This window comes from Ahaetulla prasina, chromosome 7 (assembly GCF_028640845.1).
Source record: "Ahaetulla prasina isolate Xishuangbanna chromosome 7, ASM2864084v1, whole genome shotgun sequence".
In the NCBI taxonomy this organism is placed as follows: domain Eukaryota; kingdom Metazoa; phylum Chordata; class Lepidosauria; order Squamata; family Colubridae; genus Ahaetulla; species Ahaetulla prasina.
This window is the reverse complement of record NC_080545.1, coordinates 71,243,330-71,387,508: the sequence shown is the minus strand read 5'-3', so window position 1 is coordinate 71,387,508 and position 144,179 is coordinate 71,243,330. Positions and strand designations below refer to the sequence as shown.

Here is a 144,179-nt window from a genome sequence, read left to right as displayed (position 1 = left end):
TTGGATGTTTGGCAAAAAGCAAGTCCCCTGGGTGAATTTCTAGCTTTGAGACAAATGATTGTGTTAGTCAAGCATGAAATATAAAGTCTCTGAGGAACTGATTCCTAGTGACTCAGGTAAATTATCTGCTTTTAATCTTTCTCTAACCTAATAAGAGGTTTGTTCTTTTTGCAGGTTTGTTACCTGATTAGGGAGTTTTATTTGGGTGGTGATGGTGGGGAAGTCTGCATGAAATAGGCCAATGCAGCTTCACCTCATTTTGATGGGCCTCTTAAACTGAGTTTTGTTGACAAACATGAACACAACACAGCTACCTAACTTTCAATTAACAGTTCAGAAGTAAAGGTTTTTTTTTGTTCTCTCCTTGAAAGAGAAATATATATATGTCTTTTTTCTGATTCTTTTTTTTTTTTGGCAGCTATCAATCTTGTCCTTAAAATCCATCATTTTCCTAGGTAACAAAATTTCTTTTACTTACCTTAGCCATCTTTTCTTCCCATGTATAGTAATAACATTTCTCCCTTTACTTTACTTTTTTAATAATATTTAAACTAGGATTCGGAAAATTAACAGGCTAGGCCAGAGCTTAACAAAGCCATTTTTATTCTATTTATGAATGATTGCTTCCATATGGCTTTATTTGTTTGTCCATTTAAAATCAATTTTGTAAATATTTGTTTATTTATACTATTAAACTGACCAACAGCTCAAATTCTCTGTTGAAATACTTACCTAAGCCAGTAATTTTCCATGACTTATAAATGCAAGTGCGCATGTTCATTGTTGACATAGGTGGACAGAAAAATCTGGAGACCACATTTAAAAAAAAAATCTATTGTTGTTCATCTAATTCAGTACACCAGTTGGGAACTCACTGAAAACGAAGGTTCCTGAAAAATCACAATCGTGGGTTTGGTTTATAATTTTATCTCTGTATTTCCTGCCAATCACCTGCTATTTACTTGCCCAGCTTGATGCAATTCTCTCTTTCACATTACATTTTAAAATAATCTAGCAATTGCCTTCTAAAATCTCTCACTTAAAAAAGTGTTAATAATCCTTGTTGTTAAAAAGCTTATCAGAATGTTTATGAACATTCCATGAAACAATGGATTGGATGGTTAAAGAAAAGACTTTCCCACTTTTGTGTTATGTTATAGCACATGGGTGTCAACTTGTGGCGCCACATTGCCATCACATGACATTTTGTGATGTTTTTCCCCTTTGCAGAGCTAGGGAGGGCATGGCCTGTGTATGATGCATCCAGTCTGTGGGCCACCATTTTGACCCCCTGGTATAGCACTTCATCCAATGGTCATCCAATGACCAAAAAGGTTTGATTCTCATTCCTATTTTGCCTTCCTCTAATATTAAAATTTCTTATCTATTATTTTGTCCATGATGGGTATTTAATTGACTGTTATCTTTGTTGTGATTACAGCACACACACACACACACATTCAGAGATAACTGTCAATTACACTAACCATAACCCATTTGGGAAGGAAAGCAGGCAAAGACGGTCTAAATAAGCAGATGCAATCAAATGATGTGCAAAACTCACTGGTAGGCAAACCAAGAACCAAGGTTTCAAAATGGACTCAATTCATATAATTATTCCTTTTTTGCAGATTTTGGCGGTGAGTTGTGAAACTTTAACAAATGGTCTTCAGTTTTCTATATTATTTTTTTAATCAATGAGATTATTAAAATCTATATTTTGAAATTGAAAAATAAATGAGAAGTGGCAGTTGTGGTGGAAAATGATACTGATAGATATCCATGTATTTATATTTTATCCCATTTCTGAGGCAGGAGGGGATACAATATAGTAAAACACTGATATTGTTTGATCAAGTAGATGAAATACATCTACTTGTGTGATCATTTCTGTATATCCCAGCTACAGGGTAAAAGTTATTCTTTGATTACCTTCTACATCACACTGTGACCCAGTAGTGTACGTTCATTAATTGTAGTCTTAGCCTTTTGCTACAACCTTTCAAAATCCTGTTCATAGGTGCAGTTGGTGCCTAGAGACAAATCCACACTAAATCCCTGCTTGAAATCACAGCACAGGTGCTGTAAAGTTCTACTGTTCTACTTCATATTCTGCTTTTCAATCCTCCTATTATCTTTCTTACCACCAAAGCAATACTGCTTCTCTCACACACTTCATCAATGCACAGATGGTGTGAAGGTAGTTTGGGACGCCCTAGTAAAGTCCCACTGGTAGGAATATTAATCACTATACATTGCTTAATTGGGTAACCTTTACTGTGGTTTAAATAGCAATACCAAGCTGCAGCGGCACAGATGGTAATCTGTTATTAATTGAGTGCTAATAGTAATGAATGGCTCTGCAATATGGGCTGATAATGTTATAAATAAAGCAGTTGACAACTATATTAATGGCCGGTGATGTGTGGAAATCTGGGGGGAGTTTTGTCTCTGCCCACATGCAAAGCAAGCTGGCCCTCCATACCATAAGGGACATGACTAAGCTTACAGTGTATTTTGAACATGCACACACAGGGTGAGAAGGGCAGATATTTCTCTCTTATGCCTGCCTACTTTTAATGTCTTTGCATCCCCAATAAAAGGAAAAAGGGGATGAAGGGAAAGAGAATCCCAAATGGCTAAAGATGTGCATGGGATTATTTTGTCTCTACCACAGCATAAAATCCATATACCTGGGTTAAATACTTTTCTGTGTAGGGAAGGATGGAGAACTGTGAAGGCTATACTTCTGAATGAACCATCCAGAGCAGTGTTTCTAAACTGCAACAACTTTAAGATGTGTGGACTTCGACTCCCATAATTCCCCAGCTAGCATACTGGCCCAGAGATACACCAGGGATATGGCACCTGAGATGTACAGTATAGGTCTCATCCAAAGGTTTAGGATTGGATTCCAGAGAATTTTAAACACTTCCATTAAATTATGCATTTTAGTATGTGGAAGGAAAAAGTTATTCAGAAAGAGAGTAATCATATAAATTACATTGAATGGAATTGAAATGTAGAGTATTTTGTCCTTGCCACTTTTTTCTCCTAGACCTATACTCTTTATCATGTCTCTGAAAAACCAAATATAGTATTAGACTTGAAAAGCCATTTAATGAAAGGGTTTTATGCTCACATCAATAGTTATTTGATCAAAATGCCCACAAGGTGGCTCAGTGGCTAAGACACTGAGCTTGTCGATCAGAAAGGTTGGCAGTTCGGTTGTTCGAATCCCTAGTACAGGTCTCCTGCGTGCAGGGGGTTGGACCAGATGACCTCCAAGGTCCCTTCCAACTATGTTACTGTGAAAAGGAAGCCAGACTACATTGAGAATTCCCACTACCACTGTGGATGTATCTGTTGACCATAAGCAGTCAACCGATCCATTTTTCTGGATATGACATGTATGCATCCATCTTGTATGCACATAGATTCAGTTGACAAGCCCCAATCAACACATGGGGATTGCGAATGAGCCAGCAAATTCTATGCCATTTGGTTTTCTGTAAGTTGAATGCACACCTATTTGCTAAAACCATCAAAGTGTACAGACAAAATGAGGTGAATATTATAGGTGGAAAAATCTGACCAAAGACACTTATTTCTGATACATAAGCCCTATGCTCGGAATGAGCTGAAACCAACTTGCTGCAGTGATGAATTAAATTTGTCATTTGTTACTGTGTCTCACTGATGCACAGAATAACAGCCTTGGACTGTAATCGCCACACGTCTGAGTCTGCACAGTAATTGCTGGCAGCTATGGAAACTAACTTTCCAGCCATTTATAAACTTGACCCTCCTTGCCTCCTTTTTGCTGCATTAAAATAAGCCACCATTGGAAATGAAGCAAAGAAAACAAAAAGGAAAAAAGTCCCATTCCATGTTTGCAAACATGTTGGTTGTTTTGCCTGTCAGCCTAAATGAAAGGAGTCATGGTCTTTTCCACTAAGACAGATGGACTGTATTATTTCGTTAATAAAGGATATGATGGTCTAATGACAGAATTGTAACTAAGGTCAGTTATCCACAAAAACCGGAGTTTTGCTTTTCTCACTGCCATACTGTTATTCCAACAAGCTATGAGGATCAGAACAGTATTAAGAGCAATTGAGATGTGGGGGCTGCTGCCTCAGGAAGAAATTAGATAGGTGGCAGTTTCTCTTTGAAATATGTCATCTTCTACCCCACTTCCTCCTAAAGCCGCCTTGAAATTAAATAAGATTTCATTACAAAGAAATAACTGTATTGCTGATCTTGGTATTTCGATGACAAACAAAGCTAGAGAATATGGATGGTATTCCCCAAATCACTATCCAGATACATAGTTGTATTGTTAAAGAGCGGCTTGTTCTGAGTAGTCCCGTTCTCCTTCTCCAAGCAAATCAAGATCATTCTTAATGCCCCACTAATGAGGAAGTAGGATGCCTAGACAGAAAACCAGAAACCATCTCACAGTGTATCATATGTCCTTGAGGCTTATCTGTGAGGAAGAAAGAAGCCCATTGACAAGACAAGTAGGCATGGGGATGATATTGTGTAAAGTCAACTGTATTGCTGAACTTCTATAGCTGTTGCCACATCAACCTTCAATGCAAATTAACAAAATACAAAATCGCTAAACTGTGCTGAAGCACAAACTACTGAAAATAATTTTAGGATAATCTTTCTGTTGCTGTATTCCCTATGTTTTCCTGAACTCTGTTATTACAGTTAGAAGAAGAGAGTAAGCATTTACTGGCTTTAGTATGAATCCAAGCAATCTACATAGACTTCTGCAAAGCTTTTGACTCAGTAGTACATGATAAACTTCTCCTAAAACTAATATCCTATGGCATCTCAGGACCCCTTCACAAATGGATATCTGCTTTTCTGTCTAACAGACAACAAGTGGTCAAAATTGGCAATGCTTTATCAAATCCTGTTCCTGTCAAGAGTGGCGTTCCTCAAGGCAGCGTCCTTGGACCAACACTCTTTATACTATACATTAATGATCTTTGTGACCATATCTCAAGTAATTGTGTTCTCTTTGCTGATGATGTCAAACTATTTAACACCACAGACAATACTTCTATCATTCAAAACGACCTTGACCATCTAACCGCTTGGTCTAAAAATTGGTAGCTCCAAATTTCAACCAGCAAATGCTCAGTCTTACATATAGGAAAAAAGAACCCAAACACTAAGTACATACTAGATGGACATTACCTTACAGACGACCCCCATCCCGTTAAAGACCTTGGAGTTTTCATGTCAAATGATCTAAGTGCCAAAGCCCACTGCAACTACATAGCAAAAAAAGCTCTAAGAGTTGTAAACCTCAGGGTGCCTCAGGGGTCGATTCTCTCGCCTCTCCTGTTCAACATCTATATGAAGCCGCTGGGGGAGGTCATCAGTGGCTTTGGGGTGAGTTACCATCTGTACGCTGATGACACGCAGCTGTAATTTTCCACCCCGGGCCACCCCAACGAAGCTGTCGAGGTGCTGTCCCGGTGCCTGGAAGCCGTACGGGTCAGGATGGGGAGAAACAGATTCAAGCTCAATCCCTCCAAGACGGAGTGGCTGTGGATGCCGGCACCCCGGTACAGTCGACTGCAACCGCAGCTGACTGTTGGGGGCGAGTTATTGGCCCCAATGGAAAGGGTGCACAACTTGGGTGTCTTCCTGGATGGACGGCTGTTGTTTGAAGATCATCTGGCGGCCGTCTCCAGGAGGGCCTTTTACCAAGTTCGCTTGGTTCGCCAGTTGCGCCCCTTCCTTGACTGGGATGCCTTATGCACGGTCACTCATGCTCTTGTCACTTCTCATTTGGATTATTGTAATGTCCTTCCTGTCAAAGACTACTTCAGCTTTAATTGCAATAATACTAGAGCAACTAATAGATTTAAACTTAATGTCAACCGCTTTAATCTAGATTGCAGAAAATATGACTTCTGTAACAGAATCATCTATTGTAATGTCCTTCCTGTCAAAGACTACTTCAGCTTTAATTGCAATAATACTAGAGCAACTAATAGATTTAAACTTAATGTCAACCGCTTTAATCTAGATTGCAGAAAATATGACTTCTGTAACAGAATCATCTATTGTAATGTCCTTCCTGTCAAAGACTACTTCAGCTTTAATTGCAATAATACTAGAGCAACTAATAGATTTAAACTTAATGTCAACCGCTTTAATCTAGATTGCCGAAAATATGGCTTCTGTAACAGAATCATCTATTGTAATGTCCTTCCTGTCAAAGACTACTTCAGCTTTAATTGCAATAATACTAGAGCAACTAATAGATTTAAACTTAATGTCAACCGCTTTAATCTAGATTGCAGAAAATATGACTTCTGTAACAGAATCATCTATTGTAATGTCCTTCCTGTCAAAGACTACTTCAGCTTTAATTGCAATAATACTAGAGCAACTAATAGATTTAAACTTAATGTCAACCGCTTTAATCTAGATTGCAGAAAATATGACTTCTGTAACAGAATCATCTATTGTAATGTCCTTCCTGTCAAAGACTACTTCAGCTTTAATTGCAATAATACTAGAGCAACTAATAGATTTAAACTTAATGTCAACCGCTTTAATCTAGATTGCAGAAAATATGACTTCTGTAACAGAATCATCTATTGTAATGTCCTTCCTGTCAAAGACTACTTCAGCTTTAATTGCAATAATACTAGAGCAACTAATAGATTTAAACTTAATGTCAACCGCTTTAATCTAGATTGCAGAAAATATGACTTCTGTAACAGAATCATCTATTGTAATGTCCTTCCTGTCAAAGACTACTTCAGCTTTAATTGCAATAATACTAGAGCAACTAATAGATTTATTTCATTTTAATTGGGGTTATTTATGAATTTTAGGGTTTTAAATTGATTGTTTTAAATTTTGGCCATTTATGTATATGCTTATACCTCCTTATATTTACTCATATATGTGTTTATATACTATATAATCTTTTTGTATGAAACCTACATATATTGTTGTGACAAAATAAAATAAATAAATAAATAAATAAATAAATAAATAAATCTAGCTGCTAGATCTCCTTGGGGCAACAAAATATTGCTGGTGTTCTTGTTTTGTTCTTTGATTTTGGTCTTTGTCCCTATATTCAATATTGATTAATCCTACATTTTTATTACCATTCTATCCCACTAGGGTGTGTCATGTTTTTTCAACTTTCAATTTCCAAACATTAGGGTTGCTCAAAAGTTGTGACATGCCTTGGGATTGTAAAGATATTTTGGTGACTTTAATATAATTTAGATGTGCTTGATAAATAATTACATAAATATCATAACTTTTCAGATCAGCAATTCCCCAGCAAACAATTCAGACCAACAATCCCCCAGCACCATCGAAGAAAAACATTATTCTCTGTTCAATGAGCTGGGTGGAAGATACAAATAAATAAATCTAGCTGCTAGATCTCCTTGGGGCAACAAAATATTGCTGGTGTTCTTGTTTTGTTCTTTGATTTTGGTCTTTGTCCCTATATTCAATATTGATTAATCCTACATTTTTATTACCATTCTATCCCACTAGGGTGTGTCATGTTTTTTCAACTTTCAATTTCCAAACATTAGGGTTGCTCAAAAGTTGTGACATGCCTTGGGATTGTAAAGATATTTTGGTGACTTTAATATAATTTAGATGTGCTTGATAAATAATTACATAAATATCATAACTTTTCAGATCAGCAATTCCCCAGCAAACAATTCAGACCAACAATCCCCCAGCACCATCGAAGAAAAACATTATTCTCTGTTCAATGAGCTGGGTGGAAGATACAAATAAATAAATAAATAAATCTAGCTGCTAGATCTCCTTGGGGCAACAAAATATTGCTGGTGTTCTTGTTTTGTTCTTTGATTTTGGTCTTTGTCCCTATATTCAATATTGATTAATCCTACATTTTTATTACCATTCTATCCCACTAGGGTGTGTCATGTTTTTTCAACTTTCAATTTCCAAACATTAGGGTTGCTCAAAAGTTGTGACATGCCTTGGGATTGTAAAGATATTTTGGTGACTTTAATATAATTTAGATGTGCTTGATAAATAATTACATAAATATCATAACTTTTCAGATCAGCAATTCCCCAGCAAACAATTCAGACCAACAATCCCCCAGCACCATCGAAGAAAAACATTATTCTCTGTTCAATGAGCTGGGTGGAAGATACAAATAAATAAATAAATAAATAAATAAATCTAGCTGCTAGATCTCCTTGGGGCAACAAAATATTGCTGGTGTTCTTGTTTTGTTCTTTGATTTTGGTCTTTGTCCCTATATTCAATATTGATTAATCCTACATTTTTATTACCATTCTATCCCACTAGGGTGTGTCATGTTTTTTCAACTTTCAATTTCCAAACATTAGGGGTACTCAAAAGTTGTAACATGCCGACTTCCGGTTTGGCTCCGCTTCGTGCAGAAGCAGCTATGATTTAGCTGCTAACTCCCTAGTCTGTAGAGCTGTCAGGACATCATAAATCTTGGTCTGACAGCTTGGAATTCTTTCCCTCAGGCAAAGAGGGAAAGATGAGCATTCAGGCTGAAGTTGAGACACCCTAATAAGCTTCTGAGGCTTACGGGGAGTTCTCCTTCCATAGCCTGATAAGCTCCTGGCTGGGGGAGGCATTTGCCTTTATGGCAACAAAACGTACCCAATTTCCACGGCAGGAATTGATTTATGATGGATTGTAACGTGGACGGAGCAGAAACTGGAGTTCTAGCACTTGTTTGTAAGAAGACTGCAAGCCCCTGAGGATATATTTGCTGCGAAGATAGGAGAGAAGAAAGCAAATGGTGGTTTTGTGGAATGTGTGTACTGAAAACGAAAGTAGAAATGCTTACTAACGGCTAGTGTTGAAATAGAAGATAGAAGATATATAGGAAGATACTGACTAAATGGAAGAAACGAGAATTTTATGATTTATATTTTTTCTTTTTCTTTGGGATTATAGTGATTTAGAAGAAAAGTTTTTTGAATTTTTCTTTTCTAAAAATTTTTTTTCTCTTGGTCTGTTATTAAGTTATATATTTTTTTTAAATGGCTTTTAAGCAAATAGTGCCAAAAGTCATTAAAAACTTTGAAATTTCTTCAGTTCAGATTCAAAAATTAAAAGAAGAAATCAAACAGGAATTAAGAAATTCTTTACAGGAGTTTTTGGAGAGTCATTTTTTAGAAATAGATCAAAAATTTGATGAAATAGAGAAAGAGATGTTGGATTTTAAGGAAGTGGTGGAAGAGCAGAAGAGGGAAATGAAAATGGTAAAGGATGCAATTGCGCAAATATTAAGCTCTTGTATTCAGATGGAGGATGATCTTGCAGAAATTAATAAAGCTAATTTAGAGTTGCAAAGGAAAATAGAAGAAATTCAAAAAAATCAAAACAATTGGAATTTAGATAATAAGATGGAAGATATACAGGCAAAGGTAGATAGGGCAGATGAAGAAAGAGTAATATTACAATATAGATTAATGGAATATGCTATAAGGGTGAGAGGTTTGAAGCAAAATAGGAAGGAAAATTTAAAAGAGATTTTTACGCAAGCCTTTGCTCAGATAAAGGGTGTGGAGCCAGAAGATTTTGAGATTAATATTGAAAGAATTTATCGTGTTAATTCTTGGTGGGCAAGACAAAATAGAGTACCGAGGGATGTGGTTATTTATTTTACATCTAAAAAGGTTAGGTATGAAATTTTGCAAGCCTTTTATAAAAATAAATTTCAAATATTGGGACAAGATATAAAAATGATGAAGGAAATTCCTCCTAAAATGTTAAGAAAGAGAAGAGAATTTGCTTTTTTAGTGGATGAGTTTAAGAAACATCAGATATATTTTAGATGGGAAGTTCCAATGGGTTTGTCAGTGAATTTTAGAGGCAGAAAGTATTTTCTTAATTCAGTTATGAAAGCGAGACATTTTTATATTAATGTTTTAAAGAGTGGGAATCCTTTGTTGTTAGATGCTAAGTTAATTGGTTTGGAAATGATGGAAAATAGAATGGGAGAGGGGAGGAATGTTTAAGATGTGAATATGATGATTATGGTTAATTTTTGGAATTGATTTGTTTAGGATATAAATTATAGGATTTTGTTATTTGCTATTTGTATGGTATAAATCTATGGGATGATATTATTTAATTGTGAAGGATGGAAAGTGAAATTTATGAATTTAGATAATGTGGATGTAATGATTTTAATTGTTTACTGTTATATTGTGGATGTAGTTTAAATGATTATTTGTTTTAATTGACATGTTTATAGATAGTAAAAGTTATGAAGTTAAGCTGGAAATATTATATTTGAGAGATTTTATTCGAAATGATATTTGATTGGGAGTAGTATTGGAAGATTGGATACTAAATGTTATGACAATTGAAGAAATATATAAGTGATAAAAATTTGAATTTGAGAAGCTGGATTGTAATTTAAGAAATGGACTTATGAAATTTGAAGGAATATACAAGTGGGGAAAAAAATTGAATTTGAGAAGATGGACTAATTTTTAAAATGGACTGTAAGAAGAACGGACATTAAATGTTATGGCAATTGAAGAAATATATAAGTGATGAAATTTGAGTTCGAGAAGATGGACTGTAATTTGAGAAATGGACTTATGAAATTTGAAGGAATATACAAGTGGAAAAAAAAAAAATTGAATTTGAGAAGATGGATTAATTTTAAAAATGGACTGTAAGAAGAAGTAATATGTGAAGTTGGTATTGCTTCTTTTCTTTTCTTTTATTATTCTTTCCTATCTCTTTATTTTTATTGTGAGGGGATCTAAAGTTTTAAATTTTTAAAGGTGGGAGGTTATGTATATTTTGTATACTTTAGCTTGTGATTGTTGGTCATAATACCCGGTATTTGCTCTGGAAAGTCTGGGGGGGGAAGGGGGAGGGGGGAAAGGGGGGGGAAATGATACATGGATTGATTATTAATGTACAGTAATTTTTGAAGATATGAAAATAAAATTTAAAATGATATTGGGGATGCTCGATTGCTATTTCAGAAAGAAAAGGAGAGAGAAGTAGAAGGAGGGAAGAAAGTAGGTAGGAAAGAGTAGAGAAGGAGGAAGGGAATAAGAAGGTTAGATAGGGTAAGAAGGGAGGAGCGGAGAAGGAGGAGAGGAAGTAGTAAAGCGAAGGAGATGAAGGATGTGAAAGTAGTAGAGGGTAGAGAGGGAGGTTGTGAAGAAAGGAAGTGGCAATCGGGCAGGCCTGAATCAGTATGATTAATGATTAATGATAGATAATAGTTTGCACATAAATATGATGTTGGAAAATGGAAATAAAAATTATTTATAATAAAAGTTGTAACATGCCTTGGGGATTGTAAAGATTTTTGGTTACTTTAATATTAACTACATAAATATCATGACTTTTTAACCTTGGTTTCATTTCTAGGGTGTGTCAAATTTTTCAATTTTCAATTTCCAAACAGGGTTGCTCAAAAGTTGTGACATGCCTTGGGATTGTAAAGATATTTTGGTGACTTTAATATAATTTAGATGTGCTTGATAAATAATTACATAAATATCATAACTTTTCAGATCAGCAATTCCCCAGCAAACAATTCAGACCAACAATTCCCCAGCACCATCAAAGAAAAACATTATTCTCTGTTCAATGAGCTGGGTGGAAGATACAAATAAATACAGATACAGATTAACAGAGTTGGAAGGGACCTTGTAGATCATCTAGTCCAAACCCCCTACCCACCTACCCAAGCAGATTCTACATCATTTCTGGCAGATGGCAGTCTAGTCTCTTCTTGAAAGCTTCCAGTGATGAAGCTCCCACAACTTCTGAAGGCAAGCTGTCCAATTGGTTGATTACCCTCACTCTCAGAAAATTTCTCCTTATTTCCAGGTTGAATCTCTCCCTGTTCAGATATCTTTATCATTTCCTTCCAGACAAAGGTTCAAAAACAGGAAAACCTGATTGCAGATAAATTGGTGTATTTCATGAAGAAGAAAGGCATTAGCCAAAGCTTGAAGGTCATTGGAGAAGAATCTACAGATGCTAATACTGGCTGTGAAGATGGTGCCATGCACTGGGTAGAGGTCAAGACAGAGCAACCACTCTGCTGGAGGTGATTGACTAGTCTGATGGTGTATATGAGCCACCTTTGACATGCAAATTGACTACAGCAGAAATAAAGAAGTTCATTGATGAACCAATGCTAGTACTTCAGTAGCCCTGTAATTCCCAATCAATAGAGAGATGAGAGAAACAGGTAACAGAGGCAGCAAGCAGAGTGTTTACACATGAGAAATATGAGGGTTATATCAGAAGCCAAGAAGGAAATCAGTGGCTAATGTCGAAGAACAAATCAAAACAAGACTTAATGAAACTCGCTTAAACATTTTTGTAACTCAGATAATTGCTTTCTGGTGTTAGTTTATGATTGCATAGGTTATTGTATAGCTAGATATGATTCATGCAGAAAATAACTTTTGCAGAACAAGGTGTAATTTTGAGAAGATAAAGTTAACAGTAGATGTGGGGTATATGATCAGATGTGGATTTACCATACCAAGTAAATGTCATGCAGTTGCAAAACTAACAGCAGATTTGAATTCTTGGTGTAAAAACATATTTTTAGAACCCTTCACTGAAAAAAAATGGCAAAAATTAATTTTCACCCCATTAAATGACACACTCTATCACAGCTATTGGTTCAACCTAGCCCTGGAAATAATCAGCCATGAAGTTTGTCCAAATCAGGAAACAGACTCCATAAGAAGACTACAACTATACTTCATCGAATTAGACTATAGTAACAGAATCTTGCAAATCTGATTGTCTTTTTCCTTCTTTCTCTCTTATACTCCAGCGAATCGGGAAGAAAACCAGTTGAGCCTCTTCCTAATACTTTCTCCTTTTCAAGGCATATTACATGTTTCTGCACTTTTCTTTTTACAATGGCTTTTGAATATTTTCTCCAAAGTCATCTCTATGACTCCCTAGAGAAATCCAATTATCATTCATTCCTATTATTATATAAAGCTGTTTCCACTGATCCCTCTTGGTGCGTTCCAGAAGTGGGTTTCCAATATTCTTACCACTGGTTCGCCCCCCCATGAGCACACGCTTCGCTCACATGTGCACCTTCTAAACATGCACCCAACCTTCCCTGCATGCTCTTTGCTCACACGCCTTTGTCACATGCGCCCGGCCTCAAAAACGTGGCTAAATAGGACAGCATTGTGCTGGGGCGGGTCCACTGGAGTCTCCACTACCGGTTCACTTGAACCGGTCTGAACCGGCTGAATACCACCTCTGGTGTGTTCTCAGAAACAATTAAGGGTAACCTTAAGAGTCTTGTGTCACTTAAAGATTGGCTTTTCCAACTGGTTGTTTCTAGATCTCATGGAACTGCAGCTCCAACATAATTCAGATGTAGCTGATTAAGGAAAGCAGGCTTAGTAAAAGAATAACCAGACCTAAAATCCCACAAGTTATTATAAATGATAGGGTTACTGAAATCTTTAAAGAAATGTTTTTCTTGGACAGAGACTTGAAGAAACAGCTTCACTAAATAATAGAATCTCTGATTTTCAAAAGCAAAGAATAACTACTTCTTTACTTTCTTTTCTAAGCTTTCTTCAGCCATTCTAATAACCAGAAAAAGGTTAAGGTAAAGGTAAAGGTTCCCCTAGCACATATGTGCTAGTTGTTGCCGACTCTAGGGGGCGGTGCTCATCTCCGTTTCAAAGCCGAAGAGCCAGCGCTGTCCGAAGACGCCTCCTTGGTCATGTGGCCAGCATGACTCAACTCCAAAGGCGCACGGAACACTGTTACCTTCCCACCAAAGGTGGTCCCTATTTTTTCTGCTTGCATTTTTACATGCTTTCGAAACTGCTAGGTTGGCAGAAGCTGGGACAAGTAACGGCAGCTCACCCCGTTACACAGCAGCACTAGGGATTCAAACCGCTGAGCTGCCGACCTTTCGATCGACAAGCTCAACTTCCTAGCCCCTGAGCCACCGCGTCCCTAAGAAAAAGGTTATGGGAAAGCATTTCCTGTGCACAGAAACCTCCTCCAACTACTGAAACTGAAAATCAGGGTGATTTGAAATACCTTGTAGAAACAAATTGTCTCCCTCTTTTCCCGATGAGGAAAATAGCATTGCCTCCACCATGCAACATTTTTCACCAAGGTGAATCCAAATTGCTTTGCTCAGAACTACCAAGCAGAAGTATGCACCTACTTGGGAAATAGAGTCTGCGAAAGACCTGGCAGATAATCCACAGAGCTGATGTCGTTTCCTGAGGCTGGCATTCTGCCTTGTGAATTTTGCAACTTGGCTAGTTCAAAGGAGCTTCTGGGAACTCAAGGAGAGATGTTGACAACATAGGAGAAAGTGTTAGTGATGAAAGATTGACAGGGCAGTTCAGTCTAATTCAATCATTGTTATATTGCCCCGTCAAATAAGAAGCTAACAAAAAGACAGCCTCTCAGGTCTTTTTCAAAGGGTGTGCAAAACTTATATAGGGCAAGAATCCCATGCTGTTAGTTTGGAGTTTGATCCCCAGTGCCTGTTTGTCATCTATATCAATTCTGGGATTTAATGGCAAGTTGTCTGATAGCATGATGCCCTCTCTACTGTCTCTCTGCAAAGGCCAAATGTAATTTCATTCTTTGCCTTTTGTCAAGGTGTCTTATTAGGCTGGCTGATAAATGGAGGAACTGATCTGCTTGGTCAATTCTTGTTCCAGGGTCTCTGAAATAAAAATCCTTTTCTCACAGCAAGCAGTTCCAAAAGGCTCTTCAGGGGAAAACCTCATTTACAAAAGGGTCAAAGCTCAGTGGTGTAGCATCTGTTTAATATGCAGGTCTCGGGTTCAATCCTTGCCTTTTCGTAATACAGTTGGAAAAGGCTTCAACCCAAAAATACATGACCAGCCAGGATATATGATTCTGAACTAAAAAGACCAGTGTGTCTGACTTGCCATAGGTTTTCATCAGCGTTTGCTAAAAAAAGTGTTTATTCACCCCTTCATATAATATCTGCAAGTCGAAAAAAAACTAATAGCCCACCCTATTGGCCATCAAGAGGGAAACACAGATTTGCTATTACAATAGCTTGGTTAAGCAAAATGGCAGCGCCAATGAATGTTTCTTGCTAAACATCTAGTAACTGTGTCCAAGATCAGTCTTTTCTGTCCTATATTGTGGCTTTTCCATTGTTTGTTATTTGCAAAACTGTGACACATCATTCACACAAATTGTTCCAATTTTTCTTTTTTTGTACGCAGAGACCCTTTCATATATTGTACCATCCACATATAAATACATGGATTTCCTTTCCTTCCTTTCTTCTTTCATTCATCCATTAATTCATTCTTCCTCCCTCCCTTGAACATACAGATATTTCTGAGTTTGCACACTTTAAAAGCAATTAGGGATCAGATCTTTCTTACTAAATAGGATGCTGAAGAAGTAGAGAAAAGATAGTATTTCTCCTTCTTTCTCAGCCATCTAATAGGAGTCACTTCTTTTTCTTTTCTGTCTTATAAAAAAAAATCTTTAGCAAATACAGAGAAGGCAAATAAAATGATAAGTTGCCCTTGTCTTATTTGCATCATAGTTGAAAATGAAATATTACATTGGAAAAAACCTAATGGTTGGCTGGCCAGTTAGAACACTGAGTGGGAATACTCTGCCCAGTAAATTTGGTCATTAACTGGTCCCATGTGATTATTATTATATTTTAAGTGATTGATATACAGAAAATTTCACCAGATAATTTCAAAATCAGCAATAAGAAGAAATTCAGAATAAAATATATCACATACTTAAGGACTCCGGGAGGGCAGACTTGGGATTTTTTGGACATTATCTTCAAAGAATGAAGAGAGTAGTCTTTTTTTGGAGGAGAATTAGATGAACTGACCTCAGATTGTCTCATCTAACTGAGGAAATTTAAGTGATTTTACATTTTTTTAATGTCAGTAGCAGAATGGGGATGGACCAGGTAATGCATCAGGAAAAAATGTGAATAAGTAACATGCACACACCCACACACCCATTGCCTTCCTTACCTACACAGACATCCCCAAAATTGCTGTTTTCTTATATAATCCTATTGCCGACATGTATCAGTTTTCGTTACGTGTTTTCAATTAGGTAAAGGTAAAAGTTCCCCTCACACATATGTGCCAATCATTCCCGGCTCTAGGGGGCGGTGCTCATCTCCGTTTCAAAGCCAAGGAGCCAGCACTGTCTGAAGACATCTCCATGGTCAAGTGGCCGGCATGACTGAACAGCAAAGGCACATAAAACGCTGTTATTTCCCACCAAAGATGGTCCCTATTTTTCTACTTGCATTTTTTACGTGCTTTCGAACTGCTAGGTTGGCAGAAGCTGGGACAAGTAATGGGAGCTCACCCCGTTATGCGGCACTAAGGATTTGAACTGCTGAACTGCCAACCTTTCGATCAACAAGCTCAGCATCTTAGCCACTGAGCCACTGCGCATCCCTCCTGTTTTCAATTACCGATAAAATAAAACAGGAAAACATTGCTCTTTAACCTAGTAAAGTTTAGGTTAGGGTTAGGGTTCATCAGAGGTCTCGAGGTCAAAGTTGTCCATAATAAGAAATAAGAGACAAAAATGCTTCGTAAAACTAGTAAAGTTTTATACAGCATTATTGTTTATGAACTGTGGAATACTGCAGGCTATTTCTGCTGCCTGCTGGCTGCCTGAAATTTGGCAATTCAAATCTCACCAGGCTGAAGGTTGACTCAGCCTTCCATCCTTCCTAGATAGGTAAAATGAGAACTTAAACTATTGGGGGGCAATATGCTGACTCTGTAAACTGCTTAGAGAGGTCTGTAAAGCACTGTAAAGCGGTATATAAGACTAAGCGCTATTGCTATTATATAGCAATAAATATGTCGAAGAGGCACAAGGAATGGACTTGATAAATTTCAAATTGAAGAACATTTCAGACTTTGAAAGTAAGAACAGATGTATCTGTTCGAATGAAAGGCTTTTTGTTTAACTTATTCAGTAGGGCTGTAGAGAACTTCAGATCACAGATTTTAAAATTATTGAATTAATTTTCTAAATTTGATTGACAATTCAGATTGAATTGTGGAAATTAAATTAATGGTTGGAATCAATTCGGCAATGCAAAACAGAGCTATGTGTCCAGCATCTTGCACCCACAGTAGGTGAACAAGGTGTTCACTCGAGTTACATACTGGAGCATCCACCCACATAAGGGAGAAATTGTATTTCCATCATGACTAAAATCCACTAATAGCCTAATTCTATATAAACGTCTAATCCACATTTCATACTGTCTAAATTATTTTATGGCAGGATTTTTTAAAATTGTAACTATGGAAATGCTAAATGGGTTTTCGTGGCTTCTTTTTAAACATTAAAACAAAACTATGCTGCCCTTTTTTCATAATCATTTTACAATTGTTTTGAGATCTTTGAGTTCGAGGTGACCTCATACATTTTTCTAAGTAAATAAAAGTTCTTACTCTCTCTTGCTCTCACTTCTTCTCCCTGAAAGAAAAAAAGAACAAAAACAAAAAAAGGTTTAGCTTGATTAACATTCCACATGCAAAAGGATGTAATTAAAATGCCTTAGCATGTCCTAATATATATGGGAATGATTTTTTTTTCTCAAAACCTTGAAGAGCTCTGAATAATCAGCATATCCCAATACTGAAATAGAACAACATTCTGACTTGTTTGAAAGCTCCTTCCAATATTCTCAGTCTAATTTATTTCACAGAGTTGTTTCAAAGATAAAACTGAGACTGTATATGCAATGTGCTGAGAGGATTGATGGCTTGAAACTGTAATACATAATAAAGATATAGATAAAAACACAGACACAAACTAGAGGTATATTGTGTTCTGGTCTCAGATAACTCTGTAATAAAAACATTGCTACCTGAAACACTCCCAACTATTATTTATTTATTTATTTTATTTGTCAAACACAACAGTATATATAAGTATAAGCATGAAATAACCATACGAATTGGATACAATCAAAGGGAACATTAGGACAGGAACGGTAGGCACGCTGGTGCTCTTATGCACGCCCCTTACAGACCTCTTAGGAATGGGGTGAGGTCAATAGTAGATAGTCTTTGGTTAAAGCTTTGGGGATTTTGGGAAGAGACCACAGAGTCAGGTAGTGCATTCCAGGCATTAACAACTCTGTTACTGAAGTCATATTTTCTACAATCAAGATTGGTTTAATTGTATTGGACTGGATAGAGATAGACCATGGTCTGACCAGACAAAGGCAATTTCCTAATATCTTATGTCATGGGAACTATTAAGGTTAATTTTTCCAATTTGGCCTCATTCATTTTTGTCATTCATTTCTTTGTTATATTAATATAACAGCATGGATGGATATGGGAAGCACATAGCACTTGCTGGAATCAGATTATCCACTCAAGAGTTAAGAATCTTGATCAAGTAGTTTTTTACATGTGTGTGTATGGATGCATACATATATTTTTCAAAAATGTTAAACCTGCCAATAATAGCAATAGCACTCAGACTTATATACTGCTTCATTCAGTGCTTTACAGTGCTCTCTAAGCGGTTCACAGAGTCAGCATATTGCCCCCAACAATCAGGCTCCTTATTTTACCGACCTTGAAAAGATGGAAGGCTGAGTCAACCTTGAGCCGGTAAGAATCGAACTGCCAAACTGCCCTGCAGCCAGTTTATTTTATTTTATTTATTTATTTTTGTCACAACATCATACAAAAAGATTATATAGTATATGCACATATAAACATATATAGGAAGAAGAAAAGAAAAACAATAGGACAGGAACGGTAGGCACGCTGGTGCTCTTATGCACGCCCCTACAGACCTCTTAGGAATGGGGTGAGGTTAATAGTAGACAGTTTTTGGTTAAAGCTTTGGGGATTTTGGGAAGAGACCACAGAGTCAGGTAAAGTATTCCAAGCACTGATGATTCTGTTGCAGAAGTCATATTTTCTGCAATCTAGATTAAAGCGGTTTACATTAAGTTTAAATCTATTGGTTGCCCTTGTATTATTGCAATTAAAGCTGAAGTAGTCTTTGACAGGAAGGACATTACAATAGATGATTCTGTGAGTTAAACTTAGGTCTTGTCGAAGGCGACGGAGTTCCAAGTTTTCTAAGCCTAGGATTTCAAGTCTGGTGGGATAAGGTATTTTGTTGTTTTCAGAGGAATGGAGAACTCTTCTTGTAAAATATTTCTGGACACGTTCAATTGTATTGATGTCAGAGATGTGGTGAGGGTTCCAAACAGGTGAGCTGTATTCTAGAATTGGTCTAGCAAATGTTTTATATGCTCTGGTTAGTAGTGTGGTGTTTTGGAAAGAAGCTACAAAATTAGGTTTACAACTCTTAGAGCTTTTTGCTATGTAGTTGCAGTGGGCTTTGGCACTTAGATCATTTGACATGAAAACTCCAAGGTCTTTAACGGGATGGGGTCGTCTGTAAGGTAATGTCCATCTAGTATGTACTTAGTTTTGGGTTCTTTTTCCTATATGTAAGACTGAGCATTTGCTGGTTGAAATTTGGAGCTGCCAATTTTTAGACCAAGCGGTTAGATGGTCAAGGTCGTTTTGAATGATAGAAGTGTTGTCTGTGGTGTTAAATAGTTTGATATCGTCAGCAAAGAGAACACAATTACTTGAGATATGGTCACAAAGATCATTAATGTATAGTATAAAGAATGTTGGTCCAAGGACGCTGCCTTGAGGAACGCCACTCTTGACAGGAACAGGATTTGATAAAGCATTGCCAATTTTGACCACTTGTTGTCTGTTAGACATAAAAGCAGATATCCATTTGTGGAGGGGTCCTGAGATGCCATAGGATGTTAGTTTAAGGAGAAGTTTATCATGTACTACAGTTGTCAGCAGAAGTAGCCTGCAACACTGCATTCTAATCACTGCACCACCATGGCTCTATAATGATATCATTTCATCACCCAATCTACCATCATAGCATCATAACATGGGTGGAGTAATGATATGATGGGATGAAAAATGTGCAGCATTCTGAAATATTTTCTGCCTAAATTTAAATGCATAATAGAAGTCCTGAAAACAGGTTTATTTATTTATGAACATTTATTTATAAATACATTTATAAAACATTGTTTGGGAGAAATATCCTTCTTCTAAGTAGGAATGTTAAAATGTTGTACTTACGAACCACTCTTTTTTTTCGCCTGGGACAAAACTATTTAGGTGAAGAGCCCAGTTTTAGATGTTAGTGTCGCCTGTACATCACATTCTCTCATGCCCTTTTGTTTAGGGAGACTTCTAAGTGTATTTAACATGCAAAGCTATTAGTCTTCGTTGGGCTACTAAATTTAGGGATAAGTGCACATAGAGTACGTTCTTGGTTCCTGTTGAGGTTGAGATTCAGATTGCATATCTGGGGAATGTATCATCTTGAAAAGGCAAGCTGAAATCAAGGACAGAAAAGACATTCAGCATGCACCTGCAACTTCATAAGCCCTTATTAATATTATCTTTTGTTCCCCGCAAAGCGTATCTGCTGATGGCTTCTTTTGCACTCATTCACGTGCATGGAATATACCTATTAAAAAGAAATAGGTATATTCCAGGCACCAATGAAAGGAAAGAGAATGAGGTAAAGAGAGAATGTTCTTTTCTAATGGCTAAGTTAATCAAAGGTGTTTGGAGATCATCGGACGTGCTCTTTATATATCTTAGGAAAAAGGGAAGAGTAGATGTGTGGCTAAATATATAAAAATTGAGACAGAGGAAAAGAGTATGTTCCTAAATGTCTGCCATATAGATTTTAAAGAGAAAATAAATAAATAAAGATAAAATCTATTGGTTGCCCTTGTATTATTGCAATTAAAGCTGAAGTAGTCTTTGACAGGAAGGACATTACAATAGATGATTCTGTGAGTTAAACTTAGGTCTTGTCGAAGGCGACGGAGTTCCAAGTTTTCTAAGCCTAGGATTTCAAGTCTGGTGGGATAAGGTATTTTGTTGTTTTCAGAGGAATGGAGAACTCTTCTTGTAAAATATTTCTGGACACGTTCAATTGTATTGATGTCAGAGATGTGGTGAGGGTTCCAAACAGGTGAGCTGTATTCTAGAATTGGTCTAGCAAATGTTTTATATGCTCTGGTTAGTAGTGTGATGTTTTTGGAAAAGAAGCTACGCAAAATTAGGTTTACAACTCTTAGAGCTTTTTTTGCTATGTAGTTGCAGTGGGCTTTGGCACTTAGATCATTTGACATGAAAACTCCAAGGTCTTTAACGGGATGGGGGTCGTCTGTAAGGTAATGTCCATCTAGTATGTACTTAGTTTTGGGTTCTTTTTCTTATATGTAAGACTGAGCATTTGCTGGTTGAAATTTGGAGCTGCCAATTTTTAGACCAAGCGGTTAGATGGTCAAGGTCGTTTTGAATGATAGAAGTGTTGTCTGTGGTGTTAAATAGTTTGACATCGTCAGCAAAGAGAACACAATTACTTGAGATATGGTCACAAAGATCATTAATGTATAGAATAAAGAGTGTTGGTCCAAGGACGCTGCCTTGAGGAACGCCACTCTTGACAGGAACAGGATTTGATAAAGCATTGCCAATTTTGACCACTTGTTGTCTGTTAGACAGAAAAGCAGATATCCATTTGTGGAGGGGTCCTGAGATGCCATAGGATGTTAGTTTAAGGAGAAGTTTATCATGTACTACAGTTGTCAGCAGAAGTAGCCTGCAACACTGCATTCTAATCACTGCACTACCATGGCTCTATAATGATATCATTTCATCACCCAATCTACCATCATAGCATCATAACATGGGTGGAGTAATGATATGATGGGATGAAAAATGTGCAGCATTCTGAAATGTTTTCTGCCTAAATTTAAATGCATAATAGAAGTCCTGAAAACAGGTTTATTTATTTATGAACATTTATTTATAAATACATTTATAAAACATTGTTTGGGAGAAATATCCTTCTTCTAAGTAGGAATGTTAAAATGTTGTACTTACGAACCACTCTTTTTTTTCGCCTGGGACAAAACTATTTAGGTGAAGAGCCCAGTTTTAGATGTTAGTGTCGCCTGTACATCACATTCTCTCATGCCCTTTTGTTTAGGGAGACTTCTAAGTGTATTTAACATGCAAAGCTATTAGTCTTCGTTGGGCTACTAAATTTAGGGATAAGTGCACATAGAGTACATTCTTGGTTCCTGTTGAGGTTGAGATTCAGATTGCTTATCCGGGGAATGTATCATCTTGAAAAGGCAAGCTGAAATCAAGGACACAAAAGACATTCAGCATGCACCTGCAACTTCATAAGCCCTTATTAATATTATCTTTTGTTCCCCGCAAAGCGTATCTGCTGATGGCTTCTTTTGCACTCATTCACGTGCATGGAATATACCTATTAAAAAGAAATAGGTATATTCCAGGCACCAATGAAAGGAAAGAGAATGAGGTAAAGAGAGAATGTTCTTTTCTAATGGCTAAGTTAATCAAAGGTGTTTGGAGATCATCGGACGTGCTCTTTATATATCTTAGGAAAAAGGGAAGAGTAGATGTGTGGCTAAAGATATAAAAATTGAGACAGAGGAAAAGAGTATGTTCCTAAATGTCTGCCATATAGATTTTAAAGAGAAAATAAATAAATAAAGATAAAATAAGTTGGTTTTGAGTAACCCTGTTCATGTACTGACTGGTATTAAATGTCTCCCATGACTGAAATACCTGACTTTTTAAAGATTTTGTTTTAGTTGAAACAAGGAGCAATCTTAATGTTCTGGTTTTGTTTTTGCTAAACCATAACGAGCTCCACACTGGATCAACAGAACTTAGAAATTCTAAGTTTTCTTTCAAGCTTGAAACAAAATGTATTTTGTTCCCCCATCTCAGGTTTATTGTATGAGGAGGTTTTTTAAATAATCTTTTTTTAAAAATAGATATTTTCCACCCCTGAGATGGGAAATCTTGTTGCTCTGAAAAACATGCTATTTCTGGGATTTGCTAAGCAAGGCAAGACTGCCTTTGCTTCCTTCTGACACTGGAATTCACAGAGATATCTTGTCCCAGAAGGCCAGCAATGTCAATAAAATATTGCTTAAGAGTTTTTCAGATCATGACTTCTGGGGAAGAAATGGCAAACTGAAGATAGTTCTGCTAAAAGTGAAGCCGATGACCACGGTGAAATAAAGTACCAGAAACAAGACTAGCTCTTCCGAATTCCTCTTCAAACAAAAAGAATACTTGAGACTGTCCACAATTGGTCCAGAAATCTGGGTAATGAAGGTCATCTTCTCAAACTGCAGTCAATGCCTTTATGAATTTAGGGTTCTTATATTTCCTTTTTTAATCATTTTTGGTTATTACTTATTATCTGCTTCTTAGCTACTGGGAACTTCTGCATGAAGAGGTTTTACAGTACCAGGCAAGTTTCCTCCAATCCTTAATTTAAAAAATTTAAATACAAGTTTAAGGACTTTAAAACAATAATAAATATCAAAAGAGTGATTAGAACATTGATTTGGAAAGTTATAACTGTATTAAGGATCCAAATGTATTTGACATAGGAATTTGGAATTTATTATAAGAACATTTCCCATGCATTTGTTTCTAATTCTTTTTTTTAAAAAATCATCATAGGATGAAATTTTAAAGGTTGGATGCTAGAGGAAACCAGAACTAAACATTAAAGGAGAAGAAAACTTAAATTGAACTTATTGCAGAACTGAACAAAATATTTTAATACCCTCATTCAAATATCATTGAAGGATATTTGTGAACAATGGATCCATTGTTAATTCTGGGAGTGACTGCTATTACAGAGAGATTATATTTAAAGTATATTATGGAAGACAAACAAGCTATCCTGGACAAGCCTGAAACTGATCTGAAAGTGGATTTAAAACTGACAGACTTCAGGAATGATATAGAAAATGCTATATTGGAAGTATAATAGAAACCGACTGATATTTTAATGATCAAAAGGGATTTACAAATAACAAACCCATGAGCCATATCATTTTTCATCTACTTTCTTGGGCTATTATAACTCAAGAAAATGGGAAAAATAACAAACCAAAAGAGTTACTTGGATAACTTTTCTATATTAGATTTACAAAAGAAACTTGTTAAAGTTTGAAGAACTTTGCGAGAAATGACAAAGAAAAAATGAAAGGAAATCAGATTTTACTTACATTATTTGAAGGAATTAAAAATCAAAATTGTTAAAAAGAAAGCATATATCACCGGCTATGGCAAACCTCCTTCCCAGGCTGAAGGTAATCAACAACTGGCAGATGACCTGAATGAGTTTTACTGCAGGTTTGAAAGGAAACTACAGCCACCTATCTCCACAACCCCCATCTCAGACACAGCAACAACAGCCAAGCCTCCTACAACTGACCCCATTTCATTGGGTTCACAACCCCTAGTGATCACAGAAAAGGAAGTGCAGGACCTATTTCACAGACAAAAGCCAGGAAAAGCGCCAGGCCCAGACAAGATAACTCCTTCTTGCTTAAAAGTCTGTGCTGACCAATTGGCCCCCATCTTCACCCATATTTTCAATAAATCACTAGAGATGTGCTATGTTCCTTCTTGCTTCAAACGCTCTACCATCATCCCAGTGCCGAAGAAGCCCACCATCAAGGAACTGAATGACTACAGACCAGTTGCTCTAACATCTGTAGTCATGAAAACCTTTGAAAGGCTAGTGCTTTCCTACCTGAAAACCATCACGAATCCGCTTTTAGACCCCTTGCAATTTGCATACCGAGCAAATAGATCAACAGATGATGCTGTTAATATGGCTCTGCACTACATCCTACAACATCTTGAGTCTCCAAAGACCTATGCAAGGGTCCTTTTTGTAGACTTTAGTTCAGCATTCAATACCATCATTCCAGACATTCTTCTAACTAAGCTAAACCAGCTACAGGTACCGGAACAGACTTGTAAGTGGATCACAAGCTTCCTAACAAACAGGAAGCAGCAGGTGAAGCTAAGCAAGATCACATCAAATACCTGTACAATTAGCACAGGGCCCCCAAGGCTGTGTGCTCTCCCACTTCTCTTCTCTCTGTATACCAATGACTGCATCTCCAATGATCCATCTGTTAAGCTACTGAAGTTCGCAGATGACACAACAGTGATTGGTCTCATTCGAGACAATGACGAATCCATATAGACGAGAGGTCGAACGACTAGCCTTGTGGTGCAACCAAAACAATCTGGAACTGAACACACTCAAAACCGTAGAAATGGTGGTAGACTTTAGGAAAAACCCTTCCATACTTCCACCTCTCACAATACTTGACAACACAGTATCAACAGTAGAAACCTTCAAATTTCTGGGTTCTATCATATCGCAAGATCTCAAATGGACAGCTAACATCAAAAACATCATTAAAAAAGGCCAACAAAGAATGTTCTTTCTGCGCCAACTCAGTAAGCTCAAACTGCCCAAGGAGCTGCTGATCCAATTCTACAGAGGAATTATTGAGTCTGTCATTTGCACCTCTATAACTGTCTGGTTCGGTTCTGCAACCCAACAAGAAAAACACAGACTTCAGAGGATAATTAAAACTGCAGAAAAATAATTGCTACCAACTTGCCTTCCATTGAGGACCTGTATACTGCACGAATCAAGAAGAGGGCCGTGAAAATATTTGCAGATCCCTCGCATCCTGGACATAAACTGTTTCAACTCCTACCCTCAAAACGACGCTATAGAGCACTGCACACCAGAACAACTAGACACAAGAACAGTTTTTTCCCGAAGGCCATCACTCTGCTAAACAAATAATTCCCTCAACACTGTCAGACTATTTACTGAATCTGCACTACTATTAATCGTTTCATAGTTCCCATCACCAATCTCTTTCCACTTATGACTGTATGACTATAACTTGTTGCTGGCAATCCTTATGATTTATATTGATATATTGATCATCAATTGTGTTGTAAATGTTGTACCTTGATGAACGTATCTTTTCTTTTATGTACACTGAGAGCATATGCACCAAGACAAATTCCTTGTGTGTCCAATCACACTTGGCCAATAAAATTCAATTCTATTCTATTCTATTCTATTCTATTCTATTCTATTCTATATAAAGTTTGTTTATTTGATCAAAAATAAAACAGCTGTGTTGTTATGTCTAGTAATCCTTAATGGATTTAAGGCTTAAAATAATCAGAATTTAAGAATTTGTTTAGACATAAGAAATGAAATACCAGAAAATATCATTGAAGGATATTTGTGAACAATGGATCCATTGTTAATTCTGGGAGTGACTGCTATTACAGAGAGATTATATTTAAAGTATATTATGGAAGACAAACAAGCTATCCTGGACAAGCCTGAAACTGATCTGAAAGTGGATTTAAAACTGATAGACTTCAGGAATGATATAGAAAATGCTATACTGGAAGTATAATAGAAACCGACTGATATTTTAATGATCAAAAGGGATTTACAAATAACAAACCCATGAGCCATATCATTTTTCATCTACTTTCTTGGGCTATTATAACCCAAGAAAATGGGAAAAATAACAAACCAAAAGAGTTACTTGGATAACTTTTCTATATTAGATTTACAAAAGAAACTTGTTAAAGTTTGAAGAACTTTGCGAGAAATGACAAAGAAAAAATGAAAGGAAATCAGATTTTACTTACATTATTTGAAGGAATTAAAAATCAAAATTGTTAAAAAGAAAGCATATAAAGTTTGTTTATTTGATCAAAAATAAAACAGCTGTGTTGTTATGTCTAGTAATCCTTAATGGATTTAAGGCTTAAAATAATCAGAATTTAAGAATTTGTTTAGACATAAGAAATGAAATACCAGAAAATATCACTTGTTGTATTTTATGAAAAAGTGATAACTTACTAAAATTGTTTATACATCTTGTGATAGAGGAGAAAGGCCTTTATTTATATATTTCTTTTCTTTTTATTATATTCTTCTTTCTTGTCTATTTTCTTTTCTTATTTCTATTTCTTTTTTCTCTGTTTTAGTTTGTATTGTTTTTTATCTTTTAAAAAGAGTTTTTCAGATTATATTTAGCTAAATATAAATATATTTGGCTCTTTTTGTATCTAGAAGGTGACCCAATGAAATATATTTAACACTGTCAAGCCAGTACATCTGCAACTTTTTATGGTTAAATAATTCAAGGATAAATGAAATCACTCCCCTTGCCCTGCAATTTGTAATTTTTTCCTTTTTGATCCATGAATGCCAATTAAGATATGCAAGAACTAGTTTATTTCTCAATACAGATTTCTCCTCCTGCACCCTTCAGACATGGTTACTACAAAAGCAGAAATGACTTGCTAACTTCTGCAATTAATCACACAAGTAAGATCTAATTAACCCTAATTTTTAGTGTGTGTACTCCAATATTAGCCTGTGCAACAGAGTGACTGAGAGGAATACTCTCCTTTAAACATTCTTATTCCTTTTGTCTCTACCTTTTTGTTGTATGAAACCCTTACCCTTTTTTACTCAATCCCTCCTTAGCAGAAACCATAGAATTTGTTTATTTGTTTATTAAACTTTTTGTTCTGCCTACCTTGCTTATAAGATGATTAAACCTTTGATAGACAACTAGAAGCTTACATTGGATCTAATACATATAGGAAAAACATGTTTCAATCAGTTTGCTAAAATAAGAAAGGAGGAAACCCTCCTTGTTCAACATCTATAATATTACATATTTCTACTATGCCTCCCCAAACACTCACAAAAACACATCGCAGGATGCTTAAAGACTAAACAAAACGAGCAAAACAATGGCCGCACAAAATACTAAACCATAACTTAACACAATTCTTGCAGTTTAACATAATTTGTCATGCCCAAACAAATAACATGATGCTAAGACAAAAACTAAATTTTCATCATATTTTTGTGGAGTGGAGTTGATAAATGAATGCAGGAAATGAAGATGTAGGTTTAATTATGAGCAAAAGGGTTAGAACCGTGATGCCGAACCCATGGTATGTGTGCCAAAGGTGGCACACAGCTCCCTCTCTGTGGGTACACGAGCCATTGCCCCAGTTCAGGTCCACCATGCATACACATGTGCCTCCCACTAGCCACTGGTTGTCGGGTCTCTACCACACATGAGCGGGGAAAAGGGGATGTGCGGGAGATGTGCATGCATGCATGGGGGCGGGGCACATGCGTGGGTCCACATGCACATGCACAGGGATATGGTGCATGCATGGGGGCCATGTGTATTGCATTTTGGGGGGTTGGGCACACGCTCACATGCACATGCACTTTGGGCACTCAGTCCGGAAAAGGTTAGCCATCACTGGATTAGAACATGAGTCAGAATGCACATACTGGTGTCATCCAGATTGCAGTGGTTATCAATGGAAATAGAAATGTGTAACAATCTTTATTTATACTTTGAATATTACTTTTACCTATATGCTCACCAGTTGCTCAAGGCTCAGAGCAGTTTAGAAAACATTTGTATATTATATTTCAGTAGAAGAACCAGATATGAGTTCTGATAAAAATTGTGTCATTTTCAATAAGTGAAATTGACTGGGGCATTTTGAAACCCAATAACTGTTATGATGAAAGCTGCAATAAAGAATGAAAGGGTGATGAGAGATTTAAAATTAAAGGACATTCTCAATCATAAGCACTCCAGTTTTTCATCTACGTTTGAATGATGGCTTAACCCAGAAACCTACCATTTCTGGTACTGTAGTGCTCTAGTGGAAAAAGCAATTTTGTTGTAGCCAGGGTCTATGCTTATCATTTGGAAGAGTGACAACTAGAAAGAGAAAACCACTAGTCAGGTGATGAAAGAATATAAGGAGGAAAACAAGAATTGTCTTTTTTTTTCTGATTTGGAGCAGGTGAGGAGTCTTGAGAAACATTCACAATTTTTAAAAAAAAACTTCTCTGACTTTAAATTACAGCTTTAATGGATTTTCTCTTTCAAAATAATTATTATATCAAAGAACTTCAATAGTTTTTTTTAGGAGTGGATACTGGAGGTCACAAAAAAGGGCTTAGCCAGAGATCACACAATGGCCTGCTGGAATATTTTAGTTGTTTGGAAATGCATGAGTGCAAAGGAATGGACACTCAAAACCTGACCTGAACTTCTTTAGAAAACACATTTCAGGAAGAAACATAATAATAATCTACTGGTAAAAAAGGACAACCTTTTTAAAAACCAGAAGCCTCATGCTCTCCATATTGGGATTGGTTTTCAATTATTTCCTATGTAAAGGTAAAGGTAAAGGTTCCCCTCACACATACATGCTAGTCGTTCCCGACTCTAGGGGGCGGTGCTCATCTCCGTTTCAAAGCCGAAGAGCCAGCGCTGTCAGAAGACGTCTCTGTGGTCATGTGGCCGGCATGACTCAACGGCAAAGGCGCACAGAACGCTGTTACCTTCCCACCAAAGGTGGTCCCTATTTTTCTACTTGCATCTTTTACATGCTTTTGAACTGCCAGGTTGGCAGAAGCTGGGACAAGTAACAGGAGCTCATCCCGTTACGTGGCACTAGGGATTTGAACCACTGAACTGCCGACCTTTCAATCAACAAGCTCAGCGTCTTACCCACTAAGCCACTGCATCCCTATTTCCTATGTAGTTCAACGTGAATTAAACTAATTTTAAATTTAAAATTAATCTAAAATTAAAAGTTTTAATAACTACAGAGAAAAACATTGCAGTCCAACATTTCTGGTGAGGATTAGGCTAAAAATGGCTGATGTGCATAGAATACAGAGAGGGAACAAGAAAAATTTTCTTCTGAAAAGGATCTCCATTTCAAAATTTGCACATCTTCCAGATCTTTGTTGAAATGAGTGCTTTGCTACATGGAAAAAAGACCCCTGTTCATATGATAGTATCATATGGAGTGATTTACACTAATTTCTGTATATTTAGATGTGGGATATGGGATGTAAAGTAAGGTCTGATAATTTCTCCTGAAATTATCAGATTATAACATTGTAAGGTGATTTATAGAAGGACAATTTAACTACTTAAAAGTGGCTTAGTAGGTAGTTCCTAGATAGGTGAGACATTTTTATAAAGAATCCTGATTCAGCCAAGAAGTAAATAGTTGACGCAGATTAAAAGCTGAGCTATGACATAAACTCCTGTCACTATGATGAATAAAAGACACAAATAGATCAAAAATGTATGTTTTAAAAAGGTGAGCTCTCTAAGCCCATTAACTTCCTAACATTCATGTATATAGACCAGAAAGAAAGGTGGTAGTTTGATGGATGTACTTGTCATATTTACAATTTCTAGCAGGTTGATTAATGTGCTTTGTGGTTTGTAATGCAATGCCCATTTAACTCTCCTTTTAAAAGATTACAGTGATTTATTGAATCCAGCAGAGTTTTTTCATTCCAAGGGTAGGGCGACAATATTCTTATATCAGGCTGAAGTATCAGTAAGATTTGTTCAACTGAGTGGGTAAATAGATGAAGTCTTTCTTCAAATAGAGGGTGGGTGGTCCTAATTACACTGGGACTTGTACAGACAAATGCAAACACTAATCATTCTACTCTTACCATCTACATGCTATGCTTTTATCCTCTGGACCCCAGGTAACTCTGAGATACCTTCAATAAGAAATTTTTCACAGCAGAAAAGTCCTTTACTATTGGCAATATAGGGCTAATAGTACTGAAAGTGGATCACCTAAAAAGGAGGAATATATTTCAAAATATATTACAAGTGGACTATATATTCTGCTAACTTCTGTATATCTGTTCCTGCAAAAACTACTGAGCACCTTTATACAATCATATAAATTATATAAGGTGTGAAGATCTGAGAGTTCAATTCCAGTAGAGATAAACCCTACAGCAAAACATATGGCTGCCCATATCTGAATTAAACCAATCACATGGTATACTCTCTGATGATTAAAGTGGTATATAATGTGTAAAAACAGAGCAATTTAGGGAAGGGAAGTCATGTAAAATTATTTATATTGGCTCATGACATTATATAACATCTGTATCTCTGGTCTGAGAAATTCATGGAAGGTAAACTCTATATATCATTCAGATAATTGCCAAATACTAAAGAAGATGCTTGTTTGTATTTACATATACATACACATCATGCTTTCACTTCAATTTTTTGGCAGTATCAACTAATGGCCTGTCTCACATTTTAGAATCTCTCATCATTCTGACATTCTTCATTATAACTTTCATAATAAGGGGTCCTGGGTCCTCAAATGATCCAGTCATTTTTTTCTATACTTTCTTGTCTCGTTTCTGTCCATTAGTTTTTATAACCATCATGGGTTTTGTTAACTGAGGCTTTCATATAATACTTTTTAGTAATACAGAAAAGTCATAAATTAAGTTAGTACCCTGGATTCTACATGCAATATTCCCTGCTACTGGCTTGGCACGTTTTGACCACTACAGCTATACAGAAACATGCAAGGAGGAGCTCTATTCTAGATCCAGCATTAGACACAAACTACAGCTCATATCCTACTATCTGGAATATACGCGCTTTGCATATTTTTTACATATGCTAATTATACTCCTGGATGAAGATTGAGTAATTTATTAAATCTAAATTTAGATTTATACATGAAATTAGCACACACATAATTTATGCTACTCCTGCATTCTTTTTAAATTAGGGAAGAATGTGTTTTAAAAGTCTGTGTACTTTATTATCCTGTTATCAAAATGTTCATTGTTAATGGGTATCTTCAAGATTCATTTTGCTCCTGGTTTTTATTATTATTATTATTCTTGATCACTAAAGTTGAACTTCAGATTGACAGCTCTACATTTATTGGTACACTGGATGCAAGGAGAACTGTATGCTATTTCCAGACAAAAAGTGCCATTGAGAAAGACCCCAATGTCTAGGCAGATTCTGAGTTCGCCACCAAAATAGACTAGGCTAATACATGTTGCTACCCCTTTGCAGAAGAAAATGATTTAATCAGTATCTTGTTGCTGGAGAAGATTAAACTGATGGGTCTTATTATTTCTTTCTACATTTTTTTTATTTAAGGAATATGCATGTTTTAATTGTAAATGTTTCATTTTGTCGTTTTATTATTTAGCATTATTTAAGGAGGCAAGATGACACAAAAATTATGAAAGAGAAAGGATCTGTGATTCTCCTGATCATATTCATCTGCTGGCCACAAGGGACGTTAAGGCTGGACTAGTCATCATTACTTTCTCTGAAACTATGTCTGACAACAAAACTACAATTTGTATTAGATGAGGCCAATTGCAAGAGAGGAGGGGATTTTTTTGGCCTAGGCCTCAAGAATAAAGTTGCACACTTTATGTCTTATCGGGAGAGAGAGGGCAGACACATATTTTTTGTTTTGTTTTAACAATCTCACAGTTATTTTATTTTTATAATGGGTTCATACGGGAGTTAGTCTGGGGCATTTGCTATCTTCCACAGTTGAAGGTGAATGCCATCTAGAGTTCTACCAATCCGAGATCATACCTGGACAATTGTAGCATACAGGTTTTCTATTCTTACAGAGTTTTTAAACCATTTTGAAGAGTAATTCCCCCCATGCACAATGCATTGCAGAAGTTCAAAAGAAAAGATATTGCAACTGTATTATTACTGTGTTGTATTATTGTATTTTTTCTTCTTTCAATGTTTTTATTTGTGAGCACCCAAAATTGTTGAGAGTCAGGCAGCTCCCACATTTTATGAGGTGGGGAAAATGATCTTCATTTTAGAGATCAAGTAGGACTATTGAAAATGTCAGGTGCTTTGTTTCAATGAGATTTCACATGAAGAAATTCTTTGAGCAATTTTGTAAAGCAAACCAATTACCTCTGTTTCTAAAAATGAAGCATGATACACTGAGTGTCATTCTTAAGCCTTTTTCCAACAGTTTGATTAGCCAAAACTAGTCTTCCAGTCAGTTACTGGACGCCCCAAAAAAGATTCAAAATTATGCAAGATGTCATGACATGACAAAACAAATCATAGTCTTTTACATCAGATTTGAGCAGCAATCTCACATATCTAGTTCATAATATTAATAGATTTCACGTACACAAAATGATGTGGACAAGTATGGCTTAATACTACATGCTGTCGCCTTATTTAAGAGGCTAATATCTTTATAACAGATGATAATTTTTCATTCCCTTTTTTCAAATCCCCAGACATGAAAATGAATTCCAAGCATTTCCAACAAGCTTGTGGAAATAAAAGACTTGTATGAAGGTTAATTGGCTGATAGGATTGGACTAGGACCAATCTAGGCCTTCTGTTGGCCTGACAGCACAGACAGAAATGTCAGTGCTAGTTCATTATCCTAATATAAAAAGAACCATAGGAGCATATATCATATGACAAGCAGGGGACTAACTAGACCAGAAATACAATGTGTCTCTGCCTGTTGATTTATTCTTACATACTGTACCTACATATCTGTCACACCATTCCCATTTAGGGTTATAAGTTTTATGCAAAGCACATAAAAAATTAACCCCAAAATGTAAGGTTTGTGATTTTTTTTTAAAAAAAAAGAAACATACCGGTAGCTTCCCTCTTTATTTTGTTCATACATTTGTAGACTGTTCTTGCTTCTACTGATTTTAGACAGTGCTCTATGCCTTATTTTCTATTTAAACAATATAATCAATAGGTATATTGAAATATATTGAAATATATAGAGATGCAGTATCAAGATCATGAAGAGTTATAACCCTGCTTGATGCTACACTGAGCAAATTACACCTGGAATACTGTGGAATACACCGCAATACAAAAGAGATGCTGAGGAACTGGAAAGAGTTCAAAGAAAAGCAACGCAGATGCTAAGGGGCTTGTGGTCTAAAACTATCATAAGGGCTTAAAGCAGGGGTCCTCAAACTATGGCCCAAGGGTGTCAGATCAGATCTCAAATCGTTATTTGCCATGGACAACTAGGTTTCAACTGGCAGCCCTCAATGGCACAAGTGCCACTTTACACAAAGTTCTCCACTCCCAGTTACTGGATTCCTTGGACCCTCTGAGTGGCAGTGGAATCCTCCACTCCCTTGAGACAATGCAGCTTCTTCCTGCCTTGCCTGTCCATTCAAGCCTGCCAAAGTGCAACTCTTCTCTTTCTTCCCCAATGCTCCTTTCATTAACTCTTTTTAATTCCCTCTTATTGTGCCTTGTCACATCATAATATTCAAAAATTTAAAGATTATTTGGGACAATATAATATACATACACATACACACACACACACACACACACACACTAATCAAGGAGAGAAGCAACTTAGAACTAAGGAGAAATTTCCTGACAGTAGAACAATTAATCAGTGGAACAACTTGCCTGCAGAAGTTGTGAAGTTTTTAAGATGTTGGATAACCATTTGTCTGAAATGGTGTAGGGTTTCCTGCCTAAGCAGGGGGTAGGACTAGAAGACCTCCAAGGTCCCTTCCAATTCTGTTACTTTATTATATTCTATACATACATACTGGCAGACATCTACTGGAGTTAGCAATCATACAACAATCTCAGCACCATCTGAATGGACCAAAATTGTATCTCTTTCATTCAGTTAAACCTTCATTTTTCACTCCTCTACATGTATTAATCAACTACATGCATTAATCAGTTAATCAAGATGAAACTACTTTCAGCATATCTAATACATTTTCCCCTTTCTCTCAGTTTTACAGACACACACCAGATCTATTCTTCTTTCATTTCACTTGTTGATTCATACCATATTCCATTATTCTTCTTATGTTCCAAATCATAATCTTCCATATGCCATGGCTGCCACCAGATGGCTCCCATAAATATTGTCTCATCATGGCTTTTGTCATTTGAAGTTTTCCCATACCCATAGAAAGACAGAGGCATAGACCATGTTATCAGTTTGAATTATTACTATGCCACATGTTGTTTTCTTTGCTTATGATAAGGAGAGAACTAGTCAGTATTTTTTCCTGAATCGAGGAGGTAAGAGAAGGTGTCCAGCAAACAAACTGAAATGGGCTTCAATTGTAGTGAACACCACTTTGATTCTTTCTACAATCCATAATGTTTCTCACTCTGCAGCAATCTGCACTGTCAATACATATTTTAAAGGAGAGCTCTTACACAAGGAACATAAATAAAGAACCATGAAGGCTTCTCATATCTTTTGCAGCAGCTCATCATTTCCCATACATGTGCTAGGCAATAAATTTCAGACTGCTGGTATTATTATCTAAACTGTTTGCACAATCCATTCAGAAGACACAATGTCTGAACAACGTTAGTCGTTGACAGCCTCAGTGGACAATTCTCCCTTTCTGCTAATAAAGGTTATAACTAGTCCAATTATTCCAGTAAGGTAATATCAATATGATTGCTAATTATGGCAATTGCATAATGGATCATTAACTAGCAATAATGACTTTGTCAAGTGCTTGGCAATTTTATGGAAGAATCACTCAGCATGTCATAGAAAAATTATTCTCTTGGCATCACTGACTTCTTGTCTGTAAATGGAACCTCAAAAGTTAAGAATGGGAACAAATGGAAAGCTAACTTCCAGACATAGAAATAAGGGTGGGTAGATTGCGAAGTAAGTTGCTTATGAATTATAAAACATCAACCCAAGTTAGATGTGAAATATAAATAGTATATATGCATGTTAATAATACTATTTTATGCATGTCTCTTTGGACAAAAGCCCCATGAGTAAGATTTTATCTTACATGGGGAAGGAAGGAAGGACTTACAGATCTTCTTGTTTAATAGGATAACCATATTCAAGGAGAATCCAATTTTTTTACTTTTCAAATTTAGAAGGTGCAGCTAAGCCTTCCCTAATCATGCACTTTCCAGGTGTTTTAAAATGATATTCCTCAAAAACATGCTTTTTGTTTATCCTTAGCACATATCTTGGAATCATTTTCAACAGCCAAATTGCTTCAAAAGGAATGTTTGGGCAAATCCAATTTTAAAGTACAGGTGGTCCTCAACTTACGACCACGATTGAGCCCACATTTTCTGAGACCATGGGGATGCTACAATGGTCATAATTGTAAAAAACAGTCATAATTCACTTTTTTCAGGGCCATTGTAACTTTGAACAGTTACTAAACGAACTGCTGTAAGTGAAGGACTACCTGTATGTAAAGAGTACAATTGTTTAATAAGCAATAAGTACAATATTTGGCAAAATAACCACAATTTGCAAAAGTATAACGTAAACTCTTTTTCAAGTCCAGCATGGACATTTTTACTAGTTTCTTTGACAATAACACAGAAGTAGTTTTTCTATTGCCTTTTGGAATTATTTTTTTCATGTACTCAAATCTAACCTACATCCCTCATATTTCCCAATCTTACCCTAATCTAACTTTGCTTAGCTTGTCAACATCACCCATAAATCGCACAAATATGAAATCATTTAAGTAGTAGAAATTTTACTAATCTTCCAAGAACCACAAAAATGACAAACCTGCATGCATCAAATGGAGGAAGGCATTGAGAAAGACAATAATAATTCCATTTTTATTTGACATGAATAGTTTAATTATCGTAATGTGAAGCCTTGAGTCTCTGTACTTCATGGTCAGCATTGATTTACCTTCAGTTGAACTAAGTGAATATTTAAATGGCAATTTCACTTTCCTGCAACTTGGAAGCAATAAATGGATTCTCATTTGCATTGAACACATTTTATTCAGCAAATTTATAGAGAAGGTAACTGGATTATGCTCGAGAACATTTGAAATACTGTTTGCAATAACAAAATAGCACTGACAAGTGTGAAAAGTCATAAAAAGGCTAATATTTTTCCTTCTGCAAGTTCTTCTTGGCATTGGTTTTTTTTAAAAATCATCTCCAACACATTCTATGAAATGAAAATGTCTGTTTCTGAAGCTGGTCAGATGGTCAGAACTTCCAAGTCTTGTGACTATCAGGTATGATCATTCCTCCTTTGAAATACAAACACAGTGTGTCAAAAAAAAACCAAATAGGATATTCAGGCTTCATACAGAGCTCAAGAATCATCATTTTGTTCTGCATTCAACATTCCTTCATCTCCAACAGATAAGACTTCTTAGAAAGGAGTGCAAGAAAGGACATCTCTGGAAATCCTCCATCCATTGCAACTCATATTCTGGAAAATATTGTAAGGAAGGAAGAGATTTGAAAATTGAAAGGATCTGGGTATGTATGAGACCATTTTATGGAAGCAGGAATCTGATCTGAGAAATGATTAGTGAAGCAAATTTTACAGCTGTAACAGACAGGAGATTTATTTACAGGAAGTGCATTATTTGTATAAGCAAAGACTAGCACTCAACTAGCTATATTCTACCAGAAGATTCAAAGAGTATGTGCTCTGAGCATGTAAGCTTGAGAAGAAAGCAGATGGAAATGAGCTCAGATTATCAATCTCCTGGGCAAAGAATAGACAGAATGAGAGGCAAAGAAGGAATACCAAATAAATCCTTAACTATCCATACCCTATTGTCTCCTTGTCAGTAGATCATGGGGTGTTGAACAAGTTTGTGCCACTGAATTTACAACTCCAAAACCCATTGTCAATGGCATCTGTACCTATTAGAGGTAGGTTTCAGCCGGTTCTGACTGGTTCTTGCGAACCGGTAGTGGAAATTTTGAGTAGTTCGGAGAACCGGTAAATACCACCTCTTCCTGGCCCCGCCCCCAATCTATTCGCTGCCTCCCAGTCTCCCAGCTGATAGGCAAGAAGGAAAAAATCAGGGTGATCATAAGAATGATGCAACAATTTTAAGTGTGAAAAACAATCATAAGACACTTTTTTCAGTGGTGTTGTAACTTCAGTCACCAAACAAGTGGTTATACTTTGAGGACACCCTTTAGGGGATTGCCCATCCTCTTGACTCTAATCCAGTCCCTTTGGGTTGGTGTGCTCATTTTTTATTCTGATTATTGCACCAGTACCAATAGAAGTGAATTGCATGAGTGTCTGACTTTTTCATGGTTAATATGTACAGGAGCTTCCCATATGCCATCCTGTGTTCATCAGTCTCAGGCAGGGCTCATAATTGGCAGCTTATTTTAGGAAGTTATTTTCCATATGCGTGCTAGCTTCATCTTTTATCCTCTTTGATTCAGTAACTTTGGGGTGTTTGTGTGTGTCTGTGTTCCAATCTGGATGCTAAGGTTGTGGTATATGCTTTCCTTGTTGAGATTTTTTTTTTTTTTGTAATCTCTTGCCTACCCTTAGCTTGATAGCAAATAACTAAATTATCCACACTGGTAAAAATGTTTATCCATCTGTCGTATCTGAATCTGGAGTAAAGACATGAATGAGCTTTACCCTGCATGAAGCCTTGCTTGACATCTGGTCCATCTTCTCAATCCTGGCTCCAAGCTGTAGATATCTTCTGAACTTTGGTGGTGCTGTTCTTTGTTTCTTTAAATTGGAATGTCCGATACCCTGGTTTTGAGCAATACATTCATTGAAAAAAGGTGGAGCTGAAAATTCAAGTGATCTTATTATTTCACTATCATGCCACTTGCTATCCTCAGAAAAAAGATGATTTCTCCCAAAATTAGCTATTTGTTATATATTGTTTTTAAGATGCTGCAAGATCATTTAGGCTAAACCAGATTTTAAAGGTTAACATGGTTGTCATAATTTGTCATTGCTTTCAACAGAGCCTCAGTCAACATCATTTGAACAGAACCCTTTATTGTGGTAACCTTCAGAGATACATTGGTATCATGATCTAAAGAGAACCAATCTAACCTTTCATGCTCCCTTACACCCTTTTAATGCTCCTACCTCTTCTTTTATATTTGTACACTTTTATATATGTTTTATGTTTTAATAACTTACAGATTTTCATTTTGTTTCTTTTGTTAAATCTTTAATGTATCCTGTATGCTTTTTAATTGACTGTACCCAGTGGAGAAATCCAAATTTTTTTACTACCAGATCTATGGGCGTGGCTTGATGGGTGTGGCAGGGGAAGGATACTGCAAAATCTCCATTCCCACCCCACTCTGGGGCCAGATAGAGATGGTATATGCCAGTTCTCCAAACTGCTCAAAATTTCCGATACCAGTTCTCCAGAACCTGTCAGAACCTGCTGGACTTCACCCCTGACTGTACCCCACCCTCCTTATACTGGCCTATGATTGAAATAAAGATTTAATCTGACTGATGACAAATTATCTTGCAGGACTATCAGTAGGACTGTCATTGCTATCACTGTTTTCTTTGGAGATGGAAGTTTAGGCACGTATATTAGGAAGAAGATGATTGGTGGGGTAGTTGTCAGACTTCCATTTGGGGAAGAATATGGTAGATTTTTTGTGACATAGAACATAGATATAGACTGCACATTAAGTAATAATGTGCCTGTGAATTAGCACTGTATATTGTCACTAGCATATAATGTATATCACTGTAAAAAGGTAAAATACAATATGTAGCTTTATGCCATGTGCTTGAGCAGCCAAATATAAAAAAATAGAATATGTAAGTAGATTGAAAGGTAGAAAGATTTACTGAGGCATATTTCAGAGAATTGGTCAGGGAAATACCAGAATGGAGATATGGATTAAACGTGGCAAAAATTGGTTCCCAAAAGAGCAGGTGGTCCCTGAATGAACTACTATGAACTACTTGAGGCAATGGCATTCTGAATTTGTGAGAAAAGTATCAAGATGAGATTGCCAAGTTTTGAAGGAATGGTCAGTCATTGTTGGAAAGTATAAAAATTAATAGGAACAGTGAGTTGTTCATGGTACCTATCATCACACAGAATAAATACACAGCCTCGGTTCTTCAAGGATTCTAATCTAGCCTGTCCATACTTGTGAATGCTAAGTATGAATTTATGAATGCTAAATGAGCTTTTATTCAGAAAGTGACCCAAATAAGTTGTAGCTTACTTTTTTTGCTATAGAGAGCCCTGATCAGCGGTGGGTTTCCAATATTCTTACTACTGCTTCACCCCCTGCACGCCTTCTGCACATGCATCTGGCCTTCCATGAACGCGCTTTGCTCATGCACGCGCCTTCTGCACATGCCACCCAGCCTCAAAAACGTGGCTAAATAGGACAGCATTACACTGGGACAGGCCCATCCTACTCACAGTCGCCACTACCGGTTCACCTGGCTGAATACCACCTCTGGTTCTGATTTAATGACCTCAGTTGGGATTAGCAACTTGGTTGTTAAGCAAAGTGGTCACTAAATGACACTTCTAATGTGCTTACAATCTTACTTCAGTTTTCCTTTGCTTTACAGACCTGCGAAAGTCATAAATGTAAGGATAGGTTGCAAAGTTTAATTTTTCATCATTGTTGTACCAGTGAACCGTCACTAAACAAGAACTACCTTGTTATATCTGAATAAATGTAACAGAAATGGATCTTAAATTGATAATAGTAATGACTATTGTAGGCTTTCATCGCACTCACTTAAAGTATAAAATCACTTAATTCCTTTCTCCTCCACAACCTTGTTACTCAACTCAGGGCCGCGGTGTGGCTCAGGCTGTAAGAAGCCTGTTATTAAAACACAGCTGCCTGCAATTACTGCAGGTTCTAGTCCCACCAGGTCCAAGGTTGACTCAGCCTTCCATCCTTTATAAGGTAGGTAAAATGAGGACCCAGATTGTTGGGGGGGCAATAAGTTGACTTTGTAAATATACAAATAGAATGAGACTATTGCCTTACACACTGTAAGCCGTCCTGAGTCTTCGGAGAAGGGCGGGATATAAATGTAAACAAAAAAAAAAACCTCTTTGGTAGCCTCACAAGACTAAGATAAACATGCATTGGAAATCTTTAGAAAGAATTCTCCAGTTCCTATGCAACTGGATACATCTAAACTTCTAAGGCTAGGGTGGCATCCTATAGATCACAACAGCATCTCTTTTTTCCCCCAAAACCTCAGAGCTACCACATGTATCTTATGTTGCTGAGATCTATCACCAAAACAGTGAAATTCAGTGCTAAGTTTAAAAAAGAAAACAGAAAGACAAAACAAACCAGTGACATTTGGCCATTTTTAGGCAAAAATATTTACTAAACCCAACAACTTTGCTGACAAGTTTTGACAATGCAGACTAAGAATGTTCTAGGATTGATTGGCACATTTTTGCAGTCCACAGCAATTTCCTTCTGCTGTACGGCAAAATACATATATATACAGCAGTGTAACGTAATGGCCCCACCGGTCTTAAAAATGTAAATCTGAAAATCCAACTTCAGTGCAAGGGCTTCAGCTCACATAACCTTGAGCTGCATCCTAACTCATTAATCCTTTAACAGAACTCCAATCAAATTTATTTGCCATAGATAGTTTTACCTAAAGAAACACTGCTGTGATCCCTATTGTGAACTGATAATGGTGAAGGAGTGGGAAATGGTAATGATGTCATTTACATATCCAGTAAACACATGGCTATTATGCTGTGGGTATTAAAAAGTAACTCTCTGTCTGGAAAATCATTACTGGATGGCTGTTTGCCAGTTTTAAATGTAATTTAGAAAAATTGCAAAGAGAGAATGGAAATCTGTCCATTTATAGCATTAATCAGCAAATATGACCTTACTTTACTGGTACAAAATGGATGTAACGGAAATATAAGTGCAGAAACCATCAGCCTGATAGAATACTAACTCAATAAAGACCTTCATCTAAGAGCCATCTTTAAAATAATAGTAGTCATTATAATGCTCTTCTCGCCTATCATTTTCCAAAGTCTACAAATGGCAAGTGCATTTTTGTACTAAAAGAACATAAGAAGATTTGCTGGATCAGACCAAAGATCTATATCCTGAGGCCTTCAATTTCCCACAATGCCAACTGGAACCCCATGGGAAGTTGTCATGGAAGATATATAGTGCTCTCCCATAATCGTTTCAGAATTCTGCTTCTATTCCAGGAAGTAATAATATACAATAGGAGCCCTAGTGGTGCAGTGGTTAGAATGCAGTATTGCAGGCCAACTACCCACAGCCTGGAGTTTGATCCTAATGGGACTCAAGGTTGACTCAACTTTCTGTCCTCTTGAGGAAGCAAAATGAGAACCCACATTGTTGGGGCAATATTCTGACACTATAAACCACTTAGAGAGGGCTGTAAAGCAATGTGAAGCAGTATATAAGTCTAAGTGCTATTGCTATACAATCACAATCAAGTTAGAGGTTTCTGTAACTCTTTGTTGCCATTTCATGGTTGTCCAGAATTTTGCAACCCATCATAACTAAAGTTTGATTGATATGCTCCATGAATTTGTCTAACGCCATGAAAACTAATGGTCATTCTTACAGATTAAAGAGGCCAATTTCATAATTTTATATGCATCTTGTATAAAAGTACTTTCTTTTGTCTGTTTTTCATTCTCATCAATTCACCTTGCTTCCTGCCCAACATTTTTCCCTAAATTAAACAGCCCTAATACTTTAGATATTAGATAATTCCCAATAAAAGGAGGAAATGTAACATCAAAAGAATTTTGATTCTTTCCATCAAAAATAGAAATAGATTTGCATACTATTTCCATATAATATTTGGAACTAGAGATAGAAGTATCAATAAAATTTTCTTTGTTGCAAATTGAACAAAAATACTGTGCATCTCACCAAAAATAAGACAGTACCTTAGTAGCTGGTACACTCATTTTGTCTGCTATCCATATCATATTATTGATATTTAACTTTAAGATACATAGTGCCCCTTGTTATATTTTTTTAATCTTAAAATTATATTCAGATGGAACAACTTTCCTTGCTATTCCTTCCCACTGAGGAAGACACCATAAACTAGGTTATGTGGCAGAGATGAAATGCTCCCAGTTCGGACCGGATCGCCCGATCCAGTAGCGATGGCCGTGGGTGGTTCAGAGAACCAGTAGCAAAAATCCTTGCCCGCCCCCATGCCCAGCTGAGCCACATGATCATCAGAGGTTTGGTTTTTTTTTACTTCTAAAAGCATTTTTTCTTTAGCTGAAAAAATGCTTTTAAAAGTAAAAAAAAAAGCCTCTGATGATTGCACGGTTCAGCTGGAATCATTAGAGGATTTTAAAAGCCTCTGATGATCAGGCAACTCAGCTGGGATTGCCAGAGGAGCCTTTTAAAAGCATTTTTTCTACAACCTCTTTGGCCTCTGATGATCCCAGCTGAGCCACGTGATCATCAGAGGCTTTTTTTTTTACTTTTAAAAGCATTTTTTCGGCCACCCACCACCAAGCCACACCCACAGAATCGGTAGTAGCAAATTTTACATTTCACCCCTGTTATGTGGGCTTACTAATCCCCAAATAATATAAAATTTGATAAACAAACAAACAAAATCCAAGAGTTTTACTTTTTTTTGGTCAACATGTCAAATATATTAATATCTGAGAGAATTGCTCCATTTATGCTGAATCTATTTCTTTCTCTAAGCATTATAGTCCATGTAGTTCTGTTAATGTTAAATTGCTAGAAATTACTGTAACATTTCCACATCCTGTCTCTAAGCAATGAGACGTTTTAGATGTGCTACTGCTTCTTCGGGCTTCAGTTTTCTTAAATGAACACTGCAGGAATCTAATGCCTTTTCCATAGAGTATTCTCCATTATTCTGAAATCACACTGCCAAAATGGTCAGATTTTTGGAATTTTGGATTAGAGTATGTATCCCCTTCAAGGTGATTCAGACCAGGAAATTAAAACCAATAATATTAATATTAGCTTTATTGTAAGTTTACAGTAACAGAACCTTGCAAATCTGAAAGCTCTTTCCTCCTCTCCTGCCCTTACATTCCAAAGAACTAGGAAGGTCAATTCAGAAATGCTTTCTCCACCCCTAATCCATCTTTGGACCCAAATTTCTCTATTCAGACTTTTGACTAGGCTGTGGCTTTGTTCCTGTCTCTCAAAGTTATTCTATGAGCCCTGTACAGAATGGGAGCAATTTTGCCTCCCAGGTATCTCTGGTATCTCCCAGGTATCTCCCTCAAATGAGTTGAAAAATGGAGGATTTAAAAATTGTGGATGTTTGAGGTTGGGAATAGTTCCAGCCCTGCCCCTCCACCCACCTTGCATAGATCTGTTTCCATTCCTATTATAATGTTCATCAAAATTACTAAAAAAAGAGGGGTCAGAAATAATGGTCAACCCTTTGACCTACACTACAATATAGGATGACATGTTGCTGTCCTCCAGAAGTGGAGAGGACAGTTGAGGCTATCAATTGCTTAAAGAGTACTGCAAAATGGAAGGTTAGCTCTCTCTTCTTCTTGTTAAGCAGATTAGAAAACAGCATATTGCAATTTTTTATCAGTTTATCCATTTTGCCTTCAGACCCACCAAAGCACAATAAAAATTGAAATGGGTTGAATCTTCTGTCCCTGCTGACTCACCAAAACCCTGAGGGACCACAGTCTTCCAGCCACATTTTTGGATCCTTGCAAAACTAGCCCACTTCTCTTATTCTGATAATGCAAACCATTTATATAAATTGTGGGTATATCCAAGAGTACACCAAATTATGTCACAGAGCTGGCCTTGAGATCTTAAGACATATTAATTATTTAAAAGTATAGAGGAAAAAGGAGAACATCTGTATTAAGACTGTAGTTATGTATCAGCTCCATCTATAATATCTCTGCTAGTTAAATCTCTGAGGAGAAGACAGGGTTTGTTATAAAATACCTTCACTATTTACACAAACGGAAATGTATACAAATTCAAAAATAAATAAATATGGCATTTTCTTTCTCATGTGAAGAAACCCATCCTATTTTAAAGTCATCATTTGCCATAAGGCAGAGCAATTTTCTGCCCCAGTTCTGCTGACTGAGGACAGAGGGGATTTTCTGTTGTATGTAGTAAGGAAAATTTGTTTTGAACTGGAATGAAACATTTTAAAGACATGAAAGAAATTATATACATACATAAATAAGCAAGCACTGTGCAATGTGTAAGTTGTATATATTCAAACTACAAAATTTCGGGTAATGTATTGTAATACAGTGCTGTTAGTAATGCAGTAAAGTAAATTTTATCCATGTATATTTTTAATCCGGTATTGCAGCATACTTATGTTTAATCTGGTATTGCAGCATACAGAAGATAGGATGAAAGCTTCTGCAATGAGAGGAGGACTTTGTTCTTTGATGTGAAAGCAAGAATATTAAACCCATCTCTATCCCCAGTTTCATGTATGAGATGCTGAAGGTTACTGTTCTCTCTATTAGGAGATTCCAGTGGTGAGTGACAACAGAATTGGAACCAAAAATAGAAACATAAAGATAGAAGATAAGGCTTCAGAAAGCAGAGGCTGATATTTATAGAATACAAGAGGGTGGGGGAAAGAGAAAGAAAGAGAGAGGAAACGGGAGAAGGAGAGGGGGAGGGAAAGAAGAGAGAGAGAGAGAAGAAAGAGTGAGAAGAAAGAGAGAGATCAGGGTAGAATGAGGATGATCAAGACTATAAAATATTTGGGGCACGTTCTGACAGGTTCTGGTAGCGGAAATTTTGAATAGTTGAGAACAGCAACTCTGGCTGGCCCCATAGTCAGGTGGGAATGGAGATTTTGCAATATCCTTCCCCTGCCACACCCACCAAGTCACACCCCCAGAGGTGGTATTCAAAAGGTTCTGACCAGTTCTGGAGAACCAGTAGCGGAAATTTTGAGTAGTTCAGAGAACCAGTAAATACCACCTCTGACTGCCCCCGCTCCCATCTATTCTCTGCCTCCTGAGTTCCAGCTGATCGGGAGGAAATGGGAATTGTGCAGTAACCTTCCCCTGGAGTGGGGTGGGAATGGAGATTTTACAGCACCCTTCCCCTGCTACGCCCACCAAGCCACACCACATCACACCCACCAAGCCATGCCCACAGAACTGGTAGTAAAAAAATTTGAATTCCACCACTGATTTTGGGATAAAATAGTAAAAAAATTTGGAAACAGTAAGGATGGAGAAGAATGTTATTCTTGGAGAGTTGATGGGCTGGAATTCTAGATGAAAATATTATCTGATGAAAAATAGGATACACTACAACTGTTTCAATCCTGGCGTCAGATCTGCAGCAGTTTACATAAATAGATGGAATAATGAGCCTTGCAAATATTCAAGGACTAATCAAGCAGAGAACAGTATCAGGTTGCTATGAAATAGGACTGGACTGCAAAATTTTGGATTTTCAATGAACAGCTGCAAAGTCTAAAATTTTGGGTATCTCTTTGCTGCCATCAAGTAATCAACCACATATTTTCAAACTGGAGAGGATGCAAGTACATAAAAGATCTTTCAAAGCTTGTTGGGAAGAATGAAGAAAACGGTCAAAAAATTTCAGCTCTGAAAAAAATTTAATTGTCTATGTTTTATCTGAAATGTAGAAACTCCTCAACTAATGGAAAACAAGAGTAATCATCTGTAAAATCTTGTTATTAATAAAGTAGACAATAATTTCAGCTGGTATGCTCAACATCAATTTAAAATCAGGTTGGTTCAAATTACTCAACTAAGGATTAAAAGTAGAAATCCAAGCAATAGAGATTCCTTCAAGCTCTTCTCCCAGACCTTGGTGGGGTATGTGAGATTATTTTATTTTCATGGGTAGGGAGAAATCTGGTTTCATTCCCACCAGATGACTGTTTAGGGACAGGTTGTTCTTTTTATTGGTTTTATATATTAAGCTGCCCAGAGTCACTGTAGTTGGGCAGCCTAAAAATTGGAAGTATAAATGAATTTGATTGATTACATACCAGTACCACCAAATCCATGATTATTTTTAGCAACCATATTCTCCTTGACAATCCCCAATTTGGTTTTTCAACAGTTTACTCATTCCCACTGTAATTGCTGCTTTTTGTTCTCCTCTTCTTTCCTTTTGTTCTCCTCTTCTATCCTTTTGCCTTTCCCAGCATTAGAGTTCCCCAGAAAGCTAGGTTTTCACATAATGTGTTACAAGTAAGATAATTTGAGTCTGGTCAATTATGTCTCAAGTGAGAACTCCAGGTTGATTTGTTTGATATTCCATTAGTGGTTGATTTTTTGTTTTTTTGTTTTGTTGACTATCCATGGTATTCTTAGGAGTCTTTCCAAAGCTGGAAAGCACCAGTGCACTTCTTCAATAAGCTTCTTCCTGCTTATTCAAAGTCCAACTTTTGCTTCCATAGAGTGGCACAGAGACTATTATGGCTTGCACATTCTGATCTCTGTAGAATGCTCTTCATCATCGCATAGCAGTATTCCAGTATTTGAGGTTGCCACAAAAAGAAGGGTGTCAACTGATTTGCCAAAGCACCTGTAGGCAGGACAAAAAACAATGAATGGCAACTAATCAAGGAGAGAAGCAACCTGGAACTAAGAAGAAACTGAGGACAATTAACGAGTGGAAAAGCTTGCAGTAGGTGCTTCATCACTGGAGGGTTTTTAGAGAAAGTCATTTGTCTGAAATGGTATAGGATCTCCTGCTTCAGCATGGGGTTGGACTAGAAGACCTCCAAAGTCCCTTCCAGGTCTATTCTGATTGATTGATTGATTGATTGATTGATTGATGTACTCCATAATGGCTTGGTACAGACGGCAGTACCAGTTCTAAAATTCCTTTTCCTCTCTCCTAACTTTCTGATCCCCCAACCAACACCTAAATAAAAGTCTTTGAAAGCCAGAAACTTTGTGTCTGTTCAATTGGCTTAATAAAGGTCAATGGTCTTTTGGAATTTTGGAGTTTGTTGATGATCACATGATCCCAGGACTCATATGCAAACGTCATGTGAATCACTTGCCAAACGTCTGGATTTTGATCATGTGACCATGGCTATATTGCAATATGTATAAAAAATGGCCATAAGTCAGTTTTTTGGTAGTGTTGTAACATCGAACAGTCACTAAATGAATGGTTGTAAGTCGAAAATTACCTGTTTGCAGGTAATTACCCTCAAGGACTCTGGGCAGCTCACAATATTTTCTGAGATGCTGCAGGATTTTCAGACAAGAGTGTTTTCTAGCCTTAGATTTGAACCTGAGACTCTCTTAATGCAAAGCAAGGACTCTGGTGCTGAGTTACTGTACCTTTTCAGAACCAGTTCTTTCCATTAAATTTTCCAATTATATTTCTCCTCTTTGTGGCAATGGACCAGATGTGGAGAAAGGCAAACTCACAGAATCAGTTAATCCCTTGCAGATAAGCTGCATATTAAGTCAAATTTCACTTTAAAGTGCCAGATATTTTTCTATGTTTAAATAACATGGAGGGAGCTGTGTAAGTCTAAATTATATGAATAATACTCAATTATATGAATAAAGCAGTATTAAGCAAATGCAATGTTTTTTACACAGACTTGATCTTGATATATTAATCAGGCACTCAACATTTTTATAACTACAGAATTGCTAGTTTATGCATTTCTATAAGCACTTTCCCTTAATATTTCTCAGGGAGATTTTAATATGAGATGCTTCAACGTTTTTCATATTAAATTTTTAATGCTATAATATGTATAATGTATGCACTATTGACAAATTTTGATGTTCTGTAGAATAACTGTTTTCTTCATTAGACTATTTTAGTTAGTTAGAATAGCATGGGAAAATGTGTCTGTGAGAAAAGAGGGGAAAAAATTGCTCTATACCATTATGGAAATCCCAGATTTTAATACTATAATTTTATTCTTAAAATCTGGTTTTTTCCAATGTTCAGTGATTCCTCTTTGGCTCTGTATCTATATCTTACATATATATATATATCAACTCTTTCAGTCTAAAACTGAATAGATAAATACTAAAGAAAGAGTGTCATTGAATTAAGTCAAATTCAGCCTTGCTTTTTATGAAAATTGGTCAAACAATGACATAATCTGCTTCAGTTCTTGACCCCCTTGAATCAGTGGCAGTGATAAAAATCTATAATGTAGAAGAAAAATTGGGGAAATCCAGCCACCATCATTCATGTTAATGGGCTATCCTTTAGTGCTTGAGAAAAGTATGCCAATATAAATTCCACCATCCCAAATGCCAGAATTTTGTTCTGCTTCAATAACAGGTTTGGCAATGGGTGCTGTCCTTACTATTTTGATGCAGAAGAACTTAAAAAAAGTAATTGATGGATTCCCTGGGCTTAATTTTCCCTTCCACTGAATATCACCTGCCAACAGTTAAAATAAGTAGTTGCTTCCCTGCCTTGGGATGGGGCCAAAGACTGCAGGCAAGACCTTGGACAGAGTTTTAGCAAACTTTCAAGTTGCCCAAGTAATAGGTCACAGGGTCCGAGGTTCTATAGCCCTGGGACTTGCCATTCAAGCTATCTCTGAACACTCTCCAGTACTCTTTTGAAAAAACATTAACCCTTGTCTAAAATTAGCTCAGTTGACACATCACTGATATGGAGGATGGACACAGGGTGAAGTGAAAGACAGCACTCTCAGTATGTCATGTACTATAATAGTCTTCTCCAATTTAATGTCCTTCGGATGGATTGATTCTCTAGTTCCCAGAATTTCTTAAAAACATGGTATTGTTTTCTTGTATTGGAATGCTGGGAACGGAGATCTCAAGGTATCTGAAGAGTGCCACATTGTGAAAATGTGAAATAAAATAATGTGACTCATGCATCTATTTCTAATCTGGTGTCCTGTTTTGTAACTACTTTAAAAATACAAAGCTAAATATACATATGGAGCACAAATACATCACTGAAATTAATCTATTTTAAAACTTTGGGGAAAGGTGTAGCAATCATGATGACTGGGGAATACAGCAGAGATCATGTAGACAGAATACAGAAGTGCACTCCTAACGATACCAAATTTTCTAAAGGAGGAGGAGAGGGAGCAGGAGGGGGAGGAGGAGGAGGAAAACAAAGGATCAACAATCTCAGGTATCCTTTGTCAGCAGAGCTGAAGAACTCTGGGACTTGCAGACCTAACACATTTGGTGGGTGCAGTTTAGGCGAAAGCCGGTGTAAGAATACATTAATCAGGACGTTGAAAATTTTTCACATTGAAAGTCCTGCATTTATCCAACGTGGCCACAGCATCTGCCTTTGCCTGCTAGAGCCTCTAACACTCCACATGTGTTTAGTGCAGTTGCAAAGATTTTCAGCACTTTGGCTTTAAAAAGGGTACAGAAAGTATACAAAAATAGCTGTAAAGAAAATGAAATGCAATCAACTTACAGGGAATTGGAAAAGATAATAGACAACTGTATGATAAATAATATATGAATAGTAATTTAAGTCTCCTACATATGGAAGCAACAGAAGTTTGTTCCTTACTTCTCCATTTATTACTTGCCAGACCCAATTTTATATTGTTACTGGTAACTATCCATTTTAAACTTTAAATCAGTTATTTAAAACAGAAATTGTTCTCTGCTGCATATTCTTATTTCTATTGCATTAATCTTTACATCTGTGCTTAATAGAGATTTGCACCACTGAACAGCTTACCAACTGCTTATTTTTACATTCATGAGTGAACACAGAAAATGCCCCTGTCCATGAATTAAAGTGTTATGTCAATCCCTTCTTTCAGACGCCTTGATACAGTCCACTTTAAATGATAAGCAATTGTGGGTTTTAATCTAAGCATGCTTTTCTTTTTGTTTTAAATAACAATGCAAAAATAACCCAGAAGAGATAGGGGAGCATTAAGCAATATTTGACTCAAATTAAAAAGTTTGAATTTTATTTTCATATTCTATTAATCTACAATTCAAGGTGAATTTTTAGGGGTTTGTCATAAGATAAGAATCTAGACAAAAAGGCAGAGGCAGAATTAATGTTTCTCCAGAATTTTGACAAATATAACTGATAAACAAAAGCAGCAGTCAAAGTCCATCATAAATGCTCACAAATGCCCCATAACAGTGTTTCCCATTGATTTTCCTTGCAGTGTTAAAAGTTCACAGCTATGTCATGGGTATCCCCAAAGTATACGTCAGGATGCAATAGTGCATCATAAAAAATAGCTATGTAAAAGCTGCAATGAGTCCAAAGCAGCTCTTTAGTTTATGTTGCTTATTCTTTCTCTACATGATTCGGTTCGGTTAGCTTAGTTTCCTTCCTTTACACAATGCAAACTATGGAATTTGCTTCCATCGGAGGTGGGAATGGTGTGAGATATAGATAGCTTTAAAAATGGACTGGACTTATAGTAGCCTGAGTTAACAGATTATTAATCTTGTTGGCCTTATACTCAAGGATCATCAGCCACATTTAAATATCAACTATTCAGGAGTAAAAATGGAAAGCGGCTATCACCCTTCTGTTCATGTTTATTAGTTTCTGGATATATTTGTTTAACATACAGAGTACTCAATTTCTGTAATATGTGACGCTGCTTAAGGAATACACAATTGGGATAGCATGAGAGTAACAGACACACAGAGACACCAATTTGCTAAAATACATGAATGAAATGTAGAGCTTCAAAAGACAACATGGAAGGAAATTCTTAGAATTTCAGAATGTTATGCTTCACAGATTCCTCGCCTCAACCACCTTCACCACCAGAGAAGCTGAAATATTTTTATTTATTTATTTATTTATTTATTTATTTATTTATTTATTTATTTGTCACAACAGTATATATAAGCACAAGCATAAAATAACTAAACAATATATAAGCATATATATAAGTATGAGTATATAATAACTATATTAATGGGATATAACGAAAGGAAACAATAGGACAGGAACGGTAGGCACGCTTGTGCTCTTATGCACGCCCCTTACAGACCTCTTAGGAATGGGGTGAGGTCAATAGTAGAGAGTTTCTGGTTAAAGCTTTGGGGATTTGAGGAAGAATGAAATGATATAGTGAAGGATAGGACTGCCCATCTCTGTTGCTTGAATTCTTGGAGAAAAACTAGGCTTGAAATGAGATTCATATTCATGAATAAATAAATCAAGCTTTGGGACTGAGATTGTGCAATAACAGAAATAATGAGAGGTAACTGCCCCCATCCTGCCATCTGAGCAAATTCATTCGCCTCTCAGTTTTATGCAGAGGTTTTGTAGACTGTTTCCTTTTTTTATGTGGCAGTAAAACTGAATAAAGGGCAGTGTTTCACAAGCCAATAATCTCTGTGACCACTTGGAGAAGGGTGAAAGAGGGACAAAGAAAGGTGAAGTGATCAAACTAAGCATCCTACATGATGAGGCAAAATAAATCAGAGTCATGTCCCTCTTGACACTGTTCACTTGACATTCTATTCCATGCTATCATTTGCTAGGTAGCTAAAAAGCTACCATTATGGGTTAAATTAAACATATAGAATTTTTCTTTCTTCTTTTCCCCTAAAAATACAGGTGGTCCATTTATGACCAGTAATTTATCAACCATTCAAAGTTACAATGGCCTCAAGAAAAGGTGCTTTTTTAGTCCATAAAACATTTCTGGCTGTTGTAGCACATCATGCCTACATACACACCATAGTGGATTACATTTTGGGTGCTTGGCAACCAACTTGCATTTACAACCAGTTGCCAAGTGTCCCATGAACACGTGATTACCATTTGCAATCTACCAGCTTCCTCAGAAAGTCAATAGGGAAGATGGCAGGGAAGATTACAAATGGAGGGAACAGAGGGGAGCTGAAATTCTTCAGCAGGCTGCAAGAACAGAGCTGAAATCATCAGAAGGTGAGCAGAAATCCTTCTACAGGCTGCAAATTTCAGTTCAGATCCTTTCAGAAGGATCTGCCCTTGTTGGCATCTTGCTTAATGTCCGCTTTACTCAACAACCAACATTCCAGTCCCAATTGTGGTAGTAATTGAAGGCTATCTGTTCTTCCCAGACAATGTTCCCCATATGAATCGACAAGCTAATAAAATTTCCACAATATTTTTGTCTTTACTGTGAGCATGGGGAGAGGCTGGTGGGAAGAGTGGGAGAGGATTTTTTAAAATCCAAAAGTGGGCCATAAATATCTTAATAAATAAATATTTTGAAGCAGGTCTCTGCTGAATATAAAGAAGCTGAATGTCTCCTAAAAGATTAAAAAGCAATAGATATGAATGCATTAAAGGAAAAAAAATCCTTCTTCCTCATCCCAAAATAGAACCAGATAAGAAAACTGACCCATTGCATAATATAGATTGCTTTTCAGTTTTTCAGCAAAAGGAGGGTAGGTAAAAGTCATGAAGAAGTCTTCAGGAAGGTCACCAGAACAGGCTGATTGAATTTGTGTAAGATAAAGAACTTTTTAACTACAAGGGTGAACAGTTCTAAGGAGTCATGGCTAAGGCACTTTAAAAAGATCAAACATTTCCTACAAAACAGATTGCTGCACCATATGTTCTTTGCCCCACAAAATTATTTTCAAAAATCAGCCACACTGTCAATGCAAAGGCCCCTAGGTTGCAAATCAATAAAACAACCAAAATATATTTGTGGAATAGTATTAAGTTATGGAATTCCTTGCCTTTAAGAGGTCATTCCAGCAAAACTTTTCTTTAAGAAGGTGGTTAAATTCATAGTTTTTTAAGTAATACTTTTACTGCAAAGGCAATAAGAATAATTAAAAGGAATTTTTGAGGTCATCAAATGCTTTTGAGGTTAAGTAACCCATCAATTTGGCAGGCCTACTATGGATTGGTGGTCCGATTGCTTCCTATACTTTTCTCTTCTCCTTTAATAGCCTCATTCAAAGATCATTTTCCAGAGCCTAATCTCTTTCTGAAACCATAAAAATTTGGCTGTTGATTTCAGTGGAAAAAACTCAGAGAATTAAAGTACTACTAGCCCTTCAGCTAAGAAACAAGAACCAACATTAGTCACTATTTTCTAAAAGGTTTTCAATTGTGCAAGGCAAGTGCAAGCCAGTTATAGGAACAATGAAGCTGCAGCCCTTAGAAACTCATCCTACAAATTTAGAAGATGCATCCACAGTAGAAAACCATTTGTGAAAGAACCTTGCCAAGAAAATTGCAGAAACCTTCCAAGCAGTCACCAGGAATCAAAAACTGACTTGAAGGCACACACAAAAAAACCCCCACAGTGCACAATAAAGCAGGACATTTTCTCTTGCTTATACTAGTCTAGCACTCTAAGGGGACAAAAATCCAGATATAATCATTCTGTTGTACCCCTTAATAAATGAGTAAGGTACTAATGTTTTAAAGCTGAGGTGGATGGCATGACACATTTATGACCTGTAAAGAAATATGATTCAAGTGCCAATGTTTTACAGGCTTCCCAAATTTAATCAAGGTTAAGTTTCTCCTCACGATACTATACATACACTATTCTTTTAAAAAGATATGCCATTGAAGAGTGGTTTTGTTGCTTGTTAAACTTGTATCTGGGCTGACCGGAGATTTTTTGATAGCTAAGATGAAGGACAAAATTAAATTTCTTGTACAGATCCTGGTTGAATCTTACTTCAGCATGGACAAAATAAAATCTTCCAGCAAAAGAGCTTAGAGATCAGAACTGGCCATGAGGTAAAGAAAGATCTCCCCTTCAGCACAAAGAGACAGCTAGAGTCTTAAGACTCTGCTATGACCTCCAGCTTCATTAGCACTCTCTATTGATGGGATTGTCCCTCCCTCTCATTTGTTGATACAAGTTTCTGTAACTGCACAATTATGGCTCATATTTTTGACATGCCCATAAGAATATGCAGTATTGTTTATGAAATTCTAAGTGACCCTGTTCCAATTACCCTGAACTTTATAAAGCCCGGATAGCTTTAGCTAAATACATAACTGATTATCAGCAGTCATTCTATCCCAACACTGTTATGCAAGAACTTTTAGAGCAAATGGGAAATCTTGCATTTGCAGAGACTCTACTTTGAAAAACAGACATCCTGAAAGGAAGCAGTGCAATCAACCTCTGTACTGCTGCCAAGAAAATTACACGGATAGGTTCATAAATGAAGCTGCCAGAACTTGTGCTTGATTTGAATGAGACTTTTTATTACAGCAAGTCACACTGAACTCCAACACAGAAAAAATAAGTACAGATTTAGAACATTTTTTTTAACCAAAAGCTTACTTATTTCAAATATGCATGCATACCTTCCAAAATCAAATTCTGGTTGATTAGGTGGGATTTTAGTTCTGGAAGAATCAAGGCAGGAATTGTATGAAATGTTCATTCTATGTGAGATCAATAAAGGATTACTATTACCATACATTTTTATACCATTCAAGAAAGCTGGAGCAATGCCATCTGGCACTTTTTTCAGACTTCTTGGTACTATTCCACTGGAATATTATTGCTTCATCCACTTTACATCGGAATCATCTGCTCTTATGGAAGAAGGAATGGCAGAACCTGGAGGTGGAATGAAAAGGGGATGAGCCTAGCATTTCTAAGTAGACACAAGCAATGTCCATTCTCCCTTGAGTGCCATTGACTTTTATCTAACTCTAACCAAGTGCAGATTGTTGAGAAAATTCTTGTGCATAGGCTTTTAGCAATAAATCGGGTTAATTGAACCTTCACATGTGGGCCTCGTCTTTCACACCTGACAGTTCTTCTGAAACCAACTTATATTTTGAGAATCAGAACTTCTAAGATCATCTCATTCTGATATTTTTCCATGGGTTGCAGAAACTGCAATCTTCTTAAGCCTTCTGTCTCCATGATCTGCTTTGAGTCTCATGTACTTATTTTTTACATATAACTATTCACTTATATTCATCTGAAACTGTATGTTGCTACATAATATTATTCTGTATAATAATTAGCATTATACAGAGATGGATGGATGGCATATTTAATAAATATAACTGTTATAGACCTGCAGATATTTTCAGGAAGGCAATCAAAAAGCCATCTCTAGTCCTCAAAAGGAAGCTCTCATTCCCTCCCTCCCTCCCCATCCCTCCATTTTTCCAGTAGTAATTTGATTGTGCAGGTGGAGAGAAATTGCCTCTTCAAATGTTCACAAGGGAATGAATATAATTATATATAAATTATCCCTACATATAAGACATCAAGGGACACGGTGGCTCAGGGGCTAGGACATTGAGCTTGTCGATCGAAAGGTCGGCAGCTCGGCGGTTCGAATCCCTAGTGCTGCCGTGTAACGGGGTAAGCTCCCGTTACTTGTCCAGCTTGTGCCAACCTAGCAGTTTCGAAAGCACGTAAAAAATGCAAGTAGAAAAAATAGGAACCACCTTGGTGGGAAGGTAACAGCGTTCCGTGCGCCTTTGGTGTTGAGTCATGCCGGCTACATGACCACGGAGGTCTTCGGACAGCGCTGGCTCTTCCGCTTTGAAACGGAGATGAACACCACCCCCTAGAGTCGGCAACGACTAGCACGTTATGTGCGAGGGAACCTTTACCTTTACCTTTACCTTTATAAGACATCAGGCATTTTTTTCTCTGTCATTTTGATTTCAATACATAGTGCAATACATTTATGAATGACTACTGATACCAGTGATGTACCTTGCCAGTATAACACACCATTATACTCCTGAGATAATGGTATTGCAGAATGCTTCTGAAAATATAAATTAACAAGGAGGGCTGGCTAAATAATACAAGAGGCCCTGAGTTGGATTTCTTGCTCCATTCTTCGCAGTAATGTCAAGGTAACACAATACATGGCATGTAATCATCACACTGAATTCCAGTGCTTCTTTCTTTCTATCAGCTTTAATGATGGAAGACAGTAGTGAAGAAATACAAGTACATGATAACATTATATCATGAATTGTGTTCTGCAGGTCTGTACTTGATGTTTCAAGATAGACAAAAGAGAAAATGCTCTACGGATATTGTTACTATCTGATTCTACTGTACAGTAGCCTTATATTGGTTGCTCCTAACTTGTTGACTTTGAGCAAGGGGGAAAAGAAAGTATCTTGAAAAATTTTTCAAGTATGAAAGAAAATCTTTAGCTTGAGATAGCATTAGCATATTTTCTACAAAACACTGCACAGTATAGCACAGTGATATGTAATTTTGTTGAAATGCATGTTTTAAAACAAGTCAAATTAAGTGCAAGGGGCATTTCATTTTTTCAGAATAGAAAAATCAGGTTAGTCCTGACTGTTCACTCAATCACTGTAAATGTACCTCTACCATGAGAAATTCATTCTGAACATTGGTTATGCTTTATGCATGCCTTTTTAAAAAAATCTTCACTGCTTCTTCAAAATGCAAAATGTGAAAATCCTGAATGAGGTGAAATAAATTCCTTGCAGAAAACATGTTTGGTGATCTACTTTCAGACTTGGGATCTTGTAGCTCCAGCTTTGCATAATACCTAGATCTTTTTTCCTAATTTTTATATACATCTTAGAAAGGTATAAAAGTTATACTGTTAGTGCAACAGTAGTTTATATGGGAGATGAAATTAAAATCAGGCTGCGGGCTAGTGCTTCTGTTTTCTTAGATATTCTCCATGATATGCTATTATACGCAAAATCATATCCTCTCCCCCACAACAGACGTTTTATGGATCACGTGACTCAATTATCTTTCTATCTATAAATGCATCTAGATGAGTTGTTGGGATGTGATGAGGTTCACTAAAATGCGTTTAGCCTGAATATTAGTTGGCTGTTTAAATTACTTTATCAGAAATCTATTATACACATTACCATTTTTATTTTCGGAGCAGCTAAGGTGATTTCTTTCTTCCTATTCCAAGCCAACATAGTTACAATCTACTTTTATAGAATAAATTGGTATAAATTAAGTTAGCAGCAGCTTAACAGAGAGGTAATAGATCTCTGTCTCTATAATAGCAACTGACAAGTTTATGCAAACTCAACTTGTCATATCTATTTTTGAGTTTATTCTGATGCTGATGAAGCTCCATTAATTTTTTTCTATCTCATTCACTATTTCCTCTTTTTATTCTAAAGCCTCGGGGACAGGAAATTTTTATGATGAGATTCCTTTTGATGAATTTAGATGATAGCCCTGAGGGCTAAGTTATACAGCATATTAGGCAGGCTTATTTATTTGAACAATAAAACTTTATTTAATTATAAAATTACAAAAATTTAATGGTACTTGGTGCATTTACATCCATAAGGGCTTGCTAATTTAATTTTCAAGTAATATAAAATGGAAATAAAATGTTGGTTAAAGACATAAGACTTGCCATTGTCAAGCCAAGCAGTGAACCTTTTCAAAAACAGAAGTGAATGTTGAACAGAAGTTATGGGATGGAATCCAGATGTTAGAGAAAGCATAAATTCAATACATCAGAAAGGTATAATTGTTGGAGACAGACCTACAATTTAGAGTTTGAGCTGAAAATATTTTTAAAATGTTTTATATTTAAAAAAAAATTGTTTAATGTTACAGGAAAAATGGACCTCCACTTTATAGGTTTTACCACAGTGTCCAAAATGTCTAGTCACTGGTGGCCATACTAGCTGGAAATTGTAGAAGATGTAACCCTAATACACTTGAACAGCAACAAATTGTGAACCAACAACCTAAGAGAAGTTACCGCACATGATTCCATATGACCTTGTGATTCCCATTCCCTTGCAGTCAGGCATGTGTGAAACAGGGTAATAAACTGCAGCACAATATGAGCTACCATATACTATTAAGATTGTTCATTGTTTTGGATTTGGTTGGGAAGAAGGGTTCCAGAAAGCCCAGGAGAATGAATACAGTTCTTGTCTGCAATCCATTAAAGCATTTATATCTGTTTTCAGTGTTAGGATTCCAAGTAATAACTCCAAAGAAATCAAAACTCTGAGGCCTAGAGTTTCCTCAAAGCATAATTTTATTTGGGATATCATATTGGCACACATGTACAATCCTGGATACAGACATGGCTGCTTTAATGAGTGGCAGATAGTTCTCTGTTCATACTCCTGGATATCTGAAAACATCTATTTCCAATCTAAAGCCTTGTATAGCCCTGATAATAACCACAACCCCACTAATAAAACTTTTAATTTTAGTGCTGGCATTATTAAGTACAGTCGTGATCAGCCAAAGGACTAACTGGAAGGCAGCTGCACGTTAACTCTAAGGGGCTATATCTGATTATGTTCTATACTGGGGAGAGTGAAGAGCAATAATCAAATAGTCCCAGATTTAGGCATGATAATCAACACAAGGAATAAGCAAGAAAGGAAGCCAAGTTTGAGCAACAGCTGTAGCCATCGCCATGGTCAGGAGACAGGCATAAAGCATGTTCAGCAAATAGTTAAGTCAACAAATGTGTGGTTCTCACTAGATCTGGATTTCTGTGCACAAGATAATAAGGTTATAAACTTTTAGTTGTTTGTTCAGTGAGATGTATGGCTGTTAATGCTCCACCAAGTCCAATCTAAGATTACCTGGCACATGACTAAGCATAGCTGGTCCAAAGAAAAAGAGATTTGTATAGTCAGACTTGTGCCATTCAACTTCCTGGGCTTCTGCACAATAGCACAATCGTTCTGTCTTGGGTTTAGGTCTCACAACCCTGGCTTAGACTCTATGAAAATGGATGAAAAAAATTATGATTTCAGCTATATATCAAAGTATGAATCTCCAGATTTTCAACCCATGATTTTTAGGTATTCAGCCTCAAAATTTCCCCCTTCTCCTCTGAATCCAAGCCATTCTTTGTTGAAAATAACCCTCTGTAACAATGTTTTTCCTACCCAAGTAGTTATGAAACACGGAGTTTTAAACCTTAAAGAAAATTTGAAAATACAGAAAACTTTTTGCTGCCATCTGGTGCTCATGTGGGTTTTTGTAGCCCAAGTATGATACTGTGTTTCCCCAAAAATAAGACAGGGTCTTATTTTCTTTTGACCCCTGAAATAAGGCCTTGGCCTTATTGTCGGGGGGGGGGGGTTTCCAGCAGAGAGAGGCTCCCTCCGTGCACCATCAAGCCCCGTCCCTCCTATGGGGTGGGGGGGTGCGAGCGGCCCGAAAACACCAAGCTGCGCAAATGCCTGTTCCCTCCTCCGCTTGCACATCTCCCAGGCCTCACTATGTCGATGTGGGCAAAGCCGGTGAGCACCTGGCTGGAAGCTGCTGGAAATGGAGAAGATGGTAATCGAGCCAGCCGCCTGCTGCCAAGTCTTCTGGGAGCCAGGGCAGAGAGTCTTCTGGCAGCCCCATGTGGGGAGACCGCATATATGGAATGTAGGCTTTAGCTAATAATATCCTATAACTTAATAAAATGATTAATCTTGAAGGTACTAAGAAGCTTTTATTTTAACAATAAAACATTATTGTTCAGATTAGATGACCCTCTGGTAGTCAGCACCATCATTAATTTTCTTTAAATCCTATCGTAAAGATTTACATCCGGGATAATAAAAATGCTGAATATTTTCAATAAATTGTCCAGAAGGGAACCAAGTAATATTGAATGATATAATTATATTAAATTATAGCCCAGCTAAAGATTGCATATACCATTATCAGCATTCTGTATCTCTTGGATATAATTGCTTCAGTTTTCTACTACAGAATCTGAAAAGTTGCTTGAAGAAAACATTTGAAGGAGAAAAACCAATCTCACAGAGACAGAGATATATGGAACATGCACCATTCTGAAGCAGAGCTGGTTTATTTTACTGCAATCTTTCAAATTTAATGCAGTATTTTAGCATTTAGAAGCCTGATCATGCTTTGCTGTGATTATATGTTAGAACAACTATGGCATACTGCCATTTAGTAATTTTAATCAGAATTTTAAGCTAAAAGACAAATAATTGAAAGCTTGGTTAATAGCACCACCAAGGGGACATCTATAGAAGTAGAAATTAGTAGTTATGCTTACACTTCAACAGTGAAAAGTTGCCCAAACACAGCAGTTAACTGTTTTTTGGGGGAAGGGGGCAGAAACAGAAGATTTGTGGGATTTGTAATATTTTCACTTATTTACAAATCTATATATGGGAAGATATACTTTTTTTTTGTTCCATTCTTTGTCTAACTGAAGTCTCTGTCTTTACACATATACACTTAGCAAATTTCAGGCTTGCCAAATTTGTTTGCTGTTTGCTGAGACTCACCAATTAGCAATAATTTAGAATGAGCAAAATGATGCCAGAATTAAAGCCCAGAGTTCCCTAGCCAAGAATTTAGGGGAATAATCAATCATCTTTGGCTAAAAAGAAGTTTGCCCTTATTTCTAGTACTGACAAGCTGATTATCATTTTTCAGAAACCTTATTTAAGGATGAGCTTTCTCTGGTGTTTGTTAGACAAGTAAGAATCAGAAACTATTATCAATTGATTGCACATCCAGATCAAGTATTTCTGCTGACATCAATCACATCATTTTTAACTGGGACAGTAGGACAAGTAACAAGTATTTCCTAGCTATTTTGAGGACTACTGAGTAAGAACAACTAGTTCATCTCCCTAAGTAAAGGTACTTGCTGAACTCTTCCAATTGCTTTTAAAACTGCTTGCGGACAACCTAAATCCAGTCATACATTATTAATTCTAAAGACAAACTTACAAGAATGCTAAAATGGCAGCAATACATCAGTAACTATGAATAAGTAATTAGCAACATCATATTCACTTAGCAGGCCCTGGGGAAATGACCATTAGTTACCAACATTATCCTCATGTTATTAATGTGCTTTATAACCTTTTCAGTAGTGTGCTCTTGCACTTTGAAATGTGAATCTTTCTAGATTGGAGTGGTAAATAAATCCCAATGCATGCACATGTGCACACGCACGCATACACACACGCACACACACAGAGTAAAAAATTCTGACCATCAGGAAACTCAGACCTAGTTTTCTTAAAAGGACAAAACTGAGTATCATTCAAGTATCATACTTAAGTACATCTTTTAAAAGGATGCTAAGACAAGAGTTCATTATTGTAAACACTTTAAAAAGGATTTTCCCAGTCATGAGTTTAAAAATTTAGTAAATGCAATGCCATGGAAGCAAATACAAAGTGAAGCACATTCAAGCAAGAGTCAATTTTTATATACAGTATACACTAATAGAGTCTAAACTACAAATGATGATCAAGAAAAGATCAAGTTATGATGTCTCAATGAAAATGTCAAACCTATTTGTAGCTGCTATATACAAAATTGATATTTGACTGCTACACATCAACAGTAGAAGGAATGAAAATAAAACTGTAAATTTAATCATGGCTTCAGAGGAACTCAGTGATCACACTAAAGAGTATTGCCCATAATTCAGTTTGCCATATCTCACAAAGGATATTGTGGAATTGGACAAAGTACTAAAAGGGTAATCAAAATTACTCTGTCTGAAAGCTACAAATTTGGGACTTTCTAATTTAGGAGACTGCCAAGAAGAGATATAATACATACTATGTAATCATGCCCTCTCTCACACACACAATATTAGATCTTGCTGAAGCCCTTCTTTTCAAGACACAATGAAACTGGCCGCCATCAAATGCAGCAGGAGTATCCGATTAGATCAGTGTCAAACTCATGGCTTGTGGGCCAGATGCATCACGTGCTGGCCACGCCCACCCTCTTTTTAGCGAAGTCGCACTACGTCATGTGATGACAATGTGACGCCACAGGTTTGACACCTCTGGTTTAGATAATTGGAAGAGTTTAAGCAACATAGCTATTTGTCTCAATGGCTACATCTCATCTTCAGAATTTAATTCTAAGGCAATGGAATATTGGCTTACCTGAAGGTTCCTTCTATGTACGCTGCGTGAGAGTCCAAAGCAATGGGTTGTTAACTTCATCTGATTGGCCTGAGACTGAGTTGAATTTGTTTAAACACACCTCCTCTTCCTGTTTAGCTCCAGCTTATTAACGAAGAAGCGGTATTGGAGAAGATGAACTCAATTTGAAAACTGGAAAAGAATGGAACAATAACTCCAGATTCCTGCATATAGAAAAAAACAATAAGTAAAATAGGGAGGGGTTGGACTCTCACGCAGCGTACATAGAAGGAACCTTCAGGTAAGCCAATGTTCCTTCTCCCGTACGCTGCTAAGAGAGTCCAAAGCAATGGGATATACCCAAGCTAAATATCCCTAGGGCGGGAAAAGAAAGATTAGGAAGACTCAGCAACAGGAAGAACTCGCTGCAGGACCCTCCGTTCGAATGAGGCCTCGGCTGAGGCAAATTGGTCCATCTTGTAAATGGCGAAGGAGAGGCCCATGTGGCTGCTCTGCAAATGTCCAAGATAGAGACCTGGGTGACCCAGGCAGCTGTGGTGGCCGCGCGGTGGGTGGAGTGTGCAGTGATGCAGCCTGGAAGATGGTGTTTCTGCTGGTCGTAGGCCATGGAAATACAGGCCTTTATCCACCTGCCTATGGTGGATGGGGAGACTTTGGTACCCAGAGCTCTTGGTTGAAAGGAAACAAATAGGGATTCTGTCTTCCTGAAGGGAGCTGTTCTGTTGAGGTAAATATGCAGGGCCCTTCTTACGTCCAGCGTGTGCCATCGACGCTCCGATGGATGCTTGGGATGAGGACAAAAATCTGTTAAGATGACTTCTTGAGACCTATGAAAGCTTGTGTTTATTTTAGGAAGAAAGGTAGGGTCTAAACGGAGAATGACTCTGTTAGAGTGAAAAATGCATAAGTCCTTCCTGACCGAAAGGGCAGCGATCTCGGAGATCCTGCGGGCTGAGGTTATGGCTATGAGAAAAGTGACTTTAAAGGTTAAGAGCTTAAGAGTGGAGGATCTCAAGGGTTCAAAAGGGGAAGACGTAAGCTTCTGAAGGACAAGGGTTAGGTCCCAGGTAGGGTATCTGTGTACCGGAGGCGGTCGCAGATTGTAAGCTCCCCTCAGAAAACGTCGGATACGGGGGTGTTGAGAAAGTGTGGCGGTCCCGTCACAGAATAAAACAGTGGCAAGAGCTGCAACCTGCCTGCGGATAGTGTTGGTGGCTAAACCCTTGTCCAATCCGTCCTGGAGGAATTGCAGGATATGTCTAATGGAGGCAGAAGTAGGTTCTATTCGATGTCTAAGACACCAGCGATGGAATGATGACCATGTGGCCTCGTAAATACGCGTTGTGGATGGGCATCTAGAAGCCAGAAGGGTGGAGATGACCCCCATGGAATGCTTTTCTTTTTTTAGTATTTCCCGGTCAAGTGCCAGACGGCTAGTTGGTAACATTGAGGTTCTGGGTGGAGAATGGCTCCTTGGCGTAGAGAAATAAAAATAAATAAAAATCAAATAAATAAATAAAAATCTGATCCGGTGGAATTCGCCAAGGTGGATTGACGGACAGGCTCACCAGATCCGCAAACCAACTCCGTCGAGGCCAGTAAGGGGCTATGAGGAGAACTTCTGCCTTCTGTTCCAAGATCCTTCGTATGACCCGTGGCAGAAGGGGAGTCGGGGGGAAGGCATAAAGAAGGCCCCGGGGCCACTGACATCGTAGGGCATCTGTTCCTTCTGCTCCTGGGGTTTGGAACCTGGAGAAGAACCTTGGAAGTTGTTTGTTGGTCGGGCTGGCAAAGAGGTCTACTATGGGTTGCCCGAATTTGATCGTGATTGTGAGAAACAGATCCGGATGCAGTTGCCACTCTGATTGATCGACGGTCGTCCTGCTCAGCCAATCCGCTTGTGTGTTGGCGGATACGTGGGCTGCCTGTAGTGAGAGATGTTTTTCTGCCCACAGGCCTATGGCTACAGCCTCTTTCATCAATATACGGGATCGGGTGCCTCCTTGACGGTTCACATGGGCCTTTGTGGTAGTGTTGTCCGTCAGCAGTAGCACATGATGGTTTGATAGCTGCGCTTGGAAGTACCTGAGAGCTAGATGAGCAGCTCTCATTTCCAACCAGTTGATGTCGTTCTTGAGGTCGTTGGGGGACCAACGACCCTGAGTCACCTGGTCTAATAGGTGGGCACCCCAGCCGTAGAGGCTTGCATCCGTGGTGAGGACAAGACGGCAATGTTACTGGAATGAGCAGCCCTTTGTCAGGGCTGGAGACAGCCACCACTGTAGAGACTTCCTGACCTTTGGGGGCAGAGGAATTCTGATTACGGTGTGGCTGTTGCCTGTTCTTTGGTGTGGGAGAAGTAACCATTGTAGGGGTCGTGAGTGAAGACGTGCCCAGGGCACGATCGACAGACAAGAGACCATCTTTCCCAATAACTGTGAGAGCAGTGAAAGTGGAACCCTCTTGAGTGCCTTTACCTTTTTTGTTGTGTCTCTTATGTTGAGGAGACGGTCTCGGGAAAGAAACACCTGGCAGGATCTGGTGTTGATTCTCGCTCCCAGATCGACAATTTCAGTCGTAGGCACTAGATGGCTCTTTGTTCTGTTGACCGAAAAGCCGTGATCCTGTAGGGATTGAATTGTTACCTGTAAGTCCCATAACGCCTGCTGGGCGGAAGACGACAGAATCAATATATCGTCCAGGTAACACTGCATTCTTACTGGAATTGTGTGAAGGTGGGCCGCCACAGCATCCAGAATCTTGGTGAAGGTACGAGGAGCGGAAGATAGACTGAAGGGCAGGGCCCTGTATTGAAAATGGGCTCCGGCATAACTGAACCTGAGAAAGCGCCTGTGGGCTGGTCTGATGGGTACATGTAGATAGGCCTCCTTGAGGTCGATGGATGTTAGATAGTCCCCTCTTCTGATGCTTCCTAAGATTGAATTGAGGGAGTGCATCTTGAATCTGCGATATTTGATATGAAGGTTCAGTTGCTTCAGGTCTAAGATGGCTCTGGTGCCGCCTGATTTTTTGTCCACTAGGAAAAGAATTGAATAGAAGCCGGTCCCCTGCTGAGGCGTGGGAACCGGTTCTATGGCACTGATGGACAGCAGGTGTTGAATCTCGTCTTCCATTTGAGCCCTCTTGGTGGGTTCTTTGGGAATCTGGCATTGGATGAATCTCCTCGGAGGATTTGAATTGAATTCGAGGGAGAGACCAAGGGTGATGGTTTGCAGTACCCAGGCATCGGTTGTCGTGTGGGACCAGGTAGGGACGAACTTGGTGAGACGACCGCCGATGGGATCCTGGTCGGAATAGTCATTTGTTCCTGCGATAAGGCCGAAAGCCTGATCCACGGGAGGGACGTCTGGTCTGGGATTGCCTGGTCCTGTCACGAAAGGACTGTCTGTCCTGAAACCTGTCAGGGGGAGGTTGGAAGGAACGTTGATAGGCCGGGGATTGGAACCCGGGATCCTGGGTGCGAAAAGGCTGTCTGCGGTAAGGAAGAGAAGGACGCTGAACGTCTAGAGACGTAGGGAAGGATCTTATGTTTGTCCTTTCCCTCAACTAAAATAGGGTCTAGTGCTTCACCAAAGAGAGATCCACCCTTAAATGGGGCAGCCGCTAACCGCCATTTGGTCTTCATGTCGGCTTGCCATTGTCTGAGCCATAACAGCCTCCTGGAGGTGATGCTGGAGGCAAGGGCTCGGGATGCAAATTTTGCAGAATTAAGGGTGGCATCCGCAGTGTATTCAGCAGCCACTACCAATTTATTTATGTCCTGATGTAATCTGGAGTCATCCTGAGGAATCCTCTCCTGCATTTGTCTGAGCCATATCAAAGAGGTTCTAGCAAAGAATGAGGCTGCTGTGGCAGATCTGATAGCCCAGGCAGCCGCTTGTTGGGTTTTGCAGGTGGAGAGTTCCGCTCTGCGGTCCTCCGTTCGGAGACCCTCTGCTGCATCTGAAGGTATAATGTTGGAAGAAGAAGCCAAAGTGGCAATTGGGGTGTCTACGGTAGGAACCTTGAGGAGGTCCTCAAGATCTTGATCCGTCGTGTACATCTTTTTGTCTGAACCACTAGGAGTAGGAATGGCACCAGGGTGACCCCATTGACGTTGGATGGTGTCTAAGAAGAGCTTGGGTGAAGGAATTACCCGTTGCTCTGAGACTGGTTCAGTAAAGAGGAATTTGTTGGGGTCTGACAGATCTGAAGCTCCCTCAGATTGGCATAAGGCAACCCCCATGTTGGCCGTAACTTTTGCCTTGTGTAGTAAACTGTAGAAAAGCTCATGGCGAAAAAGGCCGATGGGAGCAGGTTTGTCTGGGGCAGACTCTTCGTCTTCAGACAGGTTATACTCTGCTATGTCTTCCTCCCCCAAAAAGGAGTCCTCACTATGGTGGGAAGGAGTTGGAGAGCGTGTGCGCAGTGCGCATAGTCTGGGTGGGTGGCTATCAGAATGGGGTCTTTGGTCAGAGCTGCCCGAAGGAGATGGAGCTGGGAAACCTCTCTGAGTGAAGGCATTGTCAATGCCTTGAGAAATGGTTTGCATGATAAGATGACGTATATCCTGAGGAATGGCAGGAATACTGTCCTCTCTGTGGGAGACTCCCGCTGCTGTGGGAGTGAAGGTGGCAGAAGGTGCCTGATGTGGAGGCTCAGGCATGGATCTAGAAGAATCTCCAAAAACTGTACAAATTGTTTCCTGGTCTTCTCCTGAACCACTAGGGATAGCGGGAGACCATCCAGGCTGATTTAATAGAGGAGAATCTTCAGTTAGTGGAACAGAAGTTTCCCTGCCTTCTTCTGTTAATTTTTGTTTTGCTTTATCAAATTGCCTATCCAAGGCTCGTTGTCTTCTTGAGGAATCTCTCTCTGCAGCAGCAGAGGTTGGAGAGAAGTAGAAGACTTAGATTTGGTGGCAGAAGCCTTTGATTTGGATCTGTTCTTGTGAGGGGGAGGAGCCACGCTAGTAAGGTGTCCTTGGGAGGGCGAGGCAGAAGCCCAGGAAGGAGATCTGCTGCGATCCGCCATCTTGGAAATGAGGCCTAGTGATTATCAAAGGCCTTGGAATATATGCCCAAATAATATAGTGGCCCTGATCTGAGAATCCTGGAATAAGATCAAACAATAAGTTTGAAGAGGTCCAGCGATGTCCGTTCCTCAATCCGGCGATTCCACGAGGCTTGAGAGGCTTGGAGTGTAAAAAAATGGCCGCTGGCCTTTGGGCGGCTCAGCTGAGCGGCGCTGGGCTGCGCGCGAAGCGCGAGCCTTTTTCCTTGCCGCTCCGGCTCCCAGCAGTCAAAGAAAAACAATTGGGCACTTTAAAAACTTTTTTAAAGAATTTTTCTATATTTATTGAAGTCCTCTGAGCTGTAAAAGAGTCAAAAGCAATGGAGCTAAAGGAGGTAGTCTCTCTATGGCCGACTGAGTTAATAAACTGGGGCTAAACAGGAAGAGGAGGTGTGTTTAAACAAATTCAACTCAGTCTCAGGCCAATCAGATGAAGTTAACAACCCATTGCTTTGGACTCTCTTAGCAGCGTACAGGAGAACTGGTTAAGCACCAACTACTAGGGAACAACAGCTGAAAAGAACTATCACCTACTTATGAGCTTTGAAAACAAGTAAAATTTCATGTAACAGCAACATCATATGAACAAGAATAAATATTATACAGTTTGGACAATTGTCCTCCTAGCTACTGAATTATATGTATACACATATAATTCGATGGGGGAGGGAAATAAAGGAACTGTGTAGAGCACCTTGAGTTTCTGAAGAAAAAGTTGATGTGGATCTAATATTCTATGCTAGCATTCCATCAATTAGATTAGATAGCAATGGCCCTGCCATTTGTATTTACAATTCAACTTAACTATACAGAATTATGAAATAACTAATACTATATATGGATATATTTCTTTTCTACTATATATGGATATATTTCTTTTCTTCTTTCTTATATCATGGATCTTTGATTCTAAGGTGAGGGTGATATGCAGCTCTCCAAAACCTGGTTTGTTTTATTTGTGTGTGATTAATGAAGTTACTATGTGATCAAGATTTTAATAAAGTTTGGCCAATCCTATTTTAAACTGTTATTTTAATCCCATATTCCTCAGGAATACTGTTGGACTATCATGATCATTAAGCCAGTCTGTAACATAAAGCCAAATTTTAACCCCATGGTTGCTGGAGCCATGATTTCTGCCATATGGTCCCCATGCAAATATTCATTCCAAACAGAGCAGAGGATATCACCTCCCATGTCTATACATGCCTACCTTTATGTCCTTCTATTAAAAACTAGCAGCATGGATATCAATTTTTCTCACATGTGAGCAGAGAGGGTCCTGGGTGGGGACAACGATCTGTGGTCACCAAAGAGAATGTTTAGGTTGACATGATGGAATTAAAGCCATTTGTTGGCATTTGACAATTTGGCAGGAAAAGGAATAGCAGGGGCCAAGGGATTTCAGTTGCAGAATATTTTTGACAAAGGAAAAATATCCTTCACAGCGATGAAGTATATCTTTTCTTATTGAGCAAAGTAGCTATTTCCATGATTCAGCTAGGTGTACGGTTTCCTGCCTAAACAGGGGCTTAGACTAGAAGATCTCCAAGGTCCCTTCCAACTCTGTTATTCTATTCTATTCACTGTAGGACTATAACTGCCAGAATGTCTACCCACTTAAGAGCTAGAAAATATGAGGAGAGTTCTAACAGAACTGACGAATTCAAGGCAAGGAAAAGCCATTTTAAACTGCAAACCTTGAATAGTTTGACAAGGAAATGGTGTATGTAAAAACAGGATAACAAAGTATGAAATGAGAAAGGCAGGGAACTGGCTATGAAGCCAATGCAGTCTAAAAGGTCAGTTTGTGTTCTTCTATGGACAAATAAAAGCTTCTGGTAACAGACTGTTTCAATTGGTGGTTGGAACTGTAATAGAAGATGTGTCTCTAAATTAAATAGATCCCTAAGTACTGGTAAATTATTTCTTCTTTTAATGTATTTTTTCATGTAGGAACAAATAATAAATCAAAATATGGCAACATCATGGTAATTTTATATTGCTAAGATAAATTAGCAGGTACTGTTCTATCTTACCATGAAAAGTAATGAAGGTAACATAATGGAATAAAATACCAGTTTTTCTTTCTTCATCTTCCTCCTTAGCTTTTCTGTTCTTATGTTCAATCTCTTTCTTGAACCTAATTTATCTCTAATTTTCACTACAAATATAGCTGAATTTCATGTGAACGTTTTCAAATTTATTTACATTTATTACTGTAATAAATGCATGCCAACAGCTGTTCATTCTTGCTAATTTTACCAAAGCAATTTATGAGGGTGGTTAAGCATTGATCATTTGCAAATCTATTAGTCATCATAATTTTTCCTTTGAGTTTCTTGAAGTAGAAACAATTAAAGAACAAAAAATAACTCAGAAGCAAGTTAGAAAGAACTAAAATAGGCTCAGTAGGAGATCTCCAAAGAAAATAAAAGTACAATTATTGTGGATTGAATAAGAAATTAATGCATCTTTTGCCATTAGAATAGCTGTATTTCTCATGGTAGAGAATGGAAAATGTTTTATAGTACAGGTATTATGCACGTCTCAGTTAAATTAAATGGCACATAAAATCGGATAACAATACCAGTATATGACCAGAGAGCTAACTTGTATTAAATCCAAATACTGTTTTCATCCACTATGTCAATGGAGCTAGATATCAGGTATGGAAATCTGCATCTCTCACTGTTGAAACAACTGCTCTCAAGTTCTCCAGGAGGAATTGGGCCATTTATGAAGCAATTTGTTCTGAAAACAATTAAGGCCTCTGTCTTTACAGAAGACAAATAAATATCTGACAGAAAGCCTAACATGTGCTTTAGGTAAGCAGTCACCAACTGGTGGTCCATGGACCAATGGTGGTCTGCAAGAAAATTTTGATGGTCCCCAGAAAAATTATTTGCATTTTTTATATTGCACTAAATCAGGGGTCCTCAAACTACGGCCCCTGGGATGGATACATGCAATAAACATTTGTATTGCTGCAGTGTCTCCCCCTTCGGGGTCTTCTTGTGTGGGTTGAAGGGGGGGCAGAAATTCCGACTCAGGGTCTGCTTCAGCCTCCTGGTGCGGGGCTTTGGGCGAAGTCTGGAGGGAAACTGGTCGCGGAGAGCCAGAGGGCCTTGTTCCAGTGGGACTGTATCATGGCCTGGAACTGGCTGACCATCTCAGCCCACTGAGCCTCCAGGCGCCGGTACCTGGCCTTGCATACTCTCAGGTCTTCCCTCTGCTTGGAAAGCCTATGCTCCTAGTCCTCAGTGAGGTGCTTCTGCTGAGCCTCCTTCTCAGTCAGATCCAATTTGAACTGAACCAGCTGTTTTGCCAACTATTTCTCATGGTGGCTGCTTAGCTCCAACAACGGCTTCCTGTTGGGGCCGTAATGAGCCCGGGTGGTTAGGCAAGGAGTAGCTGGGAGAGGAGGGGTGAGTAGAGGCGGCGAGGGCCCCCTCGATGTGAGTGACATCGAGTTGGCCACGCCCACCCAGTCACATGACCACCCAGGCAGTCATTAGGCAGATCATATTAGTGATCCCTGGGATTTAAATTATGAATTTAGTGGTCCCTGAGGTCCGAAAGGTTGATGACCCCTGCTTTAGGTAAAATCTGTATATATCCTCTTTATGCCAATTCCATTTCCTTGGCAGTCCAAGTACACATAATTGATTTGACTCTAGCATCAGCTACTGGGGGCTGAGGCTAGATAGAAGAATTTAAAGAAAACTTTCTATTTTCTGGAAAATTTTAGGGGCCAGTCTTCTAATTAGAAATGAAGCTAATCCTATCCTCAATCTATGAAAGAAAGAAAATTAAATTCAACTCAGAATTTATTTGAATTCAATAAAGAACCCTATTTTTAATCAGTCCGTTGCTAACATTTATTGACAATATTAAACATCAAAGATAATAATAAATGCAAAAGAAGAAGAGGAGGAGGAGGAGGAAGAGGAAGAGAAAGAAGGACAACAGTGATACCCATTGTCATCAAGGCACTGGGCACCATGTCCAAGAATTTTAAAAAGTACATCAAGAAATTGCAGATTCCTGCAATAATACCAGCGGAGCAAACTGCACTACTTGGAACAACATACCATATTTTTCAGAGTAGAAGACGCACTGGAGTATAAGATGCAGCTTAGTTTTGGGGGAGGAAAATAGGAAGAAAAAATCTGTCTACCAGGTATTCATCTGGCTAGTGCCCTTAGTCTGGTCAGCTTCAGCACATTAGTTTGCTGGTTTTGAGCGTGCACGTGCACTTTTTATCTCCTGCTTGGGGATGAAAAACAGCTTCTAAAGCACAACTGATCTTTGGAGAGAGAAGCAATGAGAAAAGCAGCAAAGCACTTGCTAGTGCCTCATTAGGGCTGAAAAAAAGCTTCATTCAGAGTATAAGACACACCCAAATTTTCAGCCTGTTTTAGGGGGGGAAGTGTGTCTTATACTCTGAAAAATACGGTACATTTTAAGAAGATATCTGGTCAATGCCTAGGATGCTGACAGCAGCCCATATCAACCACTAGCACCAGTCAGTGATATTTGTGACACATTTTTAAATGTCCAGTTGACTGAGTTTCATGTTTAATGAATAAAATAATAATAATAATTATGATGATGATGATGATGATGATGATGATGATGATGATGATTATTATTATTATTATTATTATTATTATTATTATTTTTCCTCGGTAGCAGCCATGTAAATAGCACTTCACAAAGAATGGATGCAATGGTGAAATCCAATTTTTTTTACTACCGGTTCTGTGGGCATGGCTTGGTGGGCATGATGTGGCTTGGTGGGCATGGCAGGGGAAGGATACTGCAAAATCTCCATTCCCACCCCTCTCTGGGGCCAGCCAAAGGTGGTATTTGCCGGTTCTCTGAACTACTCAAAATTTCCACTACCAGTTCTCCGAACTGCTCAAAATTTCCGCTACTGGTTCTTGAAAACCTGTCAGAACCTGCTGGATTTCACCCGTGAATGGATGTGACTGGCTTTTATCATCACGTGCTTTCAATTTTTTAGCAAACAAAAAAACTGGAGCAGAACAGGAAACAGAACTAAACAGAAGAATGTACAATGTCATGTTTGGCTTAATAACAACTGAACAGCTTTTTGCAGTTTGGCATTTTCCAGATGTTTTGGGATTGGGAATTGCAATTCCACAACTGGATGATGCCAGACTGAAATAGGATGCAATTGTTTCAAATGCTTCATGAAAATAAATGATATTGAGCCATACAGCAATTTGACTTTGAAGATAGCACATTTTTAAACAGCTTTCCAAGGGAATTCATTATGTGAATTCTGTATGCTTTGACAGGATATAGCAGCTTAAAGCAAAAGCAGTGAGTGGAATTTTAATTAAAATACAAAACTATCAAGGAACCCAGGCATTTTAAAAATGAAATGATGTCTTTTCAACCATGTAGGGAATGCAACATAGTTCCACTTCTAAATCATTGGTAAAATAACTGATCTTCAAAGGGAGTACATTTATGCTTCCCATGAAATAGGAGACAAACACTAATCTTCCATCCTCATTTTCTAATCATACTTCTATTTTGTCTTGACAGCTTGTTTATTAATAGACTATTAAAAAAATCTTCAGCTTCTGATGCTAAAATTGGTCTTCTTGAGGGTTTACATACAGAGTTCAGAAGCAGTATTAGATTTGCTTATATAAAAAGTACAAACTGGGCTTTAAAAACCAAACTCCACCAATCACTCATGTCATATCAACATCTTGCAGAAATATATAGAACTCTGAATTAATTAGCAGTAATTAGCAACATCCTTAGAGTAATGCAACATAAGCCAAATGATGTCGTTAAAACCTGATTGAATGTTATGTTCTAATTAAATGTTCTCTGAAATAAATTCTGAAATGTCTTCTAATATAGTGTATAAGCAAATTTTATTATATATGCATACAGTTAAATGACTATATACTTGGTAAGCTTTAGGTTAGGATGTTGCATTATACCTTTTCTTCATGTCTCTCTCACTGTGGACCATCATTCCCCAGATTAATCCCTACTTTATTATTTTTCTGAAAGGCTCTGAAGACATGGTTCTGTCAGTGGGCTTGGGGATCCCAGATTATGGAGCCAATCAAGTGGCTTGTTCGACTGTGTTTGTCACTGCCATGGGAGGAGAGGTCAGAGTTTGGGGGTTTTATTGCTGTATATCACCTGGCGTCACAATGTGTGAGTTGGGCATCTATATAAATTTATTTAATAAATAAATAAATCCTCATATCTTGTTGATCTTGAGCTTTAAATTTAGATTTTGCTAGTTTGTAGTGCCTGGTGCAACAGTGTTATACTTTTGTACTATTGTAGTTCATGTATTCCTACCTTTTGTCAAGGAACTCAAGTTACTTACACTTTCCTTCTGTTTTCCTATACAGTTCTATGTCATTGGTTGAGCTAAAGAAAAATGAGAAGATCAAAGTCACTCAAAGAGCTTCAAGGGATGAATGGAGAATACTACTGATATTAGCAGCCACATTTTTAGACCATTGTAGCCCAGCAATGAACAACATACTTCTTCAGATGGCCTTGTGCCTGGGAGTCACACAAGCTGACCACCCCCCCCACAAAAAATGCTATTATTTAAGAATTTATTCAATAGATTGGAAAATTGATTATGTACTACCTGCCACCTAACCTATAGTAAAACTGGCTAATGGGATGACTTAAATTTCAATTGCAAACACAACCAATTGCAACCCAACAAGAAAGACACAGACTTCAGAGGATAATTAGAACTGCAGAAAAAATAATTGCTACCTTGAGGACCTGTATACTGCACAAATCAAGAAGAGGGCCGTGAAGACTTCCGATTTGGCTCCGCTTCGTTGATGGCAGTCTTTTTTAGACTGCTAACCCTGTAGTCTGTAGAGCTGTCAGGACAGCGTAATTTAGCTGTCCGGCAGCTTGTAAATCTCTCCCTCGGGCAAAGAGGGAGAGATGAACATTCAGGCTGAAGTTGAGCCACCTAGAGAAGCCCCAGAAAAGTTTCTGGGGGCTTGAGGGGAGTGCTCCTTCCAAAGCCTGAAAGAAGCTCCAGACTCCGAGGGCATCTGCCTTTTGGCAAGAAAAAAACATAGCGTCCAATCTCCGCAGCAGAAATTGATTTGGAATGGATTGTAACGCGGACAGAGCAGAAACTGGAGTTCTAGCATTTGTTTGTAAGAAGACTGCAAGCCCCTAATAGAGGATACATTTGTTGCGAAGATAGGAGAGAAGAAAGCAAATGGCGTTTTGTGGAATGCGAGCAAATGGCGATTTGTGTATTGAAAATGAAAGTTAAGGAAATGCTTATTAACAGCTAGTGTGGAATTAGGAGATATACAAGAAGATACTGACTAAATGGAAGAAATGAGAATTTTATGATTTATATTTTTTCTTCTTCTTTGGGATTATAGTGATTTAGAAGAAAAGTTTTTTGAATCTTTCCCTTTTAACCCCTTTTTGTCCTTTGTTACTGGGTAGGTTATATATTTTAAAAAATGGCTTTTAAGCAAATAGTACCAAAAGCCATTAAAAACTTTGAAATTTCTTCAGCTCAAATACGAAAATTAAAAGAAGAAATCAAAGAGGAATTAAGAAATTTTTTACAGGAGTTTCTGGAGGCTCATTTTTCAGAAATAGATCAAAAATTTGATGAAATAGAGAAAGATATGTTGGATTTTAAGGAAATGGTGGAAGAGCAGAAGAGGGAAATGAAAATGGTAAAGGATGCAATTTCGCAAATATTATGGTCTTGTATTCAGATGGAGGATAGTTTGGCAGAAGTTAATAAAGTTAATTTAGAGTTGCAAAGGAAAATAGAGGAAATTCAAAAGAATCAAAATAATTGGAACTTAGATAATAAGATGGAAGATATACAGGCAAAGGTAGATAGGGCAGATGAAGAAAGAATAATATTACAATATAGATTAATGGAATATGCTATAAGGGTGAGGGGATTGAGGGAAAGTAGGAAGGAAAATTTAAAAGAGATTTTTACGAAAGCTTTTGCTCAGATAAAGGGTGTGGAGCCAGAAGATTTTGAGATTAATATGGAAAGAATTTATCGTGTTAATTCTTGGTGGGCAAGACAAAATAAATTACCGAGGGATGTAGTTATTTATTTTACAACTAAAAAGGTTAGGTATGAAATTTTGCAAGCCTTTTATAAAAATAAATTTCAAATATTGGGACAAGATATAAAAATGATGAAGGAAATTCCTCCTAAAATGTTAAGAGAAGAGAATTTGCTTTTTTAGTGGATGAGTTTAAGAAACATCAGATATATTTAAATGGGAAGCTCCAATGGGTTTGTCAGTGAATTTTAGAGGTAGAAAGTATTTTCTTAATACAGTTATGAAAGCAAGACATTTCTATATTAATGGAGTGGGAATCCTTTGTTGTTAGATGCTAAGTTAATTGGTTTGGAGATGATGGAAAAATAGAATAGGAGAGGGGAGGAATGTTTAAGATGTGAATATGATGATTATGGTTAATTTTTAGAATTGATTTGTTTAGGATATAAATTATAGGTTTTGTTATTTGTTATTTGTAAGGTATAAACCTATGGGATGATACTGTTTAATTATGAAGGATGGAAAGTAAAATTTATGAATTTAAATAATGTTGTGGGTAATGATGTTATATAACAACAGGGATGTTAATTGTTTACTGTTATATTGTGGATGTAACTTAAATGATTATTCGTTTTAATTGATACGTTTATAGACAGTAAAAGTTATGAAGTTAAGTTGGAAATATTGTATCTGAGAGACTTTATTCATAATGATATTTGACTGATGGAGTAATATTGGAAGATCGGACATTAAATGTTATGACAATTGAAGAAATATATAAGTGATGAAAATTTGAGCTTGAGAAGATGGACTGTAATTTAAGAAATGGACTTATGAAATTTAAAGGAATATACAAGTGGAAAAAATTTGAATTTGAGAAGATGGACTAATTTTAAAAATGGACTGTAAGAAGAAGCAATATATGAAGGGAAGATTGTATTGGTATTGTTCCTTTTCTTTTTTCTTTTTTATTATTCTTTCTTATCTCTTTATTTTTATTGTGAGGGGATTTAAAGTTTTAGAGTGGGGTGGGAGTTTATGTATATTTTGTATACTTCAGCTTGTGATTGTTGGTCATAATACCCAGTATTTGCTCTGGGAAGTCCGGGGGGGAAAGGGGGGAGGGGGGAGAGGGGGGGGAAATGATACATGGATTGGTTATTAATGTACAGTAATGATTGAAGATATGAAATTAAAATTTGATATGATATTGGGGCTGCCCGACTTCCATTTCAGAAAGAAAGGGAGAGAGGAGTAGAAGGAGGGAAGAAAGTAGGTAGGAAAGAGTTGAGAAGGAGGAGGAGAATAAGAAGGTTAGAGAGGGTGGAAGAAGGGAGGAGTGGAGAAGGAGGAGAGGAAGTAGTAAAGTGAAGGAGATGAAGGAGGGGAAAGTAGTAGAGGGTAGAGGGAGGTTGTGAAGAAAGGAAGTGGCAGTCGGGCAGGCCCGAATCAGCAATAAATAAAAATTAATGATTAATGATGGATAACAGATTGTACATAAATATGATGTTGGAAAATGGAAATAAATTTTTTTATATATATATAAAAAAAGAAGAGGGCCGTGAAAATATTTACAGATCCCTCATATCCAGGACATAAACTGTTTCAACTCCTACCCTCAAAACGACGCTAGAGCACTGCACACCAGAACAACTAGACACAAGAACAGTTTTTTCCCGAAGGCCATCACTCTGCTAAACAAATAATTCCCTCAACACTATCAAACTATTTACTACTATGCACTACTATTAATCTTCTCATCGTTCCCATCACCAATCTCTTTCCACTTATGACTGTATGACTGTAACTTTGTTGCTGGTAATCCTTATGATTTATATTGATATATTGACCATCAATTGTGTTGTAAATGTTGTACCTTGATGAACGTATCTTTTCTTTTATGTACACTGAGAGCATATGCACCAAGACAAATTCCTTGTGTGTCCAATCACACTTGCCCAATAAAAATTCTATTCTATTCTATTCTAGAATCATTCAATTACTAGAGTGTTTTTTACTTAGATTTCCAAACAACTGTAATTATATCAATTTTCTCTGAAGAGCCATCTCTCCCCAATGGGAGAAGCCTTCCTACTCACGTCAGAGGCCTGCTATGGATCCCATCTGCTAAGGAATTGGAGCAGCAGGATCAAAGAAGAGCCTTTTCGGGGTGGGGCCCATTTCAGTGGAACATTCTACCACTAGAGCTGAGAACAGCCCTCACCCTTTGGCCTTATGGTATGGTATTAAAACATGGCTTTGACACATGGCCTGTGGCCCCAAGGACACTCACTACCAGTGGTGGCTGATGGGGTAAGACCTCATCCCCAGCACATCTGGCTCTTAGCTCTCTTAGTTTCAGTTACAGCACAGTTTTTAGTACTTTAATCTGGGCAACTTTACTATATTGTTTTAATTAATATACTTCAATTTGTAACACCTTACCTAATATAATATTAGGGAAATACTGATCTTTTTTATGTGCAACTATTATCAGATCAATGAAAGTTGTTTGAATGTGGCTGAATTTTGCTAAATTAGGCAACGTTTAACAGTCCACTGATAATCCACCACAATATTATTCTGCCTGCCTTCCATTTTTTTTAGTATTATTGTTTTTAATGCTTTTGTTTGTGGTATTGGTCCATTATGATCATAATAGACTGTTGTAATAAATAAATAAATAAACAATTGTAAAATAATTCCCTTAGCCAAACTCTCTAAGCTAGCATGGACTGCCACTCTACCTACTCTGGCAACTCTGGAGTCAAAAGCAATGAAGACATTTCAAATTTGAAATAAAGCATGTCTCACATGTCTCTACACCTAACAGAGTATTCCTCCTCTCACCACAAAACAAGGACTTCCTGAATCATTTAAAGAACTCTCATTAGATCTTAGGTGCACTCTTGAAAAGAAGCAGCTTACAGTCGGTCGAACAGACTAAGAGAAGCTCCTAAGCAAATTCATCCTAAATTTGAACCTAAGGGCTAGGAAATCTTTTTTTAGGAAAACTCGTGAGTCTTAAAGGAGAGATGAAGAGGAGATGAGAACACATCTTTCTCCTTCTGTCCTGGCCACTTTTTACAGAGGCACAATTGAGAGTGTTTTAACAAACTGCTTCAGTTTGGTTCGGTGGTAGCAGTGCTTCAGATAGAAAGTCCATATAGAGTGGTTAAGAACAGCTGAGATTATAACTTGCTTCCTGTTGTTCAGGATACTGTTTATAAGCTTTCTGGGCTTAGAGCTCAAAGCATTGTTTGAGCATTGAAACCCCACACCCCCACTTTATGGTCCGTTTCTGTTGCTCCTTTCTGGTTAGAGGTGTCAAAGAATTTCTAGCAGAACTACCAGATTCTGTAACAGCTTTGTTCCCTATGCCATCCTTTAGTAAGTTTTAGGTAAACTCCCAAGTTTCGTTTTTCTCACCATATACATGTATATACCCGAACTAGACTATTGTTTCACTGTATCATATAATAAATGGGGTATATACGTTTTTTAAAATTTTGTCATAGTTACGTAGCGTATATTGGAGGTATGGTGTCCCTTCGAGAGCTGTATGCGACGGTAATTTCATTTTATAACGTATGGCGATTAGTGGACATTTAAAGTGACAATAAAGTTATTCCAAGTCTAAATTTGATTTGTGAAACATATATAACCATCGTTTGAAAGTGTGGTTCAGCAGGACTAGGGGCACCCAAAAAGCGCGCAAAGGAGCTCGATGCTCGCGCCAAAGAAAGTAAGAAAGAAGTAAGAAGTAAAGAAGTAAGAGGCGTGCATAAGAGCACAAAAGTGCCTACCGTTCCTGTCCTATTGGTTCTCTTCATTATAGTATTATATGCATACTTTTACTTATACTTTTACTTATATATACTTTTTCTCTCATGATGAATTATTGTTTATATTGATGATTGTATATACTGTTGTGACAAAATAAATAAATAAAGTAGCAGCATTTCTGGTGCCCGCCTCCTCACTCTTGGAGAGCCACGGGCGTTGGACTCGACAGTCCCGCTCCGCGCCGCCTAAAGCAGAGGCTTGAAGCACGTGGAAGAACGGTAGGAAGGGCCGTCCCTTGGCTTCGGTATCCGTGCCTGAAGTCGAATAGTGGTCACTAAACAGGCCGCTTCCCCACCCTAAGCCTGAATTCCATTATGGAGAACCGCCAGCGCTCTTCCCGCCTGATTTCTGCCGTTACCAAAACGCACGAGAGACAAACTTCCAAAGGCCGCCTCGTCTCTCGTTGAAATCTCGCGCGATGCCTAGGACGCCGCGGGCCCCCCGCCGCCCGCGCGGGATCTCGCGCCTTCTCCCCGCCTTCTCGCGAAGGGCGGGCTCTGGCCACTGTCAGAGCGGCCTCCGGGAGGCTGCGGGATCCCGGGGGCGCCTTTGCGGGCCGGCGCCGACCGATCTCCTTGCTCTCGGCGGTCCTCTTGCCGCGGTTGTCGAGAGAAGACGCTTCCTGACGGATTCTTGCGGCTCGTGCCTGGCTCTGTGAGGCTCGATCTCTCCGACTGTAAGCACAACCTGCAGAAAAAGAGGCGCGCGTGGGTTGGCCCGGATGCGAGAGCAGCCGGGGCTCGTTGGGCCACCTTCGCTCCGTTAAACAAGCCGGTGGCTGAAGGCCGGTGGCGCCGAATGAGTAACAGGCTGCAGGAGAGGCTTGTGGCGGGTGCTGTTATGGCATTCGCTCGATGAAGGATGATCGTGTCCTTCTTCGGGATTTGTCTTCCAAAGCGTTACCGTATAGAGCGCTTGTCAGGAATAAAGGCTCTTGACTAGGGGTCTCCAACCTTGGCCACTTTAAGACTTGTGGACTTCAACTCCCAGAGTTCCTCAGCCAGCTTTGCTCTATTGTTTGCCAGCTTTGCTGGCTGAGGAACTCTGGGAGTTGAAGTCCACAAGTCTTAAAGTTGCCAAAGTTGACGACCGCTGCGTCTTGACAGTTGAGCTTTCCATTCCCCAGTTATACCGGGTTACTTGGAAACGAGGGAAAGTTTTGGGTTTTTTTTCTGTCGCGGGTAGCGCATCAGTTGTAATTTGGCTTGTTTTGACTGTTCTTTAGAAATGGTGGTTGAAAGGTTCATATAGAAATAACAAATAAAAAAAAATCCTGGAGCTTTTTTTAAAAAAAATCTTATTGTAACACTCAGAAACATTTAAAAAAAAAACCTTCAAGTGAGCTCTGGAAGAAACTGTCATGTAGACAGTTGTCATTCTGAGAGGACAAGAAGGAAGGCATCGGTAGCTGCCCCTTCTCACCTGAACTGTCATTCTTGAGCCGGGATAGGAACCTCTGAACAACTGAGGTCACAAGAAGCTAGAAATGCTGCAGAGGCCCAGAGAAAGGACCATTTTCCCTTTTTTATTTCTGTCTTCTTTTTATTTATTAGAATATAAAACACAAAGGAAAATGAAAATAGTGGGGAAAGTAGGGGAGGGAAAAGAGAAGAGAGGAAAATGGAGGGGGGAAATGAAGAAAAGCATTGACTTCTGACTTTTTAGCGCAGTAGAATAACATACAGTCTCAACTTTTTATTTTTACATAGTAGTATATAGGAATCATCTCTATAACAACAAACTTACCTAATCAGCGAAACCCAAAGTCAATGTTTCATTTTTTTCCCCATCTCAGTAACGAAGTCCAAAAGCGGTTTCCAAGTGGATTATTCCATTTATGTCGGACATAATTAAAAACTACTCTTGATGGCAATTCTATCTGATACTCTCATTCTATATAGCCTTTACTTAAAATACATGTAATTAAATAAAGCTCTCTGTTTGAAAGGCCTTGTAGCATTGTAAAAGCCATTTCAAGAAAATCTGGAACATAGCATCCACCTACTTGAAATAGAATATTAGCTATCATCTTCTCTGCCTATTAGTAAGGGCATTAGATAAATGAATTCCTTGCTAAAATTAGGTCCTTTCTCTGTGCTTTGATCTCTTTGACGGGTAAAGATAATAAGTTGTAGATAGTAGCATCTCTTCATCCTACTTTTCATTCTTTCAAATATTTAGTCCCTTTCTGCGTTGTGGGAGGGTTATTCTTATTCTCTGTTTCTTATACCTTATTCTGTAGTTGAAAACAGAAGGAGGCTAGATGTGGCAACACATTCCCAGATCCCTGCAGGAGAGCCATGGCTTATGATGATTCCAAGGGAAAAAAAGGTAGGATTGTTTCATAATCTAAGAGATGTTGCAAAGAGTATACTAGCCCAGCCATGTTTGGGGGAAAAAATCCAGTACTTTGCATGGATTGGGTGTCTACAGTTTTTCATATCCGCTCTCCTTATTCTCAAATTTGTGGGGAATCAGGACTGGAAAAAGAGTGTCACAAAGAATAGTGTAGAATGTTGACAGGTTAGAATTCTGTCTTAATTCTTAATTCTATCAGCTCCAAGGAATAATAATTCAATTTAGAGACTGAATGCATAACTTCTGCATGGCAGAATGCTACTATCTATGTCTTTGTATGAGCAACCTTTTCAATTCTTATCATAGGGAAGGAATTGAGTAAGAATAAAACTTCATTTTTTTAAAACCACACTTACAACTTAGAACCACTGATGTTTAAGTTTGAATGGGTGTCTGCCTGTCTTGTATGCTTCCTTTTCTGCATCGTCATTTATTTGGGGCCATAATGTAGTATCTTATAATGAAAGCTTCCCTTCAGCTTAATTGTATTCCTTTCTTACATAATAACCAAACAGATGATGTGGGACTAGCAGCTGGCAGAACCCAATAAGGAAAGAAACGTTCCTATAAGGATCTGCTTCCAGAAAGGAGGAGACAGCTGCTCAAGGGGCATACGGAAAATAGACTGAAGGTGAGAGAACTGAGAGAAGGAGAAAACTTTTACTCTGATTTTGTCAAAATTCAGTTCAACTGAATTAGGAGTTGAATTGACAATGAGTTTATTGTTCAGTGTCATTATTTCATTAACTGAAATACAAGTTCCGGTATCTAAAAGAAGTTTAATTATGAATGTTTATTATCGTTACTACTAATATTACTGTCTATTTCATTTTATGTTCCATTTCTCTGCCCATGGGGAATTCCGTTCTGAAAAGTGGCAAGAATGGGAGCCAAGTGTAGCTCCTGAGGGAGTATCCATAGCTTGAGAGCAAGAGAAGAGAAGGCCCTCTGCTGTGACCCAGCAAACAAACCTTGAAAAGTAAAGGCAACTTCAAGAGAGTTTCTTTTGAATTTTGTAGCAAAAGTCCTATGAGGTAGGATAGGTCCAGGACTTTGAATGTTAAAACAAGGGTGTTGACCTGTTTTACAGGATAATTGGCAATAAGTGCTGAACTTTTTAACACAAGCGTAATATACATCCAGTATCATGCACTGCTGCATTTTTCACTAATTGAAACTTCCAGAATATTCCAAAATTCTAGAATACAGAAGCTTTGTGTTTCCTGCAGCACTTCTCACATGATTAAATTTAATTTCAGCTTTTTAACTTTGACCATTGTTGAAGTTAAGTAAATGTCGAAGAACTCAAGAAGTTCTTACTGTTCTTAAGGAAACTACTGTGGAGTAACTGAAAAATTTATTATAAAAATAAAAAATACTCTTGCTGTATTAGTCCATTCAGTGAAGAATTCTGTTTCCAAACCTGATTAGTGAGATTTGAATTATAAGCAGATTATTATGAAGATCATAATTTCTATTCCCTTCCTCTAATGTTCAGATATGCTGCTTTAAATATAAAATATTTAAGTATGTAAGTATATTGGGGGCAGGGGAAGGAAAGGGAATAGTTTCTGGGAAAGGTTCAGTTTTTCTTTAAAACAATTATTCTTTTTCTTGATCTATGATTTTTCTAATCAGAATGGGAAACAATGCATTTAAAAAAAAAGTTATTTATTCAGTTTTCTCTTGATGGATAATTTTCCAGATCAGAATGGTTCCGGTCTACTTCCATTTTGTAATGCTGGTTGCTAAGCACCCAAATTTGATCACATGACTATGGGAATGTTATTTCTCATGATCTGATGATCATAACCTGAAGACTACCTGTACCTTCACTAGCTAAATTTGCAGGATTTTTCAAGCTTCCCAAACACTGTTCTTCAGGATTTCAAGCTACTGGATATGACCTACTGTCCAGCTGAATTAATCAAAATCTGCTCTTTCTCTTCACTTTCTTACTTTTTGGTCATTTTCCTTTCCTTCAACCAATTCCTTGCTATTGGTAAGGATTACTTGTATTTTATGATAGCAAACTCTTTTATTCACTCTTCCATGTTCTGACAAAATTGTTAACAAGAAAGGAGGTTGTGAGATCTCTAATGATGGGCAGAGTTTGAATTTCCATCCCGTGTCAGGATAGATAAAAGCATCTATTGTTGCTATCACATAGCTCTTGTAAGCTGATAGCTGACCAGAACAATCTCATCCATATCCATATTGCCTATCAGGCAATCTATAATGATATTTTGTTACGAATTTCTGTACAGGTATATGATTCTTTTACGTACAGTGCAATCACCCTCTCTTTTTATTGAGTCTCTTCCTTTTGAATAAGATACAACCAGAGTTGTGTGTCCATCATGTGTCACTAAGTTTCAGTAATGCCTATGATATATATATTTGATACCTTGTATTAAGAATTTCAGGTAATATAATTCATCCTTACATGAATCACCTTCCACATGTTATATCAGATCTCTCACTGCTATGTTGGTTCTGCAAAGAATCACCAATCACCACAAAACTCTTCTTCCTTATTTGGTTTTTTTGACCCATTGGGTCCTGAATCTCTTCCACCTTATTTTGAGAAACCAGGGTTAGCATGTTTTATTAGGGTAGACATGAATTGTCTTCTAGAACAAAACTGTAGTACCAGCTGCCAAACTGCAGTAGCACTGAGTATTTCCCGATTCTCTTGCTTTTGGGGGAGGGGTCACATTTTTCTACTTGTCTTCCCCTTTTCTGGTGTTTACTTTTCTGTGTCTCTCCTGAGGAGTTTCATCTATCTTGTCCAGGAACTTCTCACATTTCCAGGTGTGTTAAAACCATGCTCCAGTGTCACACTCAGTAATTAACTGCAATCAGCAGTGCAATCAACAATTCAGCGGACAATCAATAGATGTCAGGAAGCAACGTAATCATTGAGCAACCTTCTCAACTTTCTTGCCACTCTTATCTCTCTTCTCAAATGGCTTCTAAAAATACCTAAATTAGTTTCTAGTCTAACTGATTAATGTTGCATTAATTTAATCACAATTTATGATGTCTGCCTTTAAAACTAATCAGGTGGATCAAACTGTTGCTACTAGTGTAATATTTTGTATTGGATATCATGAGTATACTAAGCAGTATTCCATTGTGTTCATCAGGTGCCATTACATATCAAAGTATTGCTTTTGAGCTCTAAAAACTTTCTGATTCTTGGTATTTAAATAACTTCCCCTCCCCCCAACATATCTTAATCAAGATCCAAAGATACTTATCTGAGAAAGGCAAAAGCACAGCTGAACATTCTTTTGGGATTTCCACTGAGTGTCAAAAAAGTAAAGATGGCAGGTGTGATTGTGTAGTTGAAGGCCTGTCCTTTTTTAATGGGTGTAATGTGTACTTAAAACAGGGCAGGGCTTTAATCATATTACCAATTTTGAGGGTATTTAGTTGTGGAAATCCCTGTTCCAGAAAAATCTGCCTGGTACCTGTTTAATATATTTCTGGCCCTAGACAAAAACTTCTTAATTGGTTTAGATATTTTATTTTTTAGTTTCTTGTTACTCCAACCCTGTATTTTGTTCCTCTGACTTCCTCTGATGTAGGGAAGAGAAAACAGTATTTAGAGTAATCCATTCTTACTCTAAATATTCAATATTCAAAATATTCAATATTCAAAATATTCAAAATTCAAAATCATATGTAGGGAACAGAAAACAGTATTTAGTGTAAGAAAGGATTACTCTAAATACTGTTTTCTGTTCCCTACATATGATTTTGAATATTGAATATTTTTGAATTTCCTTTCTTGCAAATCCAGGAAGTGAGGTGTAAGATATTCAATAAAGTTTTGCATTATTTATAAAATTCACTAAAATAGAGTATAATATTGTGAATATAAGATTAATAATCCAGAAACCTTCGAGCCAAATCCTTTGTAAAAACAACAACTGAAGTTTTCCAGCTGGGTAATTTAATAATCTGATATTAGAACAGTTTGTAAATATAAGATACGGTTGATTTTGACGTCCTGTGCATGTATTTATTTTTACCTGTTTTCTCTGTACTCTATTTTAGACTTTTGTCCTTTAGAACTTTCCCTGCCTTTGGAGTCATCATCAAAGAATAGAAAAAAGTAATTTTTTTCACTCTCTGCTAACACTGCCATGGATTTGCTTAAAGCCATCAACACTCCTTTAACTACCAGCTCCAAATCATCTAAAAGGACTTTGGAAAAACCATCTCATTCTTCATTCAGTGCTGCCAATTATTCAGAGGGTAAGAAGGAACATCACAAGAAGAAGCTGAGTGGAAGCAGCGATCCACCCTTGGATGATGGTACTTTCCATAAGTCCAAAAAAATAAAACCACCATATGTAAACACTGAAATGCTGACCTTACGTGAGCCTGATGGCTTAAAAATGAAACTAATCCTCTCACCAAAAGAGAAAGGGGGTACCATAGCAGAAGATCCCTTTCCACATTCTGGAGCTACAAAAAAGACCTCTAAGAAGTCTAGTCGGGATGAACAAATCTTGCAGCCCTCAAGCCATGATACACACAGCTTCTTGAAATCCCGCAAGAAGCACAAGCCACCTACAGATCCCCATCCCCTTTCTCCTGCTGAGGGCTTCAGCCCAGACACATCCCTCTTCCCTGAAGGCCAAAGCAGTGATTTTGAGCTTTCAAACTTGGAACCACAAATGGAATCTGGATCTTCATCTGGAGGTGAGTTGGAAGCTGGAGAACTAGTCATTGACGATTCATATCGGGAGATAAAAAAGAAAAAGAAATCAAAGAAGAGTAAAAAGAAGAAAGACAAGGAGAAACACAAGGAGAAAAAACACTCTAAATTGAAGAAGAGTTCTGGACTCTCTTCATCACCAGCAGCAGTGGAAATAACACCACAACTGCCTGTTTCTCCAACTAGCATCCAGTTTGCTCTACCTGCCCCTCCTCCTTCTTCCTCACCACTGCCACCTGTTTTCTGTACAGATAGCCTGAATGAGAAAAAGAAGAAGAAAGAAGAAAAAGAGAAGATTGAGAAAATAGAAAAAGAAAAGGTAAAACTGCATAGCAAGTGAGTACTATAAGTTATGGTTGATTCTTGTAATAGCAAATGCAAAAAGTTCTTTGTAATTCCAGATTTTAAGCCATAATCTACTACCAGTATTTAATCCAGATGTTTTTATGTTGCAGAATGTTTTAGATTCTGTCTTTTTTCATTATCATCATGAACTTAAGGCATTCAGAAATACTTCATTTTTTTTCCTCCAACTATAAAACTATGGTTTGTTAAAAAAAATATACTCCATAACAAAAACTTCAGCTCAGGTACTAATGCATTAAAAAATGGACTAAGATGGTTTTTCAGGTATTTCTGTAGGTATTAGAAAGAAATTGATACTAGTACATACTATAAAATATTATCTCCCTCCCCTTTTTTTCTAATTAGCCAAAGAAGAAAAATATGTCTGCCTACCAAGTATTCTGTAAGGAATATCGTGTGAACATTGTGGCTGAACATCCAGGAATAGGTAAAATAACATCCCTGTAAGGGTTGAATTTTTGTTGTTTGCTTAAAATCCAACCTCTATTATATATTTTTTCAATTATTTGCATAAATAATCATTTTATCATTAAATGTTAAATTGTACCCTATGACCATCACTGGTGTAAATGTTGTACCTTGATGAAGGTATCTTTTCTTTTATGTACACTGAGAGCATATGCACCAAGACAAATTCCTTGTGTGTCCAATCATACTTGGCCAATAAAAAATTCTATTCTATTCTATTCTATTCTAAAGATTAAAATATTCATTTGAGCAGTAAGTGTGGAAATTACGCACGTGCTTATAGAGACACACATTTTAACAAAATATAAAACTCACCATTACATGAATCATCATGATGGGAAGATTTGAGATATCACCTCTAAATTTCCAGTTAGTCTCTTCCTCTCTATTAATAACATTATGACCCAGAGAAGAATATCTAACACTTATTGTAATAACTTGTCTGGCCATCTTTAAGTTAGAACTATAAAGAACTAATTTTAAAGAATAGAAAGGTATTTCCCAGTTCTAGTGCTTGTGGTTTAAAACAATTGCAGTTTCTTATCAAGGCAGGGCCACATAAAACATACCACAATAATTTATATTTTGGCATATTTTAAAACAAAACCATAAAAGAGTGTTTTATTTCTCAAGACCACATGGTGAATCGTAATTCATGTTCTGAATTTCCCTTTGTCTTGTTTTTGAATTAAGCAAGCGGTCACAATGTAGCTTGATGCAAACGTTGAAACTATCTTTAGTATTTTTATAGTGCAGGGAACTTTTTGCATAAGGAAAAAATAAAAGTAATTATTAAGTTTTTATACAAGACAATTCAGTACTCACTACCACTTAGTTCAGGTAAGTACATATACTGTAGGATTACTACTTATCATTGTAAAATAATTACTTCAGCAGATGCTCTTTTAATTCTTAGTAAAAATAAATACTTTAAAGCATAAATTGATTTCCTCTGGGCTCAGTTAAATGTTGATGACTATTATATCATAAATAAAAAAATATAATCAGATATGTTAGTAATTAAATTTACAGTATAAAAAGACAAACATACTAATTTTTGCTGAGTATCTAGATAAATTAATAGTGCATTCACACCTATCAATAAGAATTCGTTTTGCTGATCCCCTTCCTAAACGTGTACTAGTACTGGCTAATAAAAATAAGGATAATTAAATATCTGTCTCTTACTTTGTTCTTTTTAGGAGCCAGATTGCACCAGTTCCTTTCACACAGATTTTTTTAGAACTGCTTGCAGTCTTATGGTAGTAATTTGTATAGCCGAAATATATATAGTCATTCATTATGGGATGCCTTTGCTTTCCACATTTAGTATAAAATCTGACATTGGTAGCTCTATATTTCATATTTATTGAAAAATACTTATTGTCACATATGTTGTTAATATGTCTTATAATGGATTCAGTGGTTAACTAAATGTTCATGAATCAGATTCCTCATTAAAATTAGAAACTACCTGCTTTTATTCTGAACTGTTCACCTTCTCTGATTTCCTGCTAGATTTTGGTGAGCTGAGCAAAAAGCTAGCAGAGGTTTGGAAACAGCTTCCAGAGAAAGATAAACTGGTAAATATTTGAGAAGACATTTTTTAAAAAATGTTAAGTTGACTTGTGCCCGGGATGATGCCACCATGGTGCTTGCATTAATTTACTCCCCAGAATAGTTTTGTATAGTAGTCCTCTCCACATTTAATAACTATGAAATGCTTGGGATCTAAGTACTCTTAACTATGTGGGATGCATATTTTGCTAATCAATTGCCTAATCAATGCAGTTTTCATAGCAGTTTTCTTTCCTATTCTTTGTAGGTTTGGAAGCAGAAGGCTCAGTATTTGCAACATAAGCAGAATAAAGCAGAAGCGACAACAGTGAAGAGGAAAGCAATGTCATCTGAAGGTTCCCCAAAATTGAAAGGTAGCTTCCACATTCCATTACATTCGTATGTTTTCCTCCCAAGATCATTTTTATTATTGTAACTAAATATATTGGGATATTTGTCTGTTTCATCAAACTGTTCTAAGATTCCAGAAATGAATTTTATCATTAACCAGCTGATGAGAAATTGGCAGATATTAGGGTTTTGGTTTACTTCCAGAGCTCAGAATTCAAATATGAAGGTCTGAGAAGTATCAGAAAAGCTGCTTTAGGCCACAATTGCTATTAGTTTGCTATTAGTCAGATTATCTAAAATAAGTCTGCATAGATTAGAACAATGAATTGAATACCAAAACACCATGTAAATTTGTTTGGGTTTTTGATAACTGTTTATTACACTGATTTGGCTTTTAGATAATTATCAGCTGCCTTTTTTAAATAAAGTAATAGATGGAAAGATATGAGAGATCTGGGAAAGCAGTGGTTGAGTTATTTGAGAAGAGGCAGCACAGTCCAAACAGTATATTTCAAAGAGACTCCACTTAAATTAATTCATTGTTGAGAATTTACAGGGCCGGTTTACAGGGCCCGGTTTACATTGTTGAGAATTTACAGGGCCGGTTTAGCTCACGCTGGTAAAAGCCTGTTATTAAGAACACAGTAGCCTGCAATTACTGCAGGTTCGAGCCCGGCCCAAGGTTGACTCAGCCTTCCATCCTTTATAAGGTAGGTAAAATGAGGACCCAGATTGTTGGGGGGGCAATAAGTTGACTTTGTAAAAATATACAAATAGAATGAGACTATTGCCTTATACACTGTAAGCCGCCCTGAGTCTTCGGAGAAGGGCGGGGTATAAATGTAAACAAAAACAAAAAAAAATAATTTACTTTTGCTGTTGTCAAGATTTTGTTTTAATCCAGACTTAACTATACTTTCTTTAACTCTCTGTTATTCTTGCTTTTATCACCTAAGTAGAGTCTGATCCATGAATTGAACACTCAAAATATTCACAATGTGAAATAGGCACAAATATGAGGAGAGGGAACTTTGGTGGAGCAGTGATTGGAGAGCTGTCTTTCCCAATCTGATGCTGTCCATGTATGTTAGTCTTCATGCCCCACAAGTACCTGAAGATTGTGAAAATTCAAATACAACATACTCAAAGGTTAACAGGGAAAGCTTTGGACAAAGCCAGTACAAGCATGAATTATTTGAGTTGTGAGGGAGCGTGATAATTATGCTTCTTCTATGCTTTCTGGACCTCTGGGCAGCTTTTCAGCTCTTCTTTTTCCAAAAAGCATGAATTAAGAGAATTATTCACATATATGAGATGTTTCCATTTCACATTTTTTGTATGTTGTATAAGATGTACAATTTTAAAACTGTTTTATTGTCCGTTTTCAGCTTCTCTAGCAAGCATGCCTTCACCCCATAAAAAGTCCCCAACTAGTACAATGGTATTATCCTCTTCACCAGTGAAGGTTCCCGAGACAGATCCCATTGATGTAGCTGCACATCTGCAACTACTGGGAGAGTCTCTGAGTCTTATTGGCCACAGGCTGCAGGAGACTGAAGTAAGTACAAGAGTTACCATGCAGTTTCATTCCTCTTTAGAATTTGTAGAAAATAAAGAAAAGTTATACAGGATCTTCTGCCAGGCAATAGCGAGTTGAAACATATTCTAAGTCTACCACAGAGAGATATTTGGAAGCAGTTCAGATAGGTATTTCCCTAATTCAGACATATAACAAAGAAGAAGCGCAATCAGACTTCTATTATTATAGCCAATCTTAATAAAAGTAGTATTACCCTTCCTGTGTAGTTGATTTCTTGGTCTAGTATACCCAGTAGGGCTGACAATATTGTTCTTCAGTCAGGTCATGGGTGGATAGTCCCTAGGTCACATGTGGCCCCCAGCCCTAGTTTTCAGAATCCTAAGATTATATTGCAAATGTCTACTTTTGGTAATGAGTTTTCATTTTAAAAAATAAACCACTGAAATAAATATAACTCATCTACAAAAATTGGAGTTGAAAATTCCAACCCCACCTCTTGTAGTGAATAGTTAAGGTTAATGGCAATCGCAATCCTGAAAAAATCTGGAGTATGCCATGTTGTAGAAGATTGTACTGCAGTCTACAAAATTCAGCATGATTGAATTAGGGTTGATATACGACTACTTCTGCTTCTTATAAATCATGGTTTCTAATCTACAGTACATTGTCCAGAATTGCCATTGATTGTTTAAAAACTGAAATTACTTTAAAAAGAAGAAAAGAAAGAAGCAATAATTCTCATTATTTAGCGTGAAAAATTTGATTTAGCGTGAAAAGGTTTGATTTTATCTGGTAAAGGCAATTGGAAGGTGAATTAGAACAGACCAAAAAAAATATTTGTCACAGAGCATCTACTTAAACTCTGGCATTCACAGGATATGACACTGGATACCAATGGATACAAACAAAAATTAATGGACAGATTATATCAAAAGCTATTAACCTTGGAGATGGAAAGTAATCTCCAACCTCCAAATATCGAAATGGTAGGGGAAATATTGGAATTTCTCCACTTCCTGCTGAGAGCATCCCAGAAGCACCTGGTTGTCTAAGAAACAAAATGCTGGAGGAAAATGGGACTTCTGACCTACCATGATATTCTAACTTGTTTATGGCATTATGAACTACCGTGTAGAATAGACTACTAAGAAGCTGCCTAATGAGGAAGAAAGTACGAAGGCTCTTCATTTTATATATATTTTTTAGCCTGTTGAAGTACAGTGACTTAATTTGCTAATTGCAAACCCAGTGCATATTTGGATTGAGAATCTACTTTGTATATTTTATGAAATGCTGCATTTTGTGAATGCTATCTTATACATGTATGGTAAAAATGTAGCCTTTCTTGCTTTCAGTAGAATTCATGTTCATTCATTTGTCTGTGTGTGATTCCTCTGTAAAAGAGCAGAACAGGGCTGAACAGAGCAGAACAGGGCTGCTAAATTTGAGAAAATAGGAAGGATACATTGATACTGATAATACTATATTAACAACTTTTCTCATTCCTTTTTGGTCTTCCAGGGAATGGTAGCCATATCAGGAAGTTTATCAGTACTCCTGGATTCAATTATTTGTGCTCTGGGTCCTTTGACTTGTCTCACATCCCAGTTACCTGAGCTAAATGGCTGCCCCAAACATGTTTTGGTAAGTTACACTTAATTACCAAGCTGTCTTATTATGTCTTAAAATTTAAATGTGCAAGGCACAAACAGAGACCCCATTCAGTACAGTAGTTGCATTCAGTGCTGCAGATGCAGTGGCAATGGACAGGGTGATAGAGATAGCAGGTGGCAAGAAGTAGGCAGCCAGCCAAAAGGGCAGAGATAGTGGGAGAGATAAGCAGGTGAGTATAATATGAAGTGGGAAATTGTCACATCTATTTCAACCATTGTTCTTTTAAAACAAAGTAAACAAATAGGAAAAATTATCCTGAACCAAAAATTGAAGATTTGTTGTCAATTTGGGCAATACAGAAGTGGGGCCTGAAAACCACAAGTTGCCTTTAATGGGGCTTTTCTTAAATATTCTATTCAAGCAAAAAGCGTTTCACTTTGTAACAAACATATTGAATTAATTTAATGTTTCTGTCTTTTCAGTCAAACACATTAGATAATATTGCCTACATAATGCCCGGTCTTTGACACAAAAAGCGAGTGTGGAAAGTAATCTACTGCCATGCTACTGGTGTGTATACATATATATTGCGTTCTTCAAGTCTCAACCTACAGAATTTTAAAGTTTTTTGTCAATAACTGTATAACTTGCTTTTATGAAAAAAGTCCAGAACTTGAATTTGCAAGAATTGAAGGATGTTTTTTTAAGTCTGTGTGTTTCTACATAACTAGAGTTTAGTAATTTTTTATATATCAGCCTTAATATAAAAGGAAAAAAAATATATTGAATTATTTTAATTAAAAATGTCAAGCAAGTTTAGGGCAAACACATGCCATGGACCCAATACCACTAATACTTTAGATATAAAACAGAGCCCTGATGGCGCAATGGTTAAAGTGCAGTGTTGGAAGAAAACTCTGCCCACAGCCTGGAGTTTGATCCTGACAGGGCTCAAGGTTGACTCATCCTTCCATCCTCCCAAGGACAGTAAAATGAGGGCCTAGACTGTTGGGACAATATGCAAATAATGCTTCAACATTGTAAACCATCCAGAGAGTGGTGTAAAGAGATATGGAGTGGTATATAAGCCTAAATGTTATTGCTATTGCTATAAAATAGTACTGGTACTTCTCTAAGTGGAAACAATGGAATGGAGAAAAAATAATTAACATGTTCAAATTAATGATGGGGGAAATTCTCCTATCCTTAGAGAACTGTTCGGACAGTAGGAATTCTTATTAAATGTTGCATTAATTGTCAGAGCTACATACAAATTTGGGAGTGAATGAAATCGAATCATTAAAATGGCTACTTCTTTAATGTGACTGTTTAAAGCAGCTATATTTTTCTCCACACACACAGTTTTAATAAGTAGCAGTGAGGTGCTAATTCATGTTCATTCAAGTTTTGAAGCAATTCTTCCAAATCATTTTCAAAACTTATATAGCACTAGTAATTACAGTATAGAAATGTAATATTTCATAAAATGTTCAGATTATGAGAGAAAAGGAAGAAGATTTTTAGCCTACAATTTCAGGCTCCAAATTCTTCACATTTAGATAGTGACTTCTGAAACAGTAGCTAAAAATATTGTCATAGAAGGCAAGAACGTTCCCCCAATTACGCAAATTCCAATTTAGCATTATTACCAGCAACTCCTTTCTCTTATGGTGCTAATATTCATGTACAGGCGATACAGGTGATATTGAAGGACTTATTAATAATAGGAAGAGAAATGTTTTGGCACAGGCTTAAGCGCTTTGAATCTGTTCTCTGGGAAAGCACTTCCATAGGATTAAGTATGTTATTTTTAATATAGGAATTTACATTTTTGTATATGTATTTTTGTATATACCATATATTTTTTTTACTATAAGACGTGCCTAGATTTAGAGGACGAAAACAAGGGAAAAAAATAGTTTTTGGTCTCTGCGCATCATGTTTCCACCCACCCCGGCCCATTTTTGGCCTTCTGAACCCTATGTGCGCCCCGTTTTAACCCAAAACTTGCCCATTTTTGGCCTGCAGAGTGCTTCTAGGGGCTAGGAAGGGTAAAGGTAAAAATGTGACTCACGGAGGGTTTGGGAGGCCAAAAACGAGCCCGTTTTTGATGAAAATGGGCCCATTTTTGGCAAAAATGGGCCGTGCAAAGCACTGCAGAGTGCTTCCAGGGGCCAGGGAGGGTGAAAACGCAATGCATGGAGGATTTAGGAGGCCAAAAACAGGGCCATATTTGGTCTACAAGACACACCAAAATTTTTACCCACTTTTGGGGGGGAAAAGATGCGTCTTTTAGTGGGGGAAAGGTACTCTGAAAAATAGGTAGTTGTAATTAGAACACAAAAAATTCCTTCTATTACTGTTGTTCAGAAAACATGTACAGGTAGTCCTCAATTGAGCCCAAAATTTATGTTGCTAAATGAGATAGTTGTTAAGTGACTTATGCCCCATTTTATGACTTTTCCTGCCATAGTTAAGTGAATCACTATAAGTGTTAAGTTATTAATGCACTTGTTCACTTGTTAAATTAATCTGGCTTCCCCATTGACTTTGCTTGTCAGAAGGTCACAAAAGGTGATCACATAATCGAGGATGCTGCAATGGTCATAAATAAGAGCCAGTTGTAAAGCATCCAAATTTTGATCACATGATCATGGGAGTTGCTGCAATGGTCATAAGCATGAAAAATGGTCATAAGTCACTTTTTTCAGTGCAGTTATAACTTCAAATGGTCATTAAACAAATGGTTATAAGTCAAGGACTAACCTGTATTCATTTTACAATCTATACACCTTTGTCATAATTAAACTTTAGGTTAGAACAAGTATTGATTAAAAGGAGATTTTGAATTTTTAAAAAAGTATTCATACAAAAATAGCAATACAGGTAGTCCACGACTTACAACCATTCATTTAGAAAAGTTACAAGGTAAAAAAGTGGCATATGTCCAGTCCTCACATTTAAGACCATTGCAGAATTCTCATGATCATGATTGGATGCTTCATGATCTTCATATATTTAGGAGGATTGCAACATCCCAGGGTAATGTAGCGCCATTTGTGACCTGTCCAGCTGGCTTCTGACAAGCAAAGTCAATGGGTGAAGCTAAATTTGCTTAATGATCACAGCAAAAAGATAATAAAATTAGGTGCGGTCAGATGATGACTCACATAACCACCACATTGCTTAGTGATGGAAGTTCTGGTTCCAACTGTGATTGTGAATCGATGTGTCCTTATAGTGTGATTTAAAAAATGGATAAAACAAATGTTAAAATTCTATGTCATATAACCTTATCACATAGGATTTAAAAATCTTAAAACAACAGGAAATGAAATAATTTAGAATCCAAGTATATACGATACATCACTTCCCTAGGCTTTTAAGAGTGGATATTTTTCTAATTGGTAGACTATTAAATTGACTGGTTTTCCATCATTTCATCTTAAGCTTCCTTTAAATAATGAAGTACCTGTCCCCATTCCTATCCCCTTGTTAAACCTGATGATTAAAATACTATTTGCTAAGAGCTAATGACTTGAGGTTTTAAAAACCTATTCAGATTTGATATTATTTGAACAATGCTACAAACAATGTAAAAACCAACTGAGATAGTGATTAAGGCAGCAGGCTAGAAACCAGGAAAACATGGAAGCCAGCTGGTGACCTTAGGGGAGTCATTTTTCTCTCAGCCCTAGGAAACAAACAATGGCAAATAACTTCTAAAAATCTGCAGTGAATCATTGACTCAAAGTTGTGCAGATATACAAGCAGTATATGAACTATAAAGAATATCAATCTTTAGAGCTGGACATTTAACAGAATCATTTAATTGCATTTACACTATATTGCTGCTTTTGGAAAGTTCTTGGAGTTTTCAGCATTGAGTGGAAAGTCTTTAAATTAGGAGTTTGGTAGCACCTTTTCCAACTAAGAAATGTAATTAAAAGGCATAATCAGTCTGACCAAATGAGCTACATCTTACAAAAGCTTATTCCATTTAATACAATTTGTTAGTTGGTGCTATCAGGCAACTGATTTTTTTTTTGCCAGCCTAGACTAATCCAGCTCTCCTATAAATGAAGAAAGGCAATTTTTACTTATGTCCTTCTGTCCTGTGTTACCCCACCCACAGATATATCACAAAAGCTAGAAAAAATCAGAACACAGAAGATAAGCACAGGCAAGTCAGAAACAATTGCCTTCTTCCAGTGGCTGAAATAATCTGTCAATTAATGGCTTTAATTCATAAACATGAATTATTTGAATCAGGATGAGAATCCAAAAATTTTCTCAATGCTTTACTGAGTCAACTCAACAGTGTTTCTTTCCTGCTTTGAGTTGATATAAGTATTCAGTTGTATGTAGAAAGCTACAAATAACTCCCTGAACATATGGGTTTGGATGGGAAAAACAGTCCGACCACTTTGGCATCTATAATTACCGAAACGTTGCTATTGAAAAAGAACTGAAAGACATCGGGGAACGGAAGATACCTCAGCTCGCCCTAGTGGCAGCAAAGCGCCTTTTTACTGACAGGCTTCATACGGCTTCGATTGAGGCAGAGCGAAACGAGAGTCCGTTCAAGCTGCTTTCTCCCGAGCAGGCCCTCCGCGGAAGCTACCAATACTGCGACGCCCGGGAGCGGCTTGGGTCCTATTTGCGACCTATAATTATGGCATCATTCAATCGTCGCCGCTCGCTGTCATCCGGTAACAAACCTTTCCCTACAGCACGAGCCTTGGGGAAAGACTACAACTCCCAAGCGCGCTTGCAAGGAAATGCCTCCCTCGGAAATCGAACAACTCATTGCCGGCGAAGATGTTTAAGAGCGGGCTGTGCCCACATCCCGCCAACCCGCTTCCTCCATCAGATTTCCGCGTTAAAACTCCGCTCGCAAAGGAGGCGCTTACGCTACGGGGTGTGTCACAAGAGCAAAGAACTGAGCACGCCCCCTACAGCTCAGAGCGGTCACGTGACCCACCCGTGGCCCTGTCAGCTGATCTCTGCTAAGCCGTGGCGGTCGTCTAGGTGGTGATGGAGTTTCTTCTCGGTAATCCTTTTAGTTCTCCGGTCGGACAGCGCATTGGTAAGTTGCCGCCTGATTCTTGCGTTACGCTTCCTCTACCCCCCACTCCCCTCCCCCCGTGTCTCCCGACTTCAACCGCTCGCGTGACTGTAGCTTTAAACTCAGGATTTTGCCACAACTCAGTGTCTAACCGCGGGAGGGGCGGAGCTTATAAACCTCGGAGGCGGGGTTTAGGGTTTTTTTTTCCCCTCTGGCCGATGAGGATAGGACATTCTTCTGACGGACAATTCGTGCTGATCAATGGGGTATGATCGAGGAGGCGGGTTCTTGGGGGTAGGCCTTGTAAGCCAATCCTGTCGCGGTAAGAGTACGGAGGGGGGTCTCGAAAAAGGGATAAAGTTTGCTTATTTAAAGAGGACGCGCCTCTGGTGCGAACGTCACGCCCCCTGGAAGGCTGGTCGCTCTCTTGGTGTGGGCTGTCTGCGAACAGTTGAGATAATTTTGAAAAGATCTTGGAAGCCTGCCCTTCAGTTGCTTTCGAGTCTGAGGAAATAGCTCATGTCGCAAAAGCCCGAATTGGCAAACTCTGAATGGGTGGAGGCCTACATGCTTTCTTCCTCTGGTCATCCCAGAGACCGTAGACTACAAATTCCATCTCTCCTTAGGTGCATGGAATTTTTCAGTCCGTCCCATGGAGATAGCGTTGGTACACTAAATGGCTGTTCGGAGCAGTAAACAAATTAAAGTCCAGTCCTAAGGAGAGGAAAATCTATCTCTTAGCAGACACAGCGTTTAAGTCACTAATGAGGAGCTGGTGGCCTTAACTGCTGTTGCTGAATCGCACCTTGAAGCCTTGCTCATCTTTCCTCATACAAGCTGGGGCTCCTGGGAACCGTAGTTCTCAAGTGTTTGCAGAGTTGCATGTTTTCTGTTGCCGGCTTAAGAATTCACAAAATTAACATTTAGGAACCTGTTGTGCATCTTTTTGTCCTTAGCTACGCCTAGATAGCTAGGTTTAATCTTTGTTAATGTTTAACACAGAACACTTAATGGTCTAATGGATTTTTTCCTTATTTTTATGAATATGTTCTAAATTAAGTTTAAGGATCTTAGGACAAGTTTCAGCAATGAATGCTTTGCAGTGGTCAAAAATGCCTATTGGGTGAGAAAATAGTGACATTGTTTCCTAAATCCTTCCTTCTTTATCTGGAAGAAAAGTGCTGTAGGTAGTCTTTAAAAATTAAGACATGACATTCACTTCTTGGTCTTGGGGTTCTTATTTATTTATTTATTTATTTCGATTTTTATACCGCCCTTCTCCCGAAGGATTCAGGGCGGTGTCAGATTGCATGTCAGATTGCATGGAAAGAGGAAACATTGCCAGGGTTGGTAGATGTGTATTATATGTATTATATAACCATGCAAGCATAGAATAGAATAGAATAGAATTTTTATTGGCCAAGTGTGATTGGACACACAAGGAATTTGTCTTGGTGCATATGCTCTCAGTGTACATAAAAGAAAAGATACATTCATCAAGGTACAACATTTACAACACAATTGATGGTCAATATATCAATATAAATCATAAGGATTGCCAGCAACAAGTTATAGTCATACAGTCATAAGTGGAAAGAGATTGGTGATGGGAACTATGAAAAGATTAATAGTAGTGCAGGTTCAGTAAATAGTTTGACAGTGTTGATGGAATTATTTGCTTAGCAGAGTGATGGCCTTCGGGGAAAAACTGTTCTTGTGTCTAGTTGTTCTGGTGTGCAGTGCTCTATAGCGTCGTTTTGAGGGTAGGAGTTGAAACAGTTTATGTCCAGGATGCGACATAATATAGTTTTGTAAGTAAAAAGCGTCAAGAGTCATCTCACTATTCTAAAGGTATATATTTTTCCTGTGGCATCATGATCTGTTTCATTCACAAAAATCTCATGTGACTTAACTAAAATATATTTCTGATTTAAACTCTCCAAATAAGATCTTTGTCTAAATTCACATGCAAGTATATGCTGTTCATAATACTGGGTAAATCTAGACTTGGAGTAAATTAGAGACATTAAAATTAACTGAAACCAAGTAAGATATAAATCTGTGTTACTTATTTCTGTGCTTTGCTTCATTTTATTCAGCTCAGTTTTCACCCAATATAATTGTATGTTTGAAATATAATTTAAACTCCATATTTTGAAATGTGCTTAGACTGTAATAAATAGCATTAACTGATAAATCCCCTTCTATTTTAGTGGATACAAAATAGATAATAGTTTTTTATGATATCGGAGTCCTTGGAATCCAAAACCTTCAAAACCGGTAATTCTTAATATGTTAGTGATGTGTCATAAATTGCCACATCTCCACACCCTGGCAGCAGGCTAACATACATCTTGCTAAGTTTGCCTTTAAGAACTGAGGCAATACTCACACATATTACTAGTTTGGAATATCGAATTTGCTGGCACATTTAGTTTTGTGGTCTTCCAACTAGAATTTTTGTTGTTGTCAAGTGCGATTTAAACTGCTTTGTTCATTCCATATAAAAGTTGTATGGCCTGAGTTAGACTTCTGAGTTGTTGATGCTTCTAATTACAGCTTCCTAAGCTGAATTTAGCATCTACATCATTCACATCACTATGTCTTAGAAAAGCTTCATAAAAGGAGTAACATTCAGTTGTCCTTGTTTTTCCCCCACTTCAAATGCAAAAACGTATGAAATGTTATAACTCAAAATCGATTTCATTGATATATGAGAGGAAAACAAAGTTTTTATTTGATTGGATGAGGCTCTTTTATGAGGTCTCAATCCAAAGAGGTGTTCAACAGAATGTTCAACACAGCCATACATGAGACCCGTAGAAGGAGATAGAATCAGGCCAGCGGTTTTCATTTGCAGCATAATGCACAGTCATAAGGAAACAGAAGAAGTTGCTAAGATAATATCAGTCTGCCATGGGCAATCTTCCTTGCTATCTCATGTTCTGTATTTCTCAGATTTGGAGAGCAAATAAGCCTAGTTCCTGAGTTATGGGTGCTCCATGGACCCACATAGGGGTTTTAAAAAAAATATTGTAGAACCGTTTATCCAAGATGGTATGAGGACTCCTGCCTTGGGCATGGAGTTGGACTCCAATGTCCCCGCCAACACTATCATTCTATAAATTGCTGCTTTCAAAATGTATCCAAATACAAACTCAGAACTATTGGCTCTCATGTCTTTAGTTAGTAATGTGAAGCAGATAATTGAGAAAACCCCATTTTGGTGGCAGTGGCTTAGATGGAAGACGTTATTCTCATGCAGGCAGATCCTATTAGTAATTTGGCAGGAGATCAGCAGGAAATTCCAGGACTGTAAGCCAGACAGACAGAAAAATCAGGAAAAAATAAAAGTTTGATGAGTATGTCTCATTGTTAAAGTTGAGCCTGACTTGTAGGAGACTTTACTTTTTATTTTTTAAAAAAACATATTTTAGGCTTTACTCAATTATTTTATATCCATTATAATTTATATTCACCTAGTGGATTTTATGTTAATTTATCCCCAGAAACTATGTGGATGTACATGGTATTTCCATGTTTGATGAATTACTTCTTTCCCATTTTGCATTTCCTGGAAATAAATATCATCTGGAATATCTTCTAAGATGCTCAGCCTAGAATTTATATCTTTAGAAATAGCTCAATTTGGCCTATCATATTGATTTATTTCCAGTTTTGTGTATTATTGATAAGCATAACACTGAAAATGGTATTGTATATTAAACCTACTGACATAGATTTAATATTCAGTGATTACCAATTTTCAGTGTTATGCTTACAGAAGTCTTATAAGAATTGGCCAATATTATTGTTCCAATAAATGTTGGAACACAGAATAAGGTATATTGGCTTGGCAAGGATTCTTGGTGAGTTTGTAACTCAATACAATTTTGAATGGGTAATTTTTCCCAGAAAAGAAGATATCCAATATATATATAATTTAAAGTGAAACAGTCAGTCCTGTAACATAACTTGACTGAATGTGTAGATCTGGCCCTTATTCCTCATGTTGTTTGAGAATTTTATACCTCATCTATAAATAAAATAGTTGCAAAATGACATGGCTCAAATATTTTAAACAAGTAACTTGAACATCATTGTTAAAGCCATATAATCTAACAGGTAACAATAGAGAGTTGTGTAATCTCTGAAGATAGTTTAATAACAACTTTATTGTCTCTTCTTGCACTAACTGCAATTTTTTTGTGTTTCAAGGGCAGATTCACAACACTATGCTGTAATCTAGTTTGGAGTTTAGCTATTAGGCTTAGGACCGGGATATTTACAGGACCGTCTACTGCCATCTTCTATCTCCCAGTGACCCGTGCGTTCTCACAGAGAGGGACTCCTTAGGGTGCCGTCAGCCAAGCAATGGCGACTGGCGGCCCCCAGGGGGAGGGCCTTCTCTGTGGAACGAACTTTCCCCTGGACTTCAACAATTACCTGACCTCCGGACCTTTCGCCGCGAACTTAAAACTTATTTATTTCGTCTTGCTGGACTGGCTTGAATTTTTAAATTTTTAAATTGATTTTATGGGTTTTAAATTTTTATAAATTTTACAGAGTTGATATTGTATTTTAAATGGGGCCAATTGAATAAGTTTTTTAATGGTTGTTTTTAGCATTGTATGTATTGTTTTTTTATTTTATTGTGGCTGTAAACCGCCCTGAGTCCTTTGGGAGAAGGACGGTATACAAATTATATTATTATTATTATTATTATTATTATTATTATTATTATTATTATTATTATTATTATTATTATTATTATTATTATTATTATTATTATTATTAGACCATTAGAGACAAGCCATTCCAGTCCAGAAAGTGTTGCAATCAGGCATACTTGGTCAACTATAGGCCTAGCACCTATGTGGGGCATGAGTAAAGAAAGTGACCTTTTAAACTTCAATAAAAATTATAGTAAATAAAAAAGAAAGCAACCTTAATGAACAGAGGAAAGCTCCATTAATAGGACAACAAAGAGATAAACATTACTTAGCCCAGATGATGGGAAAATGTTAAGAAAACCTCTCACGTAGATGCCCCACCTAATTCACATTAATAGAAAAAATGGAAAAGTACATTCAGATTTGTAATATTCTGTCTTGATACCCATTTTAAGATACCAGTCTTAATAAAAAAAAACAGCTTTAAATACACGTGGTATCTGGTTTTTAGTCTGGACTATCTTATGCTGCTGACAGTATAAGCAACAGGAGCACAAGTAGGTATGTTGTACTCTTATTTTTTTCAAAAAAAATACAGCTTCATCTAGAACAGTCTTCCTGAGCCTATTTATCCTGCCGGATTTGCAGATCTCAGGGAACTCCTACGTAAAAATTATACCTACAGTTATTATTGTTTGATATATGAAGTAAAAAAAAACACACCTTTTTTTCAGTCAAACTCATGGAACCCCTAACAACCTGACATAGAACCCTGGGGTTTCATAGAAGAATCCCAGTGAGAAACGGTTATTTAGAATCAGAGACCTACTCATTTCCTGAACCATAAATTTTCAGAGTATTGGAATTCAATTTCAGTTTATAATCTTTATGCAGCACTGTGTATCCAGGTACTAATCCCACTACTATGTGTATTGTGAAATCAAGTGGCACCTAAATCTGATAAATTTAACTTCCTGAGTGATGACAGAGGGATAGACCTGCTTAGTAATAACATATTTGTGACACTCAGGTTCAACACCCTAATAATTTAATAATTTCTACCAGTGGCTTCTTATAAGTATTGCTTTATTATCTTATCCAATCAGTTACAAAGTAGACTTCAGGGCCTTTAGACTTCAAAAGACCTGGGACCAGAATTTTAGTAATTTGCCCAAAAGCAGGCAGGAGAAGGATCTCCAATTTATCACTCTTATACAGTTAATATATTTTAAACATATTGGTTTCACAGCTTTCAGTTAATAACTGAAAGCCGTACGGGTCTGGATGGGGAGAAACAGGCTCAAGCTCAATCCCTCCAAAACGGAGTGGCTGTGGATGCCGGCATCCCGGTACAGTCAGCTGCAGCCGCGGCTGACTGTTGGGGGCGAGTCATTGGCCCCGATGGAGAGGGTGCGCAACTTGGGCGTTCTCCTGGATGGGCGGTTGTCTTTTGAAGATCACTTGACGACCGTCTCCAGGAGAGCTTTTTATCAGGTCCGCCTGATTCGTCAGTTGCGCCCCTTCCTTGACCGGGATGCCCTATGCACGGTCACTCATGCTCTTTTTACCTCTTGCTTGGATTACTGCAATGCTCTCTACATGGGGCTCCCCTTGAAGAGCACCCGGAGGCTCCAGTTGGTTCAGAATGCAGCTGCGCGGGTGATAGAGGGAGCTGTTCGTGGCTCCCATGTAACACCACTCCGCAGGCTGCACTGGCTACCTGTGGTCTTTCAGGTGCACTTCAAGGTGTTGGTTACTACCTTTAAAGTGCTCCATGGCTTAGGGCCGGGTTACTTATGGGACCGCCTACTGCTACCGATTGCCTCCCACCGACCCGTGCGCTCTCACAGAGAGGGACTCCTCAGGGTGCCATCCGCCAAGCAATGTCAGCTGGCAGCCCCCAGGGGAAGGGCCTTCTCTGTGGGGGCTCCCACCCTCTGGAATGAACTTCCCCCAGGACTACGTCAACTGCCTGACCTTCGGACCTTCCGCCGTGAGTTGAAGACATACCTATTTATTCGCGCAGGACTGGCATAGAAATTTTTAGTAGTTTTTAATATTTGGATTTAAATTTTATGGGGTTTTATGGTTTTAAATGGATTTTAATTTGGCCTTATATTTAATAAATTTTTTAATTATTGTTTTATTGTGCACTTTTTATTGTTTTATTTGGCTGTGAACCGCCCTGAGTCCTTCGGGAGAAGGGTGGTATAAAAATCTAATAAATGAAATGAAATGAAATGAAATGAAATGAAATAACATTTATTGTTTTAAAAACTGAACCACACTTTGGAAATCCCAAGAAACTCTGGCACCTTCTAAGTGTTTCAGTTTGCCAAATTACTTGTGCTAGACTGTTACTATCACCTTATTACAGAAATTCACCCAGGAAAAATAGGTGGCATTTTTAATCTGAAATTTCTTTTTCTTTCCTTTGTCCTGTTTGTTTGTTTGTTTGTTGCTTGCTTGTATTACTGTGGATAACTTCTCCTCTTTTCCATTAGCTAATTACTCATGATTACAAGCTAGTACTGCTTTAAGTCTAGACATCCACTTTTTGATGGTGATGGTGGTAGTTTGTTTGTTTTTTTAATACCGGCAGTACTCTTCCCTGAACTTAAATTTATCTGTTTGCCAAAAGCAATTGATTGTGGGGTTAAACATTAGCATTAACAGCTTTGTTGGTCATCACCCTGGCATTAGCAACATTGTGGAGCGCACAAGATCTGCCTACTGTACGAGATTCTATTGTGTACATTATTTTCTCTTAAGAATCATTCATAGATTAGAATTGTGCAGTATTTGATTTAAAATAGGCAAAGATGGTTTAGATTCAGTATGGGCACCATGTCTTTTTCTACCGTGTGACTCTGGCTCATTCAGGCTCAGGAAATATTGAGTTCAGGACGTGCTACAGAAGTAGTAGCAGAGTGCAACTACATGTTGGCAACTCCTTATTACAGGGCTGTCAAGTGCGATTTCATTGAGAGCCGCATCATGATTGTGTTTGACCGCGGGGAGGGCTTGGGTGGACATGGCCAGGATGGGCATAGCCAGCTTGACGTCACTCGTGCCAGAGCTCCTGTGCCAGCCCGAGCACTCTGCCAGCGAAAACAGGTTCCCAAGGTCCGTTTTTGGCTGGGACGGCCTCCTGCAACCCTCTGCCAGTGAAAACGGAGCTCGGGAGGGCTGCATGCTCCGTTTTCACTGGCAGAGGCACTGCAGGCCAATCTTTCACTGTTTCCAGGGTGGTCCCATGGTCCAGATCTAAGCACCCTGCAAGCCAGATCTGGCCCACGGGCTTTGACTTTGACACCTCTGCCTTACTGCCTCAATAACACCTCTAAAATCCAGTGTTTTTCCCTGAGCCTGCACATCTCTGGAGATTGCAGCTATTGAATAGAGTATTATAACCAAAAGCTGGATAAGCAAACAAGGAGAAACCTATCAAAGTGCTTTCAGCAACAGGCCACATAACTAATGACTGGGGTGGAGGAACACAGTCGCCTTATTAGCGTGTGGTCAAGGTTTAATTATTGTTTAAGTGTTTATGTTCTGTTGTATATATAATTGTTCTAATACAGTACATATAGCTTTTTCTGTTCATTTGTTTTGATTTTTGTAGTATCACTTTATTATAGTATTTGGGATTTTTCTTTTGTTATAGTTAAAAAGCATTTTTAAAGAGTTACCACATGACTAAAGATTGGTAGCAAAACACATAGTGTCTGTATCATGGGAGTAAACAAAGGGATTATTAACCACCGTAACTGATTGGCTTGGTCCCTGCTGTATATCCTAAGGAGAATGAGCCCCACATCTAGAGATTTTTTTTCAAGAAATATTCCATCTTTAATTTTGGACAAAATCATGATTACTCTGAACAGCTCCTTTATGACTCAAAGCTCCTATTTGAGGAGCAAGTGAAGCTGTGTCTATGAGATCTAGAAATCTTGCCATAGCCAACTCACCACAGCCAACTCCCACAGGACAAGAGTTACACTAATATCAAAGAAATGGTGGAATAGAATCATTAAAGAAAAGATGCAAAAGGGGGAACAAAATGAAATGTGAATGACAAAAATTAAAATGTTTTTTTAATTATTATAAATAATTAAATTGAATTGTTGAATTGGCTACAGTGTGTTGGTCTCTTCTGGTCTAGGTAGACAGCTCCAATTAATGCACCAACTGCAAACTTTCCCAGAACAGAAGGACTTATTATAGCCATTCACATTTTGGTTCATTTGCTCTGTTGCAGCACCATGTGCATGGTGCTGTTATTGAAGACCATTAGAAAGTTGTAATTGGTCCAGAATGGAGCCGTTCGAATAGTTATGGGTGTATCTGTACATTGAGAACTGCACTGGTGACCAGTTGACTTTTGTGTGCAATTTGAGATGATGGTTGTCACCCTTAAAGCTCTGTATGATTCTATATAACAGATAAATGTCATGAGGACTGTCTCCCAGTTGTATTTGTCCATTCAATGCCATCAGAAAAAGTAAGCGCCACGTTGTTTCCCTCTCTCAGGGAATCCCATCAGAAAGGACTGAGAAAGTGTACTTTCTCAACTGCTTCTCCCCTTCTCTAAAATATTTTTCCTAAACTCTGTCTGGCTCCAATCAAGATTCAGGAAACCTATCAAAATCTGCTCTATCAGCAGACCTTAGGAGTAGTTCTGTTGTGAAAATGTATTCATTTAATTGAATTGTATTTATTCCCTGGTGCACTGTGAATATTGTTACCAGTTGTAATGATCTTATTATACTATTTTTTTAAAACAAGTTTATGTGTATTTGATATTCAGCAATGGCTGAAGCTGTATATAATAAATTGAGTACTAGAGGTTTCTAATTTTTTTCCATTTCCACAGAGAAAGCTACTGATGGCTCCTTACAGAATGAAGATTGGGCTCTTAACATGGAAATCTGTGACATCATTAATGAGACAGAAGAAGGGTAAGGAAACAAGTGCTGAAGTCAATAGTCATTTTCTGGGTAGATTCACTGATGATTTTGCATTAGCCTGCACAATTTCTGAGATCCGTAAAGACACACCCAGCTCAGGAAAAGTGATATGTGTACCAGGGAACGTTGATATAAGACATAACAGCTAACACTGAGTCTTATGATGATTTTCAAAAAGCAGCATACTGCTCAAACAAATCAGATAGATTTTGTTATCAGTGCCAAAAATTCTGTTACTAAGTCGTAATTCTTTGCACAAGGGTAAAATCAATCTTGCACTGTTTTCCTGAAATCTGAAAAAATAAAAATATTGTTAATTATCTCAATGTATTTTTCTTTAGATCTGTTAATGTTAATTGTTAATTCTTTTTTTAAATAATTCAAATATCTGCTTTTGCTTTTTAGTGCCTCATTTTCAGATATCTTCGTTAAGTTTAGGAGTCTTAGTTCTTTTAATTCATGTGAACAAAAATGTGTGTTGGGTGGGGAAGGAGAGTTGTTTAATGTATTGTGAAGAAGAGGTGATTCTTTTTGTGTTTTGGTTGGGTGATTCCAGGGTCTAATTGAAGAAGAAGAAACCTGATTCTGACCCTTATTGTCTGGCAAATTGCAAGCATATATTTTGTTTGTTTTTCAGTATTAGTATTTTTTATTATTTGACCTTTGCTATTGTTAGGCCCAAAGATGCTTTTCGAGCTATAAAGAAAAGGATTGTGGGAAATAAGAATTTCCATGAAGTGATGCTGGCTTTGACGGTGAGTATGGTGCAAATTTCTCAGTTACGGTGGATATAGAAAACCTACACACCTTTTAAAATGCCAAGTTTTTGAGTTGTAAAAGAAATCATATCAAGATAAATCATTTCAGATTTTTTCCCATCTTTAATGTAACATATAAGCTATATACAGTTCAATTAAAAACAAACTGAATTTTTTAAGAGAGAAAATAGCAGTAAGAAACCAGAATAATGTAGCTGCATAAGTGTGCATTGGGGCGGGTTTCAAAACTCATCACTATCGGTTCACTCACGTGCGCGCGCACATTTCTGTGCATGCGCAGAAGCATCCGGGTGGCTGGGCAGAGCCTCCCGCCACCGCGCCGCTACCGGTTCACCCAATCCTGGGCGAACCGGTAGCAACCTACCACTGGTGTGCACACCTTTAAACTAATATTTTGTTGAAGTACCTTTTGCTTTTATGACAGCATTCCCCCTTTTGGGATAGGAACCTATCAGCATGGCACATCTTGCCTTGGAAATCTTTTCCCACTCTTCCTTGCAAAAGCACTCCAAACATCAGATTGCAATGACATCTCCTATGCCCGTCCCCCCTCTTCAGATCACTTCAAAGATTTTCAGTTAGATTCAGATCCAGGCTCTGGCTGGCTGTTCCAAAACTTTAATCTTCTTCTGGTGAAGCCATTCTTTTGTTGACTTGGAGGTATATTTTGGGTTGCCGTGATGAAAAGTGAAATTCCTGTTCAACTTCAGCATTTTAGCAGAGGCCTAAAGGTTTTATGCCAAAATTGATTGATGTTTGAAACTTTCATAATTCCCTCCACCTTGACTCAAGCCCTAGTTCCAGCTAAGAAAAGCAGCCCCAAAGAATAATGCTGCCACCACCATGCTTCACTGTAGCTATGGGGTACTTTTGGTAATGCACGGTATTGTTTTTGCACCAAACATGTTTTTTGGAATTATCCCCAAAAACTTCAACTTGGTTTTATCAGACCGTAACACATTTTCCCACATGCTTTTGTCAGATATGCTATAGGTTTTTGCAAAAGGTAGCAGGGCTTGAATGTTTTTCTTCGTGAGAAAAGTCTCTCTTTTGCCATATACCCCACAGCCGAGACAAATGATTAATTGGGAGATTGTATACCTTATATGTTATATTAAAAGTGGAGAAAATTCTGAAGTGATTTTCCAATATTAGAGGGGCACCTACAAACACAAAGAGGTTTCCAAACCACCAAATGACAAGACAAGAAAGAATGGATGGAAACTAACCAAAGAGAGAAGCAACCTAGAACTAAGGAGAAAATTGTAACAATGAGAGCAATCAGCCAATGGAATAGCTTGCCTTCAGAAGTTGTGGATGCTCCATCACTGTCTGAAATGGTATAGGGTCTCCTGCTTGAGCAAGGATTAACCAAAAGATCTTCCAGCTCTATTCTGTGTTCTATCTTGGTCTGATTTTTTTACACCTCAAAAACTTTGTATTTTAATGGGTGCATAGACTTTTTTACTTCCACTATACATAAAGTTATACCTTCACTTTCTCTCTCACCTTTGCTTTTTACCGTCTGTCAGTGGGGATAGCTTTCCAATTAAGCTTTATTGACAAATTGAGTGACAGGCAGTTCTGTTCCATTAGGAGAGTGTTAGCAAGGGAGAAAGCTGTTGTGGTAAGTGCTTTACCTCAAGGATATACCTGGAAAAGAGGAGTGATCTCTAACCTAGAATACTAAATTTTCATAAGAAGCACAGTTTTTTTTTTTAAAAAAAGTATATTGTGAAGATTGTCTAAATTAATTGAAAGGCAATGTAGATACACTTGGCAGTAAAAGAATAATTTTATTGGCCTAATGTGAAATAACCGTATCTTTCTGTGAACACTTGCCTGTGAACACCAAGGCCAGTTTTTGCAATCAAGGAATTGAATCACTTCGTATTGGTGATCTATAGTTATTTCTAAAACATTAGCTGTAACGTGATCAGGAAATGAAAAAGCAAAAAGCAAGTAGACCAGAAGTAATTTCTAATGCCTCTTGTTTGACTTCGCAGGTCCTTGAAACATGTGTCAAAAACTGTGGCCATCGCTTTCACATACTGGTTACTAGCCAGGATTTTGTAGAAGGTGTATTAGTACGAACCATCCTTCCCAAAAACAATCCTCCAGCCATTGTACATGATAAGGTGCTGACTCTCATCCAAGTAAGTGTATCCCTGTCAATCTTTCTGACTTTCAGAGGGCCCTCCATGTATAAGAACAGTTACTTTGCCTAAACCACAAGCCCAGATTATTTTCATGCCAGTATGTAATCTATGCTTATTAAATAGAAGTAAACTTTCTATCCATGCTTGGTTTCCTGAAGATAAGTGAAATCTGAAACATGTATGTACCTTGTCGATGTATTCAACTTGCATAGTATCAGACCTTATCTTGTATAAAATAATAATTATAAATAATATCAGACCTTATTTTGTATAAATAATTATGTTACTGTTCATGGTAAGAGGCAAAACACAGGCAATGGTCTGAAGCTACCTTTTTAACTCATGAAACCTACTGTTTCTTTTAGATCTCAGCTAGAGTAGCTTACAAGCTACAAGCCTACAAGTCACAGGGGCTAGAAACTTAACACTGTAATAAGATGGATGGCGAACAAGTTTAATGCTGAAGACATATTTATTCTTCCGCGCAGGACTGGCATAAAATTAGTTTTATTAGTAATTTTAAAGGGGTTTTTAATGGGGTTTTTATGATGTAATGTATTTTTAAATGATGGGTCAAATTGAATAAGCTTTTTAACATTGGTTTTATATTGTATTTATTGATTGTTGTTTTTACCTGGCTGTAAACTGCCCTGAGTCCTTCGGGAGAAGGGCGGTATAGAAATTATATTATTATTATTATTATTATTATTATTATTATTATTATTATTATTATTATAATAATAATAATAATAATAATAATAATAATAATAATAATAAATTAAACATTTTTAAAAAGTTAAAATCAGGTTTTCTAACAGCCATATATGCTGTTAGTGTTATCATATATCTAGTATTTATCAGATCATTCCAGTATTTAGACTCTGACCAGCCCATGCATCCAAAAACCTTTTAAAAGCTGAAATGTCCAGGGTACAACAGAATGCTCAAATCTGGTAACTGTTCTCTGCTTTTGATGCATAGTCTGCTTTTCTTGCATGTTTAACAGAATCATAATGTTCCTGCTTTTTAAAAAAAAAATCACACAGGAGTTTAAAAATGAAAAATTGTAATGATTTTTCTGTCTTTATAGTCCTGGGCTGATGCCTTTCGTAGTACACCGGACCTGACCGGAGTTGTGACTGTTTATGAGGACCTGAGGAGAAAAGGCCTGGAGTTTCCCATGACAGATCTAGATATGCTATCACCCATCCATACGCCCCAGAGGGTAAATGTTTAATGCACAATAATTCTTCATTTGCATTACAAATACTAGAGCAAAATATTATATGAATGATATTATATGAAATATATCTTGGAGATTTTAGAAACAGTGGTGTTGATTTGTTCCCATTTTTTCCCCTTTCCAAACTGATACATGTTATGAAAAAAAATGAAAGAGCTGTATGGCAGGATACATCACGTGTAGTGAAAGTGAGCAGATCCCTTGGATTCAAAGGGGAATTTATTGGTATCATAATCAAAGTCTAAGAACTATATAGAATTTAAGACACAGGCTTCGTAACCTCTGTAAGACATAGTTGAGAGTTCTGAACAAAAACTGCCTATGCAGTTTTGCACATTTCTCCCAAATCACACAACCTAATTGAAAATATGCTTTGCTTTGAAAACCAACATATTTCATCTTACCTGCTGCTCCCCGCTCATACAGAGAAATAGAAAAAGCCAGGCTGCAGTAGCTGCTTTGGAAGCCACAGAGAAATATTAAGGGGAATGGGAAACACTTTGACCTGCAGGACTGGCTCATTCCTTAGATAAAAAGAAAACACCATAATTGTGGGTAAGAAAAACAGCATATAAAATACTGGGCAGATTTTTTTTATACCATAGAAATAACTGAACTGTTCTTTGTCTCCTTTATGGATTTCTCTTTAGACTGTATACACGCCACCAGAAGCCCAATCAGGAATTATTTCATCAGCAGATTCTCCTCAAGCGATAGATTCAATACTGCACCCTGTATCTTTACCACAAGTTCCAGAAATTGCAGCTGATGCCTCTATCACACCTACGCCAGACCAGGTAAGAGCAACACGAACCACTCCCTTTTGTATATATAAGAGAATTTCTTGTTGAAGGCCACCCCTTTCTATTTCATTATGGCAAGTTTCTGAAAAAAGGAATCCACACACTTATGGACCAGTGTCAAAGGACATGTTTGTCTGAAAGAGCAAGCAGTGCATGTAACAATATCATGCAGATGATTTAGACAGGATACAAGGATTCCTCTCTTTCCTGGGCTGATAGTAAATTGTCTGCAATCCTATTACCATTTGTCATTCAGAGAGGATAGTTTGTCTTTTTTTGCATTTCAGATGTTCAGTTTAAAAATATTAGGTAAAGGTAAAGGTTTCCTGGCACATACATGCTAGTTGTTTCCGGCTCTAGGGGATGGTGCTCATCTCCATTTCTAAGCCAAAGAGCCAACACTTGTCCAAAGATGTCTCCATGGTCATGTGGCCGGCATGACTAAACGCCAAAGGTGCACAGAGCGCTGTTACCTTCCCACCAAAGTGGTCCCTATTTTTCTACTTGCATTTTTTACGTGCTTTCAAACTGCTAGTTGGCAGAAGCTGGGACAAGTAATGGGACCTCACCCCGTTATGTGGCACTAGGGAATCGAACTGCTGAACTGCTGACCTTCTGATCAACAAGCTCAGAGTCTTAGCCACTGAGCCACCGCGTTCCTTATAAAAACATTACTTCTGAGCAAAAGCTAGGGGAGAGGGGGAATAGCCAGGCTCCCATGTATTATTCACAAATAAGAGCACATCCATTAGTACATATGTCACACCCTTTGTCATCTATTCATAATTTATCTGCAAAGTTTGAAGTGATGCTTCTTAAGCTTCTACTTTTAGCTGTTAGTCTTTAGGTTATACTGACTATAATGACATAACACTAGGGACAAAATTCTAGTTATTTATTGTAGCAGGTAGGACAAACTCAGCTCCTGTAGCTATTTGCAACTGTCTAACCATAGAGTTGAAGAATTCAAGGTAAAAGAGAAGTAAGTGTTGTTAATTCAAAATCTAAAATTAATTCTAGGGGATTCCTGAAAATATCCAGGAAAGGAGCAGGAAAATACTGAGCTTATTTATGCTTAAATTATCACACCTAACAAAACAGGAAATGTTATAGGCAAGAGCAACCAGACTATACTCGCTGGATAAAGTATTGGTTTGACAAATTAAGGTAGCATGTTCATCAGTAATGGAATGGCTTAGAAAATGCCTCTATTGTTGTTTTCAGATTGGAAAATTACGCAGTGAATTGGAAGTGGTGAATGGAAATGTAAAAGTAATGTCTGAGATGTTAACAGAATTAGTGCCAGGACAAACTGAACCTTCTGACCTTGAACTGCTCCAGGTAGGAAGTGCCGAAATGTGACATCTACTACTGTTGCTATTTATATAAGGATTTCATTTAGTTCAACCTAGCAATCACTGAAATTGCTTAACCCACCCCCAAAAAACTATTTTTTGGATTCATGAGCTGTATGAGCAAACATAGCTTTTTAACCGATTAGTTATTAGCAGCTGCTTCTTAACCTACTTTCTTTGCTTCTGTTCTTATAATTTGTACCTTCCTTCTGTGGGTAGGAACTGAATCGGACATGTAAAGCAATGCAGCAGCGTATATTGGAGTTGATTCCCCGCATCCTTAATGAACAGTTAACTGAGGAGCTGCTCATCGTCAATGACAACCTCAACAATATTTTCTTGCGCCATGAACGGTATTTCTGAGATCATCTTTCTCTTTCCCTTGTTCTTTCCTTTCTCTTTTATATGTAAATCAGCCTTGCTCTTCTCCATTGAAACTATGTCATTGATTCCCATAGGTTTGAACGGCTTCGATCTGGCCAGCCTGCAAAGGTATTTCAGCATTTACTTAGTTTGTTTGAATTATAGCCCACCTTTTCTCCAAAAACTCAGTGGAGCATAAATGCACTCCCTTTACCAATCTGTATCCTCAAAGCCACCCAGGGAGGTAGCTTGGGTTTAAAGAGTGTGAGGCCTAAAATTATCTAAAATTTCCTTGGCTGAGGTTGGACTTGATCCTGGGATCCTGAGACCTAGTGCAATTCTTTGACCACTGAACCACTCTGTCGCTCCTTCAAAGCATGCTCATGAGGTCATATTGATATTGCTAGAGAATGAGATAAAATAGCTGGTGGCTGCAGCAGCATACTTGAATTTATTTTGTACAGTCCTTCCGGGCTTCAAATACTTGTAGTTAGTTTTTTTTCCATCTAAAAGTGATAAAAGTTCTAGTGGCATTTTGCTGGTGAACTTACCTCCATTTGGTGCTTCCAAAATGTTTCCAATACAGGATGTATATCAGTTTATGATTCAGGATACATGTAAGTTGATGATACATAAAATTTAATTAAGTTTTGTATTGACTAGATTTAGAGAAAGATTCTAGGAGGATTGTTCATTAGTGTACAATTCAGTTCTGGCTTTTCCAGATAGAAATGGACAAGAACATCCAGTCAATGTAGGGAATAGTTTGAGATGGTGAATAATGTTTTCATCTCATCCTAGAAACATTTATTCATTTGTGTACACTAGACTTGTCATTTTTGTCATTACCTTCATAACTATCCTTTAATAGCATGGTATAAACTTCAACTCCAAACTTTTACTGATTGCATGGTAGAACCTACATTGGAACTATGAAGTCTGTCATGTATTGAAGTCTTAAGATGCCCCAGAAAATGCTTGTGTGAGAGTTCATTTGAACATTGGATGGCCTTTTCTTTATTTTTTTTCCTTGTTAGAACAGTAACACTCTTTTTAACTGGTTGTTTTTTTGTTATTGTTTCATGTAACAATAACAGAGTTGGAAGAGACCTTGTGTAGCAACTTTTCATTCATATCACCCTTTTCTGAGGCTTCCATATCTTGGTTAGATTTCCCCGAAAAATCAGAACACATGATCAGTGAATTGGGAGGCATGTTTTGGAAGAAATGCTGTAATCCTTCACCGTAATCCAAGATTAGCAAAATGTATTTTTTTTCTTTTTTTCTCTCCAAGCAACAAAATGACACACAGAATGAAAACAGTATGCTTGACATGGGACCTAGTGTCACACCGACACAAAAAGTTCCTGAAACTGCCAATACACTTTCATCTCAGCTTGCAGGAATTGGTAAGTACCTTACTTGAGTTTGTAAGACTATAAAATTCTTTTCCCCATTCATATTCAGAATTTTGGCCATTTTGTGAGCACTCTCTGGTTTTTATACAATTTCCCTCCTGTTTTTTAAAAAAATAACATTATTTGAATGTAGACCAACACAAGCAGTAATAGACGGATTTATTGAGAAATTATTGAAAACCTGATAGCCATCTTTGCCCAAATGCATGCTGTGTAGAAGTTGCAATAGATCTTTCTAATACTTTCTTCATCTGGAAAATTTGCCCCCTATGCAAGAAAGCTTGATTCTTCTTTTTCAGATTGATAGGTTTATTACATATTCATATATTTTTAACAGTCTAGATGATATTTTGCTGTTCTTTGCCTTGTAGATCTGGGTGCTAACAGTGTCAGTTCAGGTTTACAATCCCTCAATAATTCCAGCAAACTGGAAGAAGAGTTTGATATGTTTGCACTGACCCGTGGCAGTTCCTTAGCTGAGCAACGCAAAGAGTAAGTGAATATACCCATTATATCTTTTCTTTTATGTACACTGAGAGCATATGCATCAAGACAAATTCCTGGTGTGTCCAATCACACTTGGCCAATAAAAAAATCTCTTTTATTCTAATATGGGCAAAAATAATGAATACTGTAAAGCAAACTTTTCAGACTAAGAGATTGAATTAGTGAATTGATAATTAATCTATATCTATATTCAGATTTTACTGGTGTCATTTTGTTTTAAATCTATACAAAATGTCGGTTTTATTTTTTAAATATAGACATTGTTTCAAAAGCTTTCAGCTATCTGCCCTTCCATATTTTTCATGTAGAGAAGGAAGTTGTTAATCCAAAATTCTTAAAGTCCTGCAAATAGAAAAGAAAAATGAGAAAAACCAAGAGACTTAAAATCAAGGTTGCCAATGTTATGAAGAATACGTTTTGAAAGTGATGTCACTTGACTCATGTGGCATCAATCTTGCCACATTGTATGTGGAGTTGAAAATCCTAGTTTTGGTATCAGTTTGGGAATGATGGGTTCCCTTAGCAGAGTATTACCATTCAGAATTATATTTCCTTTTTGACAATAGACTACTGAATTTCAGGTATTGACTCCTTAAATTTTTAATACAGTGATACCAACAAAACTTTCTTTGTGTCTTATTATGCCCCAACAATAATGCTAGTGTGGATTTGGGAATTAGATTGTTGAAATTTTCAAAGGCTGTTTGTTGTTCTACTCCTAAGAACTAGGAAAAACCTGAGCTGTAATTAGCACATTCCTCTTCTCTACTCCCTGTCCCCCTTGGCATTTCCTAAACCTCTAGTGGTTTCTGTAAATTGCAGCTGCAATAAAATACAAGGTTTGTTGTTAATAGCATGGACCAAATGGAGAACAGAGTTATGAATTAGAGCAGTCTAGCAATGTAACTGTCAATTAAGACGAATGCTTTAGTTACTGTTATGCATCTCCCCTGCTCACTCTGGCTGTAATGGGTTTTCAGGGCCTCTTCCACCCTCAAGGCACTCTTTGCATAGCTTCCTGCCCCACTGGGTTCCAAATTGGGCACTATTTGTACAATCTCTCAGAGAGGAGTGATTTTCCAAATCATGCAATTTGGAAAACCGTGTCCTTCTGAGAGATTGCAAGAATGACAACCACTTCCAGAATGGTGCGAGGCAGCCTCTGTAAAAGCCTGTATGGCACATCGGCTGGACATTCTGTTGGAAAAGTGATCTTTGGAGATCTCCTTTCCAAAAGAGAGTCAGCTGATGTGTGCCATGCAGCCTTCCTATATAGAAGCTGCTTAGTGCCATCTTGGAAGTGGGTGCCATTTTAGAAATGATTGCTATTCTTGAATTGTGAGAATTGTGACTGCTTCCAAAATAATACATGCTTCCAGCATGACACCAGGTAGTTTCTGTATAGGAAAGCTGCAAAGCACACAGGCTGATTCTCTTTCGGAAAGGAAGTCTTTGGAAGAGGTAAGTGGAGCAAGGCCCATCGGGGCTGGCCCAAGGGTGTGGAACTCAGTGGGACAGGGAACAGGCCAAGGTCTGTAGGGGCTCTACCAAATGGAAAGTAGGCCCAACTAGGACAGGATTGGGTGTGGGAGATAGGCTGATGGGAGCAGTTGTAGCATCCCCAAGATCAGTTGTAAGGGTTGGCAAATTGTCAAGCTCCTGAATTGTGACCATATGAGCACAGGGTCATTACAGCAGTCAGAACTTCAACTACAATGTTTAAGTCCCTTCGTTCAGCACCATTGTAATTTCAAACAGTTGCTTAACAGATGGTCAGCAGTTGAGGACTAACTGCACCTTATTTATCTATCTAGAGGTGATAATGCAGATTTTCTGCAAGCTGTTATGCAAGCCAAAAGCATGAGCTTTTAACACAGCGAATGGCTGAGTTAGTATTTTTTTGAGGAAACTGTTCTGCTTGTTTGTCAGAAACTGAGGGTCTTACCCAATTTGATAGTTCCAAAAAACCACAGCTGGGTCTGGGCATATTTTTCAGACTTGATGGCATAAGATTAAAGCAGTCTTTGAGTGACATCGGTGCTAATAGAAACAGTTGTTTTTTATGGCCATGTGCACTTATGCCCCCTCCAACACTTAGCAAAATAGGCTTTGTGCCAGTATGCTTCTAGGCACCACTGATTCAGCTCTTGCAGTCACTGAAGAGCTTATAATGCTTGCCGCAGAGCGAAACCTTTTTAGAGATTCTGCCTGGTTCAGAGATGAAGGGAAACCATAGCAGAGGAAGAATACGGATGCCCTGTGCATATACCAGGCTGCAGGAAGACGAATCCCGTCCTGCTTGCTGTTAATGGAACATGAAGTAGAATTGGGAACTATATGGAAAGAAAGCAGGGAGAACGAACCAGCACTAGAAGTAACTGAAACTTAATCTCTTGATATCCACTCTGGCTGATCTTTTCCCACTCTGGATAATTGCATAGGAACTGGCAGCATATTTTCTCCAGCAATATTTAATCATTTTAAGATTAAGACATATCTAATCTTTCCAATAAAGGGACATCTACAGTTTATTCTGCTATCTCAAGTTGGACTGGTTGCCTCCTATTTTAATTTTTTGCCCAGAAACCAGATTGGAATTATCTATTCTGCAGCCTGCCTCTATGTTTGTGCATATTTTTGTGCTTTTCTTTTTCTATGCTTTGACAGTCAGATCAAGATAACTTTACTGGAGTTGGGCTTGGGTATCTTTCCAAAACATCATGAACAAGTTCTGGCAACACCTTAAACCATTCCTGCCTTTCTGCCTTGTCACTGGTATGGTGGTGGCACTCTGCTTCATCCTCGATGCTATTGTGCACAGTGGGCCCTTCACTGACAAGCATTTCTTTGAAAAGTTTGAGCAGAGGTGGCCTAACCCTCTGGCTTCAAGAAGGAATACGTCCCAGTGATTATGGGTGGGACAAAAATATGGTTCGGGGGAACTCATTTCTGGCGCAACATTATCCAAGGCTGCATTGACCCTGTGTAAGAAAGAATTTATTCATATAGAGTATAGACAGAATGCAGATCTGGGTATACTTTAGAATAAATAACAAAAATGAGTTATTTTTTTCAAAATAGTGTAACTGTATGAAACAGTTTCTATGAGATTATATTCAGCATCACAATAGTTGTATGCCTTAATCTGGAAACGTTATGCCTGTCTAATTTTACCTGCAAAACAGAGCATGTAATATGTGTTAAGTTCATGCATTAAAATGAAATATAGATATAGAACTATATGCATGTGCAGTTCTATACTGAGTGCCTATAACACTGTATTTAAATGAAAATACCTTATTCCCTCTTCCTGTGGAGCTATACTTAAAATAATGTTTGCAAAAATCTCAATAAGCAAGAAGACAGAGAGATTGCTAGGAGCAGGGCACAGCAGATTAGTACCTATTATAATCCTTTAACCTTCCCCATAACTACGAACTTCAGAATGTCTTCTGTAAAATATCAGACTAAAAGATAGCATAGAAGAGTGCTTTATTTGCTTAGTGTATACAGGCTGCAGAACTACATTTTTCTCAAAATGGGATATAGATTTGATTAGAGGATCAGGTTAGATTCTCAAACAAACCGGGTTTTTAAGGTTTAGTTCTTAAGGTGATTTAAGAATCATTGGGTGACTTACAGCCTTTTATCAGTTCTCAGCCAACACATTTTAGTACTCTTGCAATCAAATTACTTTTTCTAAAATTACTTATTCTAAATCTCTGTTTAGCAGCAAACAAATTGGTTCTCCATCAGCTGTAAACTATTATACCAAAATAAAGTTCAAGCTGACTAGGAATGGATTTTTTATGCCGAATGACGAGGCACTCCATTTAGTTCTGATATTTGACAGATGGTGCAAACTCAGAGTTCCTTAATTCTAGTAAAAAACAAAACAGATTCTGCAGGTATGCAATCTGACTTCCTGTGTTTTATCACATTTGGAAAACATACAGTAAAATTCAGTGAAACTATAATTGAATATTAAATTTTAGAATGAAACAGTTGCAACTGCTTCCCCTAGTATATATGCATGCAAATCAATATGCATTAGAGCAAGATCTAGCTATCAAAGACTTGGACTTAAAATCTTTTTGCGTCTTAACACTTTGCTCACTTTATTCTTGCACATAAGTGCTTAAAATGATTTACAGCCATTCTAATCTACAGCAGCTACAAAAACAAAATATTCTAAATCCGCTAAAAATAATAAATAATTCACACCAGTTGCATCATCAAATTATAACTACAGTCTGGCAAAACATTTTTCACATGCCTCCTTAAAAGAGATTAAGTAGCTGAGAAGGAGATTTCATAACTGCAGTACTACAATTACAGCGGGAATCATACAGTGATAAAATGTGGAGTAAGGACTTTTCTACAGTTTTCAAATAGGTTCTCAACATACAAAGCAAGCCATTTTTTAAAGTGTGAAGGATTTTACAAACCTGGGATTGATGGGTGGTTAAAGGATATATTACAAAGAATGCTTGGGAATTTAGGAATATTGACACCAGTGCTTCTCTGCTGCCAGTGTCCTAAAACGCTATCCAAATGTCTTTCAACAATTACTTAAAATTTACATGTAAGGAATTATTTCCAAACTCTAGGGGTCAGCAGTTTTGTCGTGGAATTTGGGCAGAGGTTGGGAGTAGTCTTTGAATCACTCATAAATACATAGAAAAGCCTGCAGGTTCACATATTTGCTAGAAGCCATTCTGAGAATGTCCAGCAAAATTGTGAACATACATTGTAAATAATTCCTCTGAGAGATCTACTAATTACCAATAATGAAATAGTTGTTTTCCTGATTGTTATTTTACTTCTAAATGTGAATCCTAGCTTTGTATGCAACTGTCTGAACTATCTATTTTCCAATCTCTAATACAATTGAATTTGCTGTTTTATTTCATCCTCAAATGACCACAAGGAATCAGTATAATAAATTAAATCTAATGTCTGATGTCACCATCTATTCCTTGAAAATTCTTTAATATTGTATGAGCCTATAAAAAGAGACAATCGAAGGAGAGTTTATTAATTTTGACATTAAAATTTTCTCTAAATCCTTTCCTCTCTCACCTCTTTTTTTAAATTTGGTTTTACAGTCAACCTAAGTGTGTGCCAGTGTTTACCAAATTATGGGAGGGAGAGAGGGATGGATGGATGGATGGATAGATAGATAGATAGATAGATAGATAGATAGATAGATAGATAGATAGATAGATAGATAGATAGATAGATAGATAGTCTTAATAGTCAATCAAAGAGAAATGTATTCCAATTTCTTCAGAGAAATGTAGTTTACTTAAGTACATTCAACTGTTATGCATCAAATGAATAAGAGAGTTTAAAAGAAAATTACAAATCAGACATGTAATTTATAAAATACATTTCTATTGGGCCTGACTATTGGTATGTCTATGTAAGGTGTGGGTGTGGGTGTGTAAAGCACTCCCAACCTCACCCCAGAAATATGCAACATATATCTGTGCTTTAGATAAAATGCCTAGACCCATGTCTATTGGCTAACCTAATTTCCTCTTTCAGGGTGAAGTATGAAGATCCTTTAGCAACAAAAGGTCTAGCTGGAGCCTTGGATGCCAGACAACAGAATACAGGAGCAGTGAGTAGCTGTCTATCAAACTCTTAGACAGTTGAATATATAACTACATAATTATATAATTGAAGAGGCATATCCTGCCTATTCAAGGCCTCCCCATATGTACCACTGACTTCCAACAGCACAATCAGTTATTTTGCTGAGACCATGTGAAGTGAAATTCAAAATAACTGAAGGTTGCTAAATTTGGGGAAATTGTAGTAATTATCTCTCTTGATAATACAGGTTTCTATGTTTTCATGTATAATTTGTATATGAATATGTCTACTATTCCAAAGTAAGAAAACATACATCTACCCATAGTGAAGGTAAATACTGTAAAGCAATTCTAAGAGAAGGCAAAAATGATTTCAGATTTCAATTCATTTTCAAGCAAATTGTTCATGATATAGTTCCCACAACAGTTCATAATAAATCACAATAGACTATTTATATGTGTTCAGCAATAACACAAACCGAAGATCCATAGTAATGGACTGCATTATGTCCAATAATTCATTAAAATTCAATCTTATTGGAAAAACATAACCCAAATATTTAAAAGATATTTCCAGTTCTGAAATATATAACATTTTAATTATCATAATATTTTGGTTCCACAATACTATATCTTGGAATTATTATACCTCAACCATAAGAAAAGATGCTAATTAAAAATGCAATATCAAAATTCATCAATCAATAGTCATCAAGCTCCAAAAATGCAATACTAACCAAAAAAAACCTCTGGAAAAGAGAATGAGTCCTATGCATTCACCCTGGGGTAAATACAGTGAGCAGTTCTCTAAATATATCGCCTTCCTGTGTTGAATCCACTTTATATCGAGCTTCTTTCGAAGTCTGAGTTGCACCCCTTAAATAGCTATCCTTTAATTCAGTCCTTAAGAGCAAAAGGCACGTTTTCTCCATTCATTTTCTTGCTTTTCTGTAGATAATTCAACCTTCTTTTACAGACTTGGGCCATAAGTTCCTTCAGTTTCATTAAAAAGCATGACAGGCAGGAGAGAAGCTCCCCCGTGATCTTTTAGATAGAGGGGGGATAGTTCCTCTACTGAGAACATTGCTCCCTGCTCTCCTCATCACCCACATTTTCTGTCTTCTTTGAAAACAAATTTTCTCTTAACTAGCTGGAGCCAGGTGGTTCTACTGATGAGGCCCCAATTGCAAACTGGATGATGCGCCAAGGAATGGTGAGAATGTATCACTGTTGGGGAAGATTTTAAAAAGCACTTAAAGAATATCGAGCATATTGTGGCACGGATTGAACACTGTGTGGGGACAACAGCAGACAAAGTGATACAATTAGGTTTGAAGCCAAGAAACCTCTTCTTCAAAATGCCACATTCCAGATTCTACTTGGGTAGAGGAAAAGTTTTTACAAAAGTTTTTACAATAGCCAAAATAGAATCTTTTACAGCTTTTTAATTTATTCCCACCATCTTTGTAACATGTGTATAACTCTGAATGCACTTGCATTGCATTACAGTCCAGAGATTATGTAGGAAAAATCCATTATTTCTTTCTGATTATCTTCATGAAAGACTAGAAATGTTCTGCTTATTTCAGAGGGAACTGAGGAGAAAGACTAATAAAGGATTATGAAGTGACCGTAACCTACAAGGTTCCATATCAAGCAACGATTTGTACTTTCACAAAGTACAGTCATCTAGTGGCAAGTTCTGCTTTGCCTCTTCTTTTGACTTTTTTCTGTAGCACCCACTTTCAGGAGAAATATACGCACAAACTCTAGGATCAATATCCGGCTGCCTATCATTTTGATCCTGAGATTCCAAGACTATACATGCCATTGAACTAATCAATAACATAGATTTTTTTTTAATTGGCCAAGTGTGATTGGACACACAAGGAATTTGTCTTGGGGCATATGCTCTCAGTGTACATAAAAGAAAAGCTACCTTCATCAAGGTACAACACTTACAACACTTAATGATAGTCATAGGCTACAAATAAACAATCAGGAAACAATCAATATCAGTATAAATCGTAAGGATACAGACAACGAAGTTACAGTCATAAGTGGAAGGAGATGGGTGATCAATAACATGAACCTAGGACTGGAATTGTACTGCTTTGTCCAAGCTGAACCCATACACTGTTCTGGATTACTTTAGTAGCTCTCATTTCCATCTGTTCCAGAAAGCTCTTCTGGGGATAAAATAAATTATGACCACATTTTTCTTAATAATGCCTCTCTTCCCCAAATTTTCAACCCAGTTTGATTTGAACAGAAGATAAAAGAGCTTTATCTTGGCAAAGGGAAGAGAGTGAGATAAAAATAGACCAGACTCTGGTAGTGGCTTTAAAGGAACTGATTGCATGATTTCTTCCCTTGGGCTAGTTGGCTTCTATTCATTTGGTTCTTTTCTCTTTGTTTTCCAATGTTTTTGTAAACAAACGCTCAGTACTCTTTTTTTTTTTGCCTTAATGGTATGTGTGCTTTAACTTTGAACATTTCTTTCTTAACTTATGAATTTGTCTATTGAGACCACTCCTCCTTGCTTTTGAATAGTGAAAGCCAAAATAAACATATATTCTTTCTTTTGCCCATTCTGGCTTATCAAGATAAGCTTACTTGGTTTAAGATAGCAACATGAACTTAAAAATGAAGAAGTGAGGAAGTAAGAAGTAGTGTTTCATCATTACATTGTGAAATTGCAATATAATTCCCCAGGCAAGTTTTTATTTTTGGTTTATAATGGAAACAAAATCCTTTGTATCACGGGCACAGGTTATATGCTTAAGACCAATAAGTAAAAATGGCTGACCTGTTTATATAAGAAACCCTATTTTCTTTAAATTTTAAAAATACTTTAAACTTATTTTGCTAAACACAGGAAATGGGCAAAATACAAGAATCTTTTTTAAATCTTTTTCTTGGATTTACATCCCACCTTTTTACTCAGGAACTCTAAGCAACTTACACATCACTCTTTCCTCCACTTGTCCCCCCCGCAAAAAAACAACCATAGGAAGATTAGTGTAAGGAATAATAATTAGCCAAAAAAGATGAAAGTGTAAAGGAAAAAAGTGAAACGTTGAAAGATCTTATTTGTCAGATCTTAAGTATATAATTTTTGTGCCAGAATGGCTGTAGTGAGAGCTTAAAGTGGCCTTTATATTAGAAGATGGAAGCAAAGCAGAAGCACACAGAAGCATTTTTGCTAGACATAAATTACCCATTTTGTTTTGCAAAATGTTGTTCCTTAGGCTTATTAAATACAGTGATATGACCTAAAATAAACTAAAACACAGAAGATTTCTATGCTTTGCTTAATAAAATTAAAACATCTGTCAAAGTCTTCTAATTAATGATGTCTCTCCATATACATTATGATGTTATCCATAAAGTCTGTACCAGCAAGGTAAGGCCCAAGCTGTGTGAGAAAAAATTCAAATCATTCTTCAGTGACACTAAGAAATGTTGAACCAAGAATTGCACTGATTTAAACCATGACTTTTTAACCTTGAGGGTTGAGGATTTTTTTTCCAAACATGGATATACTAGGACTATTTGGTCTTTTTCTTTTTCTCACTTTCCTTGTCAGATTCCTGTATCCCAGACTGCTTTCATGGAGGAAATTGAACAGTGGATCTCCACTGAAGGGGTATGTAATAAAGATGAAATACATGTGTATAAGAAGGAGTTAATTACTGGCTCATCCTACCAACTGTCTTGTGGGGAGGGACATAATTAAATGGTATATCCTGGGGAGGGGGTGGGAATCCTAGATCTTTCCTGTGGCCAAGTCTGTTTGTCACTGACATATCAGCATTAAAAACAGAAATTTGATATCAGTGTCCCGAATTCAACTGCTCCTTGAAACACTTATCTACTCTGTAGGTAGATATGGTGGGTGAACATATACCAGAAATACCTTAGTATTTTTGGAAAATTCTGTTCCAAGTGAGTCTGCGAGTTTCCATTTAATCTTATTTAGTTTCGATATTGCCTTTTTTTCTCCTCAGGGAAATGAGACAGTGGATCCAAAGGGTGTCACCAGTGAAGGCAAGTTATACCTAATCGTATATCCTGACTTCTATCATATTCTCCAGCTACTCGGCCTGAAATGTTCTTCATCTATTGACCCCATGGGTACAAAGCCTAAAATCAAACCATCCTATATTAACAACACACACACACACACACACACACACACACACACACACACACGATTTCTTAGCATACCTGTAATTTTTGTAACCCCCTAATAGGGTTACTAGGATCTGTTAGATCTGTTAACTCTTATATCTAGGCATTCAGAAATGCCCTAATGAAAGCAACAGTTTGTCATTGATTATTATAACAGCGATATGATCTGTGCAACTCCAGATATGCATTTCACCAATAGAAGAGAATATTTGTAACTCAGACTTCAAATGAGGGGTCCTTGGTACTCTCTGAGCTTGGTTGTTTTCTTTCAGACATTTCATTACCTGTTTGGGTAATGAAAGGACTGCAAAAAAACCAACCAGTTCAGAGAGCACCAAGAACCCCGCATAGATATTTCAGATGTAATTCGTCCCAGTGCCCTTGCAGCCCTGGCTTAATTCTTCCTCTTTTAAAATTATCCCTAATTCTTTCTTCCCAGAGTTTGACAGATTTCTTGAGGAGCGTGCAAAGGTGGCAGATCGACTTCCTACCCTTCCCAGCACCCCCACAGGGGCTCCTTCCACTACATCCACTAACTCTGGTCCTCAGCGAAAGAAGGACAAAGATGAAGATGCAATGTTTGCTTTATGAGCTGTTCTACGGCTTGGTGTGCTGTGGTTACAAGAGGACCTGTGTGTTCTGCACTGCACTTCTTGGGGGGAGAGGGGAATCCAAAGGAGACAAGATCGGAGAAGAGAATCTTCCCCTTTCCTTCTTCCTGCCTTCTTTCCAGACTGCTTCGGGTTAGGTTAATCATTGCTGCAATAGGGGACACTAAAGCAAAGCAAGCAGTAGGAAAAGGTTGCAGAGCTGTCAAATGTATTTGCCAGATGAATGAGGATTTCTTCAGGGAGATCTAGGCAGTCTTGGGTGTGTTCTTCATTGTTTTGTCGTGCATATCTTTCTCCAATGATGATGACTCTTAAAAGTCGTGCTGAAAATGGGTAGTAGGACTTGTCAGTTTTTCCCAATCCCACAGGCAATTGCACAAAATGGTCAAATTGGGCAGCTTCTTTCAATCCTTAGCTGGCTTTTCTGTATTTTTTTTTCTCCTTTAGTAATAAGGAAACTACAGATCCAGTTTGCTGTGGGAAAAAAAGAGTACTGTTTGTGGTCTTTTTTCACACACACACATGTAAACACATACATACCAATATTTCTGCATGAAGAATTCTGCTCGCAAGCCAAGCACATTCTCTCTCCAGTCCAGATACCAGCTGCATAGTGCGTAATTCTGAGCAGTATCAATTTCTTCCAAGGCTGGCTTCTTTCAGTTTTCAAAGTTAGAATGTCCAGGAGGCAAAGACTTTTCTGAAAAAAAGTTGAATCTGATGAAACCCACTATCATGACTTCTGATTTCACCATAATCTTCCCTTAGATTGCGCTCCACTATCATTCTCAGAAAGAACTGCAAATGACATTCACCAGGTTTATGGTTAAAGAACGGTTTTGGGGGAAGGCAATATTGAATGATGCCATATAATTGGGAGACTTGCTTTGTATATGCCATATTAAAGAAATGACTTCACTACAAATATGTTTTCTGTCAAATTTGGCTTACAATATAATACAGTTTCTAATCAAATGTGGAGAAAGAGTACAAGGAGAGGCTTCTCAGCAAGAGTTTGTAGTTCCTAGCACAAAAGCAAAGCAAGGAAGTAACTCCTAACTGAATTTTGTCTGTGTTAATTTTGACTTTAAAAAAATGTGAACATTTGCTGAGTAGATGCCACCTGTACGTATCCAACTGAACATGGATATTCTTATACCAGGCCCATAAAACCCAAGCTGTATAGCACGGAACTAGAACATAAACACTCAGATTAAGCTGTACAGTTAAGATTAGCATCTGTCAATTTCTGTAATTAATATGATAGCAATTCTTTTAGAAAATACAGATAAATTTGTCTTTATTTTCAGTGGCCCTAGATTGGAAAACTTGCATATTAAAATCTTGGCACATCATAACTTTTTGAAATTCAGTGTAGCGTACTTAGCTTTAAAAGTTTTTCACCTGATTCATTTTCTACTTTTAGTATATTTTGACAGTTAGGTTATAAAGAAGCCAAAACTGATATTTTTTTAAAAATGTTTCTTTGCTTCTCGGTGATGAGGGACAAGCGCAAGTGAAGAGAGAAGTATACTTATTTTGATTAAATGTGTAAATGTGAGAGAAGAGTTAGGCAAATTTAACAGCTCAGAAAAGCTTCACAAATTGCCCAGGTAAATGCCAGAGTTGCACCTATGCATATCATGCACATCACAGCTACTATATTTGTAAGGTTCCAATCAGATAAGTGCTATAGTGCATATAGGAAGCTGTAGACTGAACTTCATGATGTTGAATGGTCTAGTTGTCATCAGTCAATAATGTGGATGGTTATGACCAGATGTGCCACAAGAAGCACATTTTTCTAATAGATTTCCAAATGGATTTAGTGGGTTTTGCCAATTTCACAACTCATGGAAGTCCTCATTGGGATGATGGGCTACAGCCCAGAGCTGCTAATTTCAGTGGGAACTATCCTGACCCGATAAGTGATTTTTCAGTATAAACTAAGAAAATCAGTGTGAGGAAGCTATTTGTGCCAGCACTAAAAGTTAACAATGAGGACTTGGCTATATAGGTATATTTATTTCCTGTGCTGCCATTGTCCAGGTCAAACTTTTTGCTTCTGTTATCCCAGCCAGTCTCATAAGTATGTCCATCCCAAACTGCTAATGAAAAGCACTTCCATTGTGCTGCTACCTATCTGGAATGTTCTGCCAGCATTTGTCTTATGTTGTGCCATCTTTAACTTTGCTGCTCCATTTTGCAGAACTCTTAAGGAGGAGGTCTCTAGTGCAAGATGACTGTGGAAACCGAAAAGGGGGCTTTGGCCATGTCTGTGCTACACAGATTTTCCATGCTGTTGAGGAGGGGTAGTATAACAATTAAATCCCTTTGTTGGTTGAACTTTGTAGACATTTGGTATTAGAAAAATAATTCTTAATATGTGAAGGATAGTTATGCAGCAGGTTACCTGAAGACTTTGTGTTTTCTCATGTAAACAGTAGATCAAACAGCTAAATGATCATTCATTTCCCAAAAACAAAATAATTTGCTATCTTTTGGAAAAAACTACTGGTTCCTAAAACCAGAGGCATAACACTGAGAGAACATTTGGAGTTTGACAAATGCACATTTAAGACAGAGAAGAATCTGCAGGCTTTCAGGTGCTGGATTTAACCATCAACCATACCGTCTAGAAGCTGACTCATACCCAGTAATATCTATGCAGTCCCTTTTTAATTTAGGTAGTCTGACGAGAATGCGAAGGCCACTTTTTTTTTCCAATCCGGAAAGCTGTTTTTTATTCATTTATTTCCTGGCCTGTTGGGACAGTGATGAGATTTGCTACTAAAAATTGACAAGGTTTCTGCTTCATTTTGGTGATGTGATCAAGGCACACTGGGGGTTGGGTAGGGGTGGGCTACAAAAATGAGTCATCTTCAGTCTCCCAATCCCTACACTACAATTAACATTGCGTCTTAAAATAATCTCAAGAAGTTTGCTTCTCTGAAATAAGAGGACAATCCCGAATGGAAGGATGAGTCAACCTAGAGCCTGATGACATTCGAACTGCCAAATTGCAGGCAGCCGGCAGTCAGCAGAAGTAGCCTGCAGTACTGCATTCTATCCACTATGCCACTGCGCCACCGCGGATCTTTCTATATAAAGATATAGACTGTCTTTCCAGATGCCCATTTACCGTACTTTTTTCCTCTTTCATTCCTTCCTTGCAGTCCTGATTATAACCTAAGCATTTGGCCTTCAAGAAATGAAATCCTTTCTTTAAAAAAAAAAAAAAAGCAGATGACCAACGGTGCTGCTTTACTTAGTATGTGCTGCTTGTTGATATCAAATGTCCTCTTGGAAACTGGAGAAGCAGGAGCTGTCTTCAAGTTGATACTCTGAATCCCTTTTTAGACACGCGGTCACATGGAATCCCATGATGCAAAACATCGCAGCACTACCCTTTCTTGATCTCTCTGAACTGTATAAAAGTTCATCTGCATGGGAAGGAGGGCCCCAGCTCTTGGACTTGGGCCAGCCTTTGCCTTCGACCACTCCTTCAGCCCACATCAGGGACTGTGGCTGTGGCAGAAAAAGAAAGAAAAGACATCCAGTGTGCTTTTACTCTGTTGAAAATGACCGTACATCATGGCTGCACAATCATCTTCAGGAGGAAGACGCCCTTCAGTCTTTGGGTAGGGGCTTCACTTCTAAAATGAAACAGGGCCAGGACAAAACAATGTTTGATATCAATTTTAAATTACATTTTAAATGAAATGTGGTTTATATGATTACTTCCATGTAGATAATAATTTCCTTCTCTTTTCTACTAAAAATTACTTGAGAAGGATTTAGGAACTTTCCAAAGGACTTGGAATGCCTGGGTTGCTGACTGTGCACTTGGGACCTCTATATAGAATCTATATATATATAAAAGCGAAAACCACTCACGCATTAATCACGAAATCTCCAGAACCGTAAAGCCTACAAATTTGAAATTTGCCACGTATGTTCCTCTTGGCTTCTAGGCGCTCACTAAGAAAGGATTTTTCAAAATGACCATCAGAGCATTAGTATTTCCTATATTATCATAACACGCTTTGATGCTAATTAGATAGATGTTCTACTCCCCCTCCCAACTTGAAAATAACTCTGGAGAGAATGGGATAGCATAGGACAGGCTTCCGTGGGGCAAGCCTCATGGAGAGAAGGGGTTAGAAAGCCTGAGGGAGAGAAGGGGCTAGGATAGGAAATGTTTCTGTGAGGCAAGGCTGAGAGAGAGAAGTGGAGAGGAGAGGCTTCTGTGGGGCCAAGCCTGAGGGACAGAAGGAGATAGGAGAGGGTCTATGGGGCCAGCCTGAGGGAGAGAAGGGGGTAGGATAAGAGAGGCTTCTGTGGAGCCAGCCTGAGGAGAGAAGGGGTAGGATAAGAGGAGAGGCTTCTGTGGGGCCAAGCCTGAGGGACAGAAGGAGATAGGAGAGGGTCTATGGGGCCAGCCTGAGGGAGAGAAGGGGAGAGGAGAGGCAGATCGTAACTACTCATTAATTTTCAAACTCTAAGTGTCAATTTATCAAGCACGATCACATAGTTTTGTAGCGGAGCACGGGTATACAACTGGACCTTTTCCTTGAAGATGCTTCGCTTCTCATTCAAGAAACTTCTTCAGAACTAAAATAAAACAAGTCCAGTTGCCTTTTGACCTGAATGACTGGGAATCTCCATAGACGTCTCTATGTGTTTGTTTTAGATCAGTCAGTCAACGTGGATAGAATGGGATGTTACATGTTTTCCCATAACACGTATTTTGCTACTGGCCAATTTCAATACATTCCAGCAAGATGCCACATATCTTACAAACATTGTGCTTTCCTTTCAAGTGCTCTTTAAAACACTTTTCTTTGTGTCCCCCCCTCCCCGCCTTTTTTAAAACTTTTTTTTTATTTTAAATTTTGGTGTATTCAGTGTTGACTCCTGACAACTGCTTGGACTAGTTTTGCAGTTTTTTGCCAAGATTTCAGAAGTAACAGTAACAGAGTTGGAAGGGACCTTGGAGGTCATCTAGCCCAACCTCCTGCTCACGCAGGAGACCTATAGTAGGAATTCGAACCCCTGACCTTTCTGATCAACAAGCTCAGCATCTTTAGCCACTGAGCCACCTAGCCAGTGTTTACCGTTGTGTTAACCCTTGTGTTCCCCAAGTGTTAACACTGCCTGCTTCCTAGGACTGAGAGAGAGTGACTAGCCCAAGATTACCCACCTAGCTACCTGCTTAAGGCAAGACTAGAACTCACAACTCCCAGTTTCTAGTCTAATGCCTTAATTACTACTACTGTAAGTGTTTTTCCGGTGAGACCGGTCTATCAGGGCAACCTGGTCTACCCAAATAATGGGATGGAGCATACTGCTTCCGCTTTCGCCTTACAGCCCCAATCCAGGAGCCTTCGCAGGCAGTCACTTCCGCAACAAACTATTGTGTGTTACATTTAAAGTTACCTGACAATAGCTATACTAGTCTAAATTTACTACTACTGTATATACCAAACTGACTCTCATTAAAAGAGCAGAAACAACTAGACCAGCAGAGGTCAGCAAAGGGCTGCAATGCACAAATGACCATGCTATCTATCTTACAGAAAGTCTAAATAAAATAGTGGCATGTCCTGCTTTAGAGAGTGCAGTCTTCTATTTATAGGCATCTCAGTCAAGGGCAGTCAATTCAAATCTTCAAAAATAAGAGCGACAGAATCTCGAAACCCTGAACATCTGGACAGCAGCATTTCTTATGTAAACACTCCCTGTTCAGGAAAAGAGCATGTTTTATTTCTGCCTGGCAAATAGCTTGGGCGCTTTGGAAGAACAAATGGAAATACCTTATTTGACTGTAGATGTCATCACCAGGCTGACCTTGTTTCACTTGGAAGCTAATCAGGTTGGGATGGAAGACCTGGAGAGAATAACAGGGCTGTAGGTCTTGGTTTTATTTACAGATAAGGGCAAGTAGTCACCCACTTTTGAGTGATCGAATGGTTTGTATAAAGCTGGAGTATCAGCACTTATCCTTTGTCTTTCTTTTTTTCATTTGTCCTTATTTTATCAAGGAAGGTTCTTTGTCCCTTGTTTCAACAGAGACTTTTTCAAATTCAGAAGAGTAAACAAGAGAAACTGATAAGGGAGCAAAATAAAACATTGACTAACTTTCATTCAGGAACTGTTATTTAATCTTCATCTTGATCCTCCCGTCTTGGCCACCAGGGCTGCAAACTAATCTAGGGAGTGCAGAAAAGAATATTTTGGAGGAAGACAGTGGCAAACTATTTCAGCACTGCTCTCAAGAAAAAAAACACAGACTTACCCCTAAAATAACCAGAAGTTTATTGAATAAGTATGTGAATAAGTTATTTTGACTCCTAGCAACCACCAGGAGGTAAGCTAGGTTTAAATGATAACACTGTTATATTTGGGGAATGCACATAACTAATTTAGTCTTGCATGTATTCAATTTTAAATCTTCAGTTGTTGTTTTTAATCATTCTCCACAAAAACTTTGCAAAATTCAAAGTATTTTTCAATCTCACATAGCACTGGGAAGTGAGGTAGATGTCTTCGCTTAAAAATGCATAACATACAAAAATCTGTCCCCCATCCTCCCCCTCTCAGCTGACGTTAAGACTATTTACATATTCTTACATAATAGCTTAGTTAGAATTTCAGGAAGCAGAAGCAACGTTTTATTTTATTTATTTATTTATTTTGTCACAACAGTATATATAAGCATAAGCATGAAAATAACTATATAATATATAAGCATATATATAAGCACAAGTATGTAATAATTATATTAATTGGATATAATGAAAGGAAACAATAGGACAGGAACGGTAGGCACGTTTGTGCTGTTATGCACGCCTCTTACAGACCTCTTAGGAATGGGGTGAGGTCAATAGTAGAGTTTTTGGTTAAAGCTCTGGGGATTTTAAGAGACCACAGAGTCAGGTAGTGTGTTCCAAGTATTAATAACTCTGTTACAGAAGTCAAATTTTTTGCAATCAAGATTGAAGCGGTTAATATTGAGTTTAAATCTATTGTTTGCTCTTGTACTGTTGTGATTGAAGCTGAAAGTAGTCTTTAACAGGAAGGACATTGCAATAGATGATTCTATGAGTTAAACACAGGTCCTGTCAAAGGCGGCGGAGTTCTAAGTTTTCTAAACCCAAGATTTCAAGTCTGGTGGCATAAGGTATTTTGTTGTATTCAGAGGAGTGGAGAACTCTTCTTGTAAAATATTTCTGGACACGTTCAATTGTATTGATGTCTGAAATGTGGTATGGGTTCGACAGGCGAGCTGTATTCAAGAATTGGTCTAGCAAATGTTTTATATGCTCTGGTTAGTAGTGTAGTGTTTCTGGAGAAGAAGCTATTTAAGATTAGGTTTACAACTCTTACAGCCTTTTTTGTGATGTAGTTGCAGTGGGCTTTGGCACTTAGATCATTGGATATGAAAACTCCAAGGTCTTTAACAGGGTGGGGGTCATCTGTAAGGTAATGTCCATTGAGTTTGTATTTAGTGTTCAGATTCTTTTTTCCAATGTGTAAGACAGAGCATTTGCTGTTTGAGATTTGGAGTTGCCAAGTTTTTGACCATTCTGACACAAAGACAAGGTCTTTTTGAAAGTATTGTTGGTAGTGTTAAATAGTTTGTTTCTTTTTAAAAACTTATTAAGCAATTTTACAATAGGAAGACATGACTCATATTTCTGAAGATATTTATCTTTGTAATACAGCAAAAGCTTTACTTTAACACCTTTACTTTAAAGATGGATGTCTTAAGCTACTTGATCAGTAGCTTAAATTGTTCGATGTAAGCTACCATGTTTTCTAAAAAGAAGGTTTAACCTTACATTGTGTTCCATAAATTGTTCAGCCTAGAAAATTGACTGAATGTTGAATAAATGGTAATAGTATGTATAGCTGTTCTGCAGTTATTCAATTACCTCAGACTTTGTGGTCCAATGGACATCATTTTCCTGAATTGTCTGTCCTTAACAGTTTCTAATATGCTTACTGTGTGCCATCAGTGATAAAGCCTAGCTATCTTGTCTTTTTTTCAATTGCTGTATTTTTTTTTTCCAGGCAGCAATCTTACACAGTAACTTCTGCCTTCATGTTATGCATCTAAAATATCTAATTTAACTTCACTATTATGGCTTCCACTGAGCAGTTTAGATATACCACATGAACTATAGTTCTTATAGTTTAAGGCAGGGTTTCCCAAACTGTGAAGTGTATCTCCCTTATGAAGATGCAGATAGTCCAAGGGATGTACAAAGAACATTTTTGCTGTACATTGTAACAATAAATCCACTTTTCCCAAACTTTCATTGGATTGTTTTCATTGTTCATTTGTGTCCATTTTAGTGTTTGGAATTTTAGGGGACGCATGTACATTAAGATTATACTAAAGTGAGATGTGATGGCAAGAAGTTTATGAACCTCTTTGATCTAAGCTATTCTCAACCATTTTCTTCAACACAAGGTTACGTTTGGGCAATGAAGAGGCAGGAGACGATGCAAGTGATAACAGCTCTTTAGTTTATTGTGAATCCCAGCAAAATCCAACAGGCAGAAACCTCTTTATATAGTATTTTGGCTGAGGCATCAGCCAATCAGCAACGTGCATTTTCCCACCCAAATTTCCCTCCTAGAATTCAAATACATTACACTCCTCCCCTCCCAGAACACATTTAGCCATATTTACATAAAATTTGCATGTTATTTTTCCACGTAGTCACGCAGGTAGACAGGGCGTCTCCTAACTCTTTCTGACTTGTGCAAATCATTCCCTGGGAGTGAGTCGAGCTGGTCGGAGGGATCGTTTGTTCCTCCCAGCTCCTCCTCTGGGCCCTCCGGCCCTGGATTATTGGCAGAGACGTCCCTGCTGTCCTCTGGAAGAGCTGGTTGGCATCGCTGGACTTCCTCTGAATCAGCTAAGTCCTCCGATCGCCTCGGGACTGAGCTAGCTGTTGGTTCAAATATTTGGTAGTCAGGGTCTGGCTGTTTGGTTTCTGAATCGTTTTGCATTCTTTTTCGTAATTGATTTATGTGGCGTCTCCACACTCGGCCATCCCCCAGGTCCACTAAGTATGACTTTGGGCCCGTCACTCCTACAATTGTTCCCCTTAGCCACGCTGGGCCCTCACTATAGTTATGTGCCCATACCGGGTCACCTGTTGTCATTGTTCTGGTTTTCCCTTTCGTGCACTGGTACCCATCAGGGGAGTATGTTGGGTTTAACCAATCTAGGGGGCACCACAGTCTTCTACCCATTAGTAACTCCGATGGGCTGCAGCCGGTGGTCACACAGGGTGTTCTATGTTGGACTGCCAGGAAGGTGTCAATTTTTGATTGCCAATCTCCTGGGCTAATTCTAGATAGCGCTTCCTTGGCACTGCGTACGAAACGTTCTGCAAGTCTGTTCGTCACCGGGTGGAAAGGTGCCGAGAGGACATGCCGGATGCCCTCTCCGGCCAAGTACCCCTCAAACTGGGTGGCCATGAATTGTGGGCCGTTATCAGATACTATGGTATCGGGCAACCCATGTGTCACAAATAAATGCCTCAAAATTGCGATTACAGCTTCAGCTGTTGTGGTTTTCATGAGTATAATTTCTAACCACCTCGAGTAGGCATCTACCACAATTAAGAAGGTTTGCCCATGGAACGGCCCGGCAAAATCTATGTGGATCCTTGACCAAGGTCCTTGGGGTTTTTCCCATTCCCTTATCGGGGCTGTAGGGGGTAGTGGTCTTGATTCTTGGCATGCTTGGCATTTCCCCACCCGGTCGCTAATGTCATTGTCCATTTTCGGCCACCTCACATAGCTTCTCGCCAGACTTTTCATCCTCACAATCCCTGGGTGGCCCACATGTAATAATTCTAATACCTGCCCTCGCAATTTCTCTGGAATAACCACTCTATCCCCCCACAACAAACAACCCCCTTGTACCGACAGTTCCGAACGCTTTTTTGTAAACTCTTTAAAACGATCCCCCGGTGCAGTGGGCCATCCCCTCTGCACCCAACCGATCACAGTCCTTACAATAACATCGTTGTAGGATGCCCTAGTCACTTCCATGGATGTGACCGGGCCATAGTCCAAAGAGTCAATTAGCAATACCCGGGGTTGGGTCTTCAATAGTTTCTGGCAATGGGCATCTACTTAGAGCGTCTGCATGTCCCAAGTCTTTGCCCGGTCAGTGAGACAGTTGGTAGGAGTATGCTGCCAGGAAAATAGTCCAACGGGTCAGCCTGGGCAATAATGCGACCGATGTTGGACGGTCCCCCGCCAAGAGTCCCAATAAAGGTCTGTGGTCTGTAACTATTTCAAATCGCCACCCAAACAGATACTCGTGGAATTTCTTTACCCCTGAGACTATGGCAAGTGCCTCCCGGTCTAGTTGGCTATAGTTCCTTTCTGTTGCGGTCCTCGTACGGGAGAAATATGCGATGGGGGCTTCATAACCATTCGGTAACTTGTGGCTGAGGACAGCTCCCACCCCGTATGGTGAAGCGTCACATACTAGTACTAATGGCATTATATTGTATTAAAAGGCTGTCGCTGGACAAGAGTCTCTTGACACCTTCAAACGCCTTTGCCTCAACCCTGCCCCAAGTCCAGACAGAGTTTTTCGCTAGCAGCTTATGTAATGGCTCAGCTACCGTTGCCTTATTTTTCAAAAATACTGCATAGAAGTTTATAAGTCCCAAAAATGCTTGTAGCTCTGTTTTGTTTTTGGGGAGTGGAGCCTTTCTGGTGGCTCGCACTTTGCTCTCAGTGGGGTGGATGCCTTCCTTATCGATCCGGTAACCCAAAAATTCTACAGATTCAACTCCTATCTGGCATTTGTCGAGTTTAACCTTAAGCCCTGCAGACCTGAAAATACCCAAAACCTTCCGCAATTTGACCCTTAACTCTTCCAAGTTTTCGGCTGATATTAGTACATCGTCAAAATATGGGACTACACCCGGTAAACCCTGTAGGAGCCATTCCATGAGGTTTTGGAATAACCCAGGGGCTACACTAACTCCGAACTGAAGTCGAGTGCATTTAAAAGCGCCCCGGTGTGTAACAATTGTCTGTGCTTCGGCTGTTTCGTTGTCAACTGGTAATTGTTGGTAGGCTTGAGCCAGATCGAGTTTGGCAAAAACCTGTCCCTGTCCTAACGAGTGCAACAAATGTTGCACTATGGGGATGGGGTAAGCACTCTTTTGCAATGCCTTGTTAAGCGTTGCCTTATAGTCAGCCCAAATACGGACTGATTTGTCCGGTTTGACTGGGGTCACTATTGGTGTCTCCCATTTTGCATGGTCGACAGGGACTAGTATTCCCTGGTTTACTAGTTTGTCTAATTCCCTGTCAATTTTGGGTTTGAGAGCGAACGGAACTCTCCTAGCTTTTAATCTAATGGGAGCTACCTGGGGGTCTAAATTGAATGAAATGGGGGTCCCCACATACTTGCCCAGGCTGTCTTGAAAAATGTCCTCGAATTCTCTCAGCAATTCATCCTTCAGGTTGATTCCATTGCTGTGGACCCCGGTTATGCCCATTCCTAAGGCTCGAAACCAGTCCAGACCCAGCAAGCTGGGCAGGCTTCCATCAATAATGGTGATCGGCAGGGTTTTCTTGAATTGTCCATATCTTACTCTGACTGTTGTGGCTCCTTTAACAGGGATCCGGTTTCCCTGGTAGTCTTGTACTCTCAACTTCTGTGGTTGCAGCTGTCGTTTCGCAACTTCTGGCAGGTCCCGTGCGATCGTGTCCCAGGACATAATCGTGATTGATGAGCCATCTTGCACTGCACTCCTTCGATGTATGCCTTGGTGAATATCTTCTTTTCTAGTCTTGTCGATGCGTGGCCCACTCGCACAGTGGTGTGGTTTGACTTCGCGCCTTTTTTGAATTGTCCAATCCCTGGACGTCTCGCAGTGCTGGGGCCTTGTTGATTGGCCGGTTTGAATTTTTGGCGGCAAGGTTGGGAGGCTCGGCAAGCCTGAGCTATGTGTCCTTTCTTTTCACACCTCCGGCAAATGGCGTCTTTGAACCGGCAACTTTGTCGTTGGTGTTGATCTCCGCAACTCACACACTCGTCGCAATAGCTTCTTTCCGACCTCCCGGTGTGGAAAACCTCTCTCTCTTCTTCACCTTCTGATTCAGCCTGGATTTCTTCACTGTGGATCAGCGTTGATTTCGCTGTGGAATTTGGCCTGTTCGGCTTCTGTAAGGTTTCCGCCGCTTTAGTGGACATCTCGTGCGCCCTGGCCTCATCCAAGGCTATCGCTAGGGTTAGGTTGCTTTTCGAGACCAGCCGCCTCTGAAGTCAGATGTCCCTGACCCCACAAATGAGTTGTTCTAATAAAGTGTCCTCCAAGTCTCTATACTCACAGTGGGTTGCGGCTTTCCTTAATGCGGCCATGTACACGCTTATCGATTCGCCCTCTCACTGAACTCTTTGCCTTAGCTCGAAACGTTGCACGAACTTCGATGGCACCGGCGCGTAGTGTGCTTGTAGCGTTGTCTGTAGCACTGGCCATGGTACCGACTGGACAGGCGTTGGTTCCGATAGCGCTTCGGTGGTATCGAATACTTCTGGTCCACAGTGGCTCAGGAAGTAAGCACGCTTCCGATTATCCGATACTCCTTGCAGTTCGTTGGCTTCGACGAAACACTCGAAACGAGCCATGTATGACCCCCATTTCTCCTTGGCCGGGTCAAATGGCGCTGGCGGCGTATAGCTAGACATCGCTATGTATCCGCTCTTGATAACTGGCTGGGTTTGAAACTAAGTTGCTCCTTCAGCTCTTTTCCTAGTCTCCCTGCCTTCAATATCCCATCCTCGTCGCCAATATTACGTTTGGGCAATGAAGAGGCAAGAGACGATGCAAGTGACAACAGCTCTTTAGTTTATTGTGAATCCCAGCAAAATCCAACAGGCAGAAACCTCTCTTTATATAGTATTTTGGCTGAGGCATCAGCCAATCAGCAACGTGCATTTTCCCGCCCAAATTTCCCTCCTAAAATTCAAATACATTACAAACACCACAGTTTAAGCCATCCATTTTTCTTTCTTCAGCTTTACTTTCTCTTCCTGGCAATCCTCCATTCATAATGTTGTAAGTGGACAAACAATAGCCTTGAGAAAGTGTATTTTTGTTGTAAGTCTGATGTCCCTGCACTTTCATATGTTGTCTAGATCTTTTATCATTTTTCCCCAAATAGCATCCTATTATTTCATGGCTACAGCTATCATTCCATAAATTTTTGAGCCAAACAAAAAAGTACTTATTCAACTTCTTCCCCACTTATTTGCATTTGCAACCAGAACATTTACTGAGCATGAACATCTGAATATGTTGCCTCTCTAAATTGCTAAATTGTCATCTCTTTTCAAATCCTTTCTCACGAACTACTTTGCTGGTATTGTATCCCTAGTTTTAGTCCCTTAATCCCCATGCCCAATAGTAAATCAAACTTATTCAGTACACATAATTCTATTGAATAGTCCTTTCAGTTGTTCCGTTGTCTTATTTGTTAGATTCAGTTTATAAGCCTCTTTAGGCAAGAATCTGTCCTACTTATTTGTTGGTTAAGTTTATCTCTGCAGCTTTAATACCCAAATATGCCAAGGGAGTATCCCAAGAAAGGAATACTTTGTAAAATAATGTGAATATTAGTCATCATCTTTATGATTACATGTATGATTAATATAATTATCATTGGAACAAATGAAGAAAGAAACCAGTTAACAACCTTTTTTAAAAATAGCATCTGCTTCTTAGAAACTGCCATTTATCAATGTTTCTTTCTAGTAAGCTGAAATGTGAGTTTGATCCATGCCATCAAGTTCTTCACAGCTACCTCTGATCTGGGATAGAGGTAATAAAAGCAATTGCCTTGTGTTACACAGTGGGAGAACATCCTATGCATAGTATGGTTCAACATTTGAAATGATGAAATGGATTTGTTATTTTCGTTCATCAAGAATTATTTCAGTCTTCTCTTGTATTTCTTTCCATAGAGAAAAGGTCTTTCCATAGAGAAGAATATACATTAGTGTAAAGAAAGTGGAGGGAGATTAGGGTCAAAAACTAGTCTGTTCTTCCAGAATCCTAAAAAAATGTATACTGAAATAGGAGTTGGACCATTCACAAGACCGGTTTTAACTTTAAAAGGAAAAAAAAAAGCAGTAACCTCGAAATTATCTTCCAAAAATAGTTTAGGGCAGACTAAAGCTGCAACTTTCCCAAGACTATCTAGAGTACAATATCACATTGTTGTTTCTCTGTGTCATAGATGTGGGTAACGCATAATTTTGTATTTATTTTTTTCTGTTTATGTAGTGTATATTGAAGGTGATGACTCTTTGAGAGCTGTATGCCACAAAATTTCATTTTAATGCATGCCAATTAGTGTACATTCAAAGTAACAATAAAGTTATTCTATCTATCTATCTATCTATCTATCTATCTATCTATCCATCTATCTATCATGCTTCCCATCCAGAACCTGGTTCCATCTTTCTTTGCCACAAAGTTTTTCTGTGGCACGTGGAATACTCCGATGATGTATTTTTCATTGTAGCCACAAATTATCCTGCCTTGCTATAGTCATGTGTCATCTGTCTAATCCTATTGCCTTCACTCTAACATATTTTCCATATGAATTGTGGCTTGAAGGACTTATTTTAAAGACTTACTTCATTTCCTTTGGCATGTATTTTGCCAAAGCTATTAGCCTGAGAAACTATTGATTGGAGGTGCTAAGAATACACCAGAGACCAGGGAGGAACAGCGCAGTCTTTGCATTGTCTGCTCTCTGCATTAGGTATTAAGAGACTTCTACACTTTTATTAAGAAATCAAAAATTCCCCTATGCTACTTCTTCAGAGATCTTGTAGGCAGAAGACAGTGATGATTTGTTTGAGGGCACAGTCATTTGTTTAAAAGAATAGTCAGTTGTTTAAATGACTACAGAAGATATTTGAGGTTATTGAGAAGACAGACAAAAATAGATTAAAAAAATGGTTGCAACCAATTAAGTTTAACTATGACAATGCCACATGAGGTTTAGAGATGCTCTTGAACAAGGCCACCTCAATATGTTCTTTTCCTACAATGGACCTTCACTCTCTTCAACAGGGAAAAATTACTGAGTATGCCAATGGTAGTTGCTACTATTCTCCATTCTAATCATTATCAATAATTTGCAGATATTGATCTTGCCTTGTTACTCCTTCGGGAACAGAGGATCAGTAACAAACACTGACACAGACAGCAGCAAAAAAATATAGGCTCTCACAGTAAAAATGGAATGGTTTTAGCAATGAAATATGGAACCTGATGGATACCAAGATGTGTTAACTCTCAGTCAATGTCTCTTTTAGCAGAGTGATTTAACTAAGTAGTAGAGCAAGAAATAAAAGAGAAAATAAACAATAGCCAATATAGTGTAACAATGAGGTTGTACCAGGAGACTGTACTCGAAGACCCCAATTCAAATTCTCATTCAGCCACAAAAATTGCTAGCTGATTTTTGGAGTTTGTTTAATCTTTACTACATACCTGTAGGATAAAATAGAGTGAGGGTCATATATTGAGTGCTTTGTAGGAAAAGTGAAATCTAGTTCATCCATCCATTATTCTTCATTTAAATTTCACAAAACCCGTAGTCAACCTGGTCCCTACCGCCCACTAGTGGGCATTCCAGCTTTCATGGTGGGCGATACGGGTTTTGTCTAATACTGAAGCACTTTCCTTTTTTTTAATTTAATTGACTTTTTAAAAAATTGTCATAGCATTATTTAAAAACATTTTCATTAGGTTTTCATAAAATTCCTCATCACAATTTAAATTTCTGAAAATATACTATTTGTATCGCCCACACATAAATTTAGTTCATGTTACCTAAATGAAACTAAATGGCGCTATAGTGCAACCGCAAAGAAAAGAGCCTCATCCCAGAATAGCTCGTGCATCTCACCCCACACCACCCAGCTGTAACAGACAAGCAGAGCTGGTAGCCAGCACCTCCCCAACCCAATCCACGATGCGCGAGAGGCGTGCACAGACGACGATACATGGCGCATTACTGTGGAACCGCTGGGCGGTTAGAGATACAAAAGTGGGCGGTAGGCATAAAAAGGTTGACTACCCCTGAACTAGAGTATAGACAATTAGAGAAACAAATCAAACCTACTGGCCTGTAGCTAAATGTACAATATGAAGAGTCGCTTTGGAAAATGAGATGGACAGCATATAAATGAATATAATATATAAAATCTATTCATAGTTTCAGACATGCACTTTGTGCTTTCCCAAGGCAAAGCACTTCATCTCCCTTTTGAATTTTTCTGCTTCTTTCTCCTAATTCGCAGCACTTCATAGCCAGCAAACCTCCTTAATGCTTTTGACATATTTTTGCAATTAGTATCCTTAGCTTCCCACCTCTAATAAGCAGAGGACACTATTTTTGTATGACATCAGTGTGGTATCAAACTTACTACTGTTGAGTAGGGATTTTAAATAGCTTCAAATAGATCGACATAGAAATGAATATTCTAACACTGTCACACTAATAAACAGAGTTCCCAGAAAAAAAAGAGAAATCCTCTTTCCCTTTTCTTCCTTTTATCTTTTAATTAATTCTACTGCAAAAGAATGGTGTGGAATTGAAATGGTAGAGTCGTGATATGGCTGGTCCAACACAATTTTAATTCAGACTGCAGCCTTCCTTATTTCCCACTCCCCACAGTCCACTTCATCATTTTATTTGTTCCATGCATAAATTCTTCCATAAATTCTGGACATTATTTTTTGCTTCCAAATGAGAAGTGATGAGAACTTCTGAGTGAAATTGGAACTGACCAAGAACTGCTGATAATTGGAAATGTTTGTATTTTTATTAGGACTTTTCCTGTTTGTTTTCATATAGTGCTGTTCACTGCAAAAATGTTTCCATCTTATTTCAGGGCAAAGTTATTTTTATCAGAGGAAATTTCAGGGTAAACTTCACATGATAGTTCTTGCTATTGACAAGATCGGATCATTATACTATGGCCTAAGGTTACACATGAGATTTCACATACTTCAACTAAGACAGGTTTATTTCACTTTTTGTCTTTTAGCGAGGCAGAACGGGCAGAATTCACATGATGTGAATGAACTAGTATAAGTTATCTGCTGAGCTAAAACCAAATTATCTTGAGTTTTTGTGATGTATAAATTAGATCATAGAAATGTTGAAGAGTGACTCTGAATTTATTATGAATAAGGCAGTGGTGAAATGTAAACTTTGTTACTACCGGTTCTGTGGGCGTGGCTTGGTAGTGGTGGGTAATGTGACTGGGTGGGCATGACCAACTTTTTTTTTTTATTCTTAAAAAAAAAGCACTTTTTCTACAACCTATTCGGCTGAAGAGGTTGTAAAAAATGCTTTTAAAAGGCTCTGACGATCCCAGCTGCATTGCCTGATCGTCAGAGGCTTTTGTTTTCTTTTAAAAGCAATTTTTTTGCCTTTAAAAGAAAAAAAAGCCTCTGATGATCAAGTAACTCAGCTGGGATTGTCAGAGCCTTTTAAAAGCATTTTTTACAATCTCTTTGGCCAGAGGTTGTAGAAAAAATGCTTTTAAAAGGCTCTGATGATCCCAGCTGAGCCATGCGATAATCAGAGGCTTTTTTCTACTTTTAAAAGCATTTTTTTGGCCGAAGAAAAAATGCTTTTAAAAGTAAAAAAAAAACCTCTGATGATCACGCGGCTCAGCTGGGCATGGGGGGAGCAGGGATTTTTGCTACCGGTTCTCTGAACCACCCTCCACCATTGCTACTGGATCGGGTGATCCAGT

At 37.9% G+C, this 144,179-nt stretch overlaps 2 protein-coding genes across 5 annotated transcripts; both read left to right on the top strand.

The window, feature by feature from the left end:
• Window positions 1-80,072: 80,072 nt before the first annotated feature.
• Window positions 80,073-96,888, top strand: HMGXB4 (HMG-box containing 4). Of its 3 annotated transcripts, none has more exons than XM_058189894.1 (11): window positions 80,073-80,287; window positions 81,854-81,942; window positions 82,485-82,600; window positions 86,035-86,685; window positions 86,953-87,020; window positions 87,413-87,494; window positions 89,054-89,118; window positions 89,361-89,466; window positions 90,832-91,001; window positions 92,505-92,627; window positions 93,080-96,871. In XM_058189894.1, the coding sequence occupies exons 4-11, from the start codon at window positions 86,124-86,126 to the stop codon at window positions 93,122-93,124; spliced, it is 1,221 nt and encodes a 406-aa protein (XP_058045877.1). In that variant the 5' UTR covers window positions 80,073-80,287; window positions 81,854-81,942; window positions 82,485-82,600; window positions 86,035-86,123; the 3' UTR covers window positions 93,125-96,871. The 3 variants fall into 3 exon arrangements, with proteins under 3 accessions (XP_058045877.1, XP_058045876.1, XP_058045875.1); XM_058189893.1 differs by having other exon boundaries at window positions 80,075-80,287; window positions 86,035-87,020; window positions 93,080-93,167; window positions 96,733-96,888; XM_058189892.1 differs by having other exon boundaries at window positions 80,075-80,287; window positions 86,035-87,020; window positions 93,080-96,870.
• A 560-nt stretch (window positions 96,889-97,448) lies between these two features.
• TOM1 (target of myb1 membrane trafficking protein) lies at window positions 97,449-127,265 on the top strand. 2 transcript variants are annotated; one of them, XM_058189890.1, is made up of 16 exons: window positions 97,449-97,686; window positions 107,215-107,299; window positions 107,985-108,063; window positions 110,094-110,243; window positions 111,337-111,471; window positions 112,140-112,286; window positions 113,517-113,633; window positions 113,867-114,000; window positions 114,106-114,139; window positions 115,305-115,419; window positions 115,800-115,920; window positions 121,486-121,561; window positions 122,686-122,748; window positions 125,125-125,184; window positions 125,546-125,585; window positions 126,169-127,265. In XM_058189890.1, the coding sequence occupies exons 1-16, from the start codon at window positions 97,635-97,637 to the stop codon at window positions 126,318-126,320; spliced, it is 1,560 nt and encodes a 519-aa protein (XP_058045873.1). In that variant the 5' UTR covers window positions 97,449-97,634; the 3' UTR covers window positions 126,321-127,265. The 2 variants fall into 2 exon arrangements, with proteins under 2 accessions (XP_058045873.1, XP_058045874.1); XM_058189891.1 differs by lacking the exon at window positions 122,686-122,748 and having other exon boundaries at window positions 97,509-97,686.
• The last annotated feature ends 16,914 nt before the right edge of the window (window positions 127,266-144,179 follow it).

Bases quoted from the DNA above. Each gene is read 5' to 3' on its own strand.
- HMGXB4 (XM_058189893.1), top strand. From the start codon at position 86,124: ATGGATTTGCTTAAAGCCATCAACACTCCTTTAACTACCAGCTCCAAA. The intron at 87,021-87,412 runs GTAAAACTGCAT...TTTTCTAATTAG, and splicing joins AGAAAATAGAAAAAGAAAAG to CCAAAGAAGAAAAATATGTC. The intron at 89,467-90,831 runs GTAGCTTCCACA...GTCCGTTTTCAG, and splicing joins AGGTTCCCCAAAATTGAAAG to CTTCTCTAGCAAGCATGCCT.
- TOM1 (XM_058189890.1), top strand. From the start codon at position 97,635: ATGGAGTTTCTTCTCGGTAATCCTTTTAGTTCTCCGGTCGGACAGCGC. The intron at 114,140-115,304 runs GTATTTCAGCAT...TTTCTCTCCAAG, and splicing joins GATCTGGCCAGCCTGCAAAG to CAACAAAATGACACACAGAA. The intron at 121,562-122,685 runs GTGAGTAGCTGT...TCTCTTAACTAG, and splicing joins GACAACAGAATACAGGAGCA to CTGGAGCCAGGTGGTTCTAC.